Source organism: Scyliorhinus torazame, chromosome 1 (genome assembly GCF_047496885.1).
Source record: "Scyliorhinus torazame isolate Kashiwa2021f chromosome 1, sScyTor2.1, whole genome shotgun sequence".
NCBI classification, from domain to species: Eukaryota; Metazoa; Chordata; class Chondrichthyes; order Carcharhiniformes; family Scyliorhinidae; genus Scyliorhinus; species Scyliorhinus torazame.
The window spans coordinates 326339292-326483470 of NC_092707.1; the positions used below are offsets into that span (position 1 = coordinate 326339292).

The 144179-nt window shown below is 46.9% G+C and overlaps 1 protein-coding gene and 1 long non-coding RNA gene across 2 annotated transcripts; one reads left to right on the forward strand and one right to left on the reverse strand.

The window, feature by feature from the left end:
• Positions 1 to 14371: 14371 nt before the first annotated feature.
• Positions 14372 to 24418, reverse strand: LOC140424836 (uncharacterized). Its single transcript, XR_011947703.1, has 2 exons — positions 24266 to 24418; positions 14372 to 20445 (listed from the first exon to the last, which is right to left on the reverse strand). It is a non-coding gene; the product is annotated as an uncharacterized lncRNA (long non-coding RNA).
• dusp10 (dual specificity phosphatase 10) lies at positions 24304 to 97377 on the forward strand. Its single transcript, XM_072508312.1, has 3 exons — positions 24304 to 25213; positions 81585 to 81953; positions 95393 to 97377. Exons 1-3 carry the CDS (start codon positions 24304 to 24306, stop codon positions 95656 to 95658), a joined length of 1545 nt encoding a protein of 514 aa, XP_072364413.1. The 3' UTR covers positions 95659 to 97377.
• Positions 97378 to 144179: the final 46802 nt, after the last annotated feature.

Consider the following 144179-nt stretch of genomic DNA (forward strand, 5'->3'; position numbering starts at 1 on the left):
AACGGGCAGGAAAGTGGAACTGAGGCCGAGAGGAGATCTGTCATGATCATATTAAATGGCAGAGCAGGCTCGAGGGGTTGAATTGTCTACTCCTGCTCCTAGTCGTTCTGTTCTTATTCTGTATCCTCAATGCGTTAAAAAGATTGTAGTTAACACGTTATTTTATGGAAAGTGTACAGCAATTTTAAAAAACAGAATGAAACACATTTGAGCAAGAACTTCTACTATGCAAGTACTTGAAGTTGTAAAAATGAGTACCCTACATAGTTCGAAAATAGAATAGCAGTCAATTGTAGACTATATAGGGCAAGATTCTCCAGTTCCCCAGCTGCATGTTTCTCGGTGGCGTGCCGTTCGCTGGCAGTGGGATTCTATCTTCCCACCGATTGTCAATGGGATTTCCCATTGAAATGACTCCAAGACTCCGCAAACTCCGCTGGCGGGGATGTGCTGCCCACGGGAAAAGTAAATCACAACGACTGGAGAATTCCGGCCCTGTGTTTGAGAATTTCTCTAAATTTACTCATTGTACTATGTGTTCTTCCGTAGCAGCAGAACTGAGGGCAGAGGAATGACTGACTAGGTGGAAGATATTTCCTTGGACTCGGATTGCTAACTTATCCACCGCAAATAAAAAATGAATTTTAGGTGTATCAGTGAAACCCTGATAAAATCAGATACAGCACAATTAAACTGTGGGTCTAAGGAACATACCATCTCAGCAGGTTTTCTCCCATTGTTCTCAGGTGAGTGGGTAGAATTAAAGTACAGCATTTAAATTTGAGTGATATCAGTTCCTTTAATGAGTCAATGGGGAAGTTCATCACCTCATGTGGTGCTGACGCTTTGAGACCAGAAAGGTCCCAGGTTTAATTGACTGGCTGTGGGAAGGTAGTTGGTATCATCAACAGTAGCAAAATGAGTGGTCTCGGTGTCCTTGAGTTATGAAGGGAGAAAAAACATTCTACCTGAAATCCTACTCTTGATTTCTATTCAATCCCTGTCAGAAAGCACACGATGACAAGATAGGACAGGAGACACCTTATACAAAATCCACGCATACTGGGGGCAGTTTGTAACCGTGTCAGCCGTCAGTGAGAACAGCGACAAGGGCGCAAAGCCCGGGAACCTAATTTTAATACATTTGCCTGTCATCAGCAAGCACTCACTCCAGAACTTCCCCCGGAACGCCAGGCTGGCATCATTTACAACAGGTTTACATAAATGTGAGGGGGATTTAGGAGGTGAGCTATCAGTCAGCTGGCACCATACAGGGTGTTCAATGCCCAGGATGCACTGGAGTGGATGTGGGGGATATTGATATGTTCAACTCGGAGCCAGGGGTGGGGTTCAGTTTCTCAATCTTGGAGGAGGGATTGCTCACAGGCCTTACCTACCGTTCATGTTAGGGCATCCCTTGCTTTAAGGAGGCTGGCATGCATGCATCGTTTCCCATGTCCACCTTGTTGGGCTTGTGCCCAAATCCCCGCTGAGCGGGTGCCTTTCCTGAGTGGGAACTGGAAATTGGGTGAGAGGAGGTGAATACTGGGGGCAACTGTGAGGTACCTGGGTGGGGTTCCATGGGGTTCCATGAGAGGCCAGGCTGTAAGGGCAGAGTCGGGAACTCAGGAATGAGTGCATCTCTAACTCAAGAAACATGAAAACCCTCTCACTGGGGGTGGGGGTGGGGGGTGGAATGACATTGAATACAGGGTAATTTGATAAGATGGATTCAAAGTTGGCTTAGATGTAGGAGACAGAGGGTGATGACAGAAGGCTGCTTTAGTGATTGGAAGATAGTGTCCAGTGGCGTACCGCAGGGATGGGTGCGCAGGTGAAAGAGTCACAGCCTGAGTGGGAATTTGGAACTTGGTAATTTGGTGCAATGTGGTAATCAGGAAAGGTAAGTGGTAAGTCTAATTCTGCTGTTTTTCAGTCAAACGTGCAGTGTGTAGATTAGTGTCTGATTGGCTGAAGCTGTCCCCACCCTAATTGCTGAGAGGCAGTTATCTGGCAGTCACCTGAGACCTGTTTAGGGGCACAAAGGTACACATTGTATTCTTCTCTTTGAAGTTTAAGTAGTGTGAGTCATCCTGGTCAGCTAAAGTCTGTATAAAAGACAGACAGAAAGCGCACTCAGTAAGCGTTGCGCAGGTCAAAGAGACACAGCCTGAGTGAGACACATCCAGAGTGGGAATTTAGAACTTGGTAATTTGGTGCAGTGAGGTAATCAGGAAAGGTAAGTGGTAAGTCTAATTCTGCTGTTTTTCAGTCAAAAGTGCAGTATGTAGATTAGTGTCTGATTGGCTGAAGCTGCCACCACTCTAATTGCTGAGAGGCAGTTATCTGGCAGTCACATGAGGCCTGTTTAGGGGCACAAAGGTACACATTGTATTCTTTTCTTTGAAGTTTAAGTAGTGTGAGTCATCCTGGTCAGCTAAAGTCTGTATAGAAGACAGACAGAAAGCGCAGTCAGTAAGCGTTGTGCAGGTCAAAGAGACACAGCCTGAGTGAGACACATCAGAGTGGGAATTTGGAACTTGGTAATTTGGTGCAGTGAGGTAATTCGGTGCAGAGTGGGAGAAGGTGCTTTTTCCTTACTGTTTTGTTCTCTTTCTTTCTTCTGGCCTGTAATTTTTAATCTGCAGGGAGAGAACCTGAGAGCATCTGAGACCCTCAGAAGGTACGTAAGTGATTTTTACTCATTTTTACTTTTATTACCTTTTCAAATTGTGTGTGTGTGAAGTGACATCACAGAAAAGCTGTGACCTGATTGACTGGTTGGGAATCTACACTAAATTTAAAAAATGAAGCATTGGTAAACTAATTAAACATAATTACTTAATTATAGTTTAGAGGGGTGTCTAAGCCAGAGATCGTAGAGTACTGTATTTAGCTTTCACATTTATAGTAGAAATCTAGTCCTAGGAAACATATACTTCACAGTAACTTTTGTTTTAACTTTTTAATTTAATTTACTAATTATTTGACGCACTGTCAATTCGAGGGGTGCAGTGCTCTGACTGTGAGATGTGGCAGGTCCGGGAGGCTTTCAGCGTCCCGAATGGCTTCATCTGCAGAAAGTGCACCCAACTGGAGCTCCTCACAGACCGCATGGTTCGGTTGAAGCGGCAGTTGGATGCACTTAGGAGCATGCAGGTGGTGGAAAGCGTCATAGATAGCAGTTATATAAATGTGGTCACATCCAAGGTGCAGGCAGAGAAATGGGTGACCACCAGAAAGGGCAGGCAGTCAGTGCAGGAATCCCCTGTGGTTGTCCCCCTCTCGACAGAGGTATACCCCTTTGGATACTGTCGGGGGGGACAGCCTATCAGGGGAAAACAGCAGCAGCCAGAGCAGTGGCACCACGGCTGGCTCTGATGTTCAGAAGGGAGGGTCAAAGCGTAGAAGAGCAATAGTCATAGGGGACTCTAATAGTCAGGGGCACAGATAGGCACTTCTGTGGACGTGAAAGAGACTCCAGGATGGTATGTTGCCTCCCTGGTGCCAGGGTCCAGGATGTCTCCGAACAGGTAGAGGGCATCCTGAAGGGGGAGGGCAAACAGGCAGAGGTCGTTGTACATATAGGTACTAACGGCATAGGCAGGAAGGGGCATGAGGTCCTGCAGCAGGAGTTCAGGGAGCAAGGCAGAAAGTTAAAAGACAGGACCTCCACAATGTTGGGGGTTTACTACAGGCCTCCCAACAGCTAGCGGGAGATAGAGGAGCAGATAGGTAGACAGATTTTGGAAAAGAGTAAAAACAACAGGGTTGTTGTGATGGAACACTTCAACTTCCCCAATATTGACTGGGACTCACTTAGTGCCAGGGGCTTAGATGGGGCAGAGTTTGTAAGGAGCATCCAGGAGGGCTTCTTAAAACAATATGTAGACAGTCCAACTAGGGAAGGGTAGTACTAGACCTGGTACTGGGGAATGAGCCCGGCCAGGTGGTAGAAGTTTCAGGAGGGGAGCATTTCGGGAACAGTGACCACAATTCAGTAAGTTTTAAAGTGCTGGTGGACAAGGATAAGAGTGGTCCTAGGGTGAATGTGCTAAATTGGGGGAAGGCTAATTATAACAATATTAGGCGGGAACTGAAAAACCTAGATTGGAGGCGGATGTTTGAGGGTAAATCAACATCTGACATATGGGAGGCTTTCAAGTGTCAGTTGAAAAGAATTCAGGACCGGCATGTTCCTGTGAGGAAGAAGGATAAATACGGCAATTTTCGGGAACCTTGGATAACAAGAGATATTGTAGGTCTCGTCGAAAAGAAAAAGGAGGCATTTGTCAGGGCAAAAAGGCTGGGAACAGACGAAACCTGTGTGGAACATAAGGAAAGTAGGAAGGAACTTAAGCAAGGAGTCAGGAGGGCTAGAAGTGATCACAAAAAGTAATTGCAAATAGGGTTAAGGAAAATCCCAAGGCTTTTTACACGTACATAAAAAGCAAGAGGGTAGCTAGAGAAAGGGTTGGCCGACTGAAGGATAGGCAAGGGAATCTATATGTGGAGCCAGAGGAAATGGGCGAGGTACTAAATGAATACTTTGCATCAATATTCACCAAAGAGAAGGAAATGGTAGATGTTGAGTCTGGAGAAGGGTGTGTAGATAGCCTGAGTCACATTGAGATCCAACAAGACGAGTTGTTGGGGATCCTGAAAAATATTAAGGTAGATAAGTCCCCAGGGCCTGATGGGACCTACCCCAAAATACTGAAGGAGGCTAGAGAGGAAATTGCTGAGGCCTTGATGAAATCTTTGGCTCCTCACTGTCTTCAGGTGATGTCCCGGAGGACTGGATAATAGCCAATGTTGTTCCTTTGTTTAAGAAGGGTACCAAGGATAATCCAGGGAACTACAGGCCGGTGAGCCTTACGTCAATGGTAGGGAAATTACTGAAGAGAATTCTTCGAGACAGGATCTACTCCCATTTGGAAGCAAATGGACGTATTCGTGAGAGGCAGCATGGTTTTGTGAAGGGGAGGTCGTGTCTCACTAACTTGATAGAGTTTTTCGAAGAGGTCACAAAGATGATTGATGCAGGTAGGGCAGCGGATGTTGTCTATATGGACTTCAGTAAGGCCTTTGACAAGGTCCCTCATGGTAGACTAGTACAAAATGTGAAGTCACACGGGATCAGGGGTGAGCTGGCAAGGTGGATACAGAACTGGCTAGGTCATAGAAGGCAGAGAGTAGCAATGGAAGGATGCTTTTCTAATTGGAGAGCTGTGACTAGTGGTATTCCTCAGGGATCAGTGCTGGGACCTTTGCTGTTTGTAGTATATATAAATGATTTGGAGGAAAATGTAACTGGTCTGATTAGTAAGTTTGCAGACGACACAAAAGTTGGTGGAATTGTGGATAGCGATGAGGACTGTCAGAGGATACAGCAGGATTTAGATTGTTTGGAGACTTGGACGGAGAGATGGCAGATGGAGTTTAATCTGGACAAATGTAAGGTAATGCATTTTGGAAGGTCTAATGCAGGTAGGGAATATACAGTGAATGGTAGAACCCTCAAGAGTATTGAAAGTCAGAGAGATCTAGGTGTACAGGTCCACAGGTCACTGAAAGGGGCAACACAGATGGAGAAGGTAGTCAAGAAGGCCTACGACATGCTTGCCTTCATTGGCCGGGGCATTGAGTATAAGAATTGGCAAGTCATGTTGCAGCTGTATAGAACCTTAGTTAGGCCACACTTGGAGTATAGTATTCAATTCTGGTCGCCACACCACCAGAAGGATGTGGAGGCTTTAGAGAGGATGCAGAAGAGATTTACCAGAATGTTGCCTGGTATGGAGGGCATTAGCTATGGGGAGCGGTTGAATAAACTCGGTTTGTTCTCACTGGAACGAAGGAGGTTGAGGGGAGACCTGATAGAGGTCTACAAAATTATGAGGGGCATAGACAGAGTGGATAGTCAGAGGCTTTTCCCCAAGGTAGAGGGGTCAATTACTAGGGGGCATAGGTTTAAGATGCGAGGGGCAAGGTTTAGAGTAGATGTATGAGGCAAGTTTTTTACACAGAGGGTAGTGGGTGCCTGTAACTCGCTACTGGAGGAGGTGGTGGAAGCAGGGACGATAGTGACATTTAAGGGGCATCTTGACAAATACATGAATAGGATGGGAATAGAGGGATACGGACCCAGGAAGTGTACAAGATTGTAGTTTAGTTGGGCAGCATTGTCGGCACGGGCTTGGAGGGCCAAAGGGCATGTTCCTGTGCTGTACTTTTCTTTGTTCTTTGTTCTTTGTTTCTCCACTATTGTTCGTCATTTGTGTAAACGATATAGTTAACTATGTGGGGGTTAGGATCAGTAAGTTTGCGGATGACACAAACGATTGTCCGGGCGGTTAACAGTGAGGTTGAGTGTCTTGGGTTATAGGAGGATATAGACAGGATGGTCAAATGGATAGATAAGTGACAGATGGAATTTAACCCTGAAAAATGTAAGATGGTACACTTTGGAATGAGTAATTTGACAAGGAAATACTTAATGAATGGCATGACACTAGGAAGTCCTGAGGAATAAAGAGACTTGGTGTGTTTGTCCATTGATCTCTGACAGTGGTAGGGCAGGTTAATAGGGTGGTGTAAAAGGCATATGGGGCATTTGCCTTTATCAATCGAGGCACAGATTACACAAGCAGGGAGGTCCTGTTGGAGTTGTATGGAACTTTGGTGAGGGCACAGCTGGAGTACTGTGTGCAATTGTGGTCGCCACATTATAGGAAAGATGTGCTTGCACTGGAGACGTGGCAGACGTGGCAGAGGAGATTGACCAGGATGTTGCCTGGGACGGAACATTTAAATTATGAAGAGAAGTTCGAGAGGCTGTGGGTTGTTTTCATTGGAACAGGGAAGACTGAAGGACGACCTGATTGAAGTATACAAGATTATGTGGTACTTGGATATGATGGAATGGGAGCAGCTGTTCCCTAGGTGAAGGATCAGTCATGAGGGGATACAAGTTCAAGATGAGGGGCAGGAAATTTAGGGGGTATGTGAGGCAAAACCTTTTTACCCAGAGGGCAGTGACCACCTGGAATACACTACTGGGAGGATGGTAGAGATGGGTTGCCTCACATCCTTTAAAAAGTACCTGGATGAGTACGTGGCACATCATAGCATTCAAGGCTATGGGCCAAGTGCTGGTAAATGGGATTAGATAGGTAGATTAGGTGATTTTCATGTATCGATGCAGACATTATGGGCCAAAGGGCCTCATCTGCACTGTATGATTCTGTGTGATTCAGTGTGAGTTGAACACTACATGCAGGCAGCACTGTGAGGACAAAGGGGTTAAGCTGCATGCAAGTTCAAATCTACTTGTCAGGGAAGTTTGACTGTCAGGAATTAGTGTTGGGTGGATGGCTATGGCTGGTGGAATACTTGTCAAGTCTGCAGTCCTTGTGACAGGGAGAATGAGGGTGTCCTCGAGGGATGTGCTTGCTGTGCTAATTGCAGGCTTCACTTGAATCAGTTGTGTCTCATCTGCCACAAGAGGCAGTCATTTGTGTGAAATGCTATCTCATCCTTCCTCGACTAGTCAATTTGTGCCAATGAAATCTGCAGAGCTAAACATAAGTGCCACTGATTGGAGCCATGTACTTAACCCGTTGGTAGGATTGGCCGCAAGCATTGAACTCCAATGCTCATACAAGCATTAACATTAGACAAATAACACTGATGTGTTCCCCTATGCAAGGCGTGATGGTGATATCTATCATCATTCACCCTGTTCAAGACCATGGCAGGGACTTTGAGGTCCCCCCCTGAGGATGTAGATGCTGGTCCCATGCATCTATTCAACTGACTTTTCACCTAATGCCAGGATTGAGAGGGTTGGAGGAATTGTCAGGGGTAAGGTACACTGAGACTCATGAAGGCCCATGTGTTTCATCCAGGTGGAGTTAAGAGGGAGAACTGTGGGGAAGTGGCTATAGTGTGAGAGGTGAGTGCATGAGGCTCAATGGAGAGCCACTCTCTAAGGGGGAAACATATAGAACATAGAACAGCACAGTACAGGCCCTTCAGCTCACGATGTTGTGCCGACCATTTATCCTAATCTAAGATCAACCTAACCTACACCCCTTCAATTGACTGCTGTCCATGTGCCTGTCCAAGAGTCGCTTTAATGTCCCTAACGACTCTGACTCCACCACCTCTGCAGGCAGTGCATTCCACGCACCCACCACTCTCTGTGTAAAGAACCTACCTCTGACATCTCCCCTGTACCTTCCTCCAATCACCTTAAAATTATGTCCCCTCGTGACAGCCATTTCCGCCCTGGGGAAAAGTCTCTGGCTATCCACTCTATCCATGCCTCTCATCACCTTGTACACCTCTATCAAGTCACCTCTCTTCCTTCTTCGCTCCAGTAAGAAAAGCCCTAGCTCCCTCAACCTTTCTTCATAAGACATGCCCTCCAGTCCAGACAGCATCCTGGTAAAGCTCCTCTGTACCCTCTCCAAAGCATCCACATCCTTCCTATAATGAGGCGACCAGAACAATATTCCAAGTGTGGTTTAACTAGGGTTTTATAAAGCTGCAGCAAAATCTCGTGGCTCTTAAACTCAATCCCCCTGTTAATGAAAGCCAACACACCATACGCCTTCTTTACAACCCTATCAACCTGGGTGGGAACTTTGAGGGATCTATGTACGTGGACCCTAAGATCCCTCTGTTACTCCACACTTCCAAGAATCCTGCCTTTAACCCCGTATTCAGCATTCAAATTTGGCTTTCCAAAATGAATCACATCACATTTATCTAGTTTGAACTCCATCTGCCACTTCTCAGCCCAGCTCTGCATCCTGTCAATGTCCTGTTGTAACCTGCGACAGTCCTCAACACTATCTACAACTCCCCCAAACTTTGTGTCATTGGCAAACTTACTAACCCACCCTTCCATTTTCTCATCCAAGTCATTTATAAAAACTACAAAGAGCAGAGGTCCCAGAACAGATCCCTGCAGGACACCACTCGTCACCGACCTCCAGGCGGAATACTTTCCATCCACTACCATTCGCTGTCTTCTTTTGGCCAGCCAATTCTGTATCCAGACAGCCAAATTTCCCTGTATCCCATGCCCTCTAACTTTCTGAATGAGCTTACCATGGGGAACCTTATCAAATGCTTTACTGAAATCCATATATCCCACATCCATTGCCCGACCTTCCTCAATGTGTCTCGTCACATCCTCAAAGAATTTAATGAGGCTTGTGAGGCATGACCTGCCCCTCACAAAGCCATGCTGACTATCTTTAAACAAACTTTGTTTTTCTAAATAATCATAAATCCTCTCTCCCAGAATCCTTTCCAATATTTTGATCACCACAGATGTAAAACTGATGGGTCTGTAATTCCCAGGGATTTCCATTCCCTTTCTTGAACAGAGGAACAACATTTGCCTCCCTCCAACCATCTGGTACTACTCCAATGGAGAGTGAGGACGCAAAGATCATCGCCAACGGCGCAGCAACCTCCTCCCTCGCTGCCCGTAGTAACCTTGGGTATATCCCATCAGGCCCAGTGGACTTGTCTATCCTGATGCTTTTCAAAAGTTACAGCAAAACCTCCTTCTTAATATCAACCTGTTTGAGTCTATTAACCTGGTTCACACTGTTCTCATGAGCAACAAGGTCCCTCTCTCTAGTGAATACTGAAGCAAAATATTCATTTAGGGTCTCCTCCATCTCCTCAGACTCTAGGCACAAGTTCCCTCCACTATCCCTGATCGGCCCTACTCTCACTCTGATCATCCTCTTATTTCTCACATAAGTGTGGAACACCTTGGGGTTTTCCTTCAACCTTCCCACCAGGGCTTTTTCATGCTCTCTTCTAGCTCTCCTCAGTCCATTTTTGAGTTCCTTCCTGGCTACCTTGTAACACTCTAGAACCGTGCCAGATCCTTGCTTCCTCAACCTTACATAGAACATAGAACAGCGCCAGTGTCCCAGGTTCGATTCCCCACTGGGTCATGTCTGTGCGGAGTCTGCATGTTCTCCCCGTGTCTGCGTGGGTTTCCTCCGGGTGCTCCGGTTTCCTCCCACAGTCCAAAGACATGCAGGTTAGGTGGACTGGCCATGCTAAATTGCCCTTAGTGTCCAAAAAGGTTTAGATGGGGTTACTGGGTTAGGGTGGAAGTGAGGGCTTAAGTGGGTCGGTGCAGACTCGATGGGCAGAATGGCCTCCTTCTGCACTGTATGTTCTATGTAATGCCAAGAGTAAATGTGCACTGTAAATAGTACTGAATAAATCAAGTGTTTTTTTATTTCTCTTTTGTGTGAGCAGGTTCCTTTTGGTCAAGCTGTGAATTGGAATCATTGGTGGAGGGAGGTACGAGTGGAGAGTAGTTTGAATGCAGGAAATGGACACTATGTCTTTGGGGCTTGAATGTGCTGGTGATCTAACGGAATACCAAAGTTGGTCAGCGACAGGATGTGTCACTACTGGAAGTAATTGTCTACACTCTCCTTGCATCCTTTTTGACCATGTCACCTAGCTCCTCTCTGTAATCCACCTCTGGTGGTGCAGCAAAGCCAGGGGCTTCATGCTCATCCTGCTGCGTGATTTTGCCTCTTCAGATAAATTATTCAGCACTATGGGGGACTTAAACTGTAAAGCAGAATATTATTTGCCTGAATATTCCAAACAATGGAAAAATTGCTCAACCATCCTTGTTGGCTGCTCCACTGTAATTTACAGAGCGAAATGGCTTTATGGTATCTATGCTCCACTACTGTGTGATCATTTCTGATTGTGGTCATCAGCCATGGCTGCAAAGGTAACTCTGAGTTATTAAGCATCACCCATTCACTCCCTGAACCTCATCAAATAATTCAAGCATTGTGGACTACTGCAGAATCACCTATTCTGGATTATGGTGAGGATGAGACTGCTCAGGAGTGAAACTGGACATTTAAGAAGTGATGCCCTTTTCCATTAGTTACAGTCATGGCAGCCCTGCCTATAACAGTCCAGGTTCTTGGGAAGCATGGTAAAGAGTAAAAGGTTACTCTCCTGACCAATTACTTTCCAATAGAAAGTTATAAAGAACTTTTGCTGGGCAAATGTGTGTCAGTTATTTGCTTTGTTCAAGAATTAACTGTGCACTGGCTTAACTGGCAGATGTCTTCTCCTGCAATAAATTGAAGAATAGTTTTGGTAGGAGCTGTAATGGCCATCACAGCTGTGTCAGTTCTTGATATTGCCTGTAGATCATCCTGCAGCAGATGGCATAATTCAGTCATTGCCTTATATGTGAAGGGGAGATATCAAAAACGAGCCAAAACTGAAACAACAATATAGGAGTGAGTGTGCTTTAAAAGCATGGCCTTTTGTCATTGGTAAAAAGATGACTTTGAATCTGAAGATGTTATGTCATCGGAAAATGGTTGATCTTCATTCATGCAATACCACTGGAATAGCTAATGGGATTTTTGCAACATCCCAATTTTGTGAACTGCAACTTGTACTGCCTCAGTAATTCTGCCTTAATAAAATGAATACTTGCACTAAAAAGGTTAAGTTATGTTCACTGCTGCCGTAGGGAAGTGTTTGATCTCTATGAGGAAAACAGATTTCAACCAAACAACTTTAAAAAGAAAGAAAAAAATTCCAAATAGGTCCAGGCCTATTTTACTGTCAGGTACCTCCCTGAAGGTTCAAGCATCTCTGAACTCATCAATTTCAATTTGCATAACTAACACAGAAAGACCTGCTTTATTTTCACTAAATTTGCAATTAATTAAGCTGTACAAAGTCAGAGCAAGATTTTCCAACTAGCACCAACAATCTGTGAAGTATGACACCACAGCTGGAGCGTTGGGAAATGAAGGCTGCAACATGCATAGGTGTTCTTGGCAGTTTTATGCCAATATCTCAGAGCCCTTGTTGAGAAGTGCACACACTCACTTATTAAAGTCCTTTTGAGTGACATTTCCAATGCCAAGTGGCTGTGATTATTTATATTTTATTATGTGTAATTTTTTATTAAATGAACTAATTTTGCAATGCTATTGATTTAAGGTAATTGACAGTTCAGCAAAACATATAAAACCCTAATTGCAAATTGACTTTGATTTACATTGTCCCTCTTTGCACACAATACATCTCACAAAGGTGGTGGATGTTTTTGCAATGTATTCATTCATGGGATGTGGACATCGCTGGCTAGGCCAGCATTTATTGCACATCCCTAATTGCCCTTGAGAAAGTGGTGGTGAGCTGCCTTCTGGAACTGCTGCAGTCCATGTAGTATGGGTCACCCACAGTGCTGTTAGGGAGGGAATTCCAATTTTGACCAAGCAACAATGAAGGAACGGGAAGTACGATGGTGTCTGACTTGGAGGGAAATTTCCAGGTGGTGGTGATGTTCCCATGTATCTGTTGCCTTTGCCCTTCTAGATGGTAGCGGTCATGGGTTTGCAAGGTGCCGTCTAATGAACCTTGGTGAGTTCCTGCAATGCACCTTGTAGACGGCAGTCACGGCTGCAACTGTGAGTCAGTGCTGGAGGGAGTGAATGTTTGTCGATGATGTGCCAACCAAGCGGCTGCTTTGTCCTGAATGGTGTTGAGCTTCTTGAGTGTTGTTGGAGTTGCATTCATCCAGGCAAGTGAAGATTATTCCATCACATTCCTGACTTGTGCCTTGTAGATGTGAGATAAGCTTTGGGGAGCCACTCGCTGCAGGATTCCGAGCCTCTGATCGGCTCTTGGAACCATAGTATTTATATGACTAGTCCAGTTCAGTTTCAGCAATAGTGACCGCCAGGATGTTGATCGTGGGGATTCAGCAATGGTCGTGCCACTGAATGTCAAGGAGCGAGGGTTAGAGTCTCTCTTGTTAGAGATGGTCATTGCATGGTACATGTGTGGTGCAAATGTTACTTGTCATTTGTCAGCCCAAGTCTGGATACTGTCCAGATCTATCTGCATCTGGACTGCTTCAGTATCTGAGGAGTCACACATGGTATTGTGCAATTATCAGTGAACATCCCCACCTCTGACTTTGTGATGGGAGTTATTGATGAAGTAGCTGAATATGGTTGGGCCTAGAAGCTATCCTGAGAAAATTCTGCAGTGATTTCCTGGAGTTGGTGGCATCATGGCAATGTCACTGAAATCGCAATCCAGAGGTCAGGCTAATGCTCTGGGGACATCGGTTCAAGTCCCACCATGGCAGCTGTTAGAATTTAAATTCAATTACTAAATTAGGAACATTAAAAAATAAGTTAGTCTCAGTAGTGATGACTATGAAACTATCATCAATTGTTCTAGAAGCCCATCAGGCTCACTAATGCCCCTTAGGGGAGGAAATTGTCTGTTCTTTCCCTGGTCTGGTCTACATGTGACTCCAGACCCACAGCAATGTGGTTGACTCTCAACTGTTCCCAATTTGGGATGGACAACAAATGCTGGCCTTGCCAGTGAGACCCACACCAGATGAAATAAATAAACAAGATTCTCTCTATTGGAACAGAGAATGGCAATAAACTTAAGTGAGTTCCTTCTTCCACCACAGACAATTAAGGTTTATGGGTTTGTCGAAATTTAACTTTAGGGACTAACAAAAATAGCATAAATAAATATTTTCGAGCCAGACATGACTAGGGCAATTATCCATTATTGGTCTCGCTAATCTATTTTTCCTCCTTCTCACCTCTTATTCTGGCAGTATAACAAAGGAAAATCTAAGCTTGAATGTACTATAGGAATAAGCATTGAAGTGCTGATGGCCTTTTCTCATGCATGACTCTGTTTATGATCCTTTGCATAAGCAATCTGTACTGTTAACTTTGGCATACTGAGGGAATGCCTCTCTAAGATTCAGACAAACTTGAACCCCAATATGATTCATGAATTTTATTAATCTTGTCACAAAATCTTAACTGAACTTCATGAATCACATACCCCACATTCTCCCTGTGCCTGCATGGGTCTCACCCCACAACTCAAAGATGTGCAGGGTAGGTGGATTGGCCATGCTAAATTGCCGCTTAATTGGAAGAAAAATGAATCACATACCCAAATCCCACTGGATTCAAAATTTCATTTCCCTGATTCCTGATTCCCACCGGGAATTCAAAAGTCTGCTGAACTGTTTTCAGAATTCTACCACATGATTTTAATCCTTATTTCCCTAACCGCCTGCAGATCTAACTTGCTTTTCCAATTTTTAATGGTACACATTCAGGTTTAATCAACCATATTATGGCATGACACCCTGGGCTAGTGCGCGGTCAATTCCAGCCCCACATGCCCTGGATTCACAACACAAGTGTATTGACCAATAATTCTTATAAAAATTCCCTAAGTCTTTGGCCCTTGGCTGCCCAATATTTTCAGTCACCAGGTTTGGAAGTTGAAACACAATTACTGTTTATTTATACCAAGAAATATCATGAGAGACACTTTATTTCTTATCAGGCTGGACCTTCAGCTCGGGAGTTCACAATCAGGCCCATATTTGTCTGTACAGACACTTTATTTCACATCAAACCTTGCTTTTAGCTCATGGTATGACTTCAGCCCTCTGCAGTCTCAAAAGAATACCCAGACTTTATTGGAGAGAGTGCTAGCCCCCACATTAGCCTTCTGAAGAGGATAAGTTAGATCTTTTTGGAGAGAGTTAGTTAGATCCCTCCATCCAGGGTGCGGAATCAAAAATGAAACCAAACTAGAACCTCTTAATTCTGAAAACATTACAATGGCATCAGATCCAATCACCACCTGTTACCGGACAGAGCACAGCCTTTTGGGCCAATCTTATTAATCTTGTCTCTAAATCTTGTCCATTAGCCAAATCAATGAAACCCAGTCTTCACTGACACTGGCCTGGAATCTTTGTTTGAATTAAAGGCACAGACCACTGCTTCCTTTTGCTTGAATTAAAGATATAGCCTGCCATAAAAACACATGTCCCTAGATCATCCATGGATCAAAAATGTAACGGCAAAAATAAAATGAAGGCAAAGTAAGGGAATATACAGGAAATAAACAATTACAAACTGGAAGGACTCTTACAATATCTGCACTCAAGAACACCCTGCAGCGCCACATTCTGCAATGTCCAACAGCGATAGTAATGAGTAAATATCAAAAATAAAATTAGATTGAATTATTTTGCAGTAAAATGCTTACTGAAGTTGAAGAGGTCCAGAGGCTTCAAACCACCGAAATATTTTATTTCTAAAATATAATAAAATATGAAAATAATATAGGCTTTTGAATTTTTCCACTGAACAGATCAGGGGTTTCTACTGTAGAAGTTTACATACAACACAAAATGTAAATCATTGAAACATTAAAGAAATGTCTCATTGCCAAGTACATTGAACAGAAGGTTGGATGACCTTCTGTGCTGCCTGAAACAGAGATGAGAGAAAATAGAGCGTGCAATTATATAGTGTCTTTCAAGACCTCAGGATGCCCACCGCTTCACAGCAAATGAAGTTCTTGTGAAGAGTATCAAAAACATCAGGGAGGGGGTGTTCCCAATTTGTCACCTTGCTCTACTCTTTGTTAAACGGTGGGCTGCTGTAACAGGATGACACCTGTAGAGCCCTATTAGTAGTGATTTGCCAGGATCTCTGTGGACTGGTGAGTCTGCAGGAGCCCTGAGGATGCTAAAGGTTAGAGAAGAAAGAGTCCAAGAATATTTTTAATAAAAGCAAAATATTGCTGATGTTGGGATCTGAAATTAAAAACAAAAGATGCTGGGAAAACTCAGCAAGCCTGGCAGCATCTGTGGAAAGAGAAACAGAGTTAACAATTCACGTCCAATACAACTCTTCCTAATAACCTCAGAAGCGGTTCTTCGAAATCAAAGAACTCATATTAGACTCAAAATATTAACTCTGTTTCTCTCGTCACAGATGTTGCCAAACCTGCTGTGTTTTTCCAGCATTTTTTATTTTCATTCCAAGAATAAATATTGTAGGCTTCTCTCCTCAAGGTGATCAGGGCCTTCTGGCTGCTGCTCTTCTTTGCATTATCTTGTCCTTGGAATGTATGAGGCACCATGCAAATGGCCCAGGGCTGAATTCTCAGAGTCCTCCCTTCCTCAGGTTCAATGCACCTGAGGCAATCTGTGTCCATTGTGCACCCAGACTGGACAACCTACACCCTTGAATCTTGCAAATATAGTGCTGTGTTTTGTTGAGCCCTTTCTTGTCCAACACTCAGATTGCAGAACAAGGAGCCAGTGTCCCATCAATCAAACCAATCAAATGTAGCGCAGCTAATGTTTAGTTTAGTCAAACAAACCATCAGTCACATTGAACCAAAAATAATTATGTGCATACAGCAACCATGGCAGTTTCCCACACATTCTATTATGTAACCCGAAAGATAAATATACATTAAATAATTAATTGAAAACAAAATCACAAACATACCAGCAAAGTTCCCATCCTATCCTGTTTCACTCCATTATCTTCCCCAACACAGAAGACATGTAACTCTTTATTGGAACATTTATTTCACCTCCATCTGCTTTTATTTCCAGCTTTCAATCACCTACGGGTCACCCTTCCATGCTAACCGAAAGCACATGACACACTCAAAATGCTGAAGTCCAGAACCCAGCACAGTATCCTACGACACGAAAAATAAATGCACATTACACCATTGGAATGCACATGCTGATTATTCCAAGTCTGTCCAGGCTTATCACGTTTCCTTTCATAACATTCCTGAGTACTGTGGCTTGACTCCTGCCTCCTACAGTTGGCGGCATGGTAGCACAGTGGTTAGCACTGTTGCCTCACAGCTCCAGGGTCTCAGGTTCGATTCCCGGTTTGGCCACTGTCTGTGCGGAGTCTGCACATTCTCCCCGTATCTGCGTGGGTTTACTCCGAGTGCTCCGGTTTCCTTCCACAGTCCAAAGATGTGCAAGTTAGGTGGATTGGCCATGCTAAATTGCCCTTAGTGTCCAAAACGTTTAGGTGGGGTTACTGGGTTACAGGGATAGGGTGGAGGTGTGGGCTTAGGTAGGGTGCTCTTTCCAAGGGCTGGTGCAGACTCGATGGGCCGAATGGCCTCCTTCTGCACTGTAAATTCTATGATTCTATGGTATCCCTCAGTGCTGTGGCTCGACTCCTGCCTCCTACAGTTCTGGAAAGCTCATGTGGCTCTCATTCCCTACTCAGATTCTGCTCAGCTCTCCCCAGAGCTGAGCCCAGACCTGCCTCTAACTTTCCAAAAGGAAAGACAGACTGGCCACTCAACACAGTCATGGTCAAAAAGCAAGTGATATTTGGATTCATGGAGTCGCCAGCTATTATTACTTTCCATCAGACAATCAACACAGTGAAATAAAACTGAAAAAAATCAGATTGAAGGGTGTGCAAAAATCCAAAAAGGGGTATACATCAGTAATGTGATAAATTGTGGAAAAGGTAATAGCTTCACTCACACCGCTGCAGCTGGTTATTGTCAAGATTTCAGAGTTTTCTATAAATTTTGCTTTTATTTTATTAAGGAATGGGCCTGTGAATGGGACATTGATCAGGGTTTGAAATCATCCAGTATAACGATGAAAGAGTAAATTAGTGCAACAAGGGTGGAGCTTTTACAGAAAAAGTGGAACAGAAAAACACAGACAGGAGAACAGACAGACAGTTATAAGAAGCGAGGCATTTAAAAACAATGTCTGGGAGCAATGCGAGGGGAGGTGAACTAATCTGGAATTAATTTTGTACTTGAAGTGGAAAAGCTCCTGCTGTTCTATAAGGGTTAAAGACTAGTTTGTATTGCACCAGGCACCTGACAATAAATGGCCACTATTTGGAACAGCCTCAAATAGACCAAACTAATGCCCCTTAGTAAGTTACAAGGTGGCAGTGGAAGATGTCACAATGTTGACATCTAATTTCATATTGACAAAAAAAACTAGATGATAAAGATTTTTCAAATAATATCAAATCCAAATAGGAGATTCCTTTAAAAAAGTATAATTGGAGGTATGAATTACTTTAAATGGTTGCATACATTGATTAAAATTTAAAGTAACACTCTATTTAAATGGCCACATTTGTCACCTCTATCTTCAGAAGCACATGGGAGCCTCCACAAATTGGTGGGCATATTTGTAGAAATAAAGCTAGAGTTTATTGAAGGCTATAGCTGCCATAGACAAAATATAACTTTAGCCCCACTGTTTAAATGTTGTGTAATATTACAAATATATGCAATTATATTTTTCTGTTCACCTCGGCAGATTGGGCTCATATCATGGACCTAAAACAGGCTAAAACATACCCTACCAACTATTGAAATAACTTCCATTGACTTTGTTGACACCACTCCTCTACCGTTGCTTATAACAAGAATCGTAGAACCCCTACAGTGCAGAAGGAGGTCATTTGGCCGATTGAGTCTGCACCAGCCCTCTGAAAGAGCACCCTACCTAAGCCCATTCCCCACCCCAGATCCCCGTAACCCCACCTAACCTTTGGATACTAAGAGGCAATTTAGCATGGCCAATCCACCTATCTTGCAGATCTTTGGAATGTGGGAGGAAACCAGAGCACCCGGAGGAAACCCACCCAGACACGAGGAGAACGTACAAACCCCAGACAGTCACCCAAGGTTGGAATCAAAACCGGGTCCCTGGCACTGTGAGGCAGCAGAGCTAACCACTATGCCACCATGCCGCCCCTAAATTAAGTTCCAATGTTATTGCATACAAAAACTTCACAACTGGACAAATTACAGAATGAAGAAAGGTGATATCTGGACCTGTTGGGCCTTTCCTGTGCTGTAAATTCTATGTAATTCTACGCAACTATAAAATTGGTCAGTAAAATATGAAAGAACCATCACTACCATTTTTAAATGTGATATTACATAAGGTTCAAGTGGCATAGAAGTATTTTTAAACGTCAATAATTTGAACACATAGGCCTGGGATTTTCTCTCAGCTATTCCCATTCCACTGGCATAACTTTGCCAGACGTGCAGCATAAATAGGTTATCTATCAGATTTCCTGAATATTTACGGTAATTATGGATCAGCTCTGAGGGAATTATCAGCCATACCTTTCTCATACTTTTATGTTCGTAGTTTCTTGTATAAAAGATTTAGAGATTGATGGTAATTGCAGTCCAAGCTAACATTATTCACACTTTAAACAAATAAAAGAAAGACTTGCAATTACAGAGGAATTTTAAAAATATATTTAAAGAAAACAAAGTACTTTTGAAGTGTAATGAAGGAAATAATGCAGCCAATTTTCCAACAGCATCTTCCTGCAAACAGTAATAAGGTAATGGCCTGATTTTCCATTTTAACTTATCGGTTAAGAGATAAATATTGGCCAGGTCACCAGGGACCTTGCTTTTTTTAAATAGTGCCATGGACTCTTTAAAGGGGCCTTGGTTTCAAATTTTATCTGAAAAATGACAACTCTGATAGTGCCACATTCCTTCAGCACTGCACTCAAATTGCAATCTTCAATATGAGTTAATCTACACTATGAGCAAATTGCAATCTACACTATGCCTCAAATCAGAGGCAAGAGAGCATTAATTGATTGATTGATTGATATGTACTGTCATATGTACTGACGTACAGTGAAAAGTATTTTTCTGTGGCCAAGGGAACGTACACAGTAAGCCCATAGTAGACAAAAGAATAATCGACAGAGTACATTGACAAATGGTACATCAACAAACAGTGATTGGTTAGTGCAGAACAAGGGCCAAACAACCAATACATTATCAAGAGCAGCATAGGACGGCAGGGACAGATCAGTCTAAGGGAGAGACGTTGAGGAGACTAGTAGCTGTGGGGAAGAAGCTGTTCCTATGCCTGGATATGCGGGTCTTCAGACTACTGTATCTTCTGCCTGATGGAAGGGTCTGAAAGATGTCGATGCCTGGGTGGGAGGGGTCTCTGACAATGCTATCTGCCTTCCTGAGGCAGCGGGAGGTGTACACAGAATCATTGGGAGGATGGCAAGCTTGCGTGATGCGCTGGGCTGAGTTCACCACACTCTGCAGTTTCTTGCGACCTTGGGCCGACCAGTTGCCATACCAGGCTGTGATGCAGCCGGATAGGGTGCTCTCTACGGCACATCTGTAGAAGTTTGTGAGAGCCGAAGCAGACATGCAAATTTCTTTAGCTTCTGTAGGAAGTAGAGATGTTGTTGGGTTTTCTTGACTGTTGCATCAACGTGAGTGGACCAGGACAGACTGTTGGTGATGGTGACGCCCCAGGAACTTAAAGCTATCTACCATCTCCACTTCGGAGCCATTGATGTAGACGGGTGTGTGACCTTCTATGCTTCCTGAAGTCGCTGATCATCAGTTCCTTGGTCTTTCCGACATTTAGAGATAGGTTGTTTTCGGTACACCATGCAACCAAGTGATCTATCTCCCTTCTGTAGTCTGATTCAACGTTGTTTGAGATACAATCCACCACAGTCGTATCATCTGCAAATGTATAGATCGAATTGGAGTTAAATCTTGCCACACAGTCCTGTGTGTATAACATAGAACATAGAAAATACAGCACAGAACAGGCCCTTCGGCCCACGATGTTCTGCCGAACCTTTGTCCTAGATTAATCATAGATTATCATTGAATTTACAGTGCAGAAGGAGGCCATTCGGCCCTTTGAGTCTGCACCGGCTCTTGGAAAGAGCACCCTACCCAAACTCAACACCTCCACCCAACACCAAGGGCAATTTGGACATCAAGGGCAATTTATCATTGGCCAATTCACCTAACCCGCACATCTTTGGATTGTGGGAGGAAACCGGAGCACCCGGAGGAAACCCACGCAGACACGGGGAGGACGTGCAGACTCCGCACAGACAGTGACCCAAGCCGGAATCGAACCTGGGACCCTGGAGCTGTGAAGCAATTGTGCTATCCACAATGCTACCGTGCTGCCCTTGAGAACAAATAAATCTACACTATATCATTTTACTGTAATCCATGTACCTATCCAATAGCTGCTTGAAGGTCCCTAATGTTTCCGACTCAACTACTTCCACAGGCAGTGCATTCCATGCCCCCACTACTCTCTGGGTAAAGAACCTACCTCTGATATCCCTCCTATATCTTCCACCTTTCACCTTAAATTTATGTCCCCTTGTAATGGTTTGTTCCACCCGGGGAAAAAGTCTCTGACTGTCTACTCTATCTATTCCCCTGATCATCTTATAAACCTCTATCAAGTCGCCCCTCATCCTTCTCCGTTCTAATGAGAAAAGGCCTAGCACCCTCAACCTTTCCTCGTAAGACCTACTCTCCATTCCAGGCAACATCCTGGTAAATCTTCTTTGCACCTTTTCCAAAGCTTCTACATCCTTCCTAAAATGAGGCGACCAGAACTGTACACAGTAGTCCAAATGTGGCCTTACCAAAGTTTTGTACAGCTGCATCATCACCTCACGGCTCTTAAATTCAATCCCTCTGTTAATGAACGTGAGCACACCATAGGCCTTCTTTACAGCTCTATCCACTTGAGTGGCAACTTTCAAAGATGTATGAACATAAACCCCAAGATCTCTCTGCTCCTCCACATTGCCAAGAACTCTACCGTTAACCCTGTATTCCGCATTCATATTTGTCCTTCCAAAATGGACAACCTCACACTTTTCAGGGTTAAACTCCATCTGCCACTTCTCAGCCCAGCTCTGCATCCTATCTATGTCTCTTTGCAGCCGACAACAGCCCTCCTTACTATCCACAACTCCACCAATCTTCATATCGTCTGCAAATTTACTGACCCACCCTTCAACTCCCTCATCCAAGTCATTAATGAAAATCACAAACAGCAGAGGACCCAGAACTGATCCCTGCGGTACGCCACTGGTAACTGGGATCCAGGTTGAATATTTGCCATCCACCACCACTCTCTGACTTCTATCAGTTAGCCAGTTCGTTATCCAACTGGCTAACGAACGTATAGGGAGTATAGTAGAGGACTGAGCACACATCCTTGCGGGGCTGACAACATTAAAGTTGCCAACTTGTTTTAAATTATATTTTAAAATTAGGTACAGAAGAATGACAATGTAGGAAATTGTAGTGAAACGTGTTGAGTGTGATTTGTGGGTCATTAGCAACCTTCAGAGGATGTTTTCCTGCTATTACACCTGGTTGCCCTGCAGGGAAAATGAGAAGGGGGTGAAATCACATGCCGAAAAAGAGACCTGCCCTATTTCCAACCATTATTTAAATGGCCAATAAAAGGCAGACCTTGCTGCTAGCTTGTGATGCCCCACCCTAGAAACATAGGAACAGGAATTGGCCATTTAGCTCCTCAGGCCTGATCCACCATTCAATGAGATCATTGGGATCTGCCATCCAACTCCATTACCCATTTTTATCCAATATCCCTTAAAACCTTTGACTAGCAAAAGTCTCTCAATCTCAGTTTTAAATTTAAGAATTTACCTCGAGCATCAATTGTCATTTGTGGAAGAGAATTCCAAACTGTTACCATCATTTGTGTGCAAATGATCTTTCCTAATTTCACTCCTGAAAGATTTGTCTCTGTTTAAACCATGTGCCCCGTTCTAGACTCTCCAACCAGCTGAAATAGTTTATCTACCCCATCTATTTCCCCGAATATCTTGAAAACACCCCACAAATCATCTTTTAAATTCCAGAGAATGCAACCCCAGTTTCTGTAATATCGCCGAGTAATTTGACCTTTGGAGTCGAGGTGTGCTGCGCTTCCTTCAAGGCTGAGATATCCTTCTTATGGTACGGTGCCCACAACTGCTCGCGATCAATTTTCTGACGTGCATTGCACCCAGCTGATTCAATGTGCAGCAACAGTGAACCTGCCTCCAAGTGAACCAATGCAGTTTTAGGGTAAAGGTTTTCAGAGTAGGGAGAATACTGAACCATGTCGGAACAATTTCGTGCAAAGGATAAATGATCTCAGATATTATGATTAACCTTGCTTCAGATAATTACATCACCCCATATGTTGGATTCTGCCTTAAGATCCTGTTCATTATTTACCCAACCAACCATTTCAATAGAATGATTCCTTTAACAGCTGGCTACTCTTCACAATATTTGACACCCCGTTCGACCAAGAACATTTTTTTTTTTAAATGCCACTTCCTCCTTGCCAGAAACTCAGCCTCCGCCACATTGTTTTTGTTTTGCCATGCAATGCTTTTCATGTTAAACTGGTGCATTCCTGTCAGGTCTAGTTTGAGTTGCCAGTGTAATGTTGGGAGGGCTTTTTTGTGCGTGTGCTTGGCTGTAGCACCGTACGCTGCGCCGTATGCTGCTGGCGGCAGCAGAACTTTGTGCAGTTACCACGGTCCTTGTAGAAAACAATTTTAGTCCTGTTCCCTTTTTTGTTTTGAATTCGCTTTGCCTTGTAAGTTTATCTCGAAAATACGGCCAGACCCTGTGCTGCGGGCCACACTGGGGATTAATGATTTAATCCTGTTTCCTGAAAAAAGTTGGGGGGGAAAGGGGATTTAGACTGTAAAGAAAAGCTAGCCCGGCTGTGAATGTCTTGTCCCTTTAAATGCCTTGCTGCTCAAGTCCATTGGAAAGCGTGAGCTCCGTCCCGGGACCCGGCCGGCCCACCCGCCCATTGGCTGTCGATGATGTCACCGCGGCGGGACAAAGCCCTTCCCCCTGCCGTCCAATGGTGGGGCGGGGATCCCGCCTCCCACAGCTGTCGATAGGCGAGACCCGGGGCGGGCGTGGGGGACGGCCGATTTCCCATTGGCCGGCCCCCTGTCCATCACCCTGGAGGGCCCCGCCTCCCCGTCAGGTGAAGTTGACGCGCGCTCTGTGTATAAAAGTTTAGCCGGATTAAAGTGGCAGTCCAGGGGGAGGAGGAGGGAATTTGAAAACAAAACAAAGGTCGTTGAAACCATAATAAATGGATAAGTAGAGAGAGTAAATGAGAGGAGCGTGGGCGAAGCCCCAGCGGCGGAGGTTTGTGGTGTGAGTGTTGGTGCTGCAGAGGTGCCGCTTCCTCCTCCGGCCGTCCCGCCGCCCGCCCGCCCGCCCGCCCGCCGCTGCTGCGGACAAGTTTCAGTCAGCGCGCCTCAGCCTGACTGCAGCCGGAGAGCCGCCCACCCGCTGCCCGGGCTTGCCCGAATGAAGGCGCCCGTGCCCGCCGGTTATTTTTAGTCGCGGTCCCCCTTCTGTTTTTTCTTTGCAGCAGGAATAACCAATGCGTGCCTCTGAATTCATTGCTCTCCCCTCCCCTCCCTCTGCTCTGATGCTGACAGCCCACTTGATCCCGTCTCAGTCCACTTACTCCACCGATCGGCAGCGGGGCTCCTCCACATCATCCTGATGCCTCCATCCCCTCTGGACGAACGGATTGTCGGGGTGGTGGCATTGCCGAGGCCGGTCAGACCGCAGGAACTCCGTCTCCGCCTGGACGCCGCCGCCTACGTGGCTTCTCCTCCCCCCGGAGCGAGCCGGGCAGCCGGCGAGCCCAGAGCCCGGAGCCCGACCCTCAGCCCGGCGGCGGCTGCGCTCCCGTTCCGAGGCGGCAACTTCACGTCTATGCCATCGTCCAGCGGCTCGGTGCGCTCCCTGTCCTGCGGATGCAGCGGCGCTAGTTGCTGCACGGTGACCACCTACCAGAGCAAGGGCGAGCAGCAGAGCCCGGCCTCGGCGGGCGGCGGCGGCGGCAACCTGCTCCCAGCCCCGGCTGCCAAACCCGGCACCCCGGCCAACTGCCCCTCCTGCGCCGCCGCCAGCCCGATGGTCAGCAGCAGCGAGAACGGCGGCGCCCTGAGCCCCCCGGCCTCCGCCGCTGCAGCCGGGGCGGCCGTCCCCCTGTCGCCTCCGGCCGCCGCGGCCACCAAGCCGGTGGCGAGCGTCCGCACCATCCACCCCGCCGAGCTGGCCAAGAAGCTGAGCCGATGCAGCAAGGGCCCCCCGTCGCAGAGCCAGGGTCCGGTGATCATCGACTGCCGCCCCTTCATGGAATACAACAGAAGCCATATCCAGGGAGCCGTCCACATCAACTGCTCGGACAAGATCAGCAGGAGGCGGCTGCAGCAGGGCAAGATCACCGTGCTGGACCTCATCTCCTGCCGGGAGGGCAAGGACTCCTACAAAAGGATTTTCTCCAAGGAGATCATAGTTTACGACGAGAACACTAACGAGCCGAACCGGGTGATGCCCTCTCAGCCACTTCACATAGTGCTGGAGTCGTTGAGACGCGAAGGCAAGGACCCACTGGTTTTAAAAGGTAGACTTTTGCAATGTTCTTATTCAATAAGAGAAAGTTTTTTATTTTATTTGGACGAGCCCGAGGTTTAGGGGGGAGGGGGTGATTAATGCACGATAGAGAAAAGTACGGAGCAATTGGTCTTTTGCTCCTTGATGTTCAGATGCTGCCTCCTGACAGAAAGTCACACACGGAGTTGACAGTAATTTGTAAACATGGGCACCCTGCGGAACTAAATCGGCCCTTTTCAAGTCTCCAGTATCCTATACAGCTCATGCACTTCAGTTACATAGTCTGAACTTCTAACACGTAAGGGGTTTGCATGTGAAGTAAATAAGGTGACCCGTGTTAGTTTGTTTTTTTTGGAAAACGGGGACTGCTTTGCAATGTCACATTCGGGCTACGCAGGAAAACATCCTGAAAACGAATACAGTATGTGTAGCACGTCACCCTGGCTGCTGTGCATTGCTGCTTTACTAGCACAGAAATTGAGGGAAAAGGGTCCATTAATGATGATTCATGGTCTGCAGGTATTAACAAGTTCTGAAAGGTCCCGATTGCGGGGCGGACATAATCTCCGATGCAGCATAATAAGGGACATTTGAATGAATGATGCTGACCTTGTTTGGTTTTGAATGCAATGCAGTAAATGCAGCTTTTCAATTTCATTGCAGTAAATTATCATGTAAGGAGTGAGCAGTAGCAGTATTGATGGCCTTTACAATGCCGAATGCAAAACGCCTTAGCAGCTGCAGCACTGACCTTCCCTACAGATTGATGTGGGTTTGGATCCTAAAGCAGCTTGTCAATCAAATCTGTCCGCAACAGTTGGGATTGGATTCTGCCACTCTTAGCCAGGCTGCTAGGTGGAGCACGTTTGCTCGCAGTGTTTTGTTTCAAGGACAATGGAAAAGTGATATTGCCCATCTCGCCTCACTACAGCATGCATCCTACTGTTGGTTAGCTAGAGAGCATTATTGGAGAAATCTGTGACCTTCACTGTCTTAGGCATGCTTGCAAGAAAGAGGCCCCATGGTGGGGAAGGTGGTAGCACGGAGAGATTAAATTAGAAGCTAAATGATGGGAAGTGCAATACAATATTAAAGTCGTTACACCATAAGCAACAGAGGCTATTTGTAAATGATAAACAGAATAGTCAGAGGCAGAGATAATGGTAAACCTACAAGCGATCGGTTTGGCCATGGGTTAGTTAAGGTAACCAAAGAGAAAATGCTGGAAAATCTCAGCAGGTCTGGCAGCATCTGTAGGAAGAGAGAAAAGGGCTAATGTTTCAAGTCCAGATGACCCTTTGTCAAAACTGGGTCTCTGGTTTCAGATTTTCTCTTTGGTTTCAGATTCCAGCATCTGCAGTAATTTGCTTTTATATGGTAAGTGTGTCCAATTTTGAATACCCCACTCTTGGAAAGATATGTAGACCATGCGGAGGTTGCAGAAGAGATTTACTAAACTGATTCCTGTGATTAGGGGTTTTAGTTATGAGCAGGGAATGGAGAAAATGGGCTCCACGTGTAATCAAGCAACCTTGCTGAACAAATGATACAAGGGACAGCATCACACTTAAAACAAGGCTTACACAAATATGAGAAAAGTGGAAGTTAAGCAGACTGGTAAGGTATCAAATGCAGCAAAGGAATACACAATAAATGGTGAGAGATGTTAAATGATTATGGGGAAAAACTTACAAGGGATACCAATACCGTGTTTATAAGTCTATCTTAATTGAAGAGTGAAGATGAAACTATAGTGAAGAATAATGAAATGGCATACTTATTAAATTAGTATTTTGTACCCCTTTCCACATGCAGGAAGGGAACAAAATACCAGTGATACAAGGAACCCTAACAATAAGACAAGGGCAAGGACGTAGTATGTTTAATATAAGTTTAAAACATGGTAATGAAGAAAATATTAGAATGAAAGATATATAAAACTCTCAAACCTGATGGCTCCTACCTTGGGTGAGAAAATTATAGATGCATTAGTCATAATTTTCCAAGACTTTACAAATTTGGTTGGAAACTGGGCATAATGTCACTTCATCATTATTTAAGATGGGCAGATGGGAGAACATGGGCAACTACAGACCCTACAATTTAATATCAGTTGTGCAGCAGTTAGTGGAATCTGTCATGAGAAGCAGAGGTGACTGAGCATTTGAACGAGAGTAAGCCGATCAAAGAGTCAAGTTGGACGTGTGGTGGGTAGACTATGGCTGATTAATCCAATTCTTTTTTTTTTGAGGAGGTCATTAGCATGATGGACAGGAGAGTGTCTATGCACGCTGACAAATTGGACATTCAGGAGGCTTTGAGTAAAGTTCTGCATAAGATGTTAGCAAAAGAGAGCACGTGGAATTGGAGGTAACCAATGGGTCGATATTAATTGGTAGGTAGATAACCGAGATGGGGATAAAAATAATGTTTACTAGTTAGAGGGATGTAACTGGTGGTGACCGCCCACCCCCGATACCTGAGGCCTCAACATTTTGCCATATATGTTAATGACTTAGAAAGAGAATTAGAGCATTGTATAATAATCAGATGGTAAAGCAGATGATACTTAAGAGGCAGAATAATTTATGTGGATTGGAGAAGGAAGTTAGAGGGACATGGACAAAACTATTGCAGTTGGAGTTCAACATGGACAGTGTACCACAAAAAAAATTAGAGTATTTTTTTGAGAAGATTGGAAATATAGAGGAGCAAAGAGAATTTGGAGTCTAAGTACATACATCATTCAAAGCAGCTAGAGAAATGCAAAGAACAATCAAAAATGTTGATGAAATGCTGGCTTCAATCTCAAGGGCAGAGATACAAAGGGGGAGTAAGTTGTGCTTAAATTGTATAGAGCCTTGATCAGATCACATTTGTATACTGCATTCAGGATTTGAGTACCACGGGCTGGATTCCCTGTTATGTCCCCATGTCGGCGTCAGAACTGTGGACTTTCACGCCAGAAAAATTGGCGTGAAAGGCCACATATTCCTAACCCTTCAGGGGGATAGTAGGACCTGGCGTAGATCTAGCAGATTTTGCTGCAGACATGGGCCCCCGCACTCCTGGGTCGGAGGCCGCGCATGCGCACAGCGGTGGACTGCAGCGGCCGCGCCATGCTCCATGGCAGACTCAGACCGCGGAGTTGGACACTAAAAATAAACCCCCCTGAACGGCTGAGCGCCTGACCCTGACCGCCCGAACAAACATTGCCCGGCCGTGTATAAGGCCTCTGTCCACCGATAGGCCTGCCCCTGACCAGGGCTGCAGCCATCACGCTAGTTTCCCAACTGGCTGGACCACATCAGATCCATGCCGAGTACGCCACTTTTCGGGGCCCGCGGAATCAGGGAGCCGGTCCCGATTCCGTGTGGGGAAATGGATTCTTCGCCCCCGCATCGGCCGCAATTTTGGTGTCGAGGTGCGGAGAATCCATCCCCACATCTCAGGAAGGATATATTGGCCTTGGCAGGAGGTGCAGTGGAGCTTTCCCAACATAATACTGAGGTCTTGGATGGTTAAATTAGGAGTAAAAATGACAAAATAATGGCTTATTACCATCTTCAGTATGGAAGATTGAACGATGAACAGATCAATATGTTTAAGATGTTAAAAGGATTCAATAAAGAAGATATAGAGAAACTATTTCATCTGTTGGAAGAATGAAAAATGAGTGGACGTTAACTTAAAATTTAGAGCTGCACAATGCTGCACCATGAGAAAGACCTTTCATGCAATGGGTAATAGAAATCTGGTGGTCTCTCCCTTAAAAAAAGTTTGTGAATGAAGGAATAGTTAGAGCTTGCAAAATAGATCAATTTATTTTTTATTCGGCAACGTTATCGAAGGATAAGGGACAACGGCAGGTAAATAGGTTTGACGTATGGATCACCTATGATTCGATTGAATGGCTTACTCCTGTTCCTATGAGTCACTCGAGTAGCAATCTGGAAAACCATCAATTTGAGCTTCTTTCTGACTGGGAACATTACCAATCTTAGCTGAGATCGTTAACTCAGAGGATGAGTTGCATACAACACAAACAGGACACTCGTGTGCGGAGGAGATTCACTAGGTTGATTCCAGAGTTGAGAGGATTAGCTTATGAGAGACTAAATCGACTGGGATTATACTCATTGGAATTTAGAAGAATGAGGGAGGATCTTATAGAAACATATAAACATATAAAATTATGAATGAAATAATTCGGATAGAAGCAGGGAGGTTGTTTCCACTGGCGGGTGAACCTAGAACCTTTGAGGCATAGCCTTAAATAAGGGGGAGCAGATTTCGGACTGAGTTGAGGGGGAACTTCTTCACCCAAAGGGTCGCGAATCTGTGGAATTCCCAGCCCAGTGAAGCAGTTGAGGCTACCTCATTAAATGTTTTTACGGCAAAGATAGATAGATTTTTGAACAGTAAAGGAATAAATGGTTACTGTGAACGGATGGGTAAGTGGTGCTGAGTCCCCTAAAAGATCAGCCATGATCTTATTGAATGGCAGAGCAGGCTCGTGAGGCCAGATGGCCTCCGCCTGCTCCTAGTTTTTATGTAACTATTCAGTCCTGATGTTCATTCTCCACAGTGCCTCATTTTACATATCTTTCTATTCCCTTTTCTCTAATGCTCCCCTAGGTTTCTCTTAAACGCACCTAAACTATTTACCTGAATCACTTTCTATGGTGGTGCATTACACATTCTAACCACTGAGTGAAAACATTTCTCCTTATTTCCCCAATAGATTTATTTGTATTTTTATTATTATCTTACTTCTGAATGAAGTATGAGTGACTAGCTTATATTTATGGTCCAATTATGGACTTGCTCTTGAGCGGCAATGCTCTTTCTGTCTATCACAACCTTTCATATTTTAAAGACCTTCATTATGTCACTCCTCAGTCTTCCCTCTCCTGTGGTAGAAAGCCCCCAACTTCTCAGTCTTTCCTGATGGTTCCACCCTCCGTTCTGATGTCATCGACAATCTTTTTGCATCTTTTTGAGTATGTCTTTCTTTTTGCAGTATGGAGACCAGAACTATGTGCAGTACTCTCTGTGAATACTTAATGGCAGATCAATGAAGTATAGCTTTGAAATCTTAAGAAGGGCAATTAACGGAGCTCTACATCTGTGGTCCTTTTTCTGTTGGTAATCCATCCATCCATAATAAGTAGTGGCTCTTGTGCTACGTAGAGTGAGACAAATATTTGCAAAATTGTATTTCACAATGCTTGGTTTGATTTTTAATGTAGCAGCCCCACATAGAATTGTGCCCAAAATCTAATCGTAGGGAATGTACATTTAACATTCAAAGGTTCGATCCATTTCAAATCCTAGATTGGATTTGATTTATCGTCACGTGTACCGAGGTACAGTGAAAAATATTGTTCTGCATACAGTCCAGACAGATCATTCCTTGCATGAAAAAACATAGGACATACATAAAAAAGCAATGTAAATACATAGACACAGACATCGGGTGAAGCATACGAATGTAGTACGTCAGTAGTAGAGAAGGTGTATGAAGAGATCAGTTCAGTCCATAAGAGGGTTATTCAGAAGTCTGGTAACAGCGGGGAAGAAGCTGTTTTTGAACATGTTAGTGCGCGTTCTCAGATTTTTGTATCTCCTGCCCGATGAATAAAGTTGGAAGAGAGAATGACCCGTGTGGGAGGGGTCTTTTTATGCTGCCCGCTTTCCCAAGGCAGTAGAAGGTGTAGACGGAGTCATTGGATCGGTTTAACCATGGCAAATGCAGGGGCAGCTGTGAAATTGGAAGGAATCTTTCCAACAGTATAAAATAGGTAAAGAATTACTATTATTGGCATACCATCTGTCAATTGTTTTTTCCCTCTAACCATCAAAATCGTTGTATACAGTTAATGAACTAAAAGAGAGGGTACTGACCTTTCCCTCTGTTAAATTCCTCCCTTCCTGACACAAGCACATTAAGGGAAATACAGTTGTGCTTTTGAATTTTACAGCTAGTTCAGAAGACATGGGACAGACGTTGGTCTTTACTACATGGTTGTTAAAGAACACCTGAGTAAAGCACAGAAAGTTACAAGTGGTGGGAAGATCCTGCCTCCCCAACTTTCCTTTCATTGAAATGAATAGGAAGAAATGAGTTCTGTAAGGGCCATGCAGAGATTCTGCTAGATTCTCCTTTCCACAATCCACCCTGATGATACTTAACCCCCCCAGCGGTAAAAGACCTATTGGCACATTCTGACGCCCAAAGAGTTAAAACTTAGCATGACCTCAACAAATGAAAGTGTAAGACAGCAAGTGACTTGGTGAACACATTTTGAAGAAAACAACTTGCAAGTATAATGAGGAATATATTTTTATGACTCTAGCTACATCAAATTTATATAGGCTATTTGGGGAAAGGGCAAGGAAGCAGCTAGAAGTAGAAAGCATTTTGTAGCTCAGTGGCACTGGATTTTTTAAAGTGCAACCGCAATGGTATAAAGATAATTTTAAAAAATGTATGTGCTGCATATATGGAAGACTGTGTGATTCAGCATGGCAGTTTCTCAGCCTTGCTCTTTAAACGACCAGGGTATATTTATAATCGAAATGACTGCGCCAGTATCCAATCCCCGTTCATGTTTGTAAACACTGTTGCTTAGAGATGACCTGTCTAAGTCTAGAGCCTGGGACTGGATGTTGTCCACTCCAAGTTTGGTATTGCCTGTTAGGGCTATTACTGTTTCAGTAGTGCAGCGGCATCTGGATATAAATTAATCAGGAGGCCACAGTTGTTTTGGGGATTGAGTTACTGTTTGAATTGATAATTGTTCAGGAAGGGGGGGGTGGTGGAGGAAGGGTGTTGATGCCAGTTCAGATTGCACACAGCTCTCATGAACTGGAAATAAACAGTTTAGATCAGCAAACAGGGAACCGGCTGTCTTCAACCAAATTTGCATATAACCTACTGAGTCAGGAAGACAATTTGCTTGTATCGGGACGTCACAAGGATTTGCTTATATCTGATTTGTGTATGCATTTTACTTTTTGTAGGTCAATCCTGATGATCTCAGACTATTAAAGTTTTAGAATTAAATAAGGTGTTAGCAATGTCCAGTGCTTTCTGATTTGATGATTTATTTTGCATCACTTTAAGTACATGGATTAATTGGACTCAATTCTCCAACTCCATTCTCCACTTTGCTCTAAATTTCATGCATTATTACATTTTAAATATGTTGCATCAAGTAAAATAAAATAACGTTTCTTTTGGTTAAAATCCATTTCTCTAGGCTGTCACAGTGCAGGAAATGAGGGACCTTTAAATGTCCTGTGTTAAAACTTTGGGCAATCAATTGCTGGTTTGAATGCTAAAATGACCTGGATGTTATAGAACAATCTGAGATCACAGGAACTTAAACTGGGTACCTTTGGGACTATTTGTACTCAAAAGTAATTGTCATATTATCATGTTACATTTTGTCATCACATTCTAGTTTCTGGCACCTGTGCTGCAGACGCTGGAATGGCAATTGGACAGTTGTATCACATAATGATTCTCTTGAACTTTCAAAATTCCAATTTAATACAAGTTACCTAAAATAATAGTTCTAATTTTTTTCCTAAGATAAAGTGAAAACTATATAATTATCTAAGCCAAATTCTGCATACTATTATTAGTATCAAGATTTTCTTTAGATGTTACTGTGATGTTATTTTTTTCAAATAATTTGTGTTGAAAGTTTGCGGCTGAAGTTTCCGATTCTCTTGCATCCACGTACAGTATCTGAAAACAATACATGTGCACACTTTGCCTGTCACATCTCCTGCTTGGCTGCTACGGTTCTATCGACTCATTTTGTGTTATTTTCAGCTGTTTGTTTCAAATTTTACCTTCATAAGATAGCAAGAAATCAAAACAGGCAGGAAATGTACAATCTTCAGGCAACAACGAGGATAGAACTATCTCAAAAATGGTCACCCAGCAATTGCAGTCAATAAAAAAGAGGCGAAAGGAACAAATTACTTTCTATAAAAAATATATTTCTTCATTGCCATCTTGGGTTTTGCACTGGGCTGAGTCCTTTCTGATGGAAATAGGTTTAAATCTAATAGACATTTAAGAAAAAAATTAGAATTATTGAACTTGCCTGTACAACAGAACAAAATGCTTGAGGTACTTTTTTTGTTGGATGCCTATACCTATCTCAGAAGCCTGGGCTTTGACATGCTGCATTTTCTGATACATTATGGATGATAATGGCATAGTGTAGGTTAGATGGCTTTTGTTTTGGTGCAACATCGTGGGCTGAAGGGCCTGTACTGCGCTGTATCGTTCTATGTCATTCTACGCTCAGGAAACTTCAAAACTCTGGAACTTCTACGTAGTTCAAACTTGGATTTGTAGCCGATTGAATTAAGAATGGTAAGACTTTCTGTTCGCAGAACTTGCAAGGGTTTTAGTTTAGGAAGCCCTGCACTGCCTTTTGCAGTAAATGATTGAGAATGAAATCCATAAACTTAAGTAAACAGCAATTATTCCACTGAGAAAACGCAATTTCATTTTTCAGGAAATAATCAACTAATGTCAGGAGGAGGATCATGACCACTCTCATAAATTCACACCTTTGACTACCCCCTTGAATTAATATAAGATCTGCTATACTGTGAGCACATCATTGGAGATCTGCTTGTGGGGTATGTCTATATATTGGAAGACCCTTTGCTGAAAAATATATCAGAATCGAGGACAAACAGCATTATTAATGTGCAAAAGCACCAGCAACTTGTAATGAGAAAGAGAGAACTTGTGAATTGTAAATCACCGCAAACTGCTGGCTGATTTGCACCTCTGGCATTAGCTATGTGGAATTGGCATCTTCCTGTGAATTTCATGACTCCCTGCTGCATTTGCACATTAATTATCCATTAAATTCACCACAAAGTTAAATCTGGTAATTAATAATTGAATCGTGTCAATGGCTTCTAATCAACTTCTCATGATCAAAAACAAACAATAATGCTGACTCTCACTCCTTGATGTTGTAAATAGTTTTAGGAGATTATTCATATTTTGTGATCTTATTTCACCTCTGTGCGTGCGTGCGCGCGTGCATTCACTCACTCAATAAAATCTTTGTTCCCTCACTTTATTTCTCTTTCTATACCCAATTCGACATTTAATGAATCCATTATCGCCTCCTCAACTTTTCCTCTTTTCAATCCTTAATCTCATTGCTTAAGAAGAGACCATGTTTGTTTTTGCTGTTTTCGAGGGTCTCTGATACTTTGTTGCCCTCACTGTGATGTTATCAGCTCACATTAACAACAAATTTGTGAGCAAATCTTTTTTTTAAACCAATATGTCTGCAAACAAACCTAACTAAAGGCGAATGCAATGAGTTGTCCCATTCTAATATATTCTGGGTTACAGTGCATAACATTTGTTTTGGTCATCACAGTTTGGGCATGATTGGGCATCATACTTGAGTGTTGCACCTTTTTTATCGCTGATTTTGTCCCACACTTGCATTAACAAAGCTCTAATTGGCCCAAGTGCAGCATTCACGTATACCAATTATATTTTAGCACTTTAATGGGGCCCACTCTTCCACATTAGTGACAGAACACATTGCTAATGATTTGTATGGTTTCTTGTTTTTATAGAGCAGCACATCCCCTAACTTGACCATGTGCAATGCACAGGATGTTGTTAATATGTTTAACAAGCAGTACTAATAATTTTGTTTACTCCCAGTGCCATTATGCTATTCAAAAAGCTGCAACATTGTACCTGATAAGTAAAGATTTGACACTTTATTTTAATGTAAAGTCACATCCCTTTAAAATGAGAATATTCTGTAATTTACTGCCCATTCATCGGAACCATCTGCCTGGTTTCTGAAGACCATAAAATATCTTGAATGCAAAGCTGTAATGGAAGAAAAATCCTCAAAGTCCACTGAAAATATATAGTGCCTGCAGGACTGAAACATTTCTGTAATTAATTTGTAAAGCCATCCTGCAGAACATTCTACTTGTGAAGCCCTTAGCTCATTTGTTGCTTTGTTCATTCTAAACTTCTGGTAGCTGGATCGTAAAGATAAAGTGCCCTGAAATCTGTTTTATCATCTGCATTAATAGAGGAGTGCACGCTGGTATTGTTGACCCTGTAGCTTTCTTCTGAAGATCACCAGCTACCCATTGCTTCTACAAAGCCAGCTTGTACTTTAAAAAGAACATCTTTGCTAAAATAAAAAGATACCAGTGGCTATTTCTGAGTGTGGTAGTTTCTTCCATGCTGTTGTTCCAGTAATTTGGTCTCTGTGAAAATTCCCTAAGGAGCTGATAGCTTTTTCTTAATTTGAGCCCAGGGCCTTTCAATTATCAGAAGAACCATGAGAACATTTAACATATCTTGTCCGTGCTTCCTCTTTGCTCGAACAATCCTCAATTAATTCTCCATTGCTGTGTGTTTTTCCATGGAATGAATACGTATTCACTTTTCTCTTAAAACATGCCTTAATCTTACTTTCTAATCTAATGCTCCATGGTTCAATAATTTTTTTTTGCATTACAACTCCTCTAACCTGCTCTTTACTCTGTTACAACTTTAAAATGATGCCCCTCGCCACTTATTCCCTAATTCAATGTTTTGAAAACTTTTTTGCCCGGGACCCATTTTTACCAACCGGCTATCCTTTTGGACCTATGCTGGCTGGCAGACCTTTGTGACCCTCGCTGCCCGAACTTCGCGACTCACCTTTTGTGACCAATGTGACCAGTGAGCCTACTTGGCCCTCACAACTTCACTTACTTTGTCTTTCAATGTTACATTTCTGCTAAGGACTTCAGCTGACGATTTAAGTTCTCGCTGCATTCTTGGGGGAAAAAAATGTTGTCCTCTAATTCGTCTTCAAATTCCTTTGGAGTTTTGAGGGTTTTAATCTTTCATTTGCCACTACTTCCTTGCAATTAATACACATGGGCTTTGCATCCTGATTTGCATTGACACAATTAATAAAGCCATACCTCAAGAAATCAGCTTTATACTGCTTTGTTCCCGATTTTATTTTCTTATTAATGGGCTGTTCATCAGAGGCCATGGAGCTCACACCAGCACTGCTTTGTCCTGCCGTGTACTCTCCTGAGAAGTTCTCTCCAGCAAATTTGGTTGTGAGATCCTGGCCTGTTTGTGTCTCTGGCCCTCTATTCCTTATTACAAACTGGTCTGTCTTCCGTTCTTCACACATTCCTGTTGCTTGCTTGCTGGCAGCTACAAAATGGAGGAATCTCCTCCGTGATTTTGCGGCCAAAACACGGATCGCGTGATGTCAGATCCGTGTGCCGGGCGCGTGACCTGCTCTCTGCCGCACCTTCTGGTGGGAAGACTCTGCGATTTTTAAAAAGAAACTTGATCCTGGGATAGCACGCTGATGTCAGGAGGAGACGATACTGGGTCAGCACGCTGATGTCAGAAGGAGAAGGTACTGGGACAGTGCGCTGGCGTCAGGAGGTGGCAGTCTGCCCCGCTGGCCACCAGGCCTGTGCACTGCTGGATCTGCCTGAGGGGGCATGCATGCGGATGGCATTCTCTCTTTTTTAAACAGCACATGGCATCCCATGAGTTTCACTTGTGAAGGCTAATAACTGATCATACACCATTATAGTAACATGATTGCAGAGGTTTCAAACATTCACACAGATTCCACATGCTGATCCTGACATTCCAATTGCCCTGCCCCAGAAGAGAACCACGTCATTTATTTTCTGTGATTGCTGCTGGTGCCTTATTCTTGGATCTGGGTTGATGAAGAATGAATTGCTGCAATCCCTGTATATGTAGCTATCACATAATACCTCTACCTTGTGATGGTGTAGGCATTGAAATACTTATGGAAGCCACTGGTGCTGACTGCCAGCATCGTGACCCACCATTCTCACCTCTCACGCAAACTTCACTCGGCCGCTCTCCATGTCCTTCACAGGCCCTGAGCTAAAACAGTCCCACCTCCAGAAGTAGCGTCCCCATCTCCTCCTATTGGTCTGCGGATGTGATGTTAGGAAAGATAATCGCCCATTGGATAACCTGGTTGCCAATCTGGTGGAGCAAGGCAAAATGCTGCAGCTGCTGGCATTCTCAACCTGAAAGCCAATCGCGGCCGTCGGGAGCTTCTCCCTCGATCGGGAACACTGCGACCGATTGCTCCAAGACTATCCCGACCCGAGTTTGAAAAAAACTCTGCCTTAACCCAGGCATTGTCAAACTCGTGGGCGCAACCTGCGGGTGGGTCGCGGGCGGGTGTCGGGAGGGTCGCGGAGCAAATCCGCGTGCAACAGCCGCAGCAGCCAGCTTTTAATAATGCCGGCTGCAAGCGGCCTTCAAAATGGCCAGGAACAGATTTTAAAAATGCGGCCGCACTGCTCATGCGTGCCCGATCATTGGTGCGCATGCGGCAAACTATGCGCATGCGCACCGATGATCGGGCACGCATAGGCAGTGCGGCCGCATTTTTAAAATCTGTTCCTGGCCATTTTGAAGGCCGCGTGGGTAAAAATGGGTCCTCGGAAGAAAAGTTTGAAAAGCACTACCTTAACCAATAGGGGTGGTCTATCGTCAGCAAAATTCAATGCTTTTGGATTATTTGTAACGTTGCCTACTCACATTTGCACTTTAAATCTGTTTGAACCTCCACGTCTGTCAATTTCTATTGAGCATACAGTCCTAATTCAAAATGTGTTTGTCTTCTTTCAATTACACCTGGGGACAATTTGGACACAGAAAAATAAGTATTTGGAAGAATTATTGTTGCCCTGTCAATCATCCAACTTTCTGTTGCTACTACTACTTTTCCCTTTTATACCATTCAGTAACAGCTCCATAAATTGAAGACTTGATGGAATATTGACTAACACGCTACCCGACACAAAAATACTTGGACTGTGAATAAATAAATGGTTAAAAATAAACATTAAAATCTCATAGTTGCTCTTCTGGTGCTACTTCGCACTTTAGTGTGTAATAAAGTAGATTGAACTGAAATTTGGCACTGACCATTATGATAGGAACATTGGACAGTTTTCCCAGTTTGGTTTATAGATGCCAACAAAGGTAGAGATGGTACAACTTTATCTCCTTTGCGGATTACTATGAAGGGGAGGGTGGTTCACTGAACAGATGGGTCTGGTCTTTTTCACTAATTTCGTCCTCCCTTTACGTCTGACACTGCCTGACTTGAAGCCCTCCACCTGCCTTGTCGCTATGGTAATGCAGTGGAACTAGATAATAACAATGACCTCAGTTGGCATAATATCAACCTCTTGAATATTAACAATACAAAAGATAGTACTTTGTTTAGGCAGTATGACAAAGTGGTGGTAGATGATGTAATCCTAACAGGTGGTGCTCGGCATATGTCTAACTGGAGAAAAAAAACCCAGATAATTGAGCATCATTATCCTATGCAAATTTTATGTATGTTCTGGAACAGGCCATATGCTTTGTCTGGCAATAGCTGACAGTTTATGATTCCCTTTGTGTACAAAAGTTTGAGAGATAATTTGTAATCCAGAGTTGATGGAATATTCCTATTTCTCTGGTTTCTAAATTAATTGGTTGTAATCTGTACTGGAAAAGTACAAGCTTACAACATTTGACAAAATCGAAGTTATTTGTAACATGAGTTTTAAAGAGTGCTCCAGGGAGCTATCATTGTGGTTCTGATGATGTTCAGTGATAGTGAGTTTATCTATTAATCAATTCATTGTTGCTTTACAGATATTCTGGATTTAAATTCATCATTGCTTGAAGCTAGCCAGGATCAGTTAGTTCATCTATAAGCCACTTTGTTTAAAAAGTCACTTTGTTTAAAAACTGTGCACTATGTAAACTAGGTTGGGTTTATGTGGAAGTCTTCTTGCAGAAGGAGGGCTAGCAGGAGATTGCCTACTTTGAAGTCTTGGGTGCAGACACTGCCATAAATTGCTGAGTCAACTACTTTAAATATGTTTAAATATAACTTGCATTGTCCCAGGTATTCTATGGATGTCTGGGTGTTGGGCAAAGGGGGAAAGAAGTCTTCTACTAAGGCGGGAATTATGCCCAAAATGGGCCCTCCAGTAGCTATTGGGGGGTGGGGTAGACAAGAAAACATCAAGTAGCAACATATTGATTATCAAACCTATTGATGTTACGTTAAAGGGATAATGATAGTACCGGAGGAAAAAGACTGGATGAAAAGGGTGATTGCTAGAAATGGTTGAGGAAATCTGTGGCAAATGTCAGGAAGCTGGGCCTGTATGTGTGCCCACTTGCAAGGTACAAAGTAGGAGGTATGGTGTTGTTTGGTTCACAGTCGACAAACATCAAAATTATGGTTCTAGACGTAGGTGGCTTTGACTACCTCCTCAAGTCACACTTTTTAAAATGCAGGGCAAAATGTAATCATTTGTAAACTGGAGAGGAGAGGTCAAGCAGACCTGCAGAAAAAAGAATGTTAGATGAGCATCACACTTAAGCGGAGGAACACCTTGTGGACCATAGTTGGATAGCAAATACATATCGGGGAAAGATTCAATACAAATCAGCAGTACCTGACTCAAGTGGTGGCAACACAAGTCTCCACCCCCTTTGAAGTCAACCAGAACAGTTGGTGCAAACCAAGTCGTTGCCTTGACAAATGTGCATTCAGACCTCACACTCCTGTTTCCCCTGGTGTTTCTCCTGGTGCTGTAAATTCTCACCAAAAACAAAGTATCTATTTGAAGAGGCTTCCAGCAGTCTCTTTTGAGGACTCTGGCCAGAGGAAGTGGGTCTGACATGTTATATTCGTACTTCACCCAGTTCTCAAAGGTTGTAACTGGGCTCTTGCAACAGGTGTGGATCCACATTTGTATATTTAAGCAGCTTCCAGCACATTTTGCACAGGAGTTATTGGCACTAATTTAGAGTAAAAGTGTGCATAAGGCACCAGTTACCCATTTTTCAGGCGGCTGAAGGGTGGTTGGCAGTTGAAAGTCACGCCTTTATATTTCGAGCAAAAAATATGGACAATCAAAGCCTGGGAATGCCACCGCTTTCTGGTTTGACAATTTGCAGTGGAATAGGTGGATTTTTCTGGGACAATTTTTTTTTTGGGATCTTTGTTGTCCTCTCATTTGCACAAATGGGTGGATGCATCTTCTCCCCGCGGACTTGGTGTTGAGCAAATGTTTTAGAATGTGGGCAACTGTAACACATCTGATTTTATTTCCCCAAATACTGCGCTCAAAAGCTACAACTACACCATTATCTTCCCCTCAAAATGGACAATTTGAGGCACCGTATGCTTTCCTCCCGCTGAAGAAGAGTTGTGCTGAACAATTTGACCAGGGGGAAATTACCCAGTTGTTAACGTTTTATAAGCACAACCAGTGAGACTCAAAATTGTTCTGCTATCTTACTGAATAAATTATGCCATCTAATAAACTCCTAGAAAGGAGAGCATTCCACCTTGGGGTTAACATGTCTTTCACTATTACAAGATCTGCCACCAGGAGTTTTTAATATCTCTTATAAACATTATTCGAGCGGGTGTTCGACTATCAGTAAAGCCATCCTGCTGTGGCATTGAAACCTGACAGAAAAGGTGAGTCCAGATTCTGGTGAAGGTTTTAAAAGAGTGGTCCTTTATGCGGAGTTGTTAAATTTGGTGTTGCTCAGTGAGAAGTTGTGCTTAATGCGAGTTTTACAAGATATTGCCTGATGTTTTTGTGAAGGACAAAAGTAATATTTGTTTTAAGCGAAAGACAACTAGCTCCCTCCCCATTGGGAGGTGTCTCCGTAAAATACAGGACGAGTTGGGCACAATAAGCCTAGACGGCTGAATAGGAGGAAGTGGTTGTCAAATTAGGCTCGACGATGGCTGTGTGGTAAAGACCACTAGTGATATATTGTATGTATTACGGCACTGCCTGTGTATTAAAGGTACTACGGTAAATCCCTGTCTGCTGGCTCCTCCCAGCAGGCGGCGTATAAAAGTGTATGCTCTCCTGCGCTGTTCCCATTCAGGTTCCAGCTGCAGGAGGCACAGCATCTAGTGCAATAAAGCCTCGATTGTTTCACCATTCTCATCTCGTGGTAATTGATGGTACATCAATTTATTGCACAAGATTTTAAAAGATGGACTTCCTAATCAAGCCTGATCGCCTGCAGCTGAGCCCTCACGCAGCCAATGCCACGTCCACCTTCGAGCACTGGCTAGCCTGCTTTGAAGGCTACCTCAGAGCAGCCACTGAAGAACTCTCGGACCCACAGAAGCTCCAAGTCCTCTACTCACGGGTGAGCCCTGAAATTTTCCCCTCATCCGGGATGCGCCCACCTACACAGAAGCGATGACGCGACTGAAAGGACATTACATTAAGTCAGTGAATCAAGTGTAGGCCAGGCACCTCCTGGCCATGAGATGGCAAATCCTGGGGGAGACTCTGGATGACTTCTTGCGGGCCCTACAGATTCTCGGTAGGAACTGTGACTGCCAGGCAGTTTCAGCAGTCCAACACACCAAACTTTTAATCAGAGACGCTTATGGCGGGCATGAAGACTACGTACGTTCACCAGCGACTATTGGAAGGGGGTTAGCTCGATCTTGCGGAGCTCTAGGCAGCTTGCTAATTCACTAGAAGTGGCCTCCCGTAATCTGGAGGCCTACACCCCCGACCGCGCGGCACCCTCGTGGGCATCATGGGCACCACCAGCTGCCGACTCCAGCTCATTGCAAGCCTGCGCCGCGCGGCAGCCAGCCGACTCCGGGAGGCCCAAGTGTTATTTCTGTGGACAGAGTAAACACCCCAGGCAGCGCTGCCCGGCACTGAGCACGACCTGCAACGGGTGTGGGAAGAAGGGACACTTTGTTTCCGTTTGCCAGGCCCGGTCGGTCGCCGCTGTTTCCAGGCCTGGCATTACTACACCCCCACGTGCGATCCAGGGACGCTGCCATCTTCTCCACCGCAAGCCACGTGCAGCCCGTGGGCGCCGCCATCTTTGATGCCGCCCGCCATGTGGGCGCCGCCATCTTCGGCGCCATTTTGGACCACGCCTCAGGACCCCTGCTTGTCTGACCGTTCGCTGCCTACTGATACCTCCGCCGCCGCTGATCAGCTTGGGACCTCCCAGCATCTTCCACAGCTCGCCTCCATCACCCTGGATCAGTCTCGGCCCCGCAACCTTGCGACCGCTATGACGACGGTGAAGATCAACGGGTGAAGAGACAACCTGCCTCTTTGACTCTGGGAGCACAGAGAGTTTCATCCACACTGCTACGGTAAGGTGCTGCTCCCTCACGGTACACCCCGTCACCCAGAAAATCTCCCTGGCCTCCGGATCCCATTCCGTTGAAATCTGGGGGTATTGTGTCGCGACCCTCACCGTTCAGGGCGTAGAGTTCAGCAACTTCAGGCTCTACGTCCTCTCCCAACTCTGCGCTGCCCTGTTACTAGGCCTTGATTTCCAAAGCCACGTCCAAAGCCTTACTTTGAAATTCGGCAGACACCTGCCCCCCCCCCCCCCCCTCACCGTCTGCGGCCTCACGACCCTGAAGGTCGATCCACCTTCGTTGTTTGCGAACCTCACCCCAGAATACAAGCCCGTCACCACTAGGAGCAGACGGTACAGTGCGCAGAACAGGACCTTTATCAGGTCGGAGGTCCAACGGCTCCTGCAGGAGGGGATCATTGAGGCCAGCAACAGCCCCTGGAGAGCTCAAGTGGCGGTAGTGAAGACTGGGGAGAAGCACAGGATGGTCATTGACTACAGCCAGACCATCAACTGGTACACGCAGCTCGATGCGTACCCGCTCCCACGCATATCTGACATGGTCAATCAGATTGCGCAGTATCGAGTCTTCTCCACAGTAGACTTGAAGTCCGCCTACCACCAGCTCCCCATCCGCCTGGAGGACCGCCAATACACTGCGTTCGAAGTAGATGGCCGCCTCTATCATTTCCTCCGAGTTCCCTTCGGCATCACCAATGGGGTCTCGGTCTTCCAGCGAGAGATGGACCGAATGGTTGACCAGTACGGGCTGCGGGCCACCTTCCCATACCGAGATAACGTCACCATCTGCGGCACGATCAGCAGGACCACAACGCAAACCTCCAAAAATTCCTCTATACCGCCAAACTCCTTAACCTCACCCACAATAAAGAGAAATGTGTGTTCCGCACCAAACGATTAGCCATCCTTGGCTACGTAGTGGAAAATGGAGTCCATGGGCCCGACCCCGACCGTATGCACCCCCTCCTCGAACTCCCTCTCTCCTACTGCTCCAAGCCCCTGAACCTATGCCTGGGGTTTTTCTTGTATCACGCCCAGTGGGTCCCAAATTATGCGGACAAGGCCCGCCCTCTTATCAAGTCCACAGTTTTTCCCCTGACGGCCGAGGCCCGCCAGGCCTCCAACCCCATCAAGGTGGACATCGCCAAGGCCACGATGCACGCAGTCAACGAGACCCTTCCCTTTCAGGTGGAGAGCGATGCATCGGATGTGGCTCTGGCCGCCACCCTCAACCAGGCGGGCAGACCCGTGGCTTTCTTTGCCCGCACCCTCCATTCCTCCGAAATTCGGCACTCCTCTGTCGAAAAGGAGGCCCAAGCCATTGTGGAAGCTGTGCGACATTGGAGGCATTACCTGGCCGGCAGGAGATTCACTCTCCTCACTGACCAACGGTCGGTTGCTTTCATGTTTAACAATACGCAGCGGGGCAAGATCAAAAACGACAAGACCTTGAGGTGGAGGATCGAGCTCTCCACCTATAACTATGAAATCCTGTATCGTTTGGGGAAGCTCAATGAGCCCCCGATGCCCTATCCCGCGGTACATGTGCCAGCGCACAGGTAGACCGACTCCGGGCTCTCCACTATGACCTCTGCCATCGGGGGACACCCGGTTCTTCCATTTTGTCAAGGCCCGCAACCTGCCCTACTCCATTGAGGAGGTCAGGACCGTAACCAGAGACTGCCAAGTCTGCGCAGAGTGCAAGCCGCACTTCTACCGGCCAGATAGAGCGCACCTGGTGAACGCCTCCTGCCCCTTTGAGCACCTCAGCATGGACTTCAAAGGGCCCCTCCTCTCCACCGACCGCAACGTGTACTTCCTCAACGTAATTGATGAGTACTCCCGGTTCCCCTTCGCCATTCCATGTCCCGAGATGACTTCTGCCACGGTCATTAAAGCCCTGCACAACATCTTCACTCTGTTCGGTTTCCCCACTTACATACACAGCGATAGGGGATCCTCTTTCATGAGCAATGAGCTGCGTCAGTTCCTGCTCAGCAAGGGCATCGCCTCGAGCAGGACGACCAGCTACCACCCCCGGGGAAACGGGTGGAGAGGGAGAACGGGATGGTCTGGAAGACCGTCCTGCTGGCCCTTCGGTCTAAAAATCTCCCGGTCTCCCGCTGGTGGGAGGTTCTCCCCAACACGCTCCACTCCATCCGATCGCTCCTCTGCACCGCCACTAATGAGACCCCTCACGAACGTGTGTTTGCCTTCCCCAGGACGTCCACCTCCGGGGTCTCGCTCCCAACATGGCTGACCGTTCCTGGACCCGTCCTCCTCTGGAAGCATGTGCGGAGCCATAAATCGGACCCCTTGGTCTAGAAGGTCCACCTCCTCCATGCTAACCGGCAGTACGCCTACATGGCACACCCCGACGGGCACCAGGACACAGTCTCCCTCCGGGACCTGGCACCCGCTGGTTCCCCACCCACGACCTGACCCCCCCCCACCCCGGTTCCCTCATTCACCCCTGCGCCACCCACCCTCCCTCCAGCGAACCTCACCGCAGCCCCCACCCCAGCAGGATCCGTCCTCCCACTGGATCCACTCAGGGGTGACGAAGGAGAGGACAACACACTCCCGGAGTCGCAGGTGACCACGTTGGCGCCCACATCACCACCAGGACTGAGGCGATCGCAGCGGAGGGTCAAAGCCCCCAACAGACTTAATCTGTAATGTTGTTCTTCACCCCCGCCGGACTCATTTTTTAAACGGGGGGTGAATGTGGTAAACACCACTAGTGATATATTGTATGTATTACGGCACTGCCTGTGTATTAAAGGTACTATGGTAAATCCCTGCCTGCTGGCTCCTCCCAGCAGGCAGCGTATAAAAGTGTAAGCTCTCTTGCACTGCTCCCATTCTGATTCCAGCTGCAGGAGGCACAACGTCTTGTGCAATGAACCCTCAATTGTTTCACTATTCTCGTCTCGTGGTAATTGACGGTACATCAGGCTGCGAGTGCGGTTTTGCCTCCTCCAAAACTGTGTGCCGAGATTGTGGCGCCGAGATCGGTTGTGGGTAGCTGACTGATTGGTGACAACGCTGCCGGACGCTCCAGATTGATGCCCTTCCCCAAACCTTGCACAGCTGAACATGTGCTCAGCAGCACGGAGGAACGCCCCCCTCATTCCCCCATCACCACCATCGGCAGCATCAGCACTCTCGACATGGAGCGTCAAATACTTCCAGGTTAATAATTACTGATCCATGCCTACCGGCACTTGCTGCAATACTAGAGGTTGGTGGTTTCCAAAATCAGTGGGGGAAGGGGGGAGGGTGCTATGTGCTGAAGGATCTTGCCTTAATTCAGAGGATTCTACCCAAACTCTTTGGTCCCCAAAATGGGCACAGCAGTTCACACCCCGACAGACCACAGCATGGCAGGGCAAAGGTGCAGAGGTGACACTGAGCGGGACGAGCTGTGGAAGACTGCAGAGGATGACGGTGTTTTGGGGCAGGAGGGGTGGAGAGGGAGAAAGGTTCACAGCAGGAGGTCATAACACCCAGGGTATACTGCGAGCCATTCTCCTACTTCATCTCGGCGAGGTGTTTGTGCCAGGAGCTTCTTTGTGCGATTTCCTTCCAGGCTAGAACAAGTGGTATATGCAACAGTCTGCCATCCACTGTTGCAAAAGTGAGGTGACTGTGAAAGTTTCCCAAGAGGGCAGAATATATTTAATTCATTCCTTGTCAAAGAGAAGCAGGTAGTTTTGTTACCATTGCAGGCTTCCCCAATTTGTAGGGTGTCATTGACTGCATGTACGCCACCTTGCAAGTGCTGCCTGCTCTCTCATTAATCGCCTAGAATCAGAACTTGTAGCTCTTGAGGGTGGGGCCTCCTGTCCCTGAGGGGCAGAGGTTCCACTCTTCCACAGAGGTTGCGCAGGTCAAAGAGAGACAGCCTGAGTGAGTAAGACACATCCAGAGTGGGAATTTGAAACTTGGTAATTTGGTGCAGTGAGGTAACCAGGCAAGTTTCGGGAGCCATTCGGAGGAGGAGGAGCAGTCTCTGTGTGAGTATAAAACCTGTTTTCCACTTTTTTTCAAAAGTGTCGTCGGAGGGAAGCTGTGATCTGATTGGTTGACAGCAAATCTGCCCCAAATTTAAAAAAACACAGCTAAACTCGTAAACTTAAATTAAACTAATTAATTAATTAGAGATGGCTGGTCAGGTGATGTGCTTGAGCTGCTTGATGTGGGAGCTGGCAGATCCCATTGAGAGCTGCAGCGACCAAATCTGCAGTAAGTGTTGGCTGCTCGAAGAGCTCCGGCTCAGAGTTGATGAGCTGGAGTCTGAGCTTCAAACACTGAGGCACATCCGGGAGGGGGAGACTTACCTAGACACTGTTTTAGGAGGCAGTCACACCTGTCAGAGTAAGTAGTTTAAATCCTGCCAGTGGCCAGGGACAGCAGGGTTTGACTGCAAGTCAGGCAGGTAAAGGGAACCAGCAGTCAGGAACTCAGGAGCCTCAGCCCTTGACCCTGTCCAACAGGTACGAGGCATTTGCTCCCTGTGTGGATGGCGAACAGGGCTGCAGGAAGGATGAGTCAGCTGACCAAGGCATCATGGTTCAGCAGGCCATTCAAGGGGAGGGAGTAAATAGGCAAGTTGTAGTTGTAGGGGATTCTATTATCAGGGGGATAGATAGTATCCTTTGTGAGCAGGATAAAGAGTCCCGCATGGTATGTTGCCTGCCCGGTGCTAGGGTGTGGGACATCTCTGACCGGCTTGAAAGGATACTGGAGAGTGAGGGGGAGAATCCAGTTGTTGTGGTCCATGTCGGTACCAACAATATAGGCAAGTCTAGAAGAGAGGACCTGTTTAAAGATTATAAAGAGGATTCAAATTGAAAAACAGGTCCTCAAGGGTCATAATCTCCGGATTACTGCCCGAGCCACGTGCAAATTGGCATAGGGAGGCAAGAATAAGGGAAGTTAACACGTGGCTGAAAGAGTGGTGTGGGAAAGAGGGGTTCCTTTTCATGGGACACTGGCATCAGTTTTGGGACAGGGGGGACCTATACCGTTGGGATGGTCTCCACCTGAACCTAGCTGGGACCAGTGTTCTGGCGAAAAGAGTAAATGGGGTGGTCAATAGGACTTTAAACTAGGGATTGGGGGGGGAAGGGAAAGTCAGGGAACCAAGAGGTGACGTAATCAGTGGGAAGCGTAGCTGCTTAGGAATACAAAAAAGCACGAAAAGACAGAACTCAGGAGAGGTCCCCATCTCACAAAATATGACACAGTTTATGGAAAGGCTCAGTAAACCAAGGTCCACCACACTAAGAAAACAAAAAGGGACAGTCAATAGAGAATTAAAGGCGATATATTTAAATGCGCGCAGTGTACGGAACAAGGTAGATGAGCTTGTGGCCCAGATTGTGACTGGCAGGTATGATGTGGTAGGCATCACAGAGACGTGGTTGCAGGGGGTTCAGGACTGGCATTTAAACATCCAGGGATTCACAACCTATCGAAAAGGCAGAGGGGGCGGGGTTGCCTTGTTAATTAGGAATGAAATTAAATCAATAGCACTCAACGACATAGGGTCAGATGATGTGGAGTCTGTGTGGGTAGAATTGAGGAACCACAAAGGCAGAAAAACCATAATGGGAGTTATGTACAGGCCTCCTAACAGTGGTCAGGACCAGGGGCACAAAATGCACCACGAAATAGAAAGGGCAGGTCAGAAAGGCAAGGTCACAATGATCATGGGGGACTTCAGTATGCAGGTGGACTGGGTAAATAATGCTGCCAGTGGACCCAAAGAAAGGGAATTCATTGAATGTTTACAGGAGGGCTTTTTGGAACAGCTTGTGATGGAGCCCAGGAGGGAACAGGCCATTCTGGACTTAGTGTTATGTAATGAGCCAGACTTGATAAAAGGGGCGTCATTCTCCGATCCCCCGCCGGGTCGGAGAATGGCCGTTGGCCGCCGTGAATCAAGCCCCCGCCGAAGTCTCCGGTACCGGATATTCGGCGGGGGCGGGAATCGGGCCGCGCCGGTTGGCGGGACCCCCCGCTGGATTCTCCGGCCCCGATGGGCCGATGTCCCGCCCAGGAATTGCCTGTCCCGCCGACGTAAATCAAACCTGGTATTTACCGGCGGGACCAGGCGGCGTGGGCGGGCTCCGGGGTCCTGGGGGGGGGGGGCGCGGGGCGATCTGACCCCGGGGGTGCCCCCACGGTGGCCTGGCCCGCGATCGGGGCCCACCGATCCGCGGGCGGGCCTGTGCCGTGGGGGCACTCTTTCCCTTCCGCCTCCGCTACGGCCTCCACCATGGCGGAGGCGGAAGAGACTCTCCCCACTGCGCATGCGCGGGAAACTGACAGCGGCCGCTGACGCTCCCGCGCATGCGCCGGGAAACTGACAGCGGCCGCTGACGCTCCCGCGCATGCGCCGCATTTCCGCGCCAGCTGACGGGGCACCAAATGCCATTTCCGCCAGCTGGCGGGGCGGAAATCCCTCCGGCGTCGGCCTAGCCCCAACATTGAGGGGCTAGGCCGCCAAAGATGCGGAGCATTCCGCACCTTTGGACTGGCGCGATGCCCGTCTGATTGGCCCCGTCTTTGGCGCCAGTCGGCGGACATCCCGCCGTTGGGGGAGAATTCCGCCCAAGATCTTAAAGTAAGGGAACACTTAGGAGGCAGTGATCATAATATGGTAGAATTCAGTCTGCAATTTGAAAGAAAGAAGGTAGAATCAAGATGTAAAGGTGTTACAGTTAAATAAAGGTAACTACAGGGGCATGAGGGAGGAACTGACGAAAATCGACTGGGAGCAGAGCCTGGTGGGAAAGACAGTAGAACAGCAATGGCAGGAGTTTCTGGGAGTAATTGAGGACACAGTACAGAGGTTCATCCCAAAGAAAAGAAAGGTTATCAGAGGGAGGATTAGGCAGCCATGGCTGACAAAGGAAGTCAGGGAATGCATCAAAGCAAAAGAGAAAGCCTATAATGTGGCAAAGAGTAGTGGGAAGTCAGAAGATTGGGAAGGCTACAAAAACAAACCGAGGATAACAAAGAGAGGATCAAATGTGAAGGTAGGCTAGCCAGTAACATTAGGAATGATAGAAAAAGTTTCTTTAAATACATTAAAAACAAACGGGAGGCAAAAGTAGACATTGGGCCGCTCCAAAATGACGCTGGTAATCTAGTGATGGGAGACAAGGAAATAGCTGAGGAACTGAACAAGTACTTTGCGTCAGTCTTCACAGTAGAAGACATGAGTAATATCCCAACAATTCAGGAGAGTCAGGGGGCAGAGTTGAATATGGTAGCCATCACAAAGGAGAAAGTGCTAGAGAAACTAAGAGGTCTAAAAATTGATAAATCTCCGGGCCCAGATGGGCTACATCCTAAAGTTCTAAAGGAGATAGCTGAAGAAATAGTGGAGGCGTTAGTTATGATCTTTCAAAAGTCACTGGAGTCAGGGAAAGTCCCAGAGGATTGGAAAATCGCTGTTGTAACCCCCCTGTTCAAGAAGGGAACAAGAAAAAAGATGGAAAATTATAGGCCAATTAGCCTAACCTTGGTTGTTGGCAAGATTCTAGAATCCATTGTTAAGGAGGAGATTTCTAAATTCTTGGAAGTGCAGGGTCGGATTAGGACAAGTCAGCATGGATTTAGTAAGGGGAGGTCGTGCCTGACAAACCTGTTAGAGTTCTTTGAACAGATAACAAATAGGTTAGACCAAGGAGAGCCAATGGATGTTATCTATCTTGACTTCTAAAAGGCCTTTGATAAGGTGCCGCACGGGAGACTGCTGAGTAAAATAAGGGCCCATGGTATTCGAGGCAAGGTACTAACATGGATTGACGATTGGCTGTCAGGCAGAAGGCAGAGAGTTGGGATAAAAGGTTCTTTTTCAGAATGGCAACCGGTAACGAGTGGTGTCCCGCAGGGTTCAGTGTTGGGGCCACAGCTGTTCTCTTTATATATTAACGATCTAGATGACAGGACTGGGGACATTCTGGCTAAGTTTGCCGATGATACAATGATCGGTGGAGGGGCAGGTAGTATTGAGGAGGTGGGGAGGCTGCAGAAAGATTTAGACAGTTTAGGAGAGTCGTCCAAGAAATGGCAGATGAAATTCAATTTTGAAAAAAGAATAGAGGCATGGACTATTTTCTAAACGATGACAAAGTTCATAATGCTGAAGTGCAAAGGGACTTGGGAGTCCTAGTCCAGGATTCTCTCAAGGTAAACTTGCAGGTTGTGTCCGTAATTAAGAAAGCAAATGCAATGTTATCATTTATCTCAAGAGGCTTGGAATGTAAAAGCAGGGATGTACTTCTGAAGCTTTATAAAGCACTAGTTAGGCCCCATTTAGAATACTGTGAGCAATTTTGGGCCCCACACCTCAGGAAGGACACACTGGCACTGGAGCGGGTCCAGCGGAGATTCACACGGGTGATCACAGGAATGGTAGGCCTAACATACGATGAACGTCTGAGGATCCTGGGATTATATTCATTGGAGTTTAGGAGGTTGAGGGGAGATCTAATAGAAACTTACAAGATAATGAATGGCTTAGATAGGGTGGATGTAGGGAAGTTGTTTCCATTAGCAGGGGAGACTAGGACCCGGGGAGCACAGCCTTAGAATAAAAGGGAGTCACTTTAGAACAGAGATGAGGAGAAATTTCTTCAGCCAGAGAGTGGTGGGTCTGTGGAATTCATTGCCACAGAGGGCGGTGGAGGCCAGGACGTTGAGTGTCTTTAAGACAGAAGTTGATAAATTCTTGATTTCTCGAGGAATTAAGGGCTATGGAGAGAGAGCGGGTAAATGGAGTTGAAATCAGCCATGATTAAATGGCAGAGTGGACTTTATGGGCCGAATGGCCTTACTTCCGCTCCTATGTCTAATGGTCTTATGGTCTTGGCTCATTCAGGCTGCCCCCAGAGCATTATCACTACACAACAGCGTTTTTAAAAGCTGCTCGACTAAGGCAATGGCTGCTCCAATGATTGCGATCACTATCTTCTTTATCGGAGGTTGGTCGTGCAACACTGCCCATCCCCCTTTGGTTAGGTGCTGTTGTCTCCTTTTATGCACCATCTTGCCTTGTAAGAGTGTGAAGTGTGTCACTGAGTGGTGCAAAGTGTTTGGGTGGTGTGATTTTCATGGTTGAATAGCTGGCAGTGTGTGAAAACTGAGATGGAGCGGGTGGGGTAGGTTGCAACTTGCAGCACAACCATGGGTGGAAAGATGTCGTGGAGCTAAGAGTGACTTAGGAGTCATGACTGATGGAGATCAGCTGTAGTACATTCAGAGCAATGTGTGAGGTTAGTGCAGCAAGTTGGTGTGAAATGGCATTTGAATTCACTAATCTTGACCACTTCTGAGGCATGGCATTTCTGGTGGCATTGCATCTAGGTCCTGGAAGCCAAACATCTGGAATTCACTGTCACATCTACCTTTCCTCATTGCCTAATCATGGTTTTTCCAAAGGGATTCCTGGTTCCCTGTGGAGAAAGGACTGCTGCCCTCCTGTTGATTTCTTGCACCGAGGCATCCAGTACCAGGGAAGCTTGGACACATTTTCTCCTCTGTCGCACCTTAATTTTTTGTTCTTGCGTTGGAATATAGAACTTGGAACCAGAAGTAGGCCATTCAGCCCTTTGACCCTGCTCCATCATTCAGTAATGATGTGGAGATGCCGGCGTTGGACTGGGGTGAGCACAGTACGAAGTCTTACAACACCAGGTTAAAGTCCAACAGGTTTGTTTCGATGTCACTAGCTTTCGGAGCGCTGCTCCTTCCTCAGGTGAAGGAGGCTCCTTCCTCACCTGAGGAAGGAGCAGCGCTCCGAAAGCTAGTGACATCGAAACAAACCTGTTGGACTTTAACCTGGTGTTGTAAGACTTCGTACATCATTCAGTAAGATCATGGTTGATCTGATTGTGGTCTCGGCTGCACTCCCTGACGGCCCCTCATAACCCATGACTTCCTTAGCAAATAAAAATTTATCTAACTCAACCTTGAATAAATTTGAAGACCCAGCCTCCACTACCATCTGGGGAAGAGAATTCCACACTTTAATGATCCTCTGAGAGAGAATAATTCTCCTCATCTCTGTCTTAGAAGGGAGACTTTTTATTTTTAAACTGTCTCCAAGTCCTAGTTTCTCCACTAGTTGCACTGAGTGCTGAATTTGGTGCTTTTTGAGTGCGATAGTGAGAGTTTGGTGACCGAGAGAGTTAGGTGAGGAGGGAGTAAGGTGCTCCTTTCATTTTGTTTCCGACATTTCCGCAAAGAGTGCGAAGAGAGCCAGGAGTTTACAGGAAGTGTAGCTCACTGGGAGCAGAGTCGGAGGGCGGAGATCTAGTTAGTCCACACAGCAGCTATATTCTGTAAGGTAAGAGGGGATGGAGGCTAGGCCAGTTACATGCTCCTCCTGTAGGATGTGGGTGGTGAGGGATACCATCGGTGTCCCCACTGACTATACCTGCGGGAAGTGCACCCAACTTCAGCTCCTCAAAGACCGTGTTAGGGAACTGGAGCTGAAGCTGGATGAACTTCGGATCATCCGGGAGGCAGAGGGGGTGATTGAGAAGAGTTACAGGGAGGTAACCACACCCAAGGTACAGGACAAGAATAGCTGGGTTACAGTCAGGGGGAAAAAAAATAACAGGCAGACAGTGCAGGGATCCCTCGTGGCCATTCCCCTTCAAAACAAGTATACCGTTTTGGATGCTGTTGGGGGGGGATGACCTACCGGGGGAAGGCCCTAGCGGCCAGGTCTCTGGCACTGAGTCTGGCTCTGGGGCTCAGAAGGGAAGGGGGGAGAATAGAAAAGCAATAGTTGTTGGAGATTCAATGGTTAGGGGAATAGATAGGAGATTCTGTGGTCGCGAGCGAGATTCCCGGAAGGTATGTTGCCTCCCGGGTGCCAGGGCCAGGGATGTCTCGGATCGTGTCTTCAGGATCCTTAAGGGGGAGGGGGAGCAGCCAGAAGTCGTGGTGCACATTGGTACCAACGACATAGGTAGGAAAAGGGGTGTGGAGGTAATAAACAAGTTTAGGGAGTTAGGCTGGAAGTTGAAAGCCAGGACAGACAGAGTTGTCATCTCTGGTTTGTTGCCGGTGCCACGTGATAGCGAGGCTAGGAATAGGGAGAGAGTGCAGTTGAACACGTGGCTGCAGGAATGGTGTAGGAGGGAGGGCTTCAGGTATTTGGATAATTGGAGCGCATTCTGGGGAAGGTGGGACCTGTACAAGCAGGACGGGTTGCATCTGAACCAGAGGGGCACCAATATCCTGGGAGGGAGGTTTGCTAGTACTCTTCGGGAGGGTTGAAACTAATTTGGCAGGGTAATGGGAACCGGATTTGTAGTCCAGCAACTAAGGTAGCCGATATTCAGGACGCCAAAGCATGTAATGAGGCAGTGGGGAAGGGAACACTGACAAAGGAGAGTATTTGCAGGCACGGAGATGGGTTGAAGTGTGTATACTTCAACGCAAGAAGCATCAGGAATAAGGTGGGTGAACTTAAGGCATGGATCGGTACTTGGGACTACGATGTGGTGGCCATCACGGAAGCTTGGATAGAAGAGGGGCAGAAATGGTTGTTGGAGGTCCCTGGTTATAGATGTTTCAATAAGATTAGGGAGGGTGGTAAAAGAGGTGGGGGGGTGGCATTATTAATTAGAGATAGTATAACAGCTGCAGAAAGGCAGTTCGAGGAGTATCACCCTATTGAGGTAGTATGGGTTGAAGTCAGAAATAGGAAAGGAGCAGTCACCTTGTTAGGAGTTTTTTATAGGCCCCCCAATAGTAGCAGAGATGTGGAGGAACAGATTGGGAAACAGATTTTGGAAAGGTGCAGAAGTCATAGGGTAGTAGTCATGGGCGACTTTAACTTCCCAAATATTGAGTGGAAACTCTTTAGATCAAATAGTTTGGATGGGGTGGTGTTTGTGCAGTGTGTCCAGGAAGCTTTTCTAACACAGTATGTAGATTGTCCAACCAGAGGAGGGGCAATATTGGATTTAGTACTGGGTAATGAACCAGGGCAAGTGATAGATTTGTTAGTGGGGGAGCATTTTGGAGATAGTGACCACAATTCTGTGACTTTCACTTTAGTAATGGAGAGGGATAGGTACATGCAACAGGGCAAGGTTTACAATTGGGGGAAGGGTAAATACGATGTTGTCAGACAAGAATTGAAGTGCATAAGTTGGGAACATAGGCTGGCAGGGAAGGACACAAGTGAAATGTGGAACTTGTTCAAGGAACAGGTGCTACGTGTCCTTGATATGTATGTCCCTGTCAGGCAGGGAAGAGATGGTCGAGTGAGGGAACCATGGTTGACAAGAGAGGTTGAATGTCTTGTTAAGAGGAAAAAGGTGACTTATGTAAGGCTGAGGAAACAAGGTTCAGACAGGGCATTGGAGGGATACAAGATAGCCAGGAGCGAACTGAAGAAAGGGATTAGGAGAGCTAAGAGAGGGCATGAACAATCTTTGGCGGGTAGGATCAAGGAAAACCCCAAGGCCTTTTACACATATGTGAGAAATATGAGAATGACTAGAGCGAGGGTAGGTCCGATCAAGGACAGTAGCGGGAGATTGTGTATTGAGTCTGAAGAGATAGGAGAGGTCTTTAACGAGTACTTTTCTTCTGTATTTACAAATGAGAGGGGCGATATTGTTGGAGAGGACAGTGTGAAACAGACTGGTAAGCTCGAGGAAATACTTGTTCGGAAGGAAGATGTGTTGGGCATTTTGAAAAACTTGAGGATAGACAAGTCCCCCGGGCCTGACGGGATATATCCAAGGATCCTATGGGAAGCAAGAGATGAAATTGAAGAGCCGTTGGCAATGATCTTTTCATCCTCACTGTCAATAGGGGTGGTACCAGGGGATTGGAGAGTGGCGAATGTCGTGCCCCTGTTCAAAAAAGGGACTAGGGATAACCCTGGGAATTACAGGCCAATTAGTCTTACTTCAGTGGTAGGCAAAGTAATGGAAAGGGTACTGAAGGATAGGATTTCTGTGCATCTGGAAAGACACTGCTTGATTAGGGATAGTCAGCACGGATTTGTGAGGGGTAGGTCTTGCCTTACAAATCTTATTGAATTCTTTGAGGAGGTGACCAAGCATGTGGATGAAGGTAAAGCAGTGGATGTAGTGTACATGGATTTTAGTAAGGCATTTGATAAGGTTCCCCATGGTAAGCTTCTGCAGAAAGTAAGGAGGCATGGGATAGTGGGAAATTTGGCCAGTTGCATAACAAACTGGCTAACCGATAGAAGTCAGAGAGTGGTGGTGGATGGCAAATATTCAGCCTGGATCCCAGTTACCAGTGGCGTACCGCAGGGATCAGTTCTGGGTCCTCTGCTGTTTGTGATTTTCATTAATGACTTGGATGAGGGAGTTGAAGGGTGGGTCAGTAAATTTGCAGACGATACAAAGATTGGTGGAGTTGTGGATAGTAAGGAGGGCCGTTGTCGGCTGCAAAGAGACATAGATAGGATGCAGAGCTGGGCTGAGAAGTGGCAGATGGAGTTTAACCCTGAAAAGTGTGAGGTTGTCCATTTTGGAAGGACAAATATGAATGCGGAATACAGGGTTAACGGTAGAGTTCTTGGCATTGTGGAGGAGCAGAGAGACCTTGGGGTCTATGTTCATACATCTTTGAAAGTTGCCACTCAAGTGGATAGAGCTGTGAAGAAGGCCTATGGTGTGCTCGCGTTCATTAACAGAGGGATTGAATTTAAGAGCCGTGAGGTGATGATGCAGCTGTACAAAACTTTGGTAAGGCCACATTTGGAGTACTGTGTACAGTTCTGGTCACCTCATTTTAGGAAGGATGTGGAAGCTCTGGAAAAGGTGCAAAGAAGATTTACCAGGATGTTGCCTGGAATGGAGAGTAGGTCTTACGAGGAAAGGTTGAGGGTGCTAGGCCTTTTCTCATTAGAGCGGAGAAGGATGAGGGGCGACTTGATAGAGGTTTATAAGATGATCAGGGGAATAGATAGAGTAGACAGTCAGAGACTTTTTCCCCAGGTGGAACACACCATTACAAGGGGACATAAATTTAAGGTGAAAGGTGGAAGATATAGGAGGGATATCAGAGGTAGGTTCTTTACCCAGAGAGTAGTGGGGGCATGGAATGCACTGCCTGTGGAAGTAGTTGAGTCGGAAACATTAGGGACCTTCAAGCAGCTGTTGGATAGGTACATGGATTACGGGAAAATGATATAGTGTAGATTTATTTGTTCTTAAGGGCAGCACGGTAGCATTGTGGATAGCACTATTGCTTCACAGTTCCATGGTCCCAGGTTCGATTCCGGCTTGGGTCATTGTCTGTGCGGAGTCTGCACGTCCTCCCCGTGTCTGCATGGGTTTCCTCCGGGTGCTCCGGTTTCCTCCCACAGTCCAAAGATGTGCGGGTTAGGTGAATTGGCCAATGATAAATTGCCCTTAATGTCCAAATTGCTCTTGGTGTTGGGTGGAGGTGTTCAGTTTTGGTAGGGTGCTCTTTCCAAGAGCTGGTGCAGACTCAAAGGGCCGAATGGCCTCCTTCTGCACTGTAAATTCAATGATAATCTATGATTAATCTAGGACAAAGGTTCGGCACAACATCGTGGGCCGAAGGGCCTGTTCTGTGCTGTATTTTCTATGTTCTATGAGGAAGGTATCTACCATATTTGGTCCCCTCAAGATCTTTTATGTTTCATTAAGATTATCTCTAATTTTTATACACTCCATGGGCAGTGATCTAAACTGTTCAACTCTTTCTTCATAAGATAGCCGTTTATCCCAGCCATAAGTCGAGTGAACCTTCTTTCAACTGTCTCTAAAGCAACTGTATATTTTTTTCAAATAAGGAGACCAAAACAGTTCACAGTATTCCAGATGGGATCTCACCAAGGTCCTGGACAGTTGCAGCAAAACATTCTTACTTTGTATTCTATTCCTCTTGCAATAAATGCCAATATTCCATTTGCCTTCCTAATCACTTGCTATGCCTGCATGCTAACTTTGTGATTCATGTATCAGGACATTCAGATCCCTCTGCTACCGACTTTGTAATTTCTCTCCATTTAAATAGTATACTGCTTTTCTATTCGTCCCGCAAAAATTGACAATTTCACCTTTACCCACATTATACTCCACCTGCCAAATCCTGGCCCATTCACTTAACCTGTCTGTATCCTTTTGCAGACTCTCTACCTCCTCAAATTTAGCTGCCATACATTTGGTCCCTTTAAAGATGTCATTGGTACCAATTGTAAATAGTTGAGGACCCAGCACTGAGTCATCAGGACAGGCTGGGACTTTTTTCCCTGGAGCGTAGGCGACTTAGGGGTGAACTTATAGAGGTCTATAAAATAATGAGGAGCATCGATAAGGTAGCTAGTCGACGGTAGCTAGTCGACATTTTTTCCCAAAGGTAGAGGAGTCTAGAACTAGAGGGCATAGGCTTCAGGTGAGAAGAAAGAGATCCAAAAGAGACCAGAGGGGGAATGTCTTCACACAGAGGATGGTGAGTATCTGGAACGGGCTGCCAGAAGCAGTGGTAGAGGTGGGTACAATTTAGTACATGGGGAGGATGGGTTTGGAGGTATATGGGCCAAATGCAGGCAAGTGGGACTAACCTAGTGATAGAAACTGGGCAGCATGGACCAGGTGGGCCAATGGGCCTGTTTCCATGCTGTAAGCATCTATGACTGTGACTCTCTGACTTCACTAGTCACAGCTTGACAATCTGAAAAATACCCCACTCAGCCCTATTCTCTGCTTCCCATTAACTAACCAATCTTTTATCCATGCTAATATGATACCCTTTATATCATGTCTTCATATTGTGTTTAGTAACCTTTGATGTGGCAGCTAATCAAATGCCTTTTGAAAATCCAAATACACCACATTTACCGGTTCCCCTTTATCCACTTTCATCAAAAAACCCGAAGTATAATTTCCCTTTCACTAAGCATGCTGGCCCTGCCTGTTCACATCATGATTATCTAAGTATCCTGCTTAATAGATGATTCTGGCACTTGCCCTGTGACTGATGTTAGGCTAATTGGCCTACGTTTGCTGCTTTCTGCCTCCCTCTTTTCGTGAATGAAGTTGTTACATTAGATATTTTCCAGTCTGCTGGGACCCTTCCAGAAAGGTATAACCAATGCATCTACAATTTATGCCGCCACTTCTTTTAAGATGCTAGGATGAAAGCCATCCAGTCCTGGGGACTTGTCGACCTTTAGTTCCAAGAAATTTCCTTCCATCTTTTTCCCGGTGATGGTGATTGTTTTAAGTTCATCCCTCCCTATCATCTGATTTTCAATTATCTTTGGGAAATGTTCTATGTCATCTACTGTGATGACAGACACACAGTGCTGGATTTTCCATCCCGCCGGGTCACATTTGTGCCCTGACCCGCCGGTGGGATTCTCTGTTACGCCGGCCGATCAATGGGGTTTTCCATTGTGGGGCAGCCCCATGCCGTTGGGAAACCCCCGGGCGCCGGAAAAACGGAGAATTCCGTCGTCGGAGAATCCCACCCACTATATCTGTATCTGCCTTTAGTTATCTTTTTAGTCATTCTTTGCTGCTTTTTAAAGTCTGTCAAATCCTCTAACCGATCACTAATCTTTGTTGATTTGTACGATTTCTTTCAATTTAACACTACCTTGACTTCCTTATTTAGCCATGGATGATGCATCCTTCTCAAAGAGCCTTTCTTTCTCACTGGGATAAATCTTTGTTGAGAGCTGTTAAATATTTCTGAATCTCTTGCTGTCCTACTTTTCCCAGTTCATCTTGGCCAGTTCTGCCTTCATACCCTCATGGTTACCTTTTATTTAGCTTGAAAACACTAGCCATGAGCCCACTTGGGCGGGATTCTCTGCAATCGGCGTGATGTCCGCCGACCGGCGCCAAAAACGGCGCAAATCAGTCCAGCATCGCGCCGCCCCAAAGGTGCGGAATTCTCCACATCTTATGGGGCTGAGCCCTCACCTTGAGGGGTTAGGACCGCGCCGGACTGATTTCCGTCCCACCAGCTGGCGGGAAAGGCCTTTGGTGCCCCGCCAGCTGGCACAGAAATGACTTTGCCGTGCGACGCATGCACGGGAGCGTCTGCGGCCGCTCACGGCATCCCCGCGCATGCGCAGTGGAGGGGGTCTCTTCCGCCTTCGCCATGGTGGAGACCATGGCGAAGGCGGAAGGAAAAGAGTGCCCCCACGGCACAGGCCCGCCCGCGGATCGGTGGGCCCCGATCGTGGGCCAGGCCACCGTGGGGGCCCTCCACCGGGGCCAGATCGGCCCGCACCCCCGCCCCCCAGAACCCCGGAGCCCGCCGGCGCTGCCTTGTCCCGCCGGTAAGAGCGGTGGTTTGTTTCTCGCCGACGGGACAGGCATTCCAGCAGCGGGACTTCGGCCCATCGCGGGCCGGAGAATAGCCGGGGGGGGGGCGCGATTCCCACCTCCGCCGAATATCCGGTGTCGGAGAATTCGGTAATCGGCGGGGGCGGGATTCACGCCAGCTCCCGGCGATTCTCCAACCCGACGGGGGGGTCGGAGAATCCCGCCCCATGTCTGCTAATTGAACATGCAATTCTATCATGTTGTGTTCACTGTCACTTAGATGCTCCTTTACCATGAGGTTGTTGATTGCACATTGAGGTCTAGGATGGCCTGCTCCCTTGTTGGCTGCAGTACATACTACTCTAAGAAATTGTCCTGAAAACATTCTATGAACTCAACTTCCAGGCTACCTTTGCCAGTCTAATTCTCCCAATCTACATGTAAATTAAAGTCTAACATGATTATTGTGGTATCTTTCTTAACTTTTAACTCGGTTGGCTGGACAGCAGGTTCAGGATGCGGAACAATGCCAAGAGGGCGGGTTCAATGCCTGTACCGGCTGAGGTTATGCATGAAGACCCTGTCTTCTCAGCCTTGCTCCTCGCCTGAGGTGTGGTGAACCTCAGGTTAAATCATCACCAGTCAGCCCTCAAAGGCGATAGCAGCTTATGGTCTTCTGAGACTGGCAGCATTTATACAACCTTTCTTACATGCTCCATTTATGACTCCCTGTATGCTCTGTCTTTCAGTGCAACTACTGTCGGGGGGCTTATAAACAACTCCATAAGTGGCATCTTACTTTTACTATTTCTTGTCTGTACCCACATTGATCCTACATCCAGATTTTTCAAGCTGAGGTTGTCTCTCAGTACTGAAGTAATGTCATCCTTAATTAACCACCTTTTCCTCAATTCCTGTCTTTCCAAAATGTCAAATACCCCTCAACATTAAGTCCCAGCTTTCGGCATTACAGATGGCTGAAAGATGACTATCAGGTCATACGTATTTATCTCTAACTGTGCTAACAATTCATTCCTTTTGTTGCAAATGTTGTATGTATTCAGATAGAGAGCCTTAAACTCTTTTTTTATCATTTATGCAATCCCCAGACTTATCTACTGATGCACCTTTATGTTCTGTCCCTTCCTGTCACTCTTTGGTAGCCATTACCCAAATTGCTGCCCTGCTGTATTACATAGATTTTCTTCTGCTATATTTCCTCTCACGTGATCCCTTCCTCTTCCCCCAACCCCCTTTCTCTAATCTTATTTACTGTAAACTAATTTATTCATGGCTCAAATAATAATCCAGTGATTATTATCTTTTAGGTTCTATTAATTTAGCCCCTAGTTGCTCAAACTCCCTCAAGCAAAACCTCTTTCCTGGTCCTCCCACTTTCCTCATTCTCCCAATGTTATTCGTACCGTACCTATGTGGACCATGACAACTGGTTCTACCCCTTCCACTGCAAGTTCCTCTGCAACCCAGAGCAAATGTCCCGAAACATGGAAGTGGGCAGGCAACACAACCACCTGGATTCTTGCTCTTGACTGCAGAGAACTGTGTCTATCCCCTTGACTTTACCATACCATTCTACCACTACATTCCTATTTATTCGCCCTGCTTGAATGACTTCTTCCACCGTAATAATCTTTATTGTCACAAGTAGGTTTACTTTAACACTGCAATGAAGTTACTGTGAAAATCCCCTCGTCGCCACATTCCGGTGCCTGTTCGGGTACACTGAGGGAGAATTCAGAATGTCTAATTCACCTCACAGCACGTCTTTCGGGACTTGTGGGAGGAAACCGGAGCACCCGGAGGAAGCCCACATAGTCATGAGGAGAATGTGCAGACTCCGCAAAGACAGTGCCCCAAGCCCGGAATCGAACCTGGGACCCTGGCGCTGTGAAGAAACAGTGCTAACCACTGTATTCTGCCAAGTCAAGTTTGATCATCGAACCTGCAGTCCCCACTCTCATCCAAAAAAGCTGAAAGAACCTCAAACCTGCCTTCTGGGTCCGCTTACCTGCTTCACTTTGCAGTCACACCCTCCTGTTCCGGACCACCGATCCAATCAGAAAACCTATCCTAAAGGGTGTGACTTCCTCCTGGTACAAGGTATCTAGGAAACCTTCCCTGTCCCTGATGTTTTGCAGTGTCTGTAGCTCTGCTTTCAGTTCAACGACTGAGCTGAAACTCCTCAAACTGCAGGCATTTACTGCAGATGCGTTTGTCCTGGATCATACTGGAATCCAGGAATACCCACATTCTGCAGTCACCGCAAATCATCTGCCCTGTCAATCTGGATGCATTTTAATGAACTAATTATTTAATTGTTAACTTTCCCCTTATGTCTTATTTAGTATCTCTCCTTACCACCACTTATTGTAGTCATTTAAAGCCTTAGTAATAATACAGACCTGTATCACGAAAAAATATTTTAGAGGGCAGTTACTCACCAGCCAATTAACTTATGGCTTTCCTGTGAAGTCTCTGTTGTGCTCTCTTGCTGAAGTCTCACTATTTAACCTTTGTCTTGCTGTGTTCTTTCTCACACTCCCTTCTGAAAACTGTTATAACACGTACTCCACCCAAAATGCACCTCCCCTCAAAGAGGTTCAGGGTGGCTTTAAGTAGCTCAGTTAGCTTGAAGTAGTAGTAGTGTTGCACAAACTTGGGCTCCCAACTGAGACTTGCAACCATTTGACAGCATATTGAACGCTGGCTGCAGTTAAGCAGGCAGTGTTAAGTTTACATGTCACCTGTAAGGGAAGCAGTGGGTACAGCTTCATTAGACATTGTGGCACCTGTGCTTGTTTTCGGGCGCTATCCAATTTTAAGGCCAATTAATTTTAATATCAAGAGTGTTAATTACTGAATGTAGGAAGGGAAAATAGACGCAACATGAATGTTGGTGAAATAGCTCAGGATGGAACTGAATGAGACCTAGAAGATCTAGCAGCACTGACGCAAAACATGTCCAATCAAACAAAGCAGCAATCGACAAAACCATTGGAATGTTGAAACAGTAAATTCTAAGTCGGAACAGAGCAGATTGTGGCTCTCGCCAGACCACACCTTAAGTTCCACATCCTGATGTGATTATTTGGGTACTGGAGGCAATAATATTACCTTACCAAAACCATAACAAAATTCTACCCTGCAGAGAGCGATTGTTGTTTGCAATAAACATTCAGATGTAGCTGTAAACCCCTGGAATTAGGGAAAATGCAATGGAATGTTGCTGCAAAAAATGGTATGAGTTTTCTGGATTAATTAAGGTATCCTTTATTATTTTATGACCTTGTGTTAAATGTTAATGAACCTCCCAAGTATGTTGTTGAATTTGAGCTCAAAGCACTATGTCGCCTATTGGTAATATCTGGTTTCCTAGTTCACAAGTTCCTATTCTCAGCCAGGCCATAGTGTCTAATCGATAGGAGCTAGGTGCTTTCCTGCCATACAGAAGGGAAGTTTTATTACTATTCATTCTCCAGGACATAGAAGGTAAAGCCGCTATTTATTTACAATCCTTTTCTGTCCAGAGAACGTGAGAGTGGATCTTTTTGAGTCATTGTTCATCCCAAAACAGTGCATCCACAATGCATTTACACAGGGAGTTCCAGGACTTTGATCCAATGATCATTAAGGTTCAGTGTTGTATGTCTTGAGTCAAGGTGGTATATGATTGGAAGGTGAACTTGGAGGTTATGGTGTTCCCAAGATATTGCTGCTCAGGTGGTGGCACAGATCATGGTGCCAGTAGCTGCTGTCAAGAGTAAACTCAATGGTCTGGATGAGGTTCCATTTCCAAAATCCATGCATAGAATCATAGTGGGCACGATTATCTGGCTCGTTATGCTCTCGCTCAAGCGTAAAAAGGCCGGTGAATAGTGGGAGATGCCAAAAACGATGTCTGCGCCTGGTGCTAAACAGTTTGTGATACAACCGCCCCACTCCCATAGGCGAAATCGGGATCTCGCTGTAGCGTGGCGAGAAAGCAATTATCACCACTTAAGCCCCACTTCCATGCAATCAACGAGAGCAGCCCCATATCCAACGGCCTCCTGTCATTCAACGGCTGCCCCATCAAGTGCTCACGCTGGCGCCGATTAGTACTCCTTTTGAAAAACGTGAACTTGGCGGAAGGGCTTCTGTGGGGAACCGAAGAGTTGAATAGCCATCTTTGCTCACAGGCAAAGAGTCCGGGGGTGTTGGGCTTGCCATCCCGGTGCTCGATGGGGAGTGGGGTGGGGAAGCTCCGCTGGGGGTGTGGGGACCCTCCACAAGGGTAGGCCACCATGGGGGGGTGGGGGGGGAGGCGTGGGGGGCAACCGCTCATGGCACCGCCATGCCAAACCCTGGATTGTGTGTAACCGTTCCGGGGGCAACCCTTGTCCCTGCCCGACTGATCACCCGTAACCCCCACCAACTGCTGAGGCCCCTGCTGATAGGGAATTGGCAATCGTGGTTAAGTGAGCACTTCACAGATGCCAAGTGGATTCCCGAGGGTTGGCAGGTCATGTAGCATGTGGGAGCCATTACCTAGCATCCCAATCGTATCCTGATGCCTGGACACTGTGCTTGAACAATGCGGGAGGCAGTACCACACACCAACATCCGGACACCCAGGGGATGGGACACAGCTCTGGGGACATGTCCACGCAAAAAGTAGTTTAATGTGCTGTGCAATACCCCACCCCCTCCCCCAGTGCCCTCAGTGATCCTCAACGTGCCGGCCCTCTTAGCTCTACCACTGCGTCCAGGTTTTCCCCGGATGCACATCTGAGGTGGCTGGCAGCTGTCGACCTCACCACGTGGCCTTAGATGCCCCTGGGGCCGGAGGGCCCTGGCTCACTTGTTGGCGGCACATGCATTTGTCCCGTGTGCCGACTGTGAGATGCGGCCTTATCAGAAGGGTGGAACTTTGTGGAGTTGGTGCCCACCATCGCCATCACTCCATGGGACAGGTCCGGGTTGGCACTCAACGCCCCTTCCTCCCAATCCATGCCCTTAGGGGCCTGTGGTGAACCTTTGGATGGAGGAGCAGCTGGTTCGAGCCCTGACTGCCTCTGCATCACCTGGCTCTGCCAGCCCTGTCGGCTCCCCATTGTCTGCACCATAGTGGGGACGCCCGCGGCGATGCTCCTCAGTGTCTGGAACAAGCTCTGCCGCATCTTGGCCATGCCATCTGAGAGTGGAACATGTCCTGCAGAACCTTATCAAGGTTGGCCTGGTACTGGGTGACATCCCCCAGTGAGGTGGTCATTCTGTCGAGGCCTTCACCGACTGCATGGCGCCTTGGACACCTTCACTCATGGTGCCGACATCGTGCACCAGGCTCTCCACTGCAGTCGCCACCCTAGCAGTGTTGGCCTCGGTGCCACATATTGTCAACGCCCTCTCCTGCGCCGTAACCTCTAGGACTCCTTCAAGCGGCTATGGATCTGTTGGAGCGATGCTGACACCTCTCTCTGAATGTCCCGGATGCTCCCTATTGTCTGCATTAGCTCCGGGTAACCCACTTCCAAAGACTCAGCATCAGGCTGGGACCCAGCTGGGTCCTGGGAGACAGCAGCCCTCCGACTGCTGCCTCGCATGGTGGTTGCTGTCTCTACCTGATGTGCATGATCAGCAGTGCGGTGCTCACCAGATTGTGCCCCAGTTGCCTGTCCACTAACATTTCCCATCAAGGTGCGTGTACCTGCGCTGATGGGAGTGTCGTGACTACAATGGCAATCCTGGAGTTCTCCTCTGAAGTGTTCTCCTCTGAGTCAGGAGAGGGGGTCGGCCGGGATGGTCCAGCTCCGTCGGCTGGAGGACCTTTGGGAGAATAGACATGTGGTCAGAGGGAGGGATGGGTCAGTCAATCAGTCAGTAAGACAATCAGTACTACGTTTGACAGGTCCTCCGGGTAGAGCCCAGTGGTTCCCCAGCTCTGCGCCGTTCGCCAGCAATCCGCATGGGTGACCGATCTATCCTCGACCATCCCGGTCACCTCCAGGCCCGATCCTCGAAGGAGGTAAGGGTTCTTATGTCCGGCATCCCACCGCCAGTCTGGGCCCTCTCCCGCTAATTATAGGAGAGCTTTTCCTGAGGAGACAGAGAGGATATCATTAGCCACTCGTGTGGTTCACAGTGGTAGGAGAGGGGGGGGGGTGAGTTCGGGTGGGGGGATTGTGGGTGGGGGAGGGAAGGCTGGGGGATCGCTTGGGGAGTTGGGGGGGTGGTTGCCTCCTTGGCCGGGGGTGGGGGGGAAGAGTCTTGGTGTCTACTCACTCGTTGATGTTCTTCCTGCACTGCTAGCCAGTCCTCTTCGTCCTATTACTTGAGCTTATGGCCGCCATGACCTCATCCCAGTCAGCACTGGCTGCCTTGTGGCTCACCCTCTTGGATCCCCGGGGGAAACAGGTCATCCCTCCTGGCCTCCACCGCGTCCAGGAGCCTCCCCAGGTCAGCATCCCCGAATCTTGGGGCCGGTCCCCCGGGCGCCATTGTTGCGGGCTGGCTGGGGTTGGGTGAGCAAGTGCAGTACAAGTGCTGCTCGACCTTGTTAGCGGGGGGTTGGCGAGCATGATGCCGGTGAATCAGCTGGCGAGCCGTTATTTGCGGCAAGAAGCCCGTGGGGCCTCGTTAAATTAGCATTGAACTGCCTTGCCGGCCTCGCTGGGCCGAGCGCCAGGAAGCTCGCTGCATTTCCCGCTCGCTACCACACTTCGAAATTGCTCCAGGGAATTGCGCCCATAGTATCTGTACTGTGCAGAAGGAGGCCATTCGGCCCATCTAGCCTCACTGACTCTCGAAAAGAGCACCCCACCCCAGCCCATTCCCCTGTCTATCTCCAAAACCTCACCTAACCTGAACTGAGGGGCAATTTCATCATAGCCAATCCACCTAACCTGCACATCTTTAGACTGCGGGAGCACCCAGAGGAAATCCACAGAAACACAGGGAGAAAGTGAAAACTCCGCACAGGCTAGAATTAATCCTGGGTCCCTGGCGCTGTGATGCATCAGCACTAACCACCGTGCCACCCCACTTAGATACATTTTGAATTGAAGCAGTTATAATTCATCACCACCGATGCCGCCAAGTGATACAACTGCATCGAGGGCAGAATTTTACAGCCCCTTTGTGGTGGGCCAGGACCAGAAAAATCCCACCGGTGGGGAGGGGGATAAAATTCTACCCCAAGTGTTCGACTTAACAGACTGTTGGAAGGTGGCAAACTCTCTTTAAAGTGGAAGTAAAGGTTTCATTCGTTTTTGATAAATTAACATTTTTTGATGTTTGCTTATCGATGTATTCCATCATGTACTGTGTTTGTTATCACCTACTGCCATCATCTAAGATCAGGTGGAACTGTGTTTTCACGAGTCTCACATCACAGGCGGTTATTTCCGTTTTGTACCAAGAGTTATCAGGCGTGGGGACAAGGAAGAGGTTATTATCATGCAGAAGGATCATCCAATAAATAATATAATATAATAATCACTTATTGTCACAAGTAGGCTTCAATGAAGTTACTGTGAAAAGCCCCTAGTCGCCACATTCCGGCGCCTGTTCGGGGAGGCTGGGGCGGGAATTGAACCCGCGCTGCTGGCCTTGTTCTGCATTACAAGCCAAATGTTTAGCCCACTGTGCTAAACCAGCCCCTAAAGCAAAACGTATTAGGCTAGGAGTCTATTTTCAATCATGTCCAAAGCAATGTTCTTGGTGGGTCTTTTAAAACACAAAACTTGTTTTTAATCTGTGAAAGGATGATTAGTTCTGGCCTCCAGTCCAACCTCTTAAATGCTTGTGTGCATAAGGTACGAGTTGCTGATTCTTTGCGCTTGAGCTAATAATCTTTGTCCCAAAGATTAAAGCAGGTTTTAAATTGACAGCCGTTAGCTAAGAGGACTTCATTAAAATTTCCAAGATCAAAGCAAGCTAATCCATTTTGTTTTGAGGGAAAAACTGTCAAATGGGTTATTTTGACAGGGTCAAATTAGATGACATTAGTCCATTGTGATTACATTGTTACCAAATAGCTGCACCTTGTATATGTTTTTATTTGGTCACTGAAAGAAACTTTCTCTCCAATAATTAATTCAGTACTCCTCATTTGCTAAAATAATGGGCGGGATTCTCTGATCCTGAGGCTAAGTGTTGACGTCGTCGTAAACTCCGTTGCGTTTCTTGACGGCGTCAGGAGCAGCGATTCTGGAGCATGGCACTAGAGCGACCCACGCCGCTCCAGCTGCCGATCCCCGGCGTCAGATGGGCGACTCGGATCTGCACATGTGTAGTGGGACCGGCGCCAATGCGCGCATGCGCAGTGGCTCCCTTCTCCGCGCTGGCCCCGACACAACATGGCGTAGGGCTACAGAGGCCGGCAGAGAATAAAAGAGTCTCCCAGCCCGAGAGGCTGGCCTGCCGATCGTGGGCCAGGCCACAGTGGAACCCCCCCTCCCCCCCCCCCCCCACCCCCCCCACCCCAACCAGGCTGCCCCCTGATGCATGCACGCCGAGATCCTGCCGGGTAAGAGTGTGAACGGCGCCGGCGGGACTCTGCTTTTATTTGCGTGGCTGCTCGGCTCATCCCGGGCGGAGAATCGCCGGGGGGGGGGGGGGCCGTGTAGAGCGGCTCCCGACTGGTGCCGCACCGGCCACGCCGGCGTCCTGGAGATTCTCCGGCCCAGCTTGGGCTGAGAGAATCCCGCCCAATATACTCTTCATTTACTCATGATAAAATGTATTTATTTGCACTGAATTTTTAGATAAACCACCAAGATTGGTAGGTTATAACCAAAATATTGTGCTGCCTTTTGATAGCTACGTTTAGGTAGGCAGGTCAAAAAAGGTTAATTTCCTCGTCAATATCAATCTTAATTGAACTCTATGGCGATGATAAGTATTAATGTATTGTGGAGCTGTGCTCCCAATCTGAATCATATTAAAGAAAGAGGGGATTTCATTTCCACCTCTGAGGAGGACAGGAGACAAAAGTGAATAGGAGAATTACATGTGAGGAGCTCCTGATGTCTTCTTGATATGCTGCATGTGACATGTAAGGAGTTGGGGTACATTCATGGTGATCTTTTCAGTTACAAGCTGATAAAGGAAAAGGGACAACATGACTTTCCCAAATGCCGCCATTCAAATAAATGTAAAAGGAGAATCTGACCCCATCAATAGGCCTCTCCAATCCAAATTAACTGCAGCTGTAACCTGAAATCATGAACAAAATGTATTACTACAATTGTATTAAAAATGCTTTATTTTCTTTTGAAGCAGCAGAATGTGATATTTTATTTACGGTTGTGATATAATCTGGTCAAAAATGTTTTTTTTCTATGCGCATTGTGTCATTGGTTTTATAAACTCATAATTTGATCAGTAATGACCTGTGTTTTGTTCCTTGTTTTATTTAATTTATTAATCGGGTAAAGTATAATTTGGATTTTGCTCTTAAGTGTGTTTTTGTTACTGTTTTGAGCAATGGTCTCTGTGGACATCCACAGTGACGTTTTGAGGTAGTTTCAGAATAACCTGTAAAACACACTTTCAGGGGAATCATTGAAGAAATGAGAAGAATATGTAAGTGCAGTTTCTAAATTCTGACCAATTCCACACGGTACTCTCAAATTAAACTTAAAGTCAGACGTTTGGGGGTAGCAAATTGGTCTGCATTGATCCCATTTTTCAGGAGTAAGATGGGATGAATACTATCAATTTAGCAGTGATATGGGTTACACCCAATCTGAGCAGACATTGGTCCCACTGCCATACTCATGGGGCTCACTCCTTCAGTGTTTGGCCTTTTGAATATGGAAATTTGGGGTCTAACACTTGGGAAAGAACTCCTTTGATAAATTCTGCCCCATCCACAGTTCTTTGGGTCACCAATGACAAGTATTAAATGCTTTTTTTTCCTAAGAAACGACAAGAGTTGATCAGTTATCTATCAGTCCCTTTCAACCACACCCTCCCTCGCTGCCTCAGCTGGTATTGGAATTGAACCCGCGCTACTGGCCTTCCTCTGCATCACAAACCAGCTGTCTATGATGCAGTACATGCAGTCAATGATTCCCCTGAAAGCGTGGGCAGCACGGTAGCATAGTGGTTAGCACAATGGCTTCACAGTGCCAAGGTCCCAGGTTCTATTCTCGGCTTGGGTCACTGTCTGTGTGGAGTCTGCACATCCTCCCCGTGTGTGCGTGGGTTTCCTCCGGGTCCTCCGGTTTCCTCCCACAGTCCAAAGATGTGCAGGGGTAGGTGGATTGGCCATGATAAATTGCCCTTAGTGTCCAAAAAAAAGGTAAGGTGGGGTTACGGGGATAGGGTGGAAGTGTGGGGATAGGGTGGAGGTGTGGGCTTAGGTAGGGTGCTCTTTCCAAGGGCCGGTGCAGACCCAATGGGCCAAATGGCCTCCTTCTGCACTATAAATTCTGTGATGCTGTAGCCAAGTCAACTAAACTGGTGAGCTAAACCGGCCCCCAGGTTAATCATGGCAACTTTACCTTTTCACCTTTATCCTCATTGCCACGGCACAAACACGAGGGAGGCTACCAGCTAGGCATGCCACCCAAAATTGATGGCTCCCGTTGGGTGAGCTGCTTGTCAAGGCACAACCCAGTTATTCAGCTGAAATAGGGTTACTAAATTCCCTGGTCTCTTGCTTCAAGCGAATGGAGTCTGGACTCAAAATTCGAATTGGACTCGTTTCTACTCCCTTTGATATTTTATTATGAAAATATATTGTATAAGGATTACAATTGCAATGATAATGATTTTCTGAGCAGTTAATTTTAGTTTACCAGAACAGAAGGATGTGTAAAGGAGGTAATGACAGTAAAGAATAGTATCTGAAACAGGAGATGGAACTCACTGTCCTAGATGCAAACGCAATTAAAGTGGTTAAAAGGGAAGTAGATAATTAATGGTGTTAAGGGAACTAGAGATTTGGGATTTAAATGCGTGCCATGGCTATCAAAGAGGGTGAAGCAGGTTTAAAGGGGTGAATGGTTTTCTCCTGTTCTAAAGTAGTGTTGTTTCATGGGTAATACTAGCAACCCACAGGTGTGCCTGTGGCAATACTATTTTAGCCACTGCGCTAATTAGTACAAAACGCCTTGTGCACAATACAGGTAAACAACAATAAAAACAAATTCATGCCTTAAAGCTGGTTTACTGCTCAGTTGTTAAACATGCCAGTGAAAGTCAGTTGCGTGTAAAAAAAAAAAAAAAAAAAAATTTAAAAATTGGTATCCATGACAAAATAAATTGACCTTTCAATTGGGTAATTGCACCATTTTTGCCTTTTTTAACCTACTGTAAATATGGCAATCAATGAGGTTGCCCTTCTTTCTTTGGATATCAATATTATATTGCTCAGAGTCGCCAGGTATCAAATGATACCACCACAAGGTTCAACCGGATACCGATCAAAGAGCCAAACGCCAGTTAGTTAGTTCAAGATCAAGGGTACTTTATTTACACACACAATTATCATGCAACATAAACACTTTTAGTTAACTACACCTATCAACTATGACAACCTGTACTTAACTTCAGGCACCCGGCTTAGGTCAGAGGAACAGTGGCCGTTGTTCGAATCTGGGTCTATCAGGTCTGGAGAAGTAACTGCTGCTCAGCTGGGCTCATCCGTCTGGTAGCGGGCATTGAACTTGAACTTGCTTCTGGTGGTGCTGCAATTGGAAGTAGACGTTGCCGGAGCGCCAGGACCAAGAGAGGCCGAACACATGGTGGTCTCTCTCTTTATCCTTGGGGGTTTTCTGCTCTTATGAGCGATCCTTCAGTTTGGACCCCACTAATTGGGTAATTCCTGATCACTGGATTTGATTTGGACCAATAAAGGGGCGGATGCCTTGATGGCTGGGCGTGTCCTAAGTGGGCATCGACCCTGCTGTTTACGCTTCCTGAGTACAGGAAGTGGCGCCGAAATGTCTGGGATTGTATCGGTCGCTCAAGTATCAGTCCTTTTCGATACCGTCTGGATTGTTCGCTCACAAATATACATTCAGGCTCTGAGCCTGCCTGAACCTTGCATTGTCCAATTTTCCCGTTATGCTTTGCAACCGTCCATGTTCCTTATTGTAAGTGGCCATCCCAGGTGGCTGCAGTCCGTCCTCTTGATCCTCAATGCGAAGCGTGAAGGATCACACTACTGAATCTTCTCCTGTTCTCTGACATGCCGGGTACCCTCAATCAAGGACAGGTTCTATCCTACTCTGTCCTATGGGTCGAAACATTAACAAAGTTTTCCCTAATACAACACATACCTCTAAAAATTCTAAGGGCGCACTATAACATTCAAACATACATTTTAGTCTCTTTACACAAAAAAGGGGGGAACCTCTAACTGTCTTTAACTAAACTACACTCATGCTGCCATCTAATAACCAAAGAACTTATTACAATACAAAATAAACAATAGCAGCATCACATTCCTATTTAACACTAATGTCAATTCACAGAGAAAGTAACTTTATTAAAAAACAAACTTTATTAGGGAGGAAAAGTTCAGAGTGTGGGGTTTGCTGGAGTCCGAGGAAAGGGGCTCTGAGTGTGTATACTGGAGGGCGGGAGGCTCTCCTTCGCCATTTCCGAAGTCTGATCGTTTGGATGACACTGCAAAGTATAGCTATGACCAATAGGGCTTCTACTGTGTACGAAAGGGAGTACCATTTTATGATATTATCACACCATGTGGAGGTATCAGTGGTTGTGTCTCTGTGTGGTGTAGTGTCCGGGCTAGGGGTATCGTGTTGGGTGGTCATGTTTAGGGCCAGTGTGGTGAGGGGTGTAGGGTCCGCTAACGCGCGCAACTGTATTGATCCAACGACGATCATGATGCAGATCATCAGGTTCGTCTTCATCTTGTCTGTATCTTCCTCTGTCTTCTGGTATATTCGTATCGTCCTGGGGGTACAAGCATAACATCTGTTATTATCTTATTGCTTAATATCTCGCCTGTCTGTCTGTTTCTCCTTAACGTCAATTTCCCATTTAGAATCGTCACCATTTGTGACTGCCTCATTTTATTAAAAAAAAAACATTTGGGAGACAAGACATCCGAAAAAAATTCTGTCACAGTGCAAGCTCTCTCGCAGCCTGTGTTTGATGGGCTGAGCGGGCGGCCAATTTCTCCGTCCAGTGCAAACTCGTTTCAACCAGGTGTTTGAACATGTAAATAGCAGGCGGGGGTCAGCAACTGAAGGGTCGCCAGAAAGGGGACAAAAGTTGTGGCAAAAGTGCATTCTTTAAAACACAGTTGTAAAAAGAACAGCAAAAGAGTTTTGAAAATAATTCTCCAAATGGGGTGCGTATGAGTTGCGGCAGGGCAAGAATGGGTGGAATCCCGGGTAGAGCGGTGATCAGTGTTGTTGCTCCACTACCCGAGCTTGGCTGACCAAATACATAGGGGGTCCTCAGGCAGGGCGGGGATAAGTGCCGTTACTCCACTGCCTGAGTGACATTCCAGGAACGGTAAGAATTTGAGCAGATATGGACTTCAGCAAACTTGTGCCTTTAACTGCCACGTGGCGTCAGAGGAGTAATCATAACTATCAAGTAATTTTGGTGAGATCGACAAACAAAATCATACAAGAGAGAGAACATTCAACATTAAAAACAACAGCAAACTTGTGCCTTTAACTGCCACGTGGCGTCAGAGGAGTAATCATAACTATCAAGTAATTTTGGTGAGATCGACAAACAAAATCATACAAGAGAGAGAACATTCAACATTAAAAACAAAAGTAAAGAAGAAAGCGGTCAGGTTCCATCAGGGAGTAGGACACCGTAAATCTCAATCGGTTCCTTTCTCTCATCATCTGGACACCGCAAGGTTCCATTCCAAAAAGGGTCTCAAAGGGGTTAGCATGGTGGGAGTCAGACTCTGAGTCATTACCATCTCCCGGTTGCCAAACTCGTGCCTGGAGTTTCAGTGCCAATTTGGTGTGGGCCGATGTGAGGTCCATCTCGTCGTTCCGTGTCCGACGACCGGAATTGTCGCGGTGCCAATGTTTCGTATTCTGTAGGGCAAGGGGGGGTGTCACTATCGTCGGGTGGCGGATCAGGTTCTCGTAACGGCAAATAGATTGTGTACGAGGTGCCGAACATATCGTGGTCGGTATCACTGGGGCTGTAGTGACTGGCGTCTGGTCTGTGTTCGGGAGTATCAAGGGCGTCCGTTGTGCTGTCGCTATCGCTCGCGTCCAAATCAAATGGGAGGGTGAAATTGGACACTGGGGGCGGAGTCAAGGTCGTGTCTGTGGACGTGCTGTCCTGGCTGGGGCGGGTTGTCAGTGGGCGGGTCTCTGTTGTCTGCCATCGCCAATGAGAGGTAGTGTGAGTGGCTGCACTGTGTTCCATAAACCTTAAGCTGATTTATATGGAACCATCCTGATTTTCCATTAGGATATGGGATCTTGTAAACTGAGGGGCTTACTTTATCGGAAATTGAGTAGGTGCCTGCAAATTTAGGGGAGAGGAATGAACTAGGATTGTACAGGGAGATCATGACTTGCTGTCTGACTGTATACTCTGTTGGGTGTACTGTCTTATCAAAACAGCCCTTACTCTGCTTCCGTCTAGCGCCTAGTCGAACAGCTGCAGCGAGCTGTGCCGCTTTAATATTCTCCATGTTTTGCACGCTTTTTCGTGGGTAAGGGCGGTGACTGCGGGGCTGGCCAAATCAAGTCCAAATAAGTACTCGGCACCCTTCATGGGTCGTCCTGTCATGAGGGTATGGGGGGTGTATCCTGTCGAACTCGACACCGTATTTCTAATTGAAGTGGGAAATGGTTCAGAAGGGCACTTGGCACAGAAGATGGCTGCCTGACACACAAGATGGAGACACAGAGAATAAAGCAGACATAACTGATGCCTGGAGCCCAGCGGGGTGCCAGTGGGACAGATGGGAACAGATCCAGGACAAAGGGAGCCAGACAGGAAGATTAAGAAATACATAAATGCGGGACACCACTTGAATAAAGCTGACTTCAGCCAAGGTGTACACAATGATATGCTAATACGAATGTCTTGGGCTATTTCCTAAAACAAAGGGACAATCGATACTGCTTTCCTGCTGCTACCTGTAACCTGTAAAACCTCTTTAACTATAACCATGTGTAAATGGCAAAACACTTACAAATAGCGATGTTACAAATAGCGATGTACAATCTATAAAATGTTTAAAGATAACAAGGTGATAATTGTTTTGTATCTGGGCTCATTGTGAACTCAAAGTATAAAATGAATAACTGCCATTCAAACCACGAGAAATGTTGGCTACTGTACCGCGGGGTACGTACGCTTTCTCCCGAAGCTTTGTGTAACAATAAGCTGCACTGATTGAACACAGTAAGTCTGACTCCCAAAGTGGTTGATTTTTCCACAACATAATAAACATCAGTGCGAATGGGAGCACTGTGTCCCATGCCGTATTATGCTGCTGTACCATCTTCCTAAGTATTGCCTTTAGGGCCCAATTAATGCGTTCCACAATGCCGCTGGACTGCGGGTGATAGGCAATGTGAAACTTCTGTTTTATGCCAAAAATCGGCAGGATATTTTTCTTGACTCTGCCTGTGAAGTGCGAACCTTGGTCCGAGTCAATACTACAGGGGAGTCCCCATCTAGTGAAAATGTGCTCATTTAAAATTTTTGCCGTGGCTTTGGTCGTGTTCTTGAAGGGAATGCTTTTACCCATTTTGTGAATGTGTCGATGACGACCAACACATATTTGAATCCATTCCTGCAGCGGGGGAGGGGACCAATATAGTCTAACTGCAAGTTCGTCCATGGGCCGTTAACAGTGCGGGTATGTCTTAGCTGACCTTTCTTTGCATATCTGTCTGGGTTGTTCTGGGTGAAAATCAAACAATTCTCAATGTAATGGGTTACGTCGGTTTTTAAATCGGGCCACCAGCAGAGAGGTCTGAGGTGGGCAAGGGTGGATTCTATCCCTTGGTGTCCGTGTCTGTCGTGGAATTGGCAAATAATCTGGTCCCTATCCTGGGTGGGGACTACATAAATACCATCCTTTAAAACAATTCCCTCATGGATTGTTAAAGTAAGTTTAGGGAGCTGGGAAGTCTCCAGGGGCTGGTTTAGCACACTGGGCTAAAGAGCTGGCTTTTAAAGCAGACCAAGGCAGGCCAGCAGCACGGTTCGATTCCCGTACCAGCCTCCCCGAACAGACGCCGGAATGTGGCGACTAGGGGCTTTTCACAGTAACTTCATTTGAAGCCTACTTGTGACAATAAGCGATTTTCATTTCATTTTAAAATCTCCTTTAGTGACTCATCGTCTTTTTGTGCCTGGGCTAAATCTTGAATGTTGGTCTGTGAGACCTGGACCGCGTCTATTGGGGCACTCTCGGTGGGGGTTGCCAAAAGTGGCCGTGTCGTGAGCCTGCTTTCGCTAGGGCGTCTGCTTTCACATTACCGGGTGGGGAGGAACGATGGTGGCTTCTAACTTTTATGATTCCGTATTTTCTACCTTTCGCTGTCTGAAGAATGTGTTTTAGTAATGGCGCTGAGGGTAGGGGTTTTCCGTCGGCTGATATAAATCCTCTAGATTCCCGCAGGAGCAGGAATTCTGTCAAGCTGTTGCAGACGTACAAACTGTCTGAATATATGTCTGCTGGGGTCAGGAACGAATCTGGGTGCTGCACAATGTAAGCAATGGCTGCTAACTTGGCTGCCTGCGAACCTAAATGTCCAGGCAGTTTTAATGAGATTTCCTGTAAAGCGCGTCCCTGCCGTCCTCTACATAAATTCCACATCCTGTGATCCTTTTTCCATCTAGAAATGTGGAGGAGCCATCTACATAAATTTTTAGAGCTTTGTCTGTGGGCTGGGTTGTCTGTGGTCGAATGCCTGTCTTTTTCGGCACCGATTTGGGAACAAAGGGGCCTGTGCTGTGCTTGGCTGCATTGATCTCGCACTCATGTGGGATCCCTGCATAGTGTAAATTGTTGGTCAGAAACGTGTGCGTCTTTGTCCGTTTTACCGTAATGTCGCGTCCTTGGAGGAGTAGGGTCCAGCGCGCTGCTCGAATTTGGCTTACTGTGCCGTCTTTTAATCTACCATCTAATAAAAGCTGTGTCGGGGTGTGCTCGGTCAAAATGGTTACGGGGTTGAGTCCTGTTATGTATGAGAAGTACTGAACAGCCCAGAAAACTGAGAGCAGGTGCCTTTCGCAGGCTGAAAATTCCTGCTCTACAGGGTCTAAAACTCGTGAGGCATAGGCTATGGGACCTAAGCGATCATGCTTTTCCTGTAGGAGTACGGCCTAAAGGGTTCGGTCGGTGGTCGCTACCTCTATCGCGTATGGGGAGTGTGGGTCTGGGGCTTGCAAAGCGGGAGCTGTGCTTAGGGCGCGTTTCAATGTATCTACGGCATCCTTGAGTTGTGGAAGCCATTTTCATGGGGCCTGTTTCTTAAGGAGCTTGGAAAGTAGGGCTGCTTTTGTGGCGAAACCGTCTATGTGGTTCCTGCAGTAACCGACCAGTCCTAAAAATGACCGGAGTGCTGTAACATTTTGGGGCAAGGGCAATTTTACAATTGAGTCTATCCGTTTCTGTTCTATCTCGCACTTACCATGCGTGATGACAGTACCTAAATAAGTGACCTTTTCCTGGAGAATGTGGGCTTTTTTGGGATTAATTTTGCATCTAATTTCTTTGAGGAGTCCTAATAGTTCCAAAAGAAGCAAAATGTGCTCTTCCCTGATGTCAGTCTTAGGAGCAAGTCATCCACATACTGAACAAGGCATTCAGGTCGGGAAAATGTTGATAATCCGTTTGCCAATTGTCTGTGAAAAATGGAGGGAGAGTTGTGGAAGCCTTGTGGAAGGCACGTCCACATGTACTGTTGTCCGTGGAAAGTGAACGGAAATTTGTACTGGCACGTTTTGCCCAGTGGAATGGACCAAAAGCAAATCTAATGTCCAAAAGACATTGCTAATGTCCAAAATCGTGAAATGTTTTGACTGAAGTCCCTGTTTTAACATGGTCTCGGGATTCGTGGCAACGGCGGGGGCTGCTAACGGAGTCACTTTGTTTAATTCCTTATAATCGATGGTCAGTAGCCATGAACCATCTGGTTTTCTTACGGGCCAAATCGGGGCATTGTTCGTTGAGGCTACGGGCCGAATTACTCCTTGGTTCAATAAACTCTGGATTACTTTGGCTATCTCTCCCTCGGCTTGCTGTGGAAAGCCGTATTATTTCTGGGGCTTAGGATCGGGACCTGTAATATTGACCACTCCTGGGATTTTACCGCAATCGTGCTTGTGTTGAGCAAACGATGCTTTATGTTTTTTCAAGACTTCTCTAACCGTTTTGGCTGTGGTAATGGTTTGTGGATCAAGGGCAGCACGGTAGCATTGTGGATAGCACAATTGCTTCACAGCTCCAGGGTCCCAGGTTCGATTGCCGGCTTGGGTCACTGTCTGTGCGGAGTCTGTACATCCTCCTCGTGTGTGCATGGGTTTCCTCCGGGTGCTCCAGTTTCCTCCACAGTCCAAAGATGTGCAGGTTAGGTGGATTGGCCATGCTAAAATTGCCATTAGTGTCCAAAATTGCCCTTGGGTGTTGGGTGGGGTTACTGCGTTCTGGGTATAGGGTGGAGGTGTGGACCTTTGGTAGGGTGCTCTTTCCAAGAGCCGGTGCAGACTCGATGGGCCGAATGGCCGCCTTCTGCACTGTAAATTCTATGAAACCAGTACTCTCCCACTGAGCTAATCCTGTGTGCGTAGTCTCCTACTGTGCACACAAATTTGCACCGGGTGGCACAGTGGTTAGCACTGCTGCTTCACAGTGCCAGGGACCCGGATTGCATTCCAAACTTAGATGACTGTCTGTGTGGACTCTGTACGTTCTCCCCGTGTCTGTGTGGGTTTCCTCTGGGTGCTCTGATTTCCACTTGCAGTTTAAGTAAATTGGCCACGCTAAATTGTCCCTTAATGTCCAAAGGTTAAAGTGGGGTGATGAGGATAGGGCAGGGAGTGAGTCGAGATTGGGTGATCTTTCAGAGGGTCGGTGCAGATCCAATGGGTCGAATGGCCTGCTTCTGCACTGTAGGGATTCTATTAACTTTTATTCTATTAACTAAATAATAACGAGAGCCACTGTTGTTTTGACAGCAAATTACAGTTCATATATTTCAAGTGTCTAAGTGTCATAGTTCCTTTTCATCTGGTTGTTTATCAGCAAATATGGTGTCCACTAGAATTCTTCACTCTGTGTCTTTATATACATGGTGATCATGCATGGTATTCTGCGTGTTCAGCAATGGACGAAAACTCTGCTAGGAACGAGTTTGAAAAACATGTGGCAATTTGCCTGAACTGAAGCCTAAATTGACAACCACAGGAATGATCTTCATTTTGCAAAAACATACCAACGAGAAAAATCACATGTTCACTGTGTAGCCTGAAGATTGCTGAAGGCTTTCATTGAAAGTATCTGAGAAACTTAAAACCGCAGTTCTGACTGACTGCCTTTCTATGTTCTGAAAGCAATCTTGTGTTACAAGCACTACCCATGTTGTACAACACGTTGGGGAGCAGTACTTTGATGCTGTTTTCCTGACCTGGCGGGTTCTTGCAAATTTGGCCATTTCCAACGGCCAATTCAGGACCAATGCAGGAACTTGACAACTGCTGTGAAGCCTATATATTAGTATAGAAAAGGTTTGGTGTGAATTATAGTAAACTCCCAAGGCAGCACGATGGCGCAGTGGTTAGCACTTCTGCCTCACGGCACTGAGGTCCCAGGTTCGATCCCGGCTCTGGGTCACTGTCTGTGTGGAGTTTGCACATACTCCCTGTGTTTGCGTGAGTTTCGCCCCCACAACTCAAAAGATGTGCATGGTAGGTGGATTGGCCACACTAAATTGCCCCTTAATTGGAAAAAATGAATTGGGCACAATTCTCAATGGTTACATCACAGTGCAGCATTTCATTTTGTGCATCACTATGCTCAGATGCCGAAACCTGTTGCCCCCCCCCCCTCCCACCCGCCACCCAACTTGATTAACTGTTTTAACCTCAGATGATCTTTGGTAGAATCAGAGCCCAGAAAGCCAGCTTCGAAGTAAGATGGTACTATTTGGTTTTTTACTTTTTATTAATAGCCAAGTACTATTGTAAGTTCTGAGAATGAGTCCTATTACTAAACATCCAACAGTTCTTATGTATTCCCTGTCTGAGCTGCTGTGGTGTATGAGAGTGTTGCTGCAATATAAAAGGCAAATAGTAAATTATTTTTTGTAGCATATTCCAACCAGGGTGTTGCCATATTACAATACTTGCAATAATATGTGAATCACCACAAGTTGTTTTTATTTCTCCATTGTGATTGCTATAATGAACATAATAACGCAACAGGAAAATTAACTGTTCAATCCTCCTAAAGACACAGATGGCCAATTTGAACCGATTCCGCAAAAGGAGAGGATGATATCAGCCGGCTGCTATGCGGAGCTGGCTGATGATCCAGGTCTGGCAGAAAAGCTGGAGGGAGGGGAGGGGGGTGGGTGCGCGGCGTCGTCATGCAGTTGGGTCTGCAGCAAGCTGCAGTGTTTTGTTGGGGCCTGATGGAATGTTCCCACAAAACTAAAAGATGAAAATAGGTTCCTTTTTCAACAACTAAAGGCCACTGTCTCGGTCACTTCATGCAGGCAAAAACGGGCAAAACTAGCTCTGTGCCTGGTTGGACCTCACCATTGGAAAAGGGATGTGTTGTGTGTCAGAGGACCCAATTTGCATCTGAAAATGGCCTGCCACCTGATTCAGGAGATACTCCAGCTGTCCATCTATAGAGTCTTACCAAGATGGCAATGATCAGAACACCAATGTAAACAGGGTGATAACTGATCCAACGCCATTACTCAAAGCAGTCCATGCCCGTTAACATTAGCTGGCCAATGTTCAAATCAGCCACAGTGCCTGTTTTGTCCAGTTGAAGAACCCCATGTTATTGGGGACTAATTGCGCAACACAAAGTAAAGACCAGTTATTAGCAGCAGGTTATTTTTGATTTTGAAAGAAGTGTACAAAAGTCCATTTACAAACCTTGGTGAAATAATCAAGTAATAATAATGAAACACTCTTCAGGTGAATAAACATTTGAAGCAAAGATAGTTAAAGGTTCTGGAGAGAAAGCAGGGTAGTGAGATTAGTTCTGGATTGCTCTAGCAAAGAGCAAGTAGAAAAGCAATGCATTGAATAGTCTCCTTCTGTGCTGCATACTTTTATGGCCAGTGGACAGTGGCACAATGGTTAGCATTGCTGCCTCACAGCGCCAGAGAGTGGTCCTGGGTTCAATTCTCACCTCGAGTGACTGTGTGGAGTTTGCACTTTCTCCTGTGTCTGCATGGATTTCCTCTGGTTTCCTCCCACAGATGTGCAGCTTAGGTGAATTGACCACGCTAAATTGCGCCTCAGTGTTCCAACATGTGCAGGATATGGGGATAGGGTGGGGGAGTCTAGGTAAGGTGCTCTTTCAGAGTGTCGGTGTAAAGTTGATGGGCCAAAGTTCTGCACTGTAGGAATTTTATGCATGCCTCAACAGAAGAACTATTAGATTTGTTTGACGTTTGATTGTTGTTTTTTTTTTTAAATCCTTACTACCCTACTTGGAAGTGATGTGAGTTATTTTGTTTAGCACAGTGCAGTTGAGGCACTGTAGCAATGTTCTGGAACTGCAGAAGTGGCTAACTGTGTTCTCATTTTTTTCTCTTCAAAAGGTGGCCACAGCAGTTTCAAACAACACCACGAGAATCTCTGTGATCACTCTCTACAGCTTCAGGAGTGCCCAGATGCAGGGACAGCCTCAGCAATTCCAACACAGCTACCTCAGTCCATCCCCACTACCCCTGACATTGAAAATGCCGAGCTGACTCCCATCCTACCCTTCCTGTTTCTAGGAAATGAGCAGGATGCTCAGGATATAGAAAAAATGCAGCGGATGAATGTTGGCTATATCATTAATGTGACTACCCACCTGCCTCTTTATCATTATGAGCAAGGTATCTTCCGTTACAAACGGCTACCTGCCACTGATAGCAACAAGCAGAATCTCAGGCAATACTTCGAAGAGGCCTTTGAATTCATTGGTAATTTTCTTTTCAGTATATTCCGTTTCTCGCCCCTTTTTTTAATTACGCTGTGCAGTTCAGAAGGTGGTTTGGAAAGTTTGCAGCTCTGAAAGTTTGCTTTAGTGTGACAATTTGCTGCCAAAGTAAGTTACAAGTTGTCAATATTCTGGGATTGTAGACTCTCAACTTGTAAATCTGGAGAATAAATGGACCAGAACATAGTGTGAATGTGACACTGGGCCAAAAATCCAATTGCAGTAAATCTGGAATTCCACCCACCCAACTCTCCCACCCCACCTATATTTAGTTTCCTCTTGAATACAGATTCCCAAGTTGAATCTTTGGTTCTGCTTTATTTCTGACCTCTGAGGGATCAGTTTTCCTTTTTTAACCCAAACAATCACAGGTTTACAAATATGGTAACTATGTTCTCTGGACCAGTGTCACTCTTGCTCCAACAAACAGTCTGTGCGTCCTACTCCTGTGGGAGTGGACTAACACTGTCATATATCAATTTTTGTGGTTGATATTCCTGAGACATAACCGTAATATCCCCCTGTGATCTGAATTGGAGTTGCCTCTTTTGTGAACATGCTTTTTCACTTGCTTTGAGGGCAGATGGAGCAGACACTTGATGAAATGAGGCCTGGTACAGTTCAACAAGTTGCTATATTTCACAAGATTGTTATGAATGGACTTGATAGACAGAATGTTCAAGTAACAGTCCCAACTGGAACCACAGGATCTGTAGCTGACCAGAAACTCTTTGGAAACTGTAGTGGGCTTTGCCATGACCCTTTAACTGACAACACCGAAATGTAGCAGGAACAACACTAGCAGCAGCACCGACAGCCTTCTCCTCGGCCACGTGCCTCTCCATGGTGCAGAGATGCAACTCCAAGAAAGTGAGATCCTCAAACACGAGGGTCTGGAAGTGGAGGATCAGCCCTCCCAACACATGTAAGCACCAGTGCCTTTCACAACAGATTTTGTAGTTTCCTGTTACAAAGCCTCCTTCCCAGGGGGTTCCCGACCAATCAGAGGGTTGGTGAGTATGATGAACCACCAAATCTGTCAAAGTTGGATTTCTAATAAAAGGGATCCCAACAGAGGTCAGGGTGGCTGAACATCTCTTCAGCTTCAGCAACAACCATAATGGAAAGGAGACCCTGGAGTGTTGCCCTAACCTACTCCCCGCAAAGATCCCTCTCTTATCTGGAGATCCATCTGAGGGCCTGAAGTGTGATGATGTTTATAGGCAGAAGTGGTGGCCTTTCCAACCAAGCAGGCTTGCACGAAAGAGCACAAGAAAGTCAACAGTAGGAATAGGCTTTCCCTAGCATAGAGGCAATGCCCCAAAAGGATCCAGGCCCTCAGGAGGTTCTAGACAGGTGAATGGCATGACATTTCCAGGTGTCAAACCACATACTACCATTCCTAGCTTTCTCCTGTGCAGAACACCTCAAGGTAACACACATTATAACTCCACGCGTTCCCCTCTCTGCCGGCACCTCAATTTTCCAACTGAATGGCAAACCGCACACTTACTGGAGGTCAGCCGTCCAGTGATAGACACATTTTGCTGGTAACTAGCAAGTCATGCCCACTTGTTCCCTTGGGAAGGATGTCTTGTTCCAGGACTCACAGATGTCAGCAAGGATCTGCTATGAAAGCCTGAGGTATTAGTGTGTCGTGAGCCTGTGCCTGTAGACACTGTGTTTGGAATCCTGTCTCCTTGGAGATGGATGTCCATCCCTTTTGTCCTGTGGAGCAGCAGGTGGATGAGGAGAAGGCAGTGGGTGCCATTGCTCTTCCTGTTGATGTTGCTTGTATTGCTCGCCTTGCCCCTCATCAAAGGCCAGGCCATTACTGCATACATTCTACTATGCTGCAATGCAGCAAGGACGTTGAGATGAGAACTAAGTGTACTCCTGGGCAGTAACTCTCAAATGTAGAATTTTGCACTCTGGGCCAGATTTTCAACTTTGAGGCTGGAAGTGGGATTTGGGGAGATTTCCTAACATTGTGATCCCACCTCCTACCTAGCATTGTCTGCTGGTACTATTTTCATTTGGCAGAGGCATGGATGGCCTGGAGTCAGGCCTCATCGCCTGTTCATAGAATTTACAGTGCAGAAGGAGGCCATTCGGCCCATAGAGTCTGCACCGGCCCTTGGAAAGCCCACACCTCCTACCTATCCCCATAACCCAGTAACCCCACCTAACCTTTTTTGGACACTAAGGGCAATTTAGCATAGCCAATCCACCTAACCTGCACATCTTTGGACTGTGGGAGAATACCGGAACACCCGTAGGAAACCCATGCAGACACGGCGAGAACGTGCAGACTCCACACAGACAGTAACCCAAGCGTGAATCAAACCTGGGATCCTAGAGCTGTGAAGCAATTGTGTTAACCACTGTGCTGAAATGCTGCTGGCAGAGGTGGGCCGCTATGTTCACTGACACATTGGCCCAGTTTCGGAGATGAGTATGAAACGGGACAGTAAGAAGCACTTTGGTGGACCCTTGACCCTGAGCCCCTCATTCCCACCCCATATCCCTCAACCTCAATCCAGCAAGTCAAACATACAAGGTCTATATATAATAACATTAAGAAGACTTTGAGAAGAACATAACTCTGTCAAAATCAACAGTACTTGAAAATCAACGGAAACAATCACCCGTCTTAACTGCTCATTAATCTATCGAAATGAGCCAGCTTGATTACTGTGTCAATAACCCCTGCTGAGTAGAATTCATTCGTGAGCTGGAATTCAGCCAAACATTCATAATGAAATCCACTGATCAACTGGCAACAAATCCGCTTGAGCAGAATTTATTTAAACCTTTGAACACAGCCAGAAACTCAGCTGTCTCTCATGTTTTAAAACTGCCAAACAGATGAGTGAGCAGAACTTTAAGAGAAAAAAAATCACCACTACGAGGACATTTCACTCTTTCACAATAATGAATGGATTTCAAAATGGTACAATGGACATAAATGATGAATCTGAAGACTTTTCCACTTTCGCAGTGCTTTCTTTCTTTCCCTTGGTAGCGTTCATGTTATCACCGTTCCCATCTCCCTACCCGGTTCATGACACCTCTCTGTTCGTGTGACTTGGCATCGACCAAAATCAGCAAACATCATCATAATTGTAGAAGGTTTAAAATACCCACTTCTGCAATGATATCGCGGTGTTGGTACAGCAATGGGTGGGCACCTGACCCACACTCTTTTATGTCAATGAAAATTGCAGGCCAGCAATTAAGCCCATCTGAAATATAATCCATGCCTGTCTATATCAGCAGGTTATATTACTTAAACAGGATGTCACTGAACCTTCCACCTTTCAGAGCATGGCCAAACCTTTCAGATCTCTGTCTTTGTTCACCTCTTTTCATGTGCCCACAGAAAATTGAAGTTTAGTTCCTGGCCTCACGCCAGCCACTTGGACCATACAAGCTGGTGATCAAGGCTGCTATTGCCCTTCCTATTGAACCAGCTTCATTGCAAAGTTAGACAAGAAAGGACCTTGTCACCCCGTTATCAATGTTTGCTGTGAGTTCTTGGTATGAACTTGCGCTCTTATTCTTGATCTTCCCAACTAACAGTATCCATTACCAGAACTTTGTGTGTCTGTGCACAGTTTAGTCACTTGTTCTACAACCTTGGAGAAGACCCACTTAAGGTGGATAAAGAACTTTCTTAGTAATGCCAAGAGGAGCAGATATACTCCTCCAGGCCCCATGTTCTCCCCGTGGCTGCGTGGGTTTCCTCCGGGTGCTCCGATTTCCTCCCACAAGTCCCGAACGACATGTTGTTAGGTGATTTGGACATTCTGAATTCTCCCTCCGTGTACCCAAACAGGTGCCATAGTGTGGCGACTTAGCGGCTTTTCATAGTAACTTCATTGCAGTGTTAATGTAAGCCTACTTGTGACACTAATAAATATTATTAGATTATTACATGAAAAGTCTGGGTCCCTACTAGCCTGACTTCTACACGCATCTCAAGCTCCCTGCATTGGCATACATGGGTGCTATTGGTGCACTGGAGCTTCACAGCTCCAGGGTCCCAGGTTCGATTCCCGGCTTGGTTCACTGTCTGTGCAAAGTCTGCACGTTCGCCCCGTGTGTGCGTGGGTTTCCTCCGGAACCTCCAGTTTCCTCCCACAGTTCAAAGATGTGCAGGTTAGTTGGATTGGCCGTGATAAATTGCCCTTAGTGTTGGATTGGGTTACTGGGTTATGGGGATAGGGTGGAGGTGTGGGCTTGGGTACGGTGCTCTTTCAAAGAGCCGGTGCAGACTCGATGGGCCGAATGGCCTCCTTCTGCACTGTAAATTCTATGAATATTATTGAGCAGTCCGTTGTATGTACAGTTTTGCCATGTAAAAGTTAATCAGAGGACTCTTCCATTTGCATTTGGCTGGTATGGCGTAAATGAGGCACAGGCATCCGAATTTCCCATACCTAAAACAGATATCTGGGGTGGGATTCTTCCATTCGGCGGCAGAGTGTCCACGCCGTCGGAATGCCGTTGCGTTTCACGACGGAATGAACAGGCCGCTGGGAGTACCTATTCTGGCACCCAGAGGGGGCCAGCACGGCGCTGGAGCGGTTCACGCCGCTTCAGCCACCCATCCCGACGCGAACTGTGCGCCGCGGGATCCGCGCATGTGCTGTGGCGCCGGGGCCAACACGCGCATGTGCGGTGGCCTCCCTCAATGCACCGGTCCCGCGCAACATAACGCAGGAGTTCAGGGGCCAGCGCGAAAGAAAATAGGCCCGGGGAGCGAGAGGCCGGCCCGCCGATCAGTGGGCCCCGATCACGGACCAGGCCCCTTCGGAGGCCCCCCCCGGGGTCGGAGCCCCCCTCCCACAGGCCGCCCCCCGACCCTGAGCGCAGAGTTACCGCCGGCTGCGACCAGGTGTGGACAGCGCCGGCGGGACTCTGCCTTTTTAGAGCGGCCCATCCTGGGCCGAGAATCGGCGGGCCGGCCCGCGAGCAGCGCTACGCCAAGCGCGCCGGCGCCAATGCCGCCAATTCTCCACTCCGTGGCCCCGGACTGAGAGACTCCCGCCCCTGGACTGGTTTAATGCTCGCCTCCACCTGCCCAAAAGCTACTCCCAGTTTAAATATGCATTGTCTTAAAAGTAAAGACAAAAAAGTTTGGACAAAATTTCCATTCTTTTTTGAGGCCTGCACAATGTTGGGATAGAATTTCCAATTTCTGGTCACTGCTGATGGCATGTAAGACACCTTGTCACAGTTGAGAACTGGGGCATTGTACCCAGTTGCATGATATACATTATATTTTACATTATTTTAAACTTGCTCAGAAGCACACCATTAATAATTTCACTTTCTGTTGAAAGATTGCATTAGGTACCAAAATGTCTTTTTGTAATCTTTCACTTCCAGCTTCCTGTGGAGTTTGGATGTGCTTGGAAGTGAAAATTGTAAAAAAAAAGCAAAATATTTACTACAGCAATGATCAGTTTTTCAATTGGCCTGTAGCTTTTTACGTTCTGTAGTGGTGCAGATCATATTTTCTACTCCAGCTGGCTCAGAATTGCCTTCACCCTTGCGTTTCCAACAAAGGATTCCAGCATTATTACATTTACCATTTTTAACGTGTTTTCATATTTTGATATCAGCAGTTACAAGTCTCATTGCTCCTGAGTGCAGCTCAATTTTAGTTGATAAAAAATAGTATTTTATGGTTTGTATATTTGACATCCAAATATTTGGAGAAATCCAATTGTAAAATTATTGTTAAAGAACTGCTACTATTCAGTCAGATTTCAAAAGATGGCTTGTAGTTTAGCATTGCTTCACATTAAGTAGGCTCCCACAGAGTGTTTATCATCTATCTGTGCAAAATGACTGAAATCAAATAATGCCTTCATTGCCTTTAGCAGACTTACTCCCTCAAGAACAATAATCAAATCCTTCAGTTTGTTTTTGACCCTGCAATATTCATATGGATATTTAGTGTCCAAGGGATTGTAATTGGGGTTGATTTGCAGGGCTCGCCTCAATCTTGTTGTGTATTTAAAAAGTATATTTATTACTTTCTTCAACATTTAACCAGAGTTTTCCATTCAAATAAAGTTGAAAAAAATCAATCTTTCAAAGTTGTAAGGCAGTTCATGCGATGGAAAAAGTCCTGATTATCTTAGTCTTTCACTTGTATCAAATGGGAAGCAGTATAGAATAAAGCCTGCATCGGTGGCTAGCTGTAGACCACCTATGTCGTGTTGCTGCAGAACCTCTTTAGCAATCTATTAGCAGCAAATGTGCAAAATAATTGCAAGCTGAGTAGAAATCTCTGAAAGTTCACATCATATAAAACTGGGTTAAGCACCCTGAAGCACTGATTCAGAAGATTCTTTATAGTGTTTGTTGCATTTCCTCTGCTTTTATCAGCTAGCACCTGTGATCATTGCTCTCCGTAACTGGGAAGCTACATACAAAACTAGATTGAGTATATTTATTGTGCTCAAGTGGACTGTTTGATCTGTCATTTGCTCAGCCTTGGATTGTCCAGCACTGTTTATGAACCTCTCTGATTATTGAAAGTGGCACTGTACTTCAAGATTTTACATGGCACAGGTAATCAGAAATCCCAGGATGATGTTGAGCTTTAGATTTGAGTTCAGCATATATGTTAAGGTATTTATGTAGCTGTAAGACAAATGCATCCTGATTGGTTCAGTGCACTGTGCGCGCACATGCACACACACACAGGAAGTTCCATGTTCAGGTCTTTTAGCAATTACTCCGTCTCCCTATCTAGCCATATTTAAAAGTTTGGGATGTTTAATTGCTTCGAGGTTAGGGACAAATGATTTGGAGTGCAAAAGCAATATTTTGAATTCTGAGAAATTGGTGAAAGATAAAAATGCATATTGCTTGTTAAAGATCTTGTTGAAGGCCAACATGCTATTTGTAGTAAATATGTAGCAAAATTTAAATAGAATTCCACTGCATTATTTTACCCGGTGGATTTTATATGAACATGGTGATGTGTTTGTTAAAAATATTGTTGATATTTTACCCCTTTGCTTTTTGTTGCCTGTTCAAAAATCTCTTTCATCCATATTTCTTCTCGAGACACTTTCACTTTCTGGAACCGTGAACAAAGTTCCACATGATAAACTTTTAATTAAACCAAAAGCTATAGGAATTCAGTGTTGAATAGTAATAGAAGCCAGTTAAGAATAGGAAACTGACAGTTCTTATTAGATGAGTAATGTTAGCCTGGGAAGTCGTATATGGGGTCCCACAAGGGCGAATGTTCAAATATCTGTTATTTCAGATATAGAAAAATGGTTTACATAACATACACAAGTGTCATCAGCAAATGTGAAAAGAATGATAAAGGCAGTAAAGAAACAGCCATTTGCAAAATGATGTAGAACGTTCGATAACGGGCAGCACGGTAGCAGAGTGCTTTGCACTATGGCTTCACAGCGCCAGGGTCCCAGGCTTGATTCCCAGCTTGGGTCTATCTGCGTGGGTTTCCTCCGGATGCTTCGGTTTCCTCCCACAAGTCCCGAAAGACGTGCTATTAGGTAATTTAGACATTCCGAATTCTCCCTTTGTGTACCCGAACAGGCGACGGAATGTGGCGATTAGGGACTTTTCACAGTAACTTCATTGCAATGTCATTGTAAGCCGACTTGTGACTTATTTAAAAAATTTTTTTTAATGCAAATTGAAATTTCAAGTATTAGAACATAGAACATTACAGCACAGTACAGGCCCTTCGGCCCTCGATGTTGCGCCGACCTGTCTAAACCACTCTAAAGCCCATCTACACTATTCCCTTATCATCCATATGTCTATCCAATGACCATTTGAATGCCCTTAGTGTTGGCGAGTCCACTACTGTTGCAGGCAGGGCATTCCACGCACTTACTACTCTCTGAGTAAAGAACCTACCTCTGACATCTGTCCTATATCTATCTCCCCTCAATTTAAAGCTATGTCCCCTCGTGCTAGACATCACCATCCGAGGAAAAAGGCTCTCACTGTCCACCCTATCCAATCCTCTGATCATCTTGTATGCCTCAATTAAGTCACCTCTTAACCTTCTTCTCTCTAACGAAAACAGCCTCAAGTCCCTCAGCCTTTCCTCATAAGATCTTCCCTCCATACCAGGCAACATTCAGGTAAATCTCCTCTGCACCCTTTCCAATGCTTCCACATCCTTCCTATAATGCGGCGACCAGAATTGCACGCAATACTCCAAATGCAGCCGCACCAGGGTTTTGTAGAGCTGCAACATGACCTCATGGCTCCGAAACATAAACCCTCTGCCAGTAAAAGCTAACACACCATACGCCTTCTTAACAACCCTCTCAACCTGGGTGACAACTTTCAGGGATCTATGTACATGGACACCGAGATCTCTCTGCTCATCCACACTGCCAAGAATCTTACCATTAGCCCAGTACTCTGTCTTCCTGTTATTCCTTCCAAAATGAATCACCTCACACTTTTCTGCATTAAACTCCATTTGCCACCTCTCAGCCCAGTGCTGCAGCTTATCTATGTCCCTCTGTAACTTGTAACATCCTTCCGCACTGTCCACAACTCCACCGACTTTAGTGTCATATGCAAATTTGCTCACCCATCCTTCTACACCCTCCTCCAGGTCATTTATAAAATGACAAACAGCAGTGGCCCAAAACAGATCCTTGTGGTACACCACTAGTAACTGGACTCCAGTCTGAACATTTCCCATCAACCACCACCCTTTGTCTTCTTCCAGCTAGCCAATTTCTGATTCAAACTGCTAAATCACCCTGAATCCCATGCCTCAGTATTCTCTGCAGTAGCCTACCATGGGGAACCTTATCAAACGCTTTACTTCAATCTATATACACCACATCAACTGCTTTACCCTCATCCACCTGTTTGGTCACCTTCTCAAAAAACTCAATAAGGTTTGTGAGGCACGACCTACCCTTCACAAAACCGTATTGACTATCTCTAATCAAATTATTCCTTTCCAGATGATTATACATCCTATCTCTCATAAACCTTTCCAAGATTATGCCCACAAGAGAGGTAAGGCTCCCTGGTCTATAGTTAGCTGGGTTGTCTCTACTTACCTTCTTGATCAAGGGGACAACATTTGCTATCCTCCAGTCTTCTGGCACTATTCCTGTAGACAAAGATGACTTAAAGATCAAAGCCAAAGGCTCCGCAATCTCCTCCCTGGCTTCCCAGAGAATCCTAGGATAAATCCCATCTGGCCCAGGGGACTTATCTATTTTCACACTTTCCAGAATTGCTAACACCTCCTTATGAACCTCAAGCCCTTTCAAGTCTAGTAGCCTGAATCTGAGTATTCTCCTCGACAACATTATCTTTTTCCTGTGTGAATGCTGATGAAAAATATTCATTTAGCACCTCTGCTATCTCCTCGGACTCCACGCACAACTTCCCGCTACTGTCCTTGATTAGCCCTACTCTTACCCTAGTCATTCGTTTATTCCTGACATATCTATAGAAAGCTTGAGGGTTATCCTTGATCCTACCCGCCAAAGACTTCTCATGTCCCCCCCGGCTCTTCTTAGCTCTCTCTTTAGGTCCTTCCTAGCTAACTTGTAACTCTCGAGCGCCCTAACTGAACCTTCATGTCTCATCTTTACATAAGCCTCCTTCTTCCTCTTGACAAGTGTTTCGACTGTTTTAGTAAACCACGGTTCCCTTGCTCAACCACTTACTCCCTGCCTGACAGGTACATACTTATCAAGGACACGCAGTAGCTGTTCCTTGAACAAGCTCCACATTTCCATTGTGCCCATCCCCTGCAGTTTTTCTCTCCATCCGATGCATCCTAAGTCTTGCCTCATCGCATCATAATTGCCTTTCCCCCAGATATAACTCTTGCCCTGCGGTATATACCTTTCCCTTTCCATCACTAAAGTAAACGTAATCGAATTGTGGTCACTATCACCAAAGTGCTCACCTACCTCCAACTCTAACACCTGTCCTGGTTCATTACCCAGTACCAAATCCAAAATGGCCTTGCCTCACGTTGGCCTATCTACATACTATGTCAGGAAACCCTCTTGCACACATTGGACAAAAACAGACCCATCTAAAGTACTCGAACTATAGCGTTTCCAGTCAATATTTGGAAAGTTAAAGTCCCCCATAACAACTACCCTGTTGCTTTCGCTCCTATCCAGAAGCATCCTTGCAATCATTTCCTCTACATCTCTGGAACTTTTCGGAGGCCCATAGAAAACCCCTAACAGGGTGAACTCTCCTTTCCTGTTTCTAACCTCAGCCATTACTACCTCAATAGACGAGTCCTCATCAAACGTCCTTTCTGCCACCGTAATACTGTCCTTGACTAACAATGCCACCCCTCCCCCTCTTTTACCACCTTCCCTGAGCTTACTGAAATATCTAACCCCCCGGCACCTGCAACAACTGTTCCTGTCCCTGCTCTATCCATGTCTCCGAAATGGCCACAACATCGAAGTCCCATGTACCAACCCATGCTGCAAGTTCACCCATCTTATTCCGGGTGCTCCTGGCATTGAAGAAGACACACTTTAAACCACCTTCCTGCCTGCCGGTACACTCCTACAACTTTGAAACCTTACTCATGACCTCATTACTCTCAACCTCCTGTATACTGGAGCTACAATTCAGGTTCCCAAACCCCTGCTGAACTAGTTTAAACCCTCCCGAAGAGCATTCGCAAACTCCTCCCCCAGGATATTGGTACCCCTCTGGTCCAGGTGTAGACCATCCCGTTTGTAGAGGTCCCACCTACCCCAGAATGAGCCCCAATTATCCAGGTATCTGAAACCCTCCCTCCTGCACCATCCCTGTAGCCACGTGTTCAACTCTTCTCTCTCCCTATTCCTCGTCTCGCTAGCACATGGCATGGGTAACAACCCCGAGATAATAACTCTGTCCTAGATCTAAGTTTCCACCCTAGCTCCCTGAATTCCTGCCTTACATCCCTATCCCTTTTCCTACCTATGTCGTTGGTACCTATGTGGACTATGACTTGGGGCTGCTCCCCCTCCCCCTTAAGGATACCAAAATCACGATCCGAGACATCACGGACCCTGGCACCTGGGAGGCAGCACACCAACCGGAGTCTCTCTCGTTCCCACAGAATCTCCTATCACCCTAACTATGGAGTCTCCAGTGACTAATGCTCTGCTCCTCTCCCCCTGCCCTTCTGAGCGACAGGGACAGACTCTGTGTCAGAGACCTGTACTCCATGGCTTACCCCTGGTAAGTCGTCCCCCCCCCCCCCCCCCCCAACAGTATCCAAAGCGGTATAGTTGTTACTAAGGGGAATGACCACAGGGGATCCCTGTACTGACTGCTTCCTCCCAGCCCCTCTCACCGTCACCCATCTATCTTTATTCTTCTGAGTAACTACATCCCTGAAGCTTCTATCTATGACCGCCTCTGCCTCCTGAATGATCCGAAGTTCATCCAGCTCCAGTTCCCTAATGTGGTTTCTGAGGAGCTGGAGATGGGTGCACTTCCCACAGATGACATCAGCAGGGACACTGACTGCATCCCTCACCTCAAACATTCTGCAGGAGGAACATTGCACTACCTCCCCTGCCATCCCCTCTAGATAGAAAAAGAAAGAGCTTACCTGTTATTCACTCCCCTTCTCAGCAAGCACTCGCTCAGCAACCTCTGCGCCCTGCACGATAACACCTGAGGGAAATTAAAGAAAAACTACTTAGCAGTCACCAGCCAATCCCTTACCTGCAGGCTGTGACGTCACGGTTCAACTTCTTTCTACTTCTACCTGCCCTCAAGCCTTCCTCTTGATCTTTACAGCGGTTGGTTTTTTTGTGGTTAGAGGAGGGGGTAGGGAGGGAAACACTGAAGAAGTGTTTCGGGTTTAAGTGTCACTTGCCAACAGCTCCTCCACAAACCACCTTCAAGTTAGAGTGACCGCACCGGACGTATGCAAATTTTCCCCGCCACAGCCAATCAGCAGCTCTGCTCTACTGCCCTCTGCTGGATGTTTGTCTTCACTTGAACAGCTAGGGTCTCTTGCACAGGTACACCTTCAGGTCAGAGTGACCGCACCGGATGGATGCAAATTTTCCCCGCAACAGCCAATCAGCAGCTCCCCTCTACTGGATGCTTGTCTTCACTTGAACAGTTAGGGTCTCTTGCACAGGTACACCTTCAAGTTAGAGTGACCGCACCGGACGTATGCAAATTTTCCCCACAACAGCCAATCAGCAGCTCAGCTCTACTGCCCTCTGCTGGATTACCTGAATATACAATTTGGAGGCAACAATATCACAGTTGGTATATGCACTGACGATCCTTGCTCATTTTTAGATTAACTTAGAACAGTACAGCACAGAACAGGCCCTTTGGCCCTCAATGTTGTGCCGAGCATTGTCCAAAACCAAGACCTAGCTATCCAACTCCCTGTCATTCTGGTGTGCTCCATGTGCCTATCCAATAACCGCTTGAAAGTTCCTGAAGTGTCCGACTCCACTATCACAGCAGGCAGTCCATTCCACACCCTAACCACTCTCTGAGTAAAGAACCTATCTCGGACATCCCTCCTATATCTCCCACCCTGAATCTTATAGTTATGCCCCCTTGTAACAGCTACATCCACCCGAGGAAATAGTCTATCTATCCCCCTCATTATCTTATAAACCTCTATTAAGTCGCCTCTCATCCTCCGCTCCAAAGAGAAAAGCCCTAGCTCCCTCAACCTTTCCTCATAAGACCTATCCTGCAAACCAGCAGCATCCTGGTAAATCTCCTTTGCACCCTTTCCAATGCTTCCACATCCTTCCTATAATGAGGTGACCAGAACTGCACACAATACTCCAAATGTGGTCTCACCAGGGTCATGTATAGTTGCAGCATAACCCCACGGCTCTTAAACTCAAGCCCCCTGTTCATAAACGCTAACACACTATAAGCCTTCTTCACGGCTCTATCCACTTGAGTGGCAACCTTCAGAGATCGGTGGACACGAACCCCAAGATCTCTCTGTTCCTCCACATTCCTCAGAACCCTGCCATTGACCCTGTAATCCGCATTCAATTTTTTTCTACCAAAATGAATCACCTCGCACTTATCAGGGTTAAAGCCCATCTGCCATTTTTCGGCCCAGCTCTGCATCCTATCAATGTCTCTTTGCAGCTTACAACAGCCCTCCACCTCATCCACTACTGCACCAATCTTGGTGTCATCAGCAAATTTACCGACCCACCCTTCAGCCCCCTCCTCCAAGTCATCAATAAAAATCACAAATAGCAGATTATTAATAGATTATTAATATCTCTTCAGATATTCATTGAATTTTAACTATTTTCAGTCTCATAAAAAAATATTGCACGGGTGATTGTATTTACTGACAGACGTGCCAACAAAGCGTAACATATATTTTGTCTCCTTTGTTTTCAGAGGAAGCACACCAGTGCGGCAAGGGGCTGCTCATTCACTGTCAAGCTGGTGTTTCTCGTTCTGCTACAATTGTTATTGCGTATTTGATGAAGCACACACTGATGACCATGACCGATGCCTACAAATTTGTTAAAGGAAAGAGACCAATTATTTCCCCAAACCTCAATTTTATGGGACAGTTGCTGGAGTTTGAAGAAGACCTAAACAATGGTGTCACTCCTCGAATTCTCACACCAAAGCTGGTCGGGGTGGAGACAATTGTCTAAAGTGACCTGGCTGACTTTTTGTAAGTTTTTTTTAAAGTGATGTTTATCTCCCTTGATGCTTTGAAGCATCTTACAGTATGCTGGAACTGAGAACCTAAGAAAGACTACATTATCATTGATTGTGGAATAATACAGTTGGTGGTCTGTGCAGGTTCATAGACAGCAACAAACAACTGGAAATTAAGGGAAGAACATGGTAGTGGTGATACAGTCTGGAAATTTACCAAGGAATATCCTTTCAACTATCCAAAGGTTGCCAAAGCAGATTGGTCGCAGTGAGAGAACCCAACACGTACGTTACTGCAACTAATCTCCACTAGCTAATGAAGAAAGAATTGTAAAGAGAAGCCTGATTATTTTGTGTGTTCAGGTTCTGTTAATGCTCGTTATATTTTTTTATGAGGGTTAAATAGAACGGTGGGAGTTAAATTTAAAATGGTCTCATCCATTACATGCCCATTGAGGCTCATCGTGCAATAATTGATTTGCGTGTGGAATACCAAATGGATGGAGCTGGGTGCATTTTCCTTATGTAAATAGACAGTAACATGCACCTACTGTTAAATCGGGAAGGGGCGGGTGCGGGGTGGGGGGTAAAGAAATAAGTGAAAAGCATTTTTTTTAGTTTAAATTCTGGTCACAGTACCACATGTACTGCTGCAAATTCTTTGAAACATGTTGGATCAGAATGTTAAAGAAAAATGTTATTTAATATTTTTCACACACGATCTGTGTGTTCCTGTTGTCTGTGTATAATTCTGTTTATAAAAAAATTATGTATAAGCATTTGGACTATATTTTTGTCTGTGTCAGGTTTACAAAATGCACAAAATACATTCATCATAGCAATAGGGACACATATTTGGACTCGACTTGCTTGAGTTGCTTCCTGTGAATGAAGAACCGATCAGACATTATAAAAACATACAAGGCAGCCTATTAAACAGCAATTTTTAAATAAATGATGCATAATCATGCTCAAATGAACCCTCCCTATCACCAAATTGTTCCATTTCAATATGCAATTTAATGGATTTTCTTATCAGATTTGTGGGCATGTAATATTTGCCAGTGCAGAATCCTTCCATGTAACATAATTGAGGTGGACAGTAAGATAAGCATTTGAGTTCCAAATGGACTTTTTGAGGATTGGATGAAAGCTATGGGTTGAATTTTCCCGCACAGCGGATGGGAAAAACAGCATTGAGCCTGCCGGTCTGAGCAGCGGCTTTCTCAGCTGTATCATTCGTCTGATAGCGGGGGGAAAAGGTGGAGGGGCGAGTCCCACGATGTATCGTTGGTGGTGCAGGCTCTGGTTAAGCCTGCCTTGCCAGCAGCCTAGTCTATTAAAGAGGGCGCGTGATACAAAAAAATTAAACTGAAGCCCCCCCCTCCCCCAAGCACCGCCGGGCAAGACCTGTGGTGATCTGTCTGCCAGCAATATTATCGTTGCATGGCGTGTGACCTCCGGCCAGTAGGTGGCGGTGCAGACACCCCATGCAGTCTCAAGACTGTGGTCATGTGACCAGGGACTTCCATATGAGTGGAGACACATCCAACCATCACCAAATGGTTGTAGGAGATGGTAGTAAGACATACAGGTGAACAGTTGTGCTCGGTGTAGTTCCAGAGGAGTACATAAATACTCCATGATAACTTGCTCTGTAACAGATCGCTATCTTACCTCGTGTGATTCAATAAAGATCCTGGTTTGGACAAGTTGAGGTGTTTGGTGGATTCCTTTGCAAGGTATAGAAGACCAAACACAACATGGTACCACGTGTGCTGAAGATTTGAAGGTAACAACAGCAGTGATAAAGTTAAAATTTGGCTGACAGACCGATCTGGTGAACTGCAACCTGAGGTGACTCAACGCAATGGAAGGATGGAACTCTAGTTGGACGGTATAGGGGGAACCCGACACCTCCAGTTCACAGGTAACGTGGAAACAAATTGGCCCTTTTTTAAGCAGCGATTCTGCCTCTAACTTATGGCCCTAGGCCTGCAGGTACAGCCTGATGACAGGTTTCTTGTGTTGCTGTTAGCGACGGTAGGTCCTCAAGCAGCAGAACTATATAATACCTTTGCCTGTGGCGCCGAAGAGCAGAACAGAAGCTATGATGAAGCATGGAAAATACTTTGGACGGTATTCTATGAAAGATGACGAAGCATGTGAACGTAATATAGTACATGTACCCAGAAAGAAGGGTTTCTATCAGACCGCCACAATGAAATGTGTCTTGTGAACGAGGTGGCTGCGCAGCAAAACAGCGCACTTCACTCACTTAATTTTGGCGCCAACTCAGGAAGATGCCAGCGTCATTAGTGCTGTGAAGCACGTCATTAAGGAAAATGGTTTTAGTGCGGGTGCCCATTTTGAGCTCACCGATACGAAACAGCAAAAGAAATTTGGTCTCCATGCGGGTGGCCATTTTGGGCAACAAGCCCCTTCTGCCATCCTATGCTAGAAGTGTGGCACTCAACATGACCCACGGAAATGTCAGGCCGTTGAAATACTTTGTTTCAGGTGCGTCATTTAGTGTAACAGTGCTATGTGCATTCTTCAGAGGCCCACAGTAGATCACTCAACCGGTCGCGGTCGATAAATGCAGCTAATGAGATGACCCTTGGTGACTTGTTCTTTGGGGATTCGATCTCGGCCATAGACACGGTGAATCCGACACTGGACGATACGGACATTTTGGTGACCGACTGTAATGGCAGTTAGAGCCCTTCTGATACCATCGAAAACAGATGGACCATTCCAGTGCGGTTAAATGAGACGATGGTGAAGTGCAAACTTGACACGGGAGCGAAGGCAAACCTCAGTTTGCGCGATCTGCACGGTTTGCGGGTGATACCGACAGTTGCAACCCGGCCAAGGACGCTACTCAACTACAATGGAAATGAGTTGAGACAATGGGGGAATGTGACCTGGAAGTGTGGGCACATAATAAAAGGCATATTGTGCCATTCTCCACTGTTAGCACAAATCAAGAGTCCATCCTGGGAGCAGACGTGTATGAATCCCTGAATTTAGTTGAGTGACTATATCCCGGAAGACGGCTGGCCAGCTGAATATTACAGATCCCCACGAGAGTGTGCATGGGTTATGAAGATTCGGAAGAAATCCAGGTGGAAGACGACAGATCAGATGAGACGGAACAGCCAGCGAGCATTCCGCAATTCAGGTTAACAGTCTTCAAGAACATGCACAAGCTCAGTGGCATGATACCGGAGCATGACCATCCCATATTAAAGCATCTGGAAGATGTGAAGGTTAATTGGACAGAGCATGGGAAGCCGTGGAGCTTCACTCTGGAGTTTAAGTTCGGGTCTCATGAGTATTTCACAAATGAGGTTGGATTTGCGGCCGCTCACATTATCCTTTGATGAACCACATATCACAGCATGCACGGGCTGCAAACCTGATTGGAGGGAGGGCATGCAAAATTGACGGGAGGGAGGGCAAAAATGTAACAGTGAGAACACTCTAAACCAAACTGAAGCAGAAAGGTCAAAGCACTCGCAGAACAGTTACAAAAACTGTACCAAATGAATCGTCTTTAATTTCTTCAGTCCTCCCGAAGTTCGGCAGCGTGGAATGTTACACCAAAGTTCGGCGCCCAAATTCAAGGCTGACTTTGAACTCGGCAGCCTACTGCGTGAACATATAATTCCGTGTACAATGTTATATTTTACAGGAGTGATCATTGTAGACGATGCTGAATCCGATGATGACTACTATGAATATAGTTTTCGACGATGATGCAGAAAGGGATGTCATGGAAGGTTAGACAGATGTAGACCAGTATGAACTACTTGTAGATCTCTTGTCATTAAGCCTGTCAGGGCTGTTGGAAAATACTTCAGAAGCACTACTCCGGTGGTCTGGAAGGAATGGCGAGGTGGTCACGGGGATGCCCAGACCGTGCTGGACGCTGAGAAGAGCGGGAGCTTGGAGATGGCACACTTAGACATTGAAGCTGCTGATACCACGAAAGATCAGCCGCTGAACTAGCCAGAAATGGAAGAAATCATCCCAATATTGGAGAAACTGGCCTCAAGAGGTACATGGTGACTCGTTCCAGGTCTTCGAAACGGTTCTTGTAATTCGTTCCCATACCATCGACAACACTGACGATGAATTGGAAAATAACGATGACAACTGCAATGACAGAGACTTCGATGTTGCAGTAGTATGCAACTCTGAGACTGACCCAGAGGCAGAGTTGATGACAATCTCATGATTCAGCTCCACAGATCACTCACATTCTTGAATGTGACCAAGATGACCAATGCCTGGATCATCACGACCAGAGAGCATCGTAATCTCGAGTGACGAAGAGCAAATGAGTGAGGCTCCAGCGAAACTGTAACCCAAGTTCCAACCTCCACCCAGGCACCAGAAGCTGAGACGCTCCAACATAGAACATAACATTACAACGCAGTATAGGACCTTCGGCCCTCGATGTTGCGCCGACCTGTGAAACCACTCTAAAGCCCATCTACACTATTCCCTTATTGTCCATATGTCTATCCAATGACCATTTGAATGCCCTTAGTGTTGGCGAGTCCACTACTATTGCAGGCAGGGCATTCCACGTCCTGACTACTCACTGAGTAAAGAACCTACCTCTGACATCTGTCCTATATCTAGCTCCCCTCAATTTAAAGCTATGTCCCCTCGTGCTAGACATCACCATCCGAGGAAAAAGGCTCTCACTGTCCACCCTATCCAATCCTCTGATCATCTTGTATGCCTCAATTAAGTCACCTCTTAACCTTCTTCTTTCTAATGAAAACAGCCTCAAGTCCTTCAGCCTTTCCTCATAAGATCTTCCCTCCATACCAGCCAACATTCAGGTAAATCTCCTCTGCACCCTTTCCAATGCTTCCACATCCTATAATGCGGCGACCAGAATTGCACGTAATACTCCAAATGTGGCCGCACTAGAGTTTTGTACAGCTGCAACATGACCTCATGGCTCCGAAACTCAAACCCTCTGCCAATAAAAGCTAAGATGTGGAGATGCCGGCGTTGGACTGGGGTGAGCACAGTACGAAGTCTTACAACACCAGGTTAAAGCCCAACAGGTTTGTTTCGATGTCACTAGCTTTCGGAGCGCTGCTCCTTCCTCAGGTGAATGAAGAGGTCTGTTCCAGAAACACACATATAGACAAATTCAAAGATGCCAAACAATGCTAGGAATGCGAGCATTAGCAGGTGATTAAATCTTTACAGATCCAGAGATGGGGTAACCCCAGGTTAAAGAGGTGTGAATTGTATCAAGCCAGGACAGTTGGTAGGATTTTGCAGGCCAGATGGTGGGGGATGAATGTAATGTGACATGAATCCGAGGTCCCGGTTGAGGCCGCACTCGTGTGCGGAACTTGGCTATAAGTTTCTGCTCGGCGATTCTGCGTTGTCGCGGGTCCTGAAGGCCGCCTTGGAGAACGCTTACCCGGAGATCAGAGGCTGAATGCCCTTGACTGCTGAAGTGTTCCCCGACTGGAAGGGAACATTCCTGCCTGGTGATTGTTGCGCGATGTCCGTTCATTCGTTGTCGCAGCGTCTGCATGGTCTCGCCAATGTACCACGCTTCGGGACATCCTTTCCTGCAGCGTATGAGGTAGACAACGTTGGCCGAGTCGCACGAGTATGTACCGCGTACCTGGTGGGTGGTGTTCTCACGTGTAATAGTGGTATCCATGTCGATGATCTGGCACGTCTTGCAGAGATTGCCATGACAGGGTTGTGTGGTGTCGTGGTCACTGTTCTGAAGACTGGGTAGTTTGCTGCAAACAATGATTCGTTTGAGGTTGCGCGGTTGTTTGAAGGCAAGTAGTGGGGGTGTGGGTAAAAGCTAACACACTGTACGCCTTCTTAACAACCCCCTCAACCTGGGTGGCAACTTTCAGAAATCTGTGTACATGGACACCGAGATCTCTGCTCATCCACACTGCCAAGAATCTTATCATTAGCCCAGTACTCTGTCTTCCTGTTATTCCTTCCAAATTAATCACCTCACACTTCTCTGCATTAAACTCCATTTGCCACCTCTCAGCCCAGCGCTGCAGCTTATCTATGTCCCTCTGTAACTTGTAATATCCTTCCGCACTGTCCACAACTCCACCGACTTTAGTGTCATCTGCAAATTTACTCACCCATCCTTCTACGCCCTCCTCCAATGTCATTTATAAAAATGACAAACAGCAATGGCCCCGAAACAGATCCTTGTGGTACACCACTAGTAACTGGACTCCAGTCTGAACATTTCCCATCAACCAACACCCTTCGTCTTCTTCCAGCTATCCAATTTCTGATCCAAACTGCTAAATCACCCTGAATCCCATGCCTCCGTATTTTCTGTAGTAGCCTACTGTGGGGAACCTTATCAAACGCTTTACTGAAATCCATATACACCACATCAACTGCTTTACCCTCATCCACCTGTTTGGTCACCTTCTCAAAGAACTCAATAAGGTTTGTGAGGCATCACCTACCCTTCACAAAACAGTGTTGACTATCTCTAATCAAATTATTCCTTTCCAGATGATTATACATCCTATCTCTTATAAACCTTTCCAAGATTTTGCCCACAACAGAAATAAGGCTCACTGGTCTATAGTTAGCTGGGTTGTTTCTACTCCCCTTCTTGAACAAGGGGACAACATTTGCTATCCTCCAGTCTTCTGACACTATTCCTGTAGACAAAGATGACTTAAAGATCAAAGCCATAGGCTCAGCAATCTCCTCCCTAGCTTCCCAGAGAATCCTAGGATAAATCCCATCCGGCCCAGGGGACTTATCTATTTTCACACTTTCCAGAATTGCTAGCACCTCCTCCTTATGAACCTCAAGCCCTTCTAGTCTAGTAGCCTGAATCTCACTATTCTCCTCGACAACATTGTCTTTTTCCTGTGTGAATACTGATGAAAAATATTCATTTAGCACCTCTCCTATCTCCTCGGACTCCAAGCACAACTTCCCACTACTGTCCTTGACTGGCCCTACTCTTACCCTAGTCATTCGTTTATTCCTGACATATCTATAGAAAGCTTTAGGGTTATCCTTGATCCTACCTGCCAAAGACTTCTCATGTCCCCTCCTGGCTCTTCTTAGCTCTCTCTTTAGGTCCTTCCTAGCTAACTTGTAACTCTTGAGCGCCCTAACTGAACCTTCATGTCTCATCTTTACATAAGCCTCCTTCTTCCTCTTGACAAGTGAGGTGAGGCCGCAGAAGTGGGCATGGGCATACCATCCAAAGATTACATAACTGCCCTTCAGGGTCCACCTGACGCTCTGCAGACCTCTGAGCACATGGTAAAAACCAGCACCACATCAGAGGCTGCCATGCCATAGCACAAAAGCAAGAAACTATATCATCATGCTCTCAAAATAAAGAGGAGTAGACTGGGAGAGCTTGCTCATCCCACTAACAAACCAGCAATGGAAACAACGCGAAGCAGCAAACAGTGTCATGTCAGGAAGTGCAAAAGAAAGAGGATGGTGATTCAGGCGCGGCAGTCATGGACCCAGGCCCTCCAAAGGCACAGAGCAAAGAGGAAAATGGGTAAACCAGTCTTTGAAGAGGCTGGCAATAGCCCAAATGGTCACAGGGATGATCCCGTGAGGGAGGCACAATGATCTGTGCAAAAGAGACGGACGTTGGCCAGGCATATCATGCTTACGGACATCCTCGTAAAACTCATTCACATTGTTCGACATGGTTGTATAAAGTTAGTCATGATTGTATAAAGTTAAAAGATCAATCATATCTTAATGTTTTGTGAGGAAGGGGGATGTGGTGATATGCCTGTAAGCAATATCATAGTTGGATGATGTGCGACCTTCAACCAGTAGGTGGCGGTGCAGACACACCATGTGGTCTCAAGACTGGTCATGTGACCAGGGACTCCTATGTAAGTGGAGATACATCCGACCATCACCAGATGGATGTAAGACATAGAGGTGAACAGTCGTGCCAGGTGTAGTTCCAGAGGAGTACAAAGAAACTCTATAATAACTTGCTCTGTAACAAATCGCGATCTTACCACGTGTGATTCAAGAAAGATCCTGGTTTGGACAGGTCGAGGTGTTTAGTGGATTACTTTACAAGGTACAGAAGATCAAACACAGCAGGACCCTCTTCTTGCTATCCAGCCAAGGACGATGGGCTAGATTCTGGCATCAATGACGAGAGCTGCCTGCTTGTAACTTTTCAAATAACATTGGCTACAATTGCCAGACCCACCTTAGTGGAGGGGGACACCTTCACAGGGTAGTGTACAGTCTTAGCTGTAGCTATTCTCCTGAATTGGCAACAGAGGTGGGGGGGGGGGGGTGATCTTAAAGTGCTTCAATGATGTTGGCCCTTGGCCTGCTGCCTCCTGACTAGGCATTTCTGGTGGTCGCAAGGGGCGGGCTCTTCAGAATTCTATACCATGGGTCATTGTGTTTGGTGAACAGGATTAGATAGAGGCAGCAACATTCTGGATGAGCCGAAGTTTTAAAAATGGCCATGAGAGCATCATAATAGTCGAATATGGAGGTGATGAGCTCTGGGGTTCCACTGGCTCTTTCACCAAAGTTATGGAGAACCCTTGCAGAAATTCCTATATGTTTCTGCATGCATTTTAAATTCATATTCTGACACAATTGCAGTGAAACTATAATTGGTAGTGGCTCTGAGTAATGCCTAGCAACATTAGGCAGGACTTTTATCCTAGGCAGGTCTCCGATTTCATCCTTGTCCTGAACTGTGATTTTCTTTCCAATCAGGGAAATGCACTGATCGCTCATTCTTTACACACTTGACTGCATGTCATGAAAGGTAATTTCTCTTCCTTCTGCTGTCAACAAAACTGACCCCAGAGATGGTAAGGAAAGGTTGCTGAGGCACTGGCAGAAGGCTTTCCAATGTCCCTCTTCATGGTGGAAGCTCATTAGCAGATACCTCTCGCTCTCCTAAGACCCGAACTCTGACCGTTGTTCGATCTCAGCGTTGGCCTTCACGCCTTGCAGTGCTGCTGTGGCTGTCCTGCTGCCTAACAGTTTGCATTTTCCTTTGCTGACAGCAGCAGGCTCGCTCCAGTTGGCAAGGATCCTGCCTGCAAACATAAATAGCTGCATCCCAGAAGAAAGGCAGGGTCAGGAGAGCTATGGAAATCCTACCTGACCACTCTAGTATTTCATAGAATTTACAATGCAGAAGGAGGCCATTCGGCCCATCGAGTCTGCACCGGCTCTTGGAAAGAGCACCCTACCCAAGGTCCACACCTCCACCCTATCCCCATAACCCAGTAACACCACCCAACAATAAGGGCAATTTTGGACACTATGGGCAATTTAGCATGGCCAATCCACCTAACCTGCACATCTTTGGACTGTGGGAGGAAACCGGAGCACCCGGAGGAAACCCACGCACACACGGGGAGAATGTGCAGACTCCGCACAGACAGTGACCCAGCAGGGAATCGAACCTGGGACCCTGGAGCTGTGAAGCAATTGTGCTATCCACAATGCTACCGTGCTGGATAGCCAGACTAGCTGGTCTAACACTGTTTGAAATCTGAATGAACTGCAAGTGAGATAATGGCTGTTTGTTTTATTGGCCAATACCAGTACTCCAGTTATTTAAAAGATGTGGGGCTGGATTCTCCAATTTTGAGACTGTCGGAAAAGTTGGTGCCGCCCCCGCACCGATGCTCCGACTGGTGAAGGGCTAGCAGCCCTACCACGTAAAACTCCCAGCCTCCACAAAATAAACGGCTGGAGAATTGCCGGGTCCATGGCCACGCATGCGCACGTGCACGTCGACGACCTGCAGCGGTCGTGCTGTACAACATGGCGCCGGCCGTGCGCGGACCCGGCCTGCCTGATAGTGTGCCCCTGGCCACCCCCCACCAGTCCCCCCCAGCTCTCGCCGAAGCCAGCAGCACAGCTCCCCCACCCGACTGTGGCAGCGCTGGTCACCGTCCGCAGCCGCCACGCCGGATTCCCGAAAACTGAGAGCACATGTCCCCCGCGTGGTCGGGAACTCGGCCCATTGGAGGCGGAACATGGGGGAGGGCCTTCAAGTATCGTCCTGAGGCCATCCCAACGGCGTGCGCCGTACTCCTCGATCATGTCGTTTTGGAGGGGGCGGAGCATCCAAACACAGGCACCGCCCCCGATTCGGTCATGAACAGGGATTCTCCGCCCAATCGCCGATTACGATATCGGCGTCAGGCAACGGGAAATCCCACACGTGACACCTGGCTTTTTTTTAAATCAGAAACAACAGCTGATGCACAGAGTGACACACAGTCAAATCTCACCTTGTTTTTCCGAACGACAGAATCCTTCTGAAGAACAAGAAAAATAATAGATACACGCCACATTCTGTTAGTGGACCCACTATTTCTTTATTTTGACCATCAGTGGCTCTGGGTTTGAGGTGATTAGGTATCTGCTCTCTGTGCCATGCATCCTTGTACAATCTAGTTGAGTCCACATGCATCTTTTAAAAATATATATTTTTCTTTTATCTTCCAAACCGTGAATTTGCTTTATTTAAAAGCACACTTAAACAAAACTCATTCCAAAATTGTTTCTGTGAAGAAGAAATTATGTTAATATTGAATATGGTGTTTCAAATATCTAATTCATTTTTAAAATTCTTTTGGATTCTGTATCAATAATATTTTGAGACAAGAACTTCACACTATAATTGCCACCTATTTTAATTTTTTTCTTACCACCCATTTAATTATTTTTGTTATCCTAGATATGAGGCGGGATTCTCCGTTGGCTGACACCGAAATCGGGAAATGCGATTAGGCGGAGAATAGGTCCCAATGCCAACATCGCGGCCAGCGCCGATTTGACACCAGATCGCAATTCTCCGTTACCTCGACAGCGGTGTCAATGCGTTCCATTCCGGACGTACAGTAGACACCGTTTGCATATCATTTGTGAGCCTGACTCGGTATTCTCCGGGGCCTCCGCGATTCTCCGCCTCCGATGGGCTGAGGTCTCGATGGCACGGTTCACTTGTGCTTCTAAAAATCATGAAACCGATGTCGTGGTTGCGGAGGGAGAGAGAGTGGGTACGGAAAGTGTCCAACATCGCCATAGTTTGCTGATAGTCATGCCACTGGCCAGGGGGTTTCTGCAGGGCTGGGGGGGGTGGGCTGTGGGGTCGAGGTGGACAGCACGGAAGACCATTGTTGCAGCCAGAAGGCAGCCATGTAGCTGCACAGACCGCTGGCAGCCCGCTGTGAACTTAGGGCCACGGGTTGTATAGGTGTCCCTCCAGGTCACCCCCCTAGTTGCCCTCTGGCCTCAGCAGACCCATCAGCTGTATGGGTGTGCTCCAGCACAACCAGTGCCATCTTGTTCGCTTGGCTGAGTGTGTGTGGGGATTGTAATGTGTATATCTGGCTGCAGCTTGTCAGCCTCCCGAGTGTCAATCACGGACCCGGTGAATCCCACGCCATTTTAATTGGAATCGATTGTGTTCAACATGGCGCCAGTGTTAGCCCGTCCATAGTTGCTGATTCAGTCCAGGCTCGGTGCTAGTTTTGCTGTCATGCAAGTCCACGAATTCTGCCCCGGTATCAATGCTTTGGGCTGGATTATCCCATTTTGAGGCTATGTCCGGAGCATGTGTCTAGTCTAACGACCAAAAAGTTGGCGCAGCCCCCGCACCAATGCACTACCTGTGGGGGGCTAGCAGCCATGCCAGTAAAGCCCCCGGTTCTACCTGTAGATACGGATGGAGAATGGCCGGGTCCATGGCCGCGCATGCACACGGCGGCGACCCGGCCTGCCAGATAGTGCCCCCCTGTTACGCCCTCGCCACCGGATCACCCCCCACCAGTCTTCCCAGCCTCCACCGAAGCCCCCCAAACAGCGGAATGGCTCCCCCCCCCCCCCCCCAACTGGTGGCGCTGGACACAGTCCGCAGCCGCCACGAGGTCCCCAAAAACTGAGCCCACGCAATTAGGAAGTCGGCCCATCGGGTGCGGAGGGTCAGGGGAAGACCTTCAGGTGATGTCCTGAAGCCGTCCCAGCAGCGTGCGGCGTACTCAGTCACTACGCTGTTTTTGAGGGTGCGGAACATCCGAAAAACGGTGCTGCCCTCGATTTCAGTGTAAAAACGGATTCTCTGGCCAAACGCTAAACGTGATTTCAGCCTTGGCAATCGGAGAATCCCGCCCTTAGTTTCAGGAATGGAGAATCCAGCTCTTCATCTGTCATGTGAGAGTGCATTTAAGAAATGGGTGTTTAAGAAATGTACCTGTAAGAAATGGGTGTTTATCAGTGATGTCAGAATGTGGGTGGAGCTGCGCTGTCTGTCAGCTTTCTACTTTCATTTTAGGCTGTTTGCTGCAGGGTGTGTTTTAGTTTCGTTTTCAGTGTTGGAGTGGAAGCCAGACAGAGCAGGTGTATTGTTGATCTCTCTGCCATGAAAAGACTATCTCTTGATCATTTGGTGAATTCAGAATTATAAATGTTCTCAGTAGTGAATGTAAATCTAATGTGCTTCTGTTAAAAGGTGTTTCTTTTGTCTTCTGGATGTTGTTTGGGAAGTTATAAAGGATTACTTAGTGTTGTATTCTTTGGGGGTTGTATTTGAATTGATAGTTGCTAAGATGTTCACTGTATGTTTTAAAAAGTATAACTTGAGTTCATAGAATAAACATTGTTTTGCTTTAAAAAGTACTTTTCCATTTCTGCTGTACCACACCTGTAGAGTGGTCCGTGTGCTCCCCATACCACAATCTATTAAAAGTTGTGGGTCAGGTGAACTCCATGAAACACTTTGGGGTTCTCTAAACCCTGGCCCATAACACATCTTTGATAATATCCTTGTGAATCTAATGTGCAACCTTTATATTGTCTTTATATGTGTGTGCACAACAGGGTTGTAAGCTAAATACCTCACTGTAAAATGGGTTTGTGGTCTTCCTATTGAATTGGTGATCTGCCTAATGCAATTGTGCTCTGATTCTGTTCAATCGGATTGTGATCATATTTCATGGATTGTGATCCATCTTTCTCTGTTGAATCAGCCTGTGATCTGCCTTGCACTACACTTAATGGGAAGGTGAATTTCGTCTTGGGTGATGGTGAAAATTGGGCACAAGCAAATTGGTAACATTTTTATAACCATCTGTTTTTTGTTTCCATGGTCAACAAGCTTTGGAGAATCAGAGACACTTACTGCAGAATACGGAGCTTTTGACCTACTGTAGTAGCCACAACATTTATTTGGCTAGTGCAGTTGAGTTTCTGGTCAATGGCAACCTCCAGGTGGAGGCCTCAGTGAAAGTAATCGTGTTGAATGTCATGCAGAAATGATTAAGCTCACTTGTTAGAGGCGGTCATTGCCTGACACTTGTGTGGCTTGACTGTTATTTACTACTTATCATCCCAAGTCTAGATGTTGTTTATGGGTGGCATAGTGGCACAGTGGTTAGCACTGCTGCCTCACAGCGTCAGGGACCAGGGTTCAATTCCAGCCTTGGGTGACTGTGTGGAGTTGCACGTTCTCTCCATGTCTGCGTGGGTTTCCTCCGGTTGCTCCGGTTTCCTCCTACAGTTCAAAAATGTACAGGTTAGGTCGATTGGCCATGCCAAATTGCCCCTTAGTGCCCAAAAGGTTAGGTGGGGTTATTGGGTTATGGGGTGGGCGCATGGGCCTAGGTAGAGTCTCTCAGAGGATCAGTGCAGACTCAATGGGTCTCCTTCTGCACTGTAGGCGTCCTATGATTCTTACTGCATGCAGCATTGACTGCTTAATTATCTCAGGGATTGTGAATGCAGCTGAATCATCAGAAAACTGCCCCATTTCTGACTCTATAGCAGATGGAACGTCATTAGTGAAGAAACTGGATATGATCAGTTCTAGGATATTGGTCTGAGGAGCTGCTGCAACGATATCCTGAGGTTGAGATCATTAGCCTTCAACAACCACAACCATTATCCTTTGGCCAGGTATGACACAGGTGGTATTATAAGTTTATGAGGTTGACACAGTTTGATGCTATATACTGTTTTGTTCCCCCTACTTAGCAACACTGAATGGATTATTAATCATGTGCCAGTTGATTTGAGATGTCGTAAACACTGCGATAAATGGAAGGCATGTGTTCTTGCTTTTTGATACATCAAATCATCACCGTTCTACTCTTAACTCAGTTCTTTCCCACAACTGAAAAGTGTACTTTATAAGTACAGCACCACATTCATAGAATTTACAGTGCAGAAGGAGGCCATTTGGCCCATCGAGTCTGCACCGGCTCTTGGAAAGAGCACCCTATCCAAGGTCAACACCTCCACCCTATCCCCATAACCCAGTAACCCCACCCAACACTAAGGGCAATTTTGGACACTCAGGGCAATTGATCATGGCCAATCCACCTAACCTGCACATCTTTGGACTGTGGGAGGAAACCGGAGCACCCGGAGGAAACCCACGCACACACGGGGAGGATGTGCAGACTCCACACAGACAGTAACCCAAGCCGGAATCGAACCTGGGACCCTGGAGCTGTGAAGCGATTGTGCTATCCACAACGCTACCGTGCTGCCATTATAAATCTGCTGCTGGAATCGGCCCATGCCTGCTTTGTTCGGCTGCTGTGCTTTGGCCACTTTATATTATTTAATGGCCAGATTTTCAACATTGCTTCAGATTTATTTTTACAAACGAAATTGACTGTCAAGTTAAACTTGATCTGAAGATGTCAAGGTTGAGGGAGTGTCCATGAATATTGGTAGGAGAGTTCACAATGAGGGGGACATCTAGGATTCAGGAGAGGAGTGCGGTGAATTCAGAAAAAAAGAGGGCAAGGGAAGCTGAGATGAGGACTGAGATCACGGAGGGTGAAGAATCACGCAGAGCAGGGTGAAGGAGGAAACGAGGGGGATTTCTCAGTGATAAAATCGGAGGGGACCCAACAAGGGTTTTAAAGGACAGGTGAGGGTGCAGAACACGGTCAGGTGCTTGGTGCCAGACATATAGAGGGAGTGAGCAAGATGTGATTTGATGGAATGGGCGGCACGGTGGCACAGTGGTTAGCACTGTTGCCTACCGCGCTGAGGGCTCGGGTTCGATCCCGGCCCCGGGTCACTGTCCATGTGAAGTTTGCACATTCTCCCCGTGTCTGCGTGGGTCTCACCTGCACAACCCAAAAATGTGGATTGGCCACGCTAAATTGACCCTCAATTGGAAAAACAAATTGTGTACTCTTAATTTATTTTAAAAAGGATGTGATTTGATGGTAAGGACCACACCGCCTGCACTCACTTTGAGCTGGGTATACTTGGGACTGGCAATAACTTCCAAGCTCATGCACCCATTCAAACATTTTATTTAAAATGTTTACTTTCATGGGATGTGGGCATTGCTGGCAAGGCCGGTATTTATTACCCATCGTTAATTGCCTTTCAACTGTGTAGTTTTGTGTAATAACATTGGTTAGGTATGAATATATGACTAGGTATCACCAGCTAGGTATGAAAGAACTAACATTTATTTGCTACAGACAATATTACAGAGTCTTGCATCTTGATGGCGGCCAGTCAGCATTCCGGATCAATCTGAGGCGAAAGCCCACACTTGCTAAAGTGAACACCCATCCTGGTCCCAGATTGGTTTCCCCAGGTCATGTGACCCTATCCGCCATTCACCCCCCAAAGGGGCCAGACACCATAACCTGCTCCTGCTAAGTCCTTTTACGCAATAACAGTTAAACTATACAGTCCCCAATAAATTTAACATTTTACTAATTCAACCAGTCTGTCATAGATTTAGGACATGATCGAACGGAAATGAAACAGAGTCCCTTGTTGAGCACGTTTAGCCGGGTTTTTCCCGGCACTCAGAAAGCACTGAGAAAGACCCTGCTATCTAACGGAACTCTGTTTTATTTGGGGGCTTCAGTGGGATCACCGCGCTGAGGCCGCACTTAGTCTCATTTCCTGCACTGAGGAACTCCGCTATCTAACGGAACTCTGTTTTATTTGGGGGCCTCAGTGGGGAACACTCCATCAAGGCAGCACTTAGTCTCATTTATAAATGGCGCCCAAATGAGAATCTGGACTCCCCCAATCCCCCAACTCGCCGAAAAGGGAGTCATCAAACCTCGCACACCCCAGCTAATAAGGGCAGGGCTCCCCAGGCATGGGCAACACGCTACCCAGGCACCAGGAGCGCCCCTTCCAGGCTGGCAGTGCCAGGGTGGCATCCAGGTGGCACTGCCAGGTTGTCCCAGTGGTACTGTCAGGGTACCAGTGCCAAGGTGGAATCAGGGGTGCCAAGGTGCCATCCTGCCCGGAGCCTAGCCACCCAGGGCCCACCAAGCCACTGGGAGACCCCCCCCAAGTGCCATTCTGCCTGGTCCCCATTTGTGGAGACTAGAGCTAAACAGTGCTCACCTGGGGTCTCCGAGGCGAAGGGGTTAGATCCCAACGCCTTGGGTAGATCCAGCGAGTGCATATTAAAATAAGACTAGCTGCTCACTTTAACATGCAAATTTGCCAAATACTAATCCTGCCTATTGTGACAGGATCCATTTTGCGACGTTATCCTGTTAGATCACGGGAGGAGTGGCGAGCCAGGTAAATCTCACTGAAGGCCCCTCGCAAGATTTATCAGCCATGTCACGCCCTGAGTTGGGCGCAGCGCGGCCGTTAGACCGCAACCTTAGTCTCCCTGATAGTTTCCGCTTTCTGGCAGAGCAGCGTAACTATAAGACCATAAGACATAGGAGCAGAATTAGGCCACTTGGCCCATCGAGTCTGCTCCGCCATTCAATCATGGCTGGTATTTTTCTCATCCCCATTCTCCTGCCTTCTCCCCATAACCCCTGATCCCCTTATTAATCAAGAACCTATCTATAACCTATCAAGTACTCCACCGACTTTGATGCTTCTGCAGAACCCGCTACACCTGGTATCTCCTCGGGTATTGCCAACTTGGCCTCGTCCATTTTTGGTGATGGCAGGCTCTCCTGTCGCAGATTGACTCGGTACTTCACCTCTCGGACAACCAACGTTTCCTGCTGGCAATATGGTTTCAGGCTGTAGTACTGGCTGCCGTGACAACTATTGTACACGTAAGTGTACACGTGTTTCCTGACAATTCTATCTTGTGCGTTCACTTTGTACGTCAGTGGTTCTGTCTTGGCAAGAACAGCCGGTCAGCTTTTGGAATTTCTGACATACACTGGTTCATCGATTGCTGATTTGCCTGAATAATGGTTTTTCTTCCGACTGCTCTGATTGACCTCTACATTCCCCGGAAAATTTGGAAACACCAGATTTAGTTTGGTCCTAAGACACCAGCCCATCAATATTTTGCTGACGTTGTTCCTGTCAGCAATGTTGTCCAGTATCCAAGAAGAAATCAAGTCATCCTGGTTTCCAGAATCGCACCTGACTGCTTTTTAAGACCTGTCTTGAAGGTTTAGACTGCTCGTTCAGCCAGTCCATTGGCTGTTGGGTCGTATTGCGCAGTCCGGATATGCTTTATACCATTCGTTGAGGCGAAATTCTGAAATACAGCACTCGCTAAAGCCATCCCATTATCTGACACTATTACTTAGGTATCCCATGGGATGAATAACACTCACACAATTTCTCAATTGTGGCATGCAACATCGTACATTTCATTTCAAACACTTCCATCCACTTCAAATTGGCATCTACCAGAAGCAAAACCATTGTGCCCAAAAGTGGCCGCACATCATCAATGTGGACTGTCACCCATTTCTGACCAGTCTATTCCCAAGGGTGCAAAGGGGCTGTAGCAGGCAACGTCTGTTACAACTGGCACTGATCATAGTGCTTCACTAACTTCTCAATGTCTGCATCTATGCCAGGCCACCAAACATAACTCCTGGCGAGCATTTTCATTTTTGACACACCAGGATGGGCACTATGTAATTCGGCCATAAGCAAGTCCCTTCCTGGCACAGGGACAACTACTCTTGCTCCCCAACGTACGATGCTGTCTTCACAAGTTAACTCACCTTTCTGAATACAATGTGGCTGCATCTCTTCAGACACTGGCTCATTGGTCCATTCTGTTAATATTCTGTACTTCACTTTAGACAATACCGGGTCTCTGCTGATCCAATACTTGATCCAAGGACAGCATGGTAGCACAGTGGTTAGCACAGTTGCTTCACAGCTCCAGCCTCCCAGGTTCGAATCCCGGCTTGGGTTACTGTCTGCGCGGAGTCTGCACATTCCCCCCGTGTCTGGGTGGGTTTCCTCCGGGTGCTCCGGTTTCCTCCCACAGTCCAAAGATGTGCAGGTTAGGTGGATTGACTATGATAAATTGCCCTTAGTGTCCAAAAAGGTTAGGTGGGGTTACTGAGTTACGGGGATAGGGTGGAGGTGTGACCTTAAGTAGGGTGCTCTTTCCAAGGGCTGGTGCAGACTGGATGGGCCGAATGGCCTCCTTCTGCACTGTAAATTCTGTGATAACGTCTTTGATAACATCTATTTGCTGTTGCTTCACAGCTCCAGGATCCCAGGTTCAATTCCAGGCTTGGGTCACTACCTGTGTGGAGTCTGCACATTCCCCCCGTGTCTGCTTGGGTTTCCTCCGTGTGCTCCGGTTTCCTCACATCAGTCCCGAAAGACGTGCTGTTAGGTAATTTAGACATTCTGAATTCTCCCTCTGTGTAACCGAACAGGCGTCGGAATGTGGCGACTAGGGGCTTTTCACAGTAATTCATTGCAGTGTTAATGTAAACCTACTTGTGACAATAAAGATTATTATTATTAAATGCCTTCTATACACATACTGGGGGAATAGCCGTATTTGGCCTTTGAAAGGGTTCTGGAGATATCCTATAGGTCTTTCAGTCCCATCATCCATTATATGCGACAAAACTAAACCGATGCCATAAGGAGAGGCACCACAAGTCACCAATTTTCTGGATGAGTCGAAGTGCACCAAGGAGCAAGATGAATATAATAACAGCTTTACCTTGTTAAAAGCTTCACCCTGAGGCATCCTCCAGAATCAAAGCTGGTGCTTCTTTAGTAACACATGTATGGGGAACACTGTTGACAAATTCGGTAGAAAACACCCATAATAATTCACCATGCCTCGACAGGATTTCAGCTCGGATGTGTTTCTGGGAACCAGTGTCTCCTTTATTGTTCTAACCTTGTGTTCCATGGGATGCAATCCATGTGTATTTACCTGGTAACCCAGTATGTCATTTCATTGGCCTGAAAAGTACATTTCTCCTAAATCTTCTGGCACTGCTTGTTGCTACATTTGCTTCCCATTTAAAACTAGCGTCTTCACTTTTGGCGTCACTGTTGACTGCAGCTTCCTGTCCTAACCGATGAACTGTGCTGCAATTTTGCACACTCTAAAGCTCTTGTGAGCCCTTCTCCGTGATTTCCATTGTTAATGCTATCTCCAGCGCCTTTTAAAATTGATATCTGTTTCCGCTTACAGCTTTCTCTGGATGGCCTCATTATTGACTCCACAAACGAAGCGATCTCTCAGCATATTTGGTTTGCACTTAGTGCTGAATTTGGTGCATTTGAGTGCTATAGCGAGGGTTTGGTGACTGCGGGAGTATAAGGATTCATTTTTCTCTAAAGTCTAGTCTTTCTTTTATTGAGTTAATTAACTTAAAAGTTGCTGTTTGTTTTAGATGAAGGTGAATTTTCAATCAGCTTCAAACAAAGGTTCCACTTGTAGGTACTTGCAGCTGGAGTTCTTAATTAGTTCATTGGATTAGGCCAGTTTTCAGAGGCTGGATTCACAGTAAAAAAGTGATCCAGCTACAGTGCAGACTTTGCACCGAGTGCTGAATTTGGTGCATTTGAGTGCTATAGTGATAGTTTGGTGACTGAGGGAGTATAAGGGTTCATTTTTATCTAAAGTCTAGTCTTTCTTTTATTTAGTGAATTAACTTAAAAGTTGCTGTTTGGTTTTGAAGAAGGTGAATTTTCAATCCGCTTTAAACAAAGCTTCTACTTGTAGGTACTTGCAGCTGGAGCTTGTTAATTAGTTAATTGGATTAGGCCAGTTTTCAGAGGCTAAATTCACAGTATAAAGGTGATCCAGCTACAGTGCAGACTTTGTTTGCACTGAGTGCTGAATTTGGTGCATTTGAGTGCTATAGTGAGAGTTTGGTGACTGAGGGAGTATAAGGGTTCATTTTTATCTAAAGTCTAGTCTTTCTTTTATTTAGTTAATTAACTTAAAAGTTGCTGTTTGGTTTAGAAGAAGGTGAATTTTCAATCAGCTTTAAACAAAGGTTCTACTTGTAGGTACTTGCAGCTGGAGCTTGTAAATTAGTTAATTGGATTAGGCCAGTTTTCAGAGGCTAGATTCACAGTATAAAAGTGATCCAGCTACAGTGCAGACTTTGTTTGCACTGAGTGCTGAATTTGGTGCATTTGAGTGCTATAGTGAGAGGTTGGTGACTGAGGGAGTTAGGTGAGGAGGGAGCAAGGTGCTCCTTTCATTTCATTTCCGCAAAGTGCGAGAAGGGAGCCAGGAGTTTACAGAGAGTGCAGCTGACTGGGAGCAGAGTCGGAGGGCGGAGTTCCAGTTGGTCCACAGGGCAGCTATATTCTGTAAAGTAAGAGGGGTGGAGGCTAGGGCAGTTGCATGCTCCTCCTGTAGGATGTGGGTGGTGAGGGATACCACCGGTGTCCCCGCTGACTATACCTGTGTGAAGTGCACCCAACTCCAGCTCCTCAGAGACCGTGTTAGGGAACTGGAGCTGGAGCTGGATGAACTTCGGATCATCCGGGAGGCAGAGGGGGTTATAGAGAAGAGTTACAGGGAGGTAACCACACCCAAGGTACAGGACAAGAGTAGCTGGGTTACAGTCAGGGGAAAGAAAACGAGCAGGCAGTCAGTGCAGGGATCCCTCGTGGCTGTTCCCCTTCAAAACAAGTATACCGTTTGGGATGCTGTTGGGGGGATGACCTACTGGGGGAAGGCCCTAGCGGCCAGGTCTCTGGCACTGAGTCTGGCTCTGGGGCTCAGAAGGGAAGGGGGGAGAATAGAAAAGCAATAGTAATAGGAGATTCAATGGTTAGGGGAATAGATAGGAGATTTTGTGGTCGCAAGCGAGACTCCCGGAAGGTATGTTGCCTCCCGGGTGCCAGGGCCAGGGATGTCTACGATCGTGTCTTCAGGATCCTTAAGGGGGAGGGTGAGCAGCCAGAAGTCGTGGTGCACATTGGTACCAACGATGTAGGTAGGAAAAGGGTGTGGAGGTAATAAACGAGTTTAGGGAGTTAGGCTGGAAGTTAAAATCCAGAACAGACAGAGTATTAATCTCTGGTTTGTTGCCGGTGCCACGTGATAGCGAGGCGAGGAATAGGGAGAGAGTGCAGTTGAACACGTGGCTGCAGGAATGGTGTAGGAGGGAGGGCTTCAGGTATTTGGATAATTGGAGCGCATTCTGGGGAAGGTGGGACCTGTGCAATCAGGACGGGTTGCATCTGAACCAGAGGGGCACCAATATCCTGGGAGGGAGGTTTTCTAGTACTCTTCGGGAGGGTTGAAACTAATTTGGCAGGGTAATGGGAACCGGATTTGTAGTCCAGCAACTAAGGTAGCCGATATTCAGGACACCAAAGCATGTAGTGAGGCTGTGGAAAGGGAACACTGACAAAGGAGAGTACTTGCAGGCACAGAGAGGCGTTGAAGTATGTATACTTTAACGCAAGAAGCATCAGGAATAAGGTGGGTGAAGTTCAGGCATGGATCGGTACTAGGGACTACGATGTGGTGGCCATCACGGAAACTTGGATAGAAGAGGGGCAGAAATGGTTGTTGGAGGTTCCTGGTTATAGATGTTTCAATAAGATTAGGGAGGGTGGTAAAAGAGGTGGGGGGTGGCATTGTTAATTAGAGATAGTATAACAGCTGCAGAAAGGCAGTTTGAGGAGGATCTGCCTACTGAGGTAGTATGGGTTGATGTCAGAAATAGGAAAGGAGCAGTCACCTTGTTGGGAGTTTTCTATAGGCCCCCCAATAGCAGCAGAGATGTGGAGGAACAAATTGGGAAACAGATTTTGGAAAGGTGCAGAAGTCACAGGGTAGTAGTCATGGGTGACTTCAACTTCACAAACATTGAGTGGAAACTCTTTAGATCAAATAGTTTGGATGGGGTGGTGTTTGTGCAATGTGTCCAGGAAGCTTTTCTAACACAGTATGTAGATTGTCCGACCAGAGGGGAGGCCATATTGGATTTGGTACTTGGTAATGAACCAGGGCAAGTGATAGATTTGTTAGTGGGGGAGCATTTTGGAGATAGTGACCACAATTCTGTGACTTTCACTTTAGTAATGGAGAGGGATAGGTGTCAGGGAAGGACACAAGTGAAATGTGGAACTTGTTCAAGGAACAGACACTATGTGTCCTTGATATGTATGTCAGGAATGTCTTGTTAAGAGGAAGAAGGAGACTTATGTAAGGCTGAGGAAACAAGGTTCAGACAGGGCGCTGGAGGGATACAAGATAGCCAGGAGGGAACTAAAGAAAGGGATTATGAGAGCTAATAGAGGGCATGAAAAATCTTTGGCGAGTAGGATCAAGGAAAACCCCAAGGCCTTTTACACATATGTGAGAAATATGACAATGACTAGAGCGAGGGTAGGTCCGATCAAGGACAGTAGCGGGGGATTGTGTATTGAGCCTGAAGAGATAGGAGAGGTCTTGAACGAGTACTTTTCTTCAGTATTTACGAATGAGAGGAGCCATATTATTGGAGAGGACAGTGTGAAACAGACTGGTAAACCCGAGGAGATACTTGTTAGGAACGAAGATGTGTTGGGCATTTTGAAAAACTTGAGGATAGATAAGGCCCCCGGGCCTGACGGGATATATCCAAGGATTCTGTGGGAAGCAAAAGATGAAATTGCAGAACCGTTGGCAATGATCTTTTCGTCCTCACTGTCAACAGGGGTCGTACCAGGGGATTGGAGAGTGGTGAATGTCGTGCCCCTGTTCAAAAACGGGAATAGGGATACGCCTGGGAATGACAGCCCAGTTAGTCTTACTTCGGTGGTAGGCAAAGTAATAGAAAGGATACTGAGGGATAGGATTCCTCAGCATCTGGAAAGACACTGCTTGATTAGGGATAGCCAGCACGGATTTGTGAGGGGTAGGTCGTGCCTCACAAGTCTTATTGAATTCTTTGAGGAGGTGACCAAGCATGTGGATGAAGGTAAAGCAGTGGATGTAGTGTACATGGATCTTAGTAAGGCATTTGATAAGGTTGCCCATGGTAGGCTTATGCAGAAAGTAAGGAGGCATGGGATAGTGGGCAATTTGGCCAGTTGGATAATGAACTGGCTAACCGATAGAAGTCAGAGAGTGGTGGTGGATGCCAAATATTCAGCCTGGATCCCAGTTACCAGTGGTGTACCACAGGGATCAGTTCTGGGTCCTCTGCTGTTTGTGATTTTCATTAATGACTTGGATGAGGGAGTTGAAGGGTGAGTCAGTAAATTTGCAGATGATACGAAGATTGGTGGAGTTGTGGATAGTGAGGAGGGCTGTTGTCGGCTGCAAAGAAACATAGATAGGATGCAGAGCTGGGCTGAGTGGTGGCAGATGGAGTTTAACCCTGAAAAGTGTGAGGTTGTTCATTTTGGAAGGACAAATATGAATGCGGAATACAGGGTTAACGGTAGGGTTCTGGGCAATGTGGAGGAGCAGAGAGATCTTGGGGTCTATGTCCATAGATCTTTGAAAGTTGCCACTCAAGTGGTTAGAGCTGTGAAGAAGGTCGAGGGTGTGCTTGCGTTCATTAGCAGAGGGATTGAATTTAAGAGCCGTGAGGTGATGATGCAGCTGTACAAAACCTTGGCAAGGCCACATTTGGAGTACTGTGTACAGTTCTGGTCGCCTCATTTTAGGAAGGATGTGGAAGCTTTGGAAAAGGTGCAAAGGAGATTTACCAGGATGTTGCCTGGAATGGCGAGTAAGTTTTACGAGGAAAGGTTGAGGGTGCTGGGCTTTTTCTCATTAGAACGGAGAAGGATGAGGGGCGACTTGACAAGAGGTTTATAAGGTGATCAGGGGAATAGACAGAATAGACAGTCAGAGACTTTTTCCCCGGGTGGAACAAACCATTACAAGGGGACATAAATTTAAGGTGAATGGTGGAAGATAGAGGGGGGATGTCAGAGGTAGGTTCTTTACCCAGAGAGTAGTGGGGGCATGGAATGCACTGCCTGTGGATGTAGTTGAGTCAGAAACATTAGGGACCTTCAAGCGGCTATTGGATAGGGACATGGATTACGGTAGAATGATGGGGTGTAGATTAATTTGTTCTTAATCTAGGACAAAACTTCGGCACAACATCATGGGCCTAAGGGCCTGTTCCGTGCTGTATTTTTCCATGTTCTATATCGTTCAAGGTGGCTCCAAGGTCACAGTGCTCTGCGATTAGCTTTAGCTTTATGATGTAAGAAGCAATGGTCTCTCCTGGGGCTTTCCCAGTGGATCTCAATGTAAAATGCTACAGGAAGACTGAGGGCTTGAGGTAATAGTGTGTCTTCACCAAACCCACTATCTCCATGAATGAACTAGAATTGGCACATTCGGAGACATAAGGCTACAGAATCGACTGTAGACCTGAATCCCACATGTGCTTAAAAGGATTGCTTCCTTCTTCCCTTCCTCCTCAATTACATTGGCATCAAATAATAAGTTAGATGTTTTATATACCGCATATAATCGTCAATGGAGGCATCAAAGGGATCTAATCGACCAAACAGAGACATTTTTCCTGCAGCACACTCCTATTTTGCGACCTGACTTCAACCTCACCGGGTTCTGTACTCAGTCTTGGGACCACACATCTTTTGCTTTCTCCTCATCATCAATGTAATGACTTTGGCTTAACAGCTAGGTGTGAAGAGCTAACGTTTATTTACAACTTACTTTCTTACAGAGTGTTTCAGCCTCGTGACTGCCAGTCAGTTTCCAGAATCAATCTGAGGTAAAAGCCCATGCTTTCGAGGGTGAATCCCCCACTCTGGTCCCCTGATCGGGTTACATGACCCTGGAAAACCAATGGGCCGGTCATCCTTTAAAGGGACCAGACGCCACACTTTGCTAGGCCATATCAGAGGGCAGTTAAGAGCTAACCTCATTGTTAAGGGTTTGGAATCACATGTAAGCCAGAGCAGGTGAGCATGGCAGGTTTCCTTCCCTAAAGGCGACTAGTGAACTGATTGTTTTTTACTGCCATCAACAATTGTTGCATGGTGGGCGGCACGGTGGCGCAGTTGTTAGCACTGCTGCCTCACGGCACCGCCGACCCGGGTTCAATCCCAGCCCTGGCTCATTAACCGTGTCTGCATGGGTCTCACCTGTAAAACCCAAAAGATGTGCAGAGTTGGTGGATTGACCACGCTAAATTGCCCCTTAAGTGGAAATTTTTAAAAAAACAATAGTTGCATGGTTTCCATTGTCGTGATTAACTTTCAATTCCAGATTTATTTATTTATTTAAAAAATAAATTTAGAGTGCCCATTTCATTTTTTCCAATTGAGGGGCAATTTAGCGTGGCCAATCCACCTGCCCTGCACATCTTTGGGTTGTGGGGGCGAAACCCATGAAAACACGGGAAGAATATGCAAGCTCCACATGGACAGTGACCCAGAGCCGGGATTAAACCTGGGACCTCGGTGCCTTCAGGCAGCAGTGCTAACCACTGCGCCACCGTGCTACCCTAATTCCAGATTTATTCATTGAATTTAAACTCTACCACTGCCATGGTGGTATTTGAACCAATGTCCCCAGCACATTAGCCTGGGTTTCTGATTTAATGGCATTACCACTAGTCCACCAGCTCCCCATATATTAGATGGCTCAGTAAGTAGTCTTACAACATCAGGTTAAAGTCCAACAGGTTTGTTTCAAACACTAGCTTTCGGAGCACTGCTCCTTCCTCAGGTGAATGAGGAGGTATGTTCCAGAAACATACATATAAAGTCAAAGATGCAAGACAATGCTTTGAATGTGAGCATTTGCAGGTAATTAAGTCTTTACAGATCCAGAGATAGGGGTAACCCCAGGTTAAGATGTGTGAATTGTCTCAAGCCAGGACAGTTGGTAGGATTTAGCAAGCCCTGGCCAGATGGTGGGGGGATAAATGTAATGCGACATGAATCCAAGATCCCGGTTGAGGCCCTACTCATGGCTATAAGTTCCTGCTCGGCAATGTGTTGTCGCGCGTCCTGAAGGCCGCCTTGGAGAACGCTTACCTGGAGATCAGAGGCTGAATGCCCTTGACTGTTGAAGTGTTCCCCGACTGGAAGGGAACATTCCTGCCTGGCAATTGTTGCGCGATGTCCCTTCATCCATTGTCGCAGCGTCTGTATGGTCTCACCAATGTACCACGCTTTGGGACATCCTTTCTTGCAGCATATGAGGTAGACAACGTTGGCCGAGTTGCACGAGTATGTACCGCGTAGCTGGTGGGTGGTGTTCTCACGTGTAATGGTGGTACCCGTGTCGATGATCTGGCACGTCTTGCAGAGATTGCCATGGTAGGGTTGTGTGGTGTCACGATCGCTGTTCTGAAGACTGGGTAGTTTGCTGCAAACAATGGTTTGTTTGAGGTTGCGCGGTTGTTTGAAGGCAAATAGTGGGGGGGGTGGGGATGACCTTGGCAAGATGTTCACCTTTATCGATGACGTGTTGAAGGCTGCAAAGAAGATGTCGTAGTTTTTCCACTCTGGGGAAGCACTGGACGACGAAGGGTACTCTGTCGGTTGTGTCCCATGTTTGACTTCTGAGGAGGTCGGTGCGGTTTTTTGCTGTGGCGCGTTGGAACTGTCGATCGATGAGTCGAGTGCCATATCCTGTTCGTACGAGGGCATCTTTCAGCGTCTGTCGATGTCTGTTACGCTCCTCCTTGTCTGAGCAGATCCTGTGTATACGGAGGGCTTGTCCATAGGGGATGGCTTCTTTAATGTGTTTAGGGTAGAAGCTGGAGAAGTGGTGCATCGTGAGGTTATCCGTGGGCTTGCGGTAAAGCAAAGTGCTGAGGTGACCGTCCTTGATGGAGATGAGTGTGTCCAAGAATGCAACCGATGCTGGAGAGTAGTTCATGGTGAGTCTGATGGTGGGATGGAACTTATTGATGTCATTGTGTAGTCGTTTCAGTGATTCTTCACCCTGGGTCCAAAGGAAAAAAATGTCATCGATGTATCTGGTGTATAACGTCGTTAGATGGCTCAGTTATCGTCATAGTCCCAGCAACATTGTTGTTGGGTCAAGAGCAGCTCCATAGAATTGATATTTTGTTTATTTTTGTATCCACACATGGTGGTTCACTTGCTGATTCCTCTTTGCCCATAGGAAAATGCCTGGCCAAGGCCCAGTGGCATGACCATGGTTTGGGAACACTTTCTGGCCGTTCTTCCCAGTGGGATAGTCTGGTGCCACTGACGGCGACCCCCCACTGCCGGGAGGTGGATTCATTGACAGCGTCGGGACTGGAAGACCCCTCCAGCGGTCAATAGTGGACTGCCTCTCACCACCGACAAACATGCCACGGGGGGGGGGCGGAATCGGCTCCAATTGTGGCAACGTGGCGAAAAATCTGTAAGTCTTGACGTTGCGTTCAACAAACAATGCTTGGAAACAGCAACATGGTGTACAACCAAGTTGTCTACTGGACACATCCCTCATCAAAACAAGTAAGACAGTGTCCTTTCATGGGAGTTTTTTTTCATCCTCTTATATCTGGCATTGATGCAACACGGGAAGAAGGTTTAAAATTGCAATCGAGTTTTTGGCTTGATAAAAATGACCCAGAACTGATTTGATTGTGTGCTGCCAGGCCATATAAAGTCAGCACATGTCTGCCTCTTATCCACAGAGGCTCAGGAAAAGAAGCCTGTCTTTCCAAATACGTCGAAAAGCAAATCCAAGGCTGAATGCAGAGCTGCTGAGATCAGGGCTATTCTTGCACAGTCGAGTATGCATTGCTGATAGCAAAGGATTAATATGATGGACTGCTCATCAGTTGCAATTAGAAACTCTCCTGAAACTATTTTGGTGCTGTTTACAAGCAAAGAACTTGACCTGTTTATCAAGCCATGCACCAGTCAATGATAATCGCAGCTATCTAGATGTTGCAACTAAAATCCTATCCTCCAGTTCGGCTTCTGAAAATGCAGTCTCTGAAATATGAAGCCACAGAGATTAATCTGCTGCCCATTGAGAAGAACGAGTTATTCAAAATATCCACAACAGAATTTCATCAGTAGGTTGCCTGCAGACAAGATTTAATATAATTTGAATTTTTATATTTTATTTATTTTTCAATGTTGTTCTATTTTTTTATGTTTCAAATAGGGAAACAGAACCATGGGAATAAAGAAGCAGTCTTATCCATATTGTCAATTAATCATTTTATTGTCGATCATTTATTGTTCACAATGCTGCCGATTAAATAGCACAATGAAAAAGGCTAAACTATGGTGAAATAAAGCAAGCAGTTAATGATGCAATGGGCTATTGCTTTCACATGCTGTACATGAGACAAATCAGTGAAATACACAAATTTACTCAAGTCTTTACTGCCATGTCCTACCCTCTGCCCTCAATCTCAAAAGCGTATTAGCTGGCTCACAGTTGCACTTTTTAACGGATAAGTTTTTGAATGATTTGGATATCAATGCGGAAGAATGCAGCTCACATAGCAACAATGGGCTAGATTTTTCCCCAACGGTCAATGAGTCCACCGGTGGGCCTGGAAGAAGTTGAGAGCCTGGATAGGAGTGATGCGGCAGCCTGTACACAGCCACGTGGCAGCAAGGGCATGAAGATGTGTGATTCAGGCTTGCCGTTACATCAGGTGTCAGGGGCAGCTCTGACATCGAGAAACCCACATCACCTGGTCCCCACGCAGAAGAAGGCGTCATGTTTACCAGCTTAAATGCTGCATGCAGTCTTTCAGAGGGAGGATTTAATTGAACTGGTCAGATCTGTGAATGTCACAATAGAAATCTTTGAAGGATTCGGGTAGAGGAAATCTCCATCTTCAGAAAAGTTCTGTCGGTGGCATCAATGGATTCAGCTGTCACAATCCACCCAGCACATTGCCCTGTGGTTCAGCAAGATCATGATGTGCCATCCCCTCCAGGTGGCTGCAAGAGTCCATCGCAAGTGCCCAAGGTGGCCTGGACAGAGGTCGCTGCGGAGGTGAGCAGCGTGGGCTCCATCTGAGGGAGTGGGTCAAATGCCGAAAAAGGATGAATGGCCTCCTCTCTACTGCAAGGGTGAGCTTTGAGTTTTATACTGTTCAGAAGTGGATGGAATGTCAGAGGGAAAGTAGGGACACTGAATGTTTAAAGGGTAGGCTGGACGTTGAAGTGGACAGTTTGCTCCCTCACTAGTTTCCATTGTTGCAAAGGCTGCACATGTGTGCATCAGCAGAATGTGCACCTTCCTCTGCACCTTATCCTGTTTTCCTGAGATTGTGAGAATTGGAAGGTCAGCTGGGTAACCTGACACCTGTAACTGGGACACTCCGGCTCGAGGGGATTCTCCAAAGCATCATTGGAGGCCTCAATTTCTCTCCCTTTAGGCCTACAGTGCCAAAGGCCGACCAGGGAGAGCGCCAAGACTTATGGTGGAGTGCCGGTGATTCAACGCTGACAGAGGCAGAACGAGAAGTACTGAAGCTGGCAGAGGAGCAGTGTGGTTAGTCCATATCTGATGATGCTATGTTCCTATAATTCCTTTGATAATGTTCAATCCCATTCGCTAGTTTCACTTTAATCTGCACAGCTCCTCCAAGAATGTCAGTCCAGATGTCTCTGAGGACACAGTGTAACACTTGTCGCCTGCATCCAGCACCAATGATGATACACTCACTTGTATCATCTGGGTCACACGATGGTGAGTACCACATAGGCAGATGCAGATGAGGGAGTGCCTGACAGATGAGGCCACTGGCAGCCGGAGGACCATTGGCAGGCATCTTCCTGCTGTATCCCTGGTTGATGAAGGGCCTTTGGCGAGGGCACACATTCAATTAGTTGGAGTTGCAGAGGCAAATGGGAGAATGTGGACGATGGCGTTCTTCTGCATGCTGCCCTCTGTCGTGTCTCAGATAGGAGAGCAGATCATTTCTTCCATGGAGAGGGTGGCAACCCCCATGGACAGGGTAGGTCCAGGAGACCTGACACTGGATGCCTGGTGTCAGCATGACCCTGTAGGCCATCGCTGGTGCCATGAGCTCATTGCAACAGTGGATTGGAGAGAGGCTGTCGGTGACCTTGGGCACCCCTCCATGTACACCTCAGTCAATGGGAAATGGAGCATTGCTCTGTCACATCAAGAGGCTGGGGAGATGCAGCCTGGCACCTGAAGCTTTCTCACAAAACACTCCAAGTGGTGTCAGCAGCTCCCCAATCCATATGCCACTCCTCCAGTGGCAGTAACCACCGCAGGAGAGCCTTGTATGCTCTGGCCCATTCAGGCCTGGGGGTGTCAGAGGATACCAGCCAAAGTCATCAAAGGCCGAGGGGCAGAGAGAGCAGCAATCTGCTTCCATCACATCTGCAGATGTTGGGGTGCAGCATGTCCCAGAACATGGAACCATTTCAACAAGTTCACTTCAAGACTGGCGTTTATATTATTCTGATGTGGAGATGCCGGCGTTGGACTGGGGTGAGCACAGTAAGAAGTCTTACAACACCAGGTTAAAGTCCAACAGGTTTGTTTCAAACACTAGCTTTCAGAGCACTGCTCCTTCCCCAGGTGAATGAAGAGGTCTGTTCCAGAAACATATATATAGACAAATTCAAAGATGCAAAACTATGCTTAGAATGTGAGCATTTGCAGTTAATTAAGTGTTTACAGATCCAGAGATCGGGGTAACCCCAGGTTAAAGAGGTGTGAATTGTCTCAAGCCAGGACAGTTGATAGGATTTTGCAAGCCCAGGCCAGATGGTGGGGGGTGAATGTAATGCGACATGAATCCCAGGTCCCAGTTGAGGCCGCACTCATGTGTGCGGAATTTGACTATAGGTTTCTGCTCGGCGATTCTGCATTGTCGCAGACCACCATTACACGTGTGAACACCACCCACCAGGTACGCGGTACATACTCGTGCGACTCGGCCAACGTTGTCTACCTCATACGCTGCAGGAAAGGATGTCCCGAAGCGTGGTACATTGGCGAGACCATGCAGACGCTGCGACAACGAATGAACGGACATCGCGCGACAATCGCCAGGCAGGAATGTTCCCTTCCAGTCTGGGAACTCTTCAGCAGTCAAGAGCATTCAGCCTCTGATCTCCGGATAAGCGTTCTCCAAGGCAGCCTTCAGGACGCGCGACAACGCAGAATCGTCAGCAGGTGTGGGGGGGGGAGTGTCGGTAGAAGGGGAGAGCCAGCGGGTGCCAGGTCTCGCAGGGAAACTGTGTCTTGCCTTCCGTCGAGGTGCTCGACGTAGGCGTATTGAGGGTTTGCTGGATCCTCTCGACTAGAGGGTCCATCTTAACTCCTCGCATGCCTCCGGAGTAGAACTGGTCTCGGATTCGGCAGCCAACATGGAAGCGAGACCCCAGAGGTGGACTTCCTCGGGAAGACAAACAAACGATTGTGAGGGGTCTCGTTCATGGCCGTGCAGAGGAGCAACCTAATGGAATGTAGGGCATCGGGTCGGACCTCCTGCCAGCGGGTGGTTGGGAGACTTCTTGACCGTAGGGCTAGAAGGACAGCCTTCCAAACTGTTGCGTTCTCCCTCTCCGCCTGCCCATTACCCCGCGGGTTATAACTGGTCGTTCTGCTCGAGGCGATGCCCTTGTTGAGCAGATACCGAGGCAGTTCATCGCTCATGAACGATGTACCCCGGTCGCTGTGGATATAGGCGGGGAAACCAAACAGGGTGAAGATGCTGTGCAGTGCCTTTATTACGAAGGCCAAAGTCATATCGGGGCAGGGGACAGCGAATGGGAAGCGGGGAAATTCATCAATGACAGTGAGGAAATACATGTTGCGGTTGGTGGACGGGAGGGGCCCTTTGAAGTCCACGCTTAGTCGCTCAAAGGGCCCAGAGGCTTTCACCAGGCGAGCCTCATCTGGTCGGTAGAAATGCGTTTTGCACTCCGCACAGATCTGGCAAGCCTTGGTCATGGCCTTGACCTCCTCGGTGTAGTAAGTTAGGTTGCGGGACTTGATGAAATGAGCAAGCCGGGTGACAGAGGTCATCGTGGATGGCCCGCAGACGGTCTTTCTGCGCTTTGGCGCACATGCCGTGGGACAGGGCATCTGGGGACTCGTTGAGCTTCCCCAGACGATATGTAATATCATACGTGTAGGTGGAGAGTTCGATCCTCCACCTCAAAATTTTATCATTTTTTATTTTGCCCCGTTGTGCGTTATCAAACATGAAGGCTACCGACCGTTGGTCGGTGGCGAGAGCGAACCTCTTACCAGCTAGGTAGTGCCTCCACAATGGCTTGTGCCTCCTTCTCGACTGCAGAGTGCCGAATTTCCGAGGCGGTGAGGGTTCGGGAGAAGAAAGCTACTGGTCTGCCTGCCTGGTGAGGGTAGCAGCCAGGGCGACGTCTGATGCATCGCTTTCTACCTGGAAGAGGATTGTTTCGTCCACCGCGTGCATGGCGGCCGTGATGATATCGGCCTTGATACGACTGAAGGCCGACCGGGCCTCAACCGTCAGGGAAAAAACCGTGGTCTTAATGAGTGGTCGGGCTTTGTCCGCATAGCTGGGGACCCACTGGCCGTAATAGGAAAGGAGCCCCAAGCACCGTTTGTGTGCCTTGAGGCTACGGGGAAGGGGAAGTTCCTTTAGGGGGCGCATGCGGTCGGGGTCTGGGCCTAGGACCCCGCTTTCCACGACGTAGCTGAGGATGGCTAGTCGGGTTGTGTGGAAAACGCATTTCTCTTTGTTTGTCAGATTGAGGGCCCGGGCGGTCTGGAGGAACTTTCTCAGGTTTGCGTCGTGGTCCTGCTGGTCATGGCCGCAGATGGTGACATTGTCCAAGTACGGGTATGTAGCCCGTAAGCCGTACTGGTCCACCATTTGATCCATCGCCCTTTGAAAAACAGAGACCCCATTTGTGACGCCAAAAGGGACCCTGAGGAAGTGGAAGAGCCGACCGGCTGCTTCGAAGGCCCTGGGGGGCGGTCCTCCGGGCGGATAGGGAGCTGATGATAGGCGGATTTTAGATCAACCGTGGAGAATACCCAGTACTGGCCAATCTGGATAACCATTTCTGCTATGCGGGAAAGGGGGTACGCATCGAGTTGCGTTAAACGGTTTATGGTCTGACTATAGTCCACCACCATTTGTTGCTTTTCCCCAGACCGGACTACCAATACTTGTGCTCTCCAGGGGCTGTTGCTAGCCTCTATGACCCCTTCTTTCAGTAACCGCTGAACCTCTGACTTGATGAAAGTCATATCTTGGGCACTGTACCACCGACTCCTGGTGGCGACGGGCTTACAGTCGGGAGTGAGGTTCGCGAAGCTGGGGGGTGCTGCAACTTTAAGTGTTGCCAGGCTACATACCGTGTGTGGGGGAAGGGGTCCACCGAACTTCAGTGTCAGGCTTCGGTGGCAACACTGAAAGTCCAGACCGAGCAGCAGGGGGTGCAGAGGTGAGGGAGGATATAAAGTGTGAAACGGGCATATTTGGCACCCTGGATCGCAAGGTTTGCGACACAATACCCCGTGATTTGGACCGAGTGGGACTCAGATGCAAGGGCGATAGTTTGGGAGGCGGGATAGGTGCGCAAGGAGCAGCGTCTTACCGTTTCTGGGTGAATAAAGCTCTCTGTGCTCCCGGAGTCGAAAAGGCAGTGGGGGTCGCGCCCGTTGATTTGGACCTGCATCATGGAGTTCCACAGGTGCTTTGGCCGTGATTGATCGAGAGTGATCGCTCCCAGTTGCGGGTAGTCAGAGTCCTCAATTGAGTCAGACTCATAAAATGGCTGCCCAGAGTCACAAAATGGCCGCCGCCGTCGGTTGCACGTGTCGGATTTTGCAGATGGCCACTGCCAAGGTGGCCGCCCCCATGACTCGCATGAGGCCGATGACGCATCAGAAGGGGCGTGTCCGGCCGGCGCGCAGCCGCGTAGCGGGGCCTGTGGGCGCTGGGAGCTCGATTTTCTGGGCCCGATGAGACTTTTGTTTCTCGACTTTGGGCCCAGCGAGGAGACCTTTGCAAAATGTACCTTCTTTCCACAATCGCTGCAGATAGCGGAACGGGCTGGGCAACGCTGACAAGGGTGCTGGCCTTGCGCACAGAAATAGCACGGTGTGCCCTCGGTGTGAGCGGGTCGCCGCGTGGTGCAGGCCTGTAGCGTGGCCAAGTCTGGAGGGGATCGAGAGGGGTTCGCAAGGTCCACGGAGTATGTGCGGAGATTATGGTGGGCCACTTCCAGAGAAGAGGCGAGCGTTACCGTGCCTTGGAGGTCCTTTGCTCCGTCTTCGAGGTGTGGCTGCCTGATTTACAAAAGCATCTTGAAATTGCAAGTTCATATGGACTTTTGCCATCACCTCCTTGTGGTCGCAGTTCCTCGCGAGCGCGGTGAGTCTCTCCACGTACTCGTCCAACGTTTCCCCGGAGCGCTGCCAGCAGGTCGAGAGCAAATGCTGGGCTTGTACGTCGTTTATTGGCTTAACAAAGTGCTTCTGCAGGATTTTGACCGCCGTTTTGTACGTGGTGGCCTTTTCGATCATGGAGGAGAGTCTGTGGCCCACCCGGGCATGTAGTAAGCTCAGCTTGCGAGGTCCGTCGACTGGGGTGTCTGAGGAGTTCAGGTAGGCCTCAAAACACCGGAGCCAGTATTTAAAAATTTCAGCGTCTCCGGCGACCGAGCGTCCAAATTGAGCTTCTCCGGATTTAGACCGCTGTCCATTTGAAGTAATCTGCTAATTAAATTGAGATACCCTCAATTACAACTCGAGAGAGATGATTGGTAATACAAAGGCTTTAATTAGCAGAGAACCAGACAGCTGCCGAGAAGTGTGCTCACTACACACTGCCCACTGAACATTACCTTATATATGACTCCCTGGGGGGGCGGAGCCGGTGGCGGAGTCCCAAACCCGTTCTTAAAGGGATCATGACATTAAAGGTACAGTTATCAGTCATCACACCTTGGTACTAACAAGTGCAGCACCCGTCAGTGTTGAAGCATGTAGGCACCACTACTGCGATTCACTTCTAGTGATCACAGATTAACTGTAATATCCTGTTCATAAAATGGCGACTGTTCAAATGGTGCCATGATGGCAACATGGGTGCCATCTATTACATCTTGAACACATGGAAAGCCAGCAAATCCCATTGCCCTCTCTGTCTGGCTGTTCTCATTCACCCAGAATCCGATAAATGCTCCAGCCATCTTGTACAGTGCGTTTGTCTGATTCCTGATGCAGAGATGAGTGGCTGCTTGGGAAATGCTGCAGATGTCACACCTGAAAGAAACTGGTTGCATAGACGAGCTGCAGTAACCTTCAATGCCACAGGCATAGGGTGTCCACTGTATCCCCAAGGCAGATTATCCTGCATTAGGGAGCATAGTTTGTGGGGCTCTCTCTGGAGAGGTGTCGTCTGTTCAGGCACTGTCTCTCCAACATTTGTGGAGATGTCAACCTGATCCTGTAAACTCTCGGATGCACTGGAAGCCTATGTCTGCCTCTGTCTTGTTGTCTGGCCTCCTGACTTTATGCTCCCACCCGTTGCTGCTGCTGGGCTGCCTGCATGGGTTATTGAAGGCATGGAGGTTTCATTTAATCGGGGGGGGGGAGCTGCATTGAGTCACAGTGAATTGCATTTAAATTGTATGCAACAGGTGAATCTTGAATATGTATGAGGTTGCCATCACTAACGGGTCAGTTTCCCACCTCCTTCCCCTGCCGAGGCTGACACAGAGAGCAGCTTCCCCACTGCTGGGGCTCTGACACACAGCATCCGGTATTCACCAAGCTTGCCCGTTCCAGCTGGCCCCATAAAATCCACTCCAATTGGTGGGCCCAGAAACAACTGCAATTTCCACCTCTGGGAATCGCAACTGACACGCAGTTTCATGCTGGCTGGTCAATTAAGGGCTGGCCAGATCGAAGCGCAACTGGACATAGGCTCTGCATTGAAAGCAGGGGTGGGGTCCAGGTCCAATAGGGACTCAGAAGGGGCTTTAAATAGACCAGAAGCAGCAGCTCCCTGCAGCAGCAGCCGGAAAAGGTTCAGTGATCTTTTGCGCTCAACAAAGGTGAGTACCCAGTTGGTATGGTCCAGTGTAAGAAGTATGGAAGGGTGGCTATCCTCAGTGGTGCACAGGGATGTTGGAATCAGGAAAACAGAAGAAAAAAGAAAAATTACAGCACATGAACAGGCCCTTCGGCCCTGCAAGCCTGCGCCGATCCAGATCCTCTATCTAAAACTGTTGCCTAAAAGAAAGAACAAAGAAAAAGAAGGCACATATACCTTTGCCCGCTAAGACTGGGAGATGAGATCAGAAGCCCTGGGTACATCGAAGGATCAGGTGTGCAAAGATGATGGGAACTTCAACATCAGACAAAGGGATGGGGGAGGGGCGTGAGCAAGGAATGAGGTTGCAGGTGGAGAGTAACGAATGGACCTTAAAGGAGAAGTAAAGCCATAATGCCGCTGAGTTCATAAGAACTGGTGGTGGAGTGGCCAACCGGCTCATCCTGACTAAATGTGAAGTAGATGCATTGGAGCTCAAGCATGCACCATGATCATCAGGTCAGGGAGAGACAGGCGTCTCGGAGGAAGTGGACAGAAGCGGGACAGGCAGAGATTGCAAACAATATATGGTCCATCCGGCAATGAAGGAATGTGCGGATCCATCTGAACATAGCATCAGTTATGAGCTTCATACAACTGTGGAGAGCTGATTGCGACACTCCACACAGATCATCCACAGACCCCTAGAATGATCCAGGTGCACAGACATTTTGGACTACTGTGATTTGCAGAGCGACTGGCATTGGATGCCCACCCACACGGTTGAAGGTGATCTACAGCCCAATCATGTGGCATAATGTCACGGCATTCCTAGAGAGGCGGAGCCCCCAAGGCACTGGACCTCGGACATGTTGAGGTAGCTGGATCGTTGCCTCTACATTCTGGCAGCAAGATAGTGGCGTCATCTGCGGTGCCATCTGCATTGCTCCCCCTGCTGGTCCTGCGTCCCCTGTGCCTGCATCTTTCCTCCCACAGGTCTCTCTCTCCCTGTGATGCTGCCTGTGTGCACTTGGCCTCCTCTCTTTTGGTCCTTCTTCTCCTCAAAGGAGGAGGTGCCACAGTGGAGTACACAACCCCTACCTGCTGAAATGCAGGTGGCAGTTCCCCAGGCACTGGAGGCTGCAATGGGAAATGCTCCAACAGATTTGATAAAAACAAAGAGTCCCCTGAACAAGGCTAACAAAGCAAATACTTCAGAAGAAATCAGAGAAAAAGATCTGGAATATAGACTAAAGCAACAGCAAACTCTTACCTGAACTCCGAACAACGCGCACAGTCAATGCTCCAGTGTCCTTCTACCTAGCGCCTGGATGAGAAAAGTGCTGGTTTAGCACAGGGCTAAATCCCTGGCTTTGAAAGCAGGCCAAGGCATGCCAGCAGCACGGTTCAATTCCCGTACCAGCCTCCCCGAACAGGCGCCTGAATGTGTCGACTAGGGGCTTTTCACAGTAACTTTATTTGAAGCCTAGTTGTGACAATAAGCGATTTTCATTTCATTTCAATGGCACTAACTGGCCAATTAATTATTGACAGCCGTGCCCCCCCCGGCCCACCACCCCGGGCCCCCACACTTACGTGCCGACTGAAATATTGTGCCAGTGCACCATGATTTGGGATGCACATCCGATGTCTTTTTGTGCAATTTCCCCTTCTTCCAGATCAGCAGTACACCTGAAAATAACAGGTCAAATCTAGCCCAATGTGTTTACTGCAGGCCCAGGTAAGTGCTCCTTTGAGTCAGTCATGTATTGCCTTGGGAGTGAACGTTTGGGATAGCATTGAGCACAAATGGTCTTCATCATGAGCATTTCCTTTAGTCCACAGACCTTGCTCCTTCTCCATTATACTCCCAACTACCCTGGGTCCAAACGGTTTTTATTACCTTTTTCCCTCATTTTCTCTCTTTCTCTCCTGAAGATGCTGGCTTTTTAAATTAATTATTGCGAAATGAAAAATGGTATCACATGTGCTGGAACTGCAAATGTCTCCAGTTTATTTTCTAACCATTTCTATTGTAATTTATGGGACCAAAATTTAATAAGGAGTCTGCATATTATTAATACCATGGACCGAACGATCATGGAGCATATCGGACAAAACAGTTCCATGCTCACAAAACTCGGCTACCTTCTGTAACCAAGGCACGAACTCGGTGACGGATTCACCGGAGGACCTTTCTGCCGTGTTAAACCGATATCTTTGAACAATTATCGATGGGGTTGGGTTAAAGTGTTGCATCACAAGTGTCCCTAGCACGGGAGTTCATACTCCACAAGGAACACGGGGAAGACAAGAATTCCCACCCCGTAAGTTCCATGCGGGATATTATACAAAACCTCAGTAAAAGTCAATGCCTGGTGTCTGTGTGTAAATCTCAACAACTTGTGGATGTATAGTGCAGTTTTTGTTGGCTAGTTGAGAAAACATTGCTCAATATTTTAATCTAGCCATTTTGCACACATTGGCATAGATAGACGTGGTTTGTTTCTTTGGATTAAAATCACCCCAAAACATCAGTCCTCTGTTTTATTGTAGGGGTGTTGAGTGGACAGAAGAGCAAACAAATAGGCAGCGTACGCCCCTTTAACCACTTGACTCTCATTTTGCATTTGATTTGATCTCTGTATCCTACGGCAGCATATAATCTCCATTGTAGCAAGCTGGAGAGAATCTTTGCTATGACTGCAGTCAATTGAAATCCATGTTTGCAATTACCACAGGCTCCGATGTTTGTGCAAAAACTGTTATTGCTGCGGACACTTGATTCAATCTATTGCAGCCTCCAAATTTATTTGATTGACGAATGAATTAATCAGCATACTTTGCCCATTTACTTTGTTGAATCTTTTGCATTGAATAAGTGTCTGTTATGAAAGCGGCCCAATTTGAGAAGCAGGGTTGAGCTGTTTGGTGCACACCATTCCTGCTTATCAGCCAGCAGGAGGAGAGACATCCCAGACTGCTTCCACACATATCCTCACACCAACTTACACACTAACATCGACAGGGAATATTCTACAGGTACTGCACACAGAATTAAATCCATCCACCAAGGCAGGTTCAGAGGCAGGGAAGGCATTTAATCAGCTGGGAAGATGGCAGATGGGGACCCTGCCACCTTCTCCCATCTGCCCTGATTAAATCTTGAGCAGGAAGGCTCGTATATGGCCCTCCCGCCCTTCAGCCAACTGAGGCCCATGTGGGCAATTAGTGCTCACTTAAGGTCCTCATCCCACCACTGCTGGCATCCAACCAGTGGCGGGCGGGGGAGTTACCACACGGAAGCTCGGTCGGATTCAATTGCCTCGGCTCTTGGGAGTAAGGGGTGGGGTAGGAATGGGCGGGGGGGGGGGGGGGGTGTGGGGGTGTGGGGTGTGGGGGGGGGGGTGGCGATGTCCCACATTCAAAGCCCCTCTGCGCTTTAGCCAAAGGAAAATGAATTTCACACCAATATTCTTATTTTCCCGTTTTACTGTTTTTTGCCGGCAAGGGGAGGGGACCTGCTGAGAGCTAGCTCCCACTGCTCTTGTAGCCAAACCCACCACCCCTCCCCTGCAACCCTCCACCCTGTGATCCCCATTTCACCCTCACCCACCTGTAACCCTGGGATACTGATGGGTGCATTGCCGTCAGCTACCACTGGTCCTGCTGGTAATGTCTACAAAGTACAGCTTTTGACTTCTAATTGGTCAACAGTTCTCAGGGGGTGGGGCTTCTTACTCCAAGGTCCTTGATCTTCAGTGAGGCCAGCCAGTGTCCACTCAAGTGCCTGATGGCCATTTACTTTGAAAGACCTTCCTGAAAGGAGTGGCAAAGCGACTCTTACCAGCTCTGCAGCCAGGAGGCAAAACCCTCCATTGCCTGCATTAAATACCGCCCTGTATTACTGTCACCAGGTATGCTACATTGCCATTCATAGAACATAGAAAACAAAGAACATAGAAAAATACAGCACAGAACAGGCCCTTCGGCCCACGATGTTGTGGCGAACCTTTGTCCTAGATTAATCATAGATTATCATTGAATTTATAGTGCAGAAGGAGGCCATTCATCCCATTGAGTCTGCACCAGCTCTTGGAAAGAGCACCCTACCCAAAGTCACCACCTCCACCCAACACTAAGGGCAATTTTGGACACTAAGGGCAATTTATCATGGCCAATCCACCTAACCTGCACATCTTTGGACTGTGGGAGGAAACCGGAGCACCCGGAGGAAACCCATGCAGACACGGGGAGGATGTGCATACTCCGCACAGACAGTGACCCAAACCGGAATCGAACCTGGGGCCCTGGAGCTGTGAAGCAATTGTGCTATCCACAATGCTACCGTGCAGCCCTTAAGAACAAATACATCTACACTATATCATTTTACCGTAATCCATGTACCTATCCAATAGCTGCTTGAAAGTCCCTAATGTTTTCGACTCAACTACTTCCACAGGCAGTGCATTCCATGCCCCCACTACTCTCTGGGTAAAGAACCTACCTCTGACATCCCCCCTATATCTTCCACCATTCACCTTAAATTTATGTCCCCTTGTAATGGTTTGTTCCATCCGGGGAAAAAGCCTCTGACTGTCTACTCTATCTATTCCCCTGATTATCTTATGAACCTCTATCAAGTCGCCCCTCATCCTTCTCCGTTCTAATGAGAAAAGGCCTAGCACCCTCAACCTTTCCTCGTAAGACCTACTCTCCATTCCAGGCAACATCCTGGTAAATCTCCTTTGCACCTTTTCCACAGCTTCCACATCCTTCCTAAAATGAGGCGACCAGAACTGTACACAGTACTCCAAATGTGGCCTTACCAAAGTTTTGTAAAGATGCATCATCACCTCATGGCTCTTAAATTCAATCCCTCTGTTAATGAATGCTAGCACACCATAGGCCTTCTTCACAGCTCTATCCACTTGAGTGGCAACTTTCAAAGATGGATGAACATAGACCCCAAGATCTCTCTGCTCCTCGACATTGCCAAGAACACTACCGTTAACCCTGTATTCCGCATTCATATTTGTCCTTCCAAAATGGACAACCTCACACTTTTCAGGGTTAAACTCCATCTGCCACTTCTCAGCCCAGCTCTGCATCCTATCTATGTCTCTTTGCAGCCGACAACAGTCCTCACTAACCACAACTCCACCAATCTTCGTATCGTCTGCAAATTAACTGACCCACCCTTGAACTCCCTCATCCAAGTCATTAATGAAAATCACAAACAGCAGAGGACCCAGAACTGATCCCTGCGGTACACCACTGGTAACTGGGATCCAGGCTGAATATTTGCCATCCACCACAACTCTCTGACTTCTATCGGTTAGCCAATTCGTTATCCAACTGGCCAAATTTCCCACTATCCCATACCTCCTTACTTTCTGCAGAAGCCTACCATGGGGAACCTTATCAAATGCCTTGCTAAAATCCATGTACACTACATCCACTGCTTTACCTTCATCCACATGCTTGGTCACCTCCTCAAAGAATTCAGTAAGACTTGTAAGGCAAGACCTACCCCTCACAAATCCGTGCTGACTATCCCTAATCAAGCAGTGTCTTTCCAGATGCTCAGAAATCCTATCCTTCAGTACCCTTTCCATGACTTTGCCTACCACTGAAGTAAGACTAACTGGCCTGTAATTCCCAGGGCTATCCCTAGTCCCTTTTTTGAAGGGATTCCCTGGAACCCACAAAGGCCACTTTTCCTGAAATTGGCATAAACCTTTCAATATCCATGTGGTAATCCACTGTAATAGGAGATGTAAGGTAGGGCCTGCACTACAGGTTCGCCGGTAGCTCCTGCCGGCTGGCTCCACCCACGGAGAACTGTATAAATATGCATGACCTCCAGTGCCCTGCCATTTCACCAGCTGCAGCAGGAGGCCACGCATCTGACTGTAATAAAGCCACAGTTGAACCCAACTTTAGTCTTTGTGCAATTGATTGTGCATCAATTTATTACAGTCAGATTTTCCACAGAATGGATATCCGAATTAAGCCCGATTGCCTGCAGCTGGATCCTCCATCGCCCGACGCCAGGAAAGACGTTACTCACTGGCTAGCATGTTTCGAGGCTTACATCAACCCGGCGGACCCCGAGCCAACGGAGGCTCAGAAGATAAATGTCCTGTACTCCAGACTGAGCTCCAGCGTGTTCCCGTTGATCCAAGATGTCGCGACTTACACAGAAGCAATGGAACTCCTCAAAGAACACTACACACAGAAGGCGAACACGCTCTTCGCTAGGCATGTACTTGCCACCCACTCGCAACTACCTGGTGAGTCCATCGAAGACTTCTGGTGGGCCCTAATTCCACTCGTCCGGGACTGTGACTGTCAGGCCGCCACGGCCGCCGAACACGCGAATCTCCTCATGCGCGATGTCTTCGTGACGGGGATTGCGTCGGACCGCATCCGATAACGATTGCTGGAAGGGACCACGCTCGAACTGGCGGAGACAAAAACCTTGGCGCTCTCTATGACGGTCGCATCCCGTAACGTACAATCGTACCTCTCCCGCTGCGCTGCCCACCCTTCTACCCCTTCCTACCCCTCCTGGACCCCGCCAACGACATCCTCAGCCGGGGCCCTGCCTTCGCAATACGCCTGCGCCGCACGCCGATCCGCGCACCCCGGGGGTCCTCGCTGCTACTTCTGCGGTCAGCAGAAGCACCCCCGCCAACACTGCCCGGCCCGCACTGCAGTTTATAAAGCCTGCAGTAAAATGGGCCACTTCACGGCTGTGTGCCAGGCCCGTGCAGTCGCTGCGATCGCGCCCGCTATCGCCCTCTCCCCCACTCCAGGCGCACAATAGGAGCCGCCATCTTCTCCTCCCGGGTCCATGTGCGACCAGTGGGCACCGCCATCTTGTCCCGATCCCACAATGTGCGCACCATGGGTGCCGCCACCTTGTCCCGACCCCGCAATGGGTGCACCATGGGCGCCGCCATCTTGTCTTGACCCCGCAATGTGCGCACCATGGGCGCCGTCATCTTGTTCCCCACAGGGTCCCCGGACATCTCGACATCGGAACCGCACCCGCTCGCCACCCGAAGCATCCGATGGCTACCCGCAGCTCGCTTCAATGATGCTGGACCAATCTCGCCCACACAACCTGGCCACCGCGTCGACGACGGTTAAAATCAACGGTCATGCGACCTCGTGCCTGCTGGATTCCGGGAGCACCGAAAGCTTTGTTCACCCAGATACGGTAAGGCGCTGCTCCCTCGCGGTCCACCCTGTTTTTGAAAACTGACCACTATTCTTAGAAGTCCCCTTATACCAAAAAGGGCTGACATTCTAAATGGTGAACAGGAATTCTCACTCCCCGACTCCGATACAGGCTTCAGTGGGTGCTATTCAGGTCAAACTATGTTTTCAAGTTATCCCCTGGTATAACCCATAACTTCACCGAAGATTTCATCTACTTACCACTTAGTAGCATCGATCCTGGGTCCCGCATTGCTAAGTAAGTAAAGTAGACTAATAACCACTGTTTCAGGTTAAAACTTTTCAGTTGTTTTATTATTATATATTTTTTTCTCTTTTTAAAAGATGCAATCACTGTCTTTACAGAAAGGAAAAAGATCTTGCTTCTGGATCCTTCTGGTTGGTTGAAGGGAGCTTCAGGCCCAACTTGACAATCAATCTTCTTTAAAGTCTGGTCTTCTTTAGATGTATTCGCTGGTTAGCTCAGTTGCTGTGTCCTATCTTTCCCATGTACAGAGCTGTGAGAGCTATCTCTGAGCTGACTCTGAGCTGAATCTGACTTCTCTTTAAATTCTAGTCTTCCTTAGCTGTATTAGCTATTTTAACTCGGCTGCTTTGCCCTGTCTCTTTCCCATGGCCGAGCTGACTGTAATCTGTCTCTGCTTCTCCCCCCTCTCTCTCTCTCTCTCTGAGTTCTGGTCCTGGTTCTCGGCTTGGTTCTGGTTCTGCCTGCTATCCCCTTTCTTCGGGTTTATATTCTCTTTCTAACAGTTAAGTTTTTATGACGTTATTGTAAAGTAACATTTTCACTTTGATTGTAAAAAGTATCTTTGATCTAAACTTTCTAATCCAACTAAGTATTCATTTTGACATGACTTCATCTCATTTGATCTGATTACATTGTTTCCTTTGTGATGTTAAAAATGCTTTGACTTCAAGAGTTGTTACTTTAAATTCCTGTCATTTCTATAGCTTTATTTTCCAATTGTGTCCTCAGCTCATAATTTTGACTTTGATTTTGGCTTTGAATTATGTTTCTCGGAGACTGATAGTCTCCAGTTTTCTTTAATTTACCTGGTATTAGCAAATATTCACACCTAGAATTCTCACCAAATTCAACTGAACCTCATCCATTTTTTTCCAGATCCTTACTTAGATAGTTACTTTCAATGAAGGTGTGAGCCATTGTTTTTGGCTTCATTCAAAATCCTGTTTGTCTTGTTTGCGAAGTCTGCTTGACCAAGGATATCTGCATTTTACAATCCTTCTCCTGAGCAGCTGCTGTTACACCCTTCGTGGGATCTTTCCCTGTATCCTCTCATGTTTCTCTCAGACCAGATATTGCCAGACTTCCATGTTTCAAATGTCACATCTTTCCATATTTTCAATAACAACCCTGCCAATCAAAGGATCTCCCGAGCCTCCGGATTCCACTCCGTCCCTATCCGAGGCTTTTGTACAGTCACCCTCACAGTCCAGGGCGTAGAATTTAGTAACTTCCGCCTCTATGTCCTTCCTAATCTCTGCGCTGCACTCCTGTTGGGCCTGGACTTCTAGTGCAACCTCCAGAGCCTCACCCTCAAATTCGGCGGGCCCTTACCCCCCTTACCGTTTGCGGCCTCGCGACCCTCAAGGTCGATCCCCCCTCCCTTTTTGCAAACCTAACTGCGGATTGCAAGCCCGTTGCCACTAGGAGCAGACGGTACAGCACCCAGGACAAGACCTTCATCAGGTCCGAAGTCCAGCGGCTGCTTAAGGAGGGTATTATCGAGGCCAGCAACAGCCCCTGGAGAGCCCAAGTTGCAGTGGTTAAAACTGGGGAGAAACACAGGATGGTCGTGGACTACAGCCAGACTATCAATCAGTACACGCAGCTCGACGCGTACCCCCTCCCACGCATATCTGATATGGTTAATCAGATGGCGCAGTACCGGGTCTTCTCAACAATTGCCTTGAAATCTGCCTACCACCAGCTCCCCATCCGGAAGTCGGACCGTCCATATACGGCCTTCGAAGCGGACGGTCGCCTCTACCACTTCCTTAGGGTCCCTTTCAGTGTCACAAATGGGGTCTCGGTCTTCGAAAGAGAGATGGACTGAATGGTCGACCAGTACGGTTTGCGGGCCACCTTTCCGTACTTAGATAATGTCACCATCTGCGGCCATGACCAGCAGGACCACGATGCCAACCTCGATAAATTCCTCCGCACTGCCACCCTTCTCAACCTGACCAACAACAAAGAGAAGTGTGTGTTCAGCACGACCCGGTTAGCCATTCTCGGCTATGTAGTCCAAAATGGCCTTCTCGGGCCCGACCCCGAGAGCATGCACCCCCTCATGGAACTTCCCCTTCCCCACTGCCCCAAGGCCCTCAAACGCTGCCTGGGGTTCTTTTCCTACTACGCTCAGTGGGTCCCAAACTATGCGGACAAGGCACGGCCACTCATTCAGTCCACCCAATTCCCCCTCGCTGCCGAGGCACAACATGCTTTCGCCCGCATCAGAGCAGACATCGCCAAGGCCGGGATGTGCGCAGTGGACGAGTCACTGCCTTTCCAAGTAGAAAGCGATGCTTCAGACGTCGCCCTTGCCGCCACTCTAAACCAGGCACGCAGACCCGTGGCATTCTTTTCCCACACCCTTCATGCCTCTGAAATTCGACACTCATCCATCGAGAAGGAGGCTCAAGCTATCGTTGAAGCTGTGCGGCATTGGAGGCGTTACCTGGCCGGTAAGAGATTCACTCTCCTTACGGACCAATGGTCGGTAGCCTTCATGTTCAATAACACACAGCGGAGCAAGATCAAAAATGATAAAATCTTGCGGTGGAGAATCGAGCTCTCCACCTATAATTATGAGATCTTGCATCGCCCCGGTGAACTCAACGAGCCCCCAGACGCCCGCTCCTGAGGTACATGTGCCAGCGCACAAGTGGACCAACCCCGGGCCCTACACAACAGCCTTTGTCACCCGGAGGTCACTCAATTGTACCATCTGGTCAAAGCGCGCAATCTGCCCTACTCCGTCGAGGAAGTAAGGACAATCACCAGGGACTGCCAGGTCTGTGCGGAGTGCAAGCCGCACTTCTACCGGCCAGACCGTGCGCGCCTGGTGAAGGCTTCCTACCCCTTTGAACGCCTCAGCGTGGATTTCAAAGGGCCCCTCCCCTCCACCGACCGTAACACGTATATTCTCAGTGTGGTCGATGAGTACTCCAGATTCCCCTTCTCCATCCCATGCCCTGATATGATGTCTGCCATTGTCATCAAGGCCCTCAGCATCATCTTTGCTCTGTTCGGTTTCCCCGCCTACATCCACAGTGACAGGGGATCTTCATTCATGAGGGATGAGCTGCGTCAGTTCCTGCTCAGCAGGGGTATAGCCTCCAGCAGGACGACCAGCTACAATCCCCAGGGAAACGGGCAAATAGAACGGGAGAATAGGACGGTTTGGAGGGCCATCCAGCTGGCACTACGGTCCAGGAACCTCCCAGCCTCTCGCTGGCTGGAGGTCCTCCCTGATGCTCTGCACTCCATCCAGTCACTATTGTGCACCGCCCCTAATAACACACCTCATGAACGTGTTTTTACCTTCCCCAGGAAGTCCACATCCGGTGTGTCGCTCCCGACTTGACTCGCTGCTCCAGGACCAGTCCTTCTCCTTAGGCACGTCCGACTCCACAAGGCAGACCCCTTGGTGGACAGTGGTCACCTGCTCCACGCCAACCCTCAATATGCCTACGTTGAGTTCCCCGATGGCCGCCAAGATACTGTCTCACTCAGGGACCTGGCATGGTCAGGTTCCACCCCAACAACTCCCCCCCCCCACCAATGCGCCCCCCCCCCCACCTCCCACCGCGCCGCCAATATTGACCCCACCAGACCACCCTCTCCATCACCTTTTCCGCACAACAGGACGAAGAGGACTTCGGTACGCTCCCGGAGTTCCCCGATGACTGGCCGGCATCAGAACCGCCTCCACCGCCATCGGGGCCACCTCCACCACCGCCAGCACCGACTTCGCCGCCACCATTACGCCGATCCCAACGAAGCACCAAAGCACTGGACCGGCTGAACCTTTGACGGACTCCGGACCGTCAACATGGACTTTTCTTTCCCTACCACTGTACGTAATTGACCTAATTGTATATAGTTTCACGTCACCCCCGCCGGACTCATTTTTACAGGGGGTGAATGTGATGATCCACTGTAATTGGAGATGTAAGGTAGGACCTGCACTACAGGTTCACCGGTAGCTCCTGCCGGCTGGCTCTGCCCACAGAGAACTGTATAAATATGCATGACCTTCAGTGCCCTGCCATTTCATCAGCTGCAGCAGGAGGCCTCGCATCTGATTGTAATAAAGCCACAGTTGTACCCAACTTTAGTCTTTATGCAATTGATCGTGCATCAATCCAGCTGTAGTCCCTTAAAAGCTTTTAGCAGGAAATTAAACCCAGTCTGGAAGTTTGAAAATAGACCCAGTTTGTCTTTTCGTTTCTGCAGGAGGTGAGGGGAGAACAAGTCACTGTTCGGTATCCAAAATATTGAACAATGTTGCTTTACAGTCCAACAATCAGGCCCAACTTGAGAGCCCACCCTGATCTCCCAGCTTTTTGCTCATCCATTCTGCACTAACAGGACCAATTTTGCACAAATCCACCTTGGTGTCTATATAGAACATGAATATATATGCGCAGTATGACAGAGCAGAAAATATCATAGGTAGGCAAATATGTGAACAGTACAGGGAGTTAATTGTATTTCCAATGATACTGTATCTATTTTTATGCAACTCTTTAAACAAATTTGTATGTTAGGATTAAACAGACGTGACAGCAGTACCACACTTCCATTTAGACATTGAGCTCACAGGGTGTAAACATGGTACATCAATAAAGATATCAAGGGTACGATCTTCCCAAAAGGGAACAAAGTCCCACTCACAGTGCCGAGAACCACATGGCTTTTCAGCGCTACTCATGTTAAATAAGGGGCCTAAACGGGGAATGCGTGGCCGAGACTGCATATAGCCCCGTTTTTTACA

Bases quoted from the DNA above. Each gene is read 5' to 3' on its own strand.
- dusp10 (XM_072508312.1), top strand. From the start codon at position 24,304: ATGCCTCCATCCCCTCTGGACGAACGGATTGTCGGGGTGGTGGCATTG. The intron at 25,214-81,584 runs GTAGACTTTTGC...TCTCTTCAAAAG, and splicing joins GGACCCACTGGTTTTAAAAG to GTGGCCACAGCAGTTTCAAA. The intron at 81,954-95,392 runs GTAATTTTCTTT...CTTTGTTTTCAG, and splicing joins AGAGGCCTTTGAATTCATTG to AGGAAGCACACCAGTGCGGC.